This window comes from Callospermophilus lateralis, chromosome 16, assembly GCF_048772815.1.
Source record: "Callospermophilus lateralis isolate mCalLat2 chromosome 16, mCalLat2.hap1, whole genome shotgun sequence".
In the NCBI taxonomy this organism is placed as follows: Eukaryota; Metazoa; Chordata; class Mammalia; order Rodentia; family Sciuridae; genus Callospermophilus; species Callospermophilus lateralis.
Window position 1 is genome coordinate 83,330,842 of NC_135320.1, and position 140,915 is coordinate 83,471,756.

At 54.9% G+C, this 140,915-nt stretch overlaps 2 protein-coding genes across 3 annotated transcripts; one reads left to right on the plus strand and one right to left on the minus strand.

The window, feature by feature from the left end:
• The first annotated feature begins 222 nt into the window (after positions 1–222).
• On the plus strand, positions 223–24,134 carry Ccn4 (cellular communication network factor 4). Its single transcript, XM_076835783.2, has 5 exons — positions 223–291; positions 12,782–13,061; positions 19,033–19,293; positions 22,121–22,314; positions 23,835–24,134. Exons 1-5 carry the CDS (start codon positions 223–225, stop codon positions 24,132–24,134), a joined length of 1,104 nt encoding a protein of 367 aa, XP_076691898.1.
• Positions 24,135–32,022: 7,888 nt separating this feature from the next.
• On the minus strand, positions 32,023–82,034 carry Ndrg1 (N-myc downstream regulated 1). 2 transcript variants are annotated; one of them, XM_076835735.2, is made up of 16 exons: positions 81,886–82,034; positions 70,090–70,166; positions 66,745–66,780; positions 53,398–53,503; positions 52,171–52,291; positions 50,000–50,062; positions 49,239–49,299; positions 48,298–48,384; positions 45,859–45,915; positions 43,178–43,281; positions 42,314–42,370; positions 41,318–41,369; positions 40,185–40,232; positions 38,191–38,226; positions 36,717–36,768; positions 32,023–33,880 (listed from the first exon to the last, which is right to left on the minus strand). In XM_076835735.2, exons 2-16 carry the CDS (start codon positions 70,150–70,152, stop codon positions 33,639–33,641), a joined length of 1,185 nt encoding a protein of 394 aa, XP_076691850.1. In that variant the 5' UTR covers positions 70,153–70,166; positions 81,886–82,034; the 3' UTR covers positions 32,023–33,638. The 2 variants fall into 2 exon arrangements, with proteins under 2 accessions (XP_076691850.1, XP_076691849.1); XM_076835734.2 differs by having other exon boundaries at positions 70,090–70,169.
• Positions 82,035–140,915: the final 58,881 nt, after the last annotated feature.

The window sequence follows — 140,915 nt, forward strand, 5'->3', positions numbered from 1 at the left end:
AAAGAGAGAGAGAAAGAAGCAGGGAAAGTTTTTTTCAGAGGAAAATGCAGGGCTTGTCCTTCACCCTGACGTCAGATCTTGCTTTAATAAAACCCCCGAGGGCTTCAGAGGAAGCGTATCTGCGGCTCCTGATGGGCAGGGCCAGTCTGGGCCCAGCTCCCCTGAGAGGTGGCCGGACCCTCTGGGCTGATCCGTGGATGCCAGTGTCATTGACTTCCAGGCATGAGGTGGTTCCTGCCCTGGACGCTGGCGGCGGCGGTGACAGCAGCAGTGGGCAGCGTCCTGGCCATGGTGAGTCCTGCCTGGGGGGCTCTGAGAAGGGGCTCTGCTCCCTTCCCACGGTCCAGCTGTGGGGGCCCCGGGGCAGAAGGGCTGGAGTGGTGGGGCAGGGCGGTGCCCCCGAGGGGCACAGGCGAGGAGAAGGGGCTGGGTGTCAGTGGAACCTGGCGGCCTGAGGAACCGGGGGTGCTCTTGGGGAAACAACCAAACAGTCCTGCGCCCCCCTTCCCTCCTGAAGTGAGACGGAGAGGGGCCCTGCAGGCGGGCGTGGCAGGCGGGCGCTGTGTGACCTTGGGCTGGTCACTCACCCTGCTGGGCGGCATGAAGAAGGAGCTGTCGTGGGTGTCTGAAGTCTCTGTCGTGGTGTTGGGGGGTCTGCAGGAGGGGAGCCGGAGAGCCAGGATCAGCGGGAAGGGGACGCAGCTTTGGACACAGCTCCATGGAGAGGCAGGGCTGGGGACCCCCAGTTGGTGCTGTTCCCTGGGGCTGTTCTCCTACCTCCAGAGCTGGTAGCACCACGCCTGGGTCTCATCCACGAGGCCCCCACCTGCGTCCCAGGCACACCTGGGGGGGACCCAGGCTCTACCTCCCAGAGGCCAGGGCAGGAGACACGTGGCAGCCCAGGCCAGCCTGCTGGAGCCACAGTGGGCGGGCGGCACAGCCAGGCGGGTGCGGGGTGGCCAGGGGTGGGCGTCAGGGCAGCTGCTGACCGCGAAATGCCTCGGCTGGGGCGGGAGCCTATGCCAGGGCAGCGGGAGGCAGGAGGGGGACGTCAGGACTGCCTTGTGCCCAGGATCTCCTTGGGATCTGTGAATCTAGTCAGGGACCTGGAGCCTGAGGCTCCGCAGGAAGCTGGTTGCCTACGGGATTGAGGCCCCTGCGTCTGCTTCAGCTGGCTCTGAGACCTACAGCTGGCACCCAGAGCTGGCACCCACTGAGAAGTGGCCTCCCTGAGAGCTCGACGTGTGTGGGGACCTTGAGTGGCGGTGCCCAGCCCCAGAGAGGGGACACTGGCCCCATTTACAGTTGAGAGAATCGGGGACTTGGAGCGGGAATGGGACCTGCCGGCTCCTAATGAACAAGTGCTGGGGTTGGGGACACACTAGTTCTCGGGTGACAAATCCCAACTTCCCTCCAGAGCTTTCCCAGTTGGGGGAGCAGCGTCTCCTCCAGCCCAGAGCAGGCAGCCAGCCAGGGCAGCTGCTCAGGCCATGGGTGCAGGAGGGCAGGTGGCCTGCCTGAGAACGGGGGAGAGCTTCAGGGTGGCTGGAGAGCCCCAGGAGAGGGTCAGCCAGGGGCCCAGGACCTCTCCAGAGCCACTGGGGCTGGGGACGGAGGAGCTGGGGGGGGACAAGCTAAGGAGCCAAGAGACCCAGAGGTCCAGACAGGAAGCTGGAGAGAGGGCTGCCAGGGAGAGCTCCGGGACCCGGTGCCACACCATCCCCACCTGGGACCCGCTCCTCATTCCACCCTTGCTGGGGGACTTTGGGGCTCCCAGCACAAGGCCCAGCACCTGGGTTCTTCCAGCATCTGAAAAGCCCTGTGTGAGGATGTGGGGAGGGGAGGGGAAGGGATGAGCAGGGGAGGAAGGGGAAGGAGGGGAAGAAGTGGAGGAGAGGGACAGGAAGGGGGGAGGAGGGGAAGGGGAGGGGAGGGGAGAGGAGGGGGAGGGGGAGGGGGAGGAGAACACTCCCTTGCCCAGAAGCAGCGCCCAGCTCTATAGCAGAGCCCAAGCCTGGATTCCCACGTAAAGGGAGTGCCAGTCCCTTCAGGGTCCTGGAGGATTTTAGTGGAAAAAGTGATTTACAGTGTCCATATGGAAGAAAAAAATGGGCGAGATTGCCAAGAAAAATCTTGAGGAAGTAGAGCTGTGAGGGAGACTTGCCCATCAGATGAAAACCGAGCGCGAAGGTCCCGCCAGGGAGGGAGGAGGGGCTGGCCGGGACGGAGCAGTCCAGTGGGGGACCAGACAGGGACCAGGGACACACAGCCAAACAACCTTGGGAACTTAGGATATGATAATGGTGGACTACAAGTGGGACTTACTTCACCTCTCTACCCTCTCCTTCCTTTGACATTTATTGAGCACCCACCACCTGCTAAGATAAAAGGTCCACAGTTGGAGAGCCCTGCAGGTCCTATGCCAGTGTCCTGCATGGGACTAGACATCAGACTGCCCCAGTGCTCCGGGGCTCGTTCCCATTTCTTAAATTCACATTAAGCACCCCTAAATTCTTTCAGCAACAGTACATAATCATTCTTCTTTGTAGAGGTAAAAAAAGAAGTGCAGAGAGGTTAAGAAATTTGCCCCAAGTCACACAGCTTCCAGCTTCCCTGGTCTAAATACTTCTGCAGGAATGGGATGCAGGCAGTCCCTGCCCCAGTAGGAGTTTATAGGACAGAGAGGTGGAACAGGAGGGACAGAGTGATGTCATCCAGAGCAGAGAGGCCGGGTGCAGGCTGCCATCTCAACAGGACCCTCTGTCACATAGGACCTGTTAATCAGGGCCAGCAAGTCCCTGCCCACCAAGCTCTCTACTGCTGAGTCCAAGCACGTGACATTTGAGTGGGTCTCTCAGAAGCATAAAAGTGGGCAAACAAGTGCCCGGGAGGCAATGCCCAGGCAGATCTTGGGTCAGGGGAGTGCACAAGTGTAAGGTGAGGCTCAACACTCCCTCCCATCAGTGGGTGTGAGATGTGCAGCTGACTGAGTGTCTCTGTGTGAATATGGTGCATCCGAGTGCAGGAGCCTGTGAGTATGTGTGGTACGCAGTCCCACTCTCTACCCCTAGAGTCAGCTGCAGACACAGGCTCATTCCAGGTGTGGGAGGAGGGGCAGGCTAACTGGCTAACCAGCCTGGGATCAGTGCTGGGACTGATCAGTAAACACTCCCGGATATTGTGTGGGAAAATGGAATATGGATGGTGATGATGGTGGCAATAGTGATGGTGAGGGTGGTGATGATGATGATGGTTGTGATGTTGGAGATAATGGCAGTAAGGGTGGGGATGGTGGTGGTGGTGATGGTATTGGTGATAATGATGGTGGTGATGGACAAAATGGTGGTGATAGTGGTGGTGATACTGATGGTGGTAGTAGTGATGGGGTGGTGATAATGGTGGTTTTATTAATCTGATGGTGGTGATGTTGCTGGTAATGGTGGTAATGGTGAGAACAGTGGGGGTGGTGATGGTGGTGATAATGATGGTGATGATGATGGTAATGATGATACTGATGGTTATGATGGTGAGAGTGATGATGATGGTGATGATGATGGTGATAATGATGGTGATGATGATAATAATGGTGGTGATAGTGTGATGATGATGGTGAGGTTGGTGGTGGTGATGATGATGATGGTGATAATGATGGTGGTGGTGAGGATAGTGATGGTGGTGATGGTGATGGTGGTGGTGGTGATGGTGATGGTGGTGATGGTGATAGTATTGATGATGATAATGATGGTGGTGGTGGTGTGATGATGATGGTGAGGATGGTGGTGATGGTGATGGTGATGGTGGTGGTTAGGGTGGTGATGGTGATAAGATGGTGGAGATGGTGATGTTGGTGATTATGATGGTGGTGGTGATGGTGGTGATGGTGGTGATGGTGATAATGATGGTGATGATGGTGGTTATGATGGTAGTGATGATGGTGAGGATGGTGGTGATGGTGATGGTGATGGTGATGGTGATGTGGTGGTGGGGATGATGATGATGGTGATTATGATGGTGGTGGTGATGGTGGTGATGATGGTGATGGTGGTGGTGATGCTGAGGATGGTGGTGATGCTGAGGATGGTGATGGTGGTGATGGTGATGGTGATGTGATGTGGTGGGGGGGATTATGATAGTGGTGATGATGGTGATGGTAGTGATGATGGTGGTGGTGATGCTGAGGATGGTGATGGTGGTGATGGTGATGGTGATGAGATGTGGTGGTGGGGATGATGATGGTGATTATGATGGTGGTGATGATGGTGATGGTAGTGATGATGGTGGTGATTATGATGGTGGTGGTGATGGTGGTGATGATGGTAATGGTGGTGGTGATGCTGAGGATGGTGATGATGGTGATGGTAGTGATGATGGTGGTGATGATGGTGATAGTGATGATGATGATGGTGGTGGTGATGCTGAGGATGGTGGTGGTGGTGGCAGTGGTGACAATGATGGTGGGATAGTAAGAGCACTTCTGGTCAGGTCTGCCCTCAAGCTGGAGTCAGAGTGATGGGCCCTCCACACTGACTGTGCTTTTCACAGGTCGTGCACCTGCTTGTCCACGGACAGTCCCTGTGGTGGCCCCAGCCGTTTCCAGTCTCTAGGGGCGTGGCCATGCGTCTGCGTTGTCCTGCATGGAGGTTGGCTATTGCAGGGCGGGGGCAGCTGAGGACTCAGTACTGAGGGGGGTAAAAGCACCTGAGTTCTTAAGAAGAGCCCAGGAGCCTGTGTCCCCTCACACTGGATTTCAGATCATCTCTCCTCGACCACTGACACCCTGACGCTGACCGTCCACTTCTGCACTCCACAGACAGAGAGGGAGGTGGAGGGAGGAGGGAGCCAGAATCGGGAAAGAAGCTGGGCCTCTCAAAACGTGAACAAGGGACATTCCAGGGGATGTGATAAGATCGGCCCGCCCAGGTCTGGGATCTGCAGGCAAGTCCAGGCTCCCCCTCCACTGGGAAGGCCACACCTTGAAAGGGCCCCGGGGTGAGAGGAGGCAGAGTCCGGCACAAAGGAGAGGAAGGGGTCCCTCTAAGACCCCTGCCTTGAGTCTGGGAGTGAGAGGAGGGAGCCGGCCATGAGCCTGCCCAGGGCTGGGAAGGAGCTTGGGGGCCTAAGTGGACAGATTTTTTGAGAGAGCAGGGATTGAGCCCTGCCCTGGGGACAGAAGGTAGACTCACCTGCGTGGCTAGAAGGCCGCCAAGAAGCAGCTCATTGCCGCCATAGTCTGGAGCCCACTGGCCCGTTCTGGACGGACCCCTCATTCCACAGCAGCAGGGCCCCCAGGGGGCAGCGTCTGCAGGGGAACTGAAGGCTGCTGCCTCTGGAGAGAGCTCACTGGCCTTTGTACCCAGAAGGGTGTGTGTCGCGCTCTGGGGGCCCTCCAGACGAGCTTCCTCCCCAGAAGCTCCCCAAACCCGTTCTCCCTCTGCCCACGTCTCCCCTGTCAGTCCGCCAAGGCGGCTCCTGGTCTCTGGCCCCGAATCCTCAGAAAGCCAAGAAGCGTGAGAGCAGCTTCGGCCCCTGGGTCCCACGTCAGGCCCTGCCCCTGCTCTGCCTGCCCAAGCCGGTTCCCCAGCCTCTCCCCTGGCACGCCACCCGGGTCTTCTCCCCGGCTCATGGGGGCCCTGCACATGCCCCCACGCTCCTCCTGCCATCGCAAGCAGCCTCCCAGCGGGCACTCTGCTGGCTGTGCCCACCGTGGTCCACCTGCCTCCTGCCCCTGCCTCCTGCACACCAGCCCTTGCTAGGCGGCCACCTCGGCTCCTGCAGCCTTGGGCCTTTGCTGGTGCTGTCCCTCCACCAGTCCTGCTCCTGCATTCTTTCCTGGTGGCCCGACATGTCCCCCGCTCAGCCGTCCCTGTCTGTGCTGGCGCATCGTGGGGCTGGGAGCGTCCTTGTGGAGTGAGTGGATTCAGGGGACCGCGCCTGGTGGGAGGAGGGCAGGATGTTTACAGGGCAGGGACCACTGCCCTCCTGACAGGGGGGCTCTGCTGGGGGCGGGGGCATGGGCTGGGAGAGCCTGGACCAGATGCTCAGAGGACAGTGGCAAGCGCTGGCTTCGGGCTCAGTCCCTGAGTGTGGACCTAGGGGTCAGGAGCCCCAGCTCTAAGCAGGGGCTTTCTCCTCTGAGCCTCAGACAAGAAAAGGGGACAAGACGACCTGCTTGGCCTGTGCCCCAGGAGGGGTGGTACAGAGCTGCATCAGGAGGGGTGGCAGCACACGGCGGGGACAAGAAACAGCTCCTCTGCCCAGCTTCCGCTCCTTCTGTCACCTGGGCCACAGTTATCCTCTCTGAGATGGACACAGAGCCCTGTGACTGAGGGAAAGGACGCAGGTCCAGTGAGGAGCACGTAGGAAGCCACAAACAAAACCAAGATGTCCAAGTGCGTGGAATCAAAGGCTGCTGTCCTCCAGGTCCTTTCAGTTCTCAGCAGAGCCTGGTGGTGCCACATGGTTTGGGGTTGGAGCTGCCCACCATCCCAGTTTCTTCCTCCCCCTTTTTTTGCTAGTGGACGCCCTGTGCAGCTCTTTCTGTCCACAGCGACCACGTCCTGCTTCTGGCAAACTTCAGCTCATTTACGATCCCAGAGTCCACCGTGGACAGCCCTACTGTGTGCCATGGCTCCACGGGCTGTGCCACCATCTTGTTAAATTCCACCATAGCCCTGTGTGGGTGACAGGAGGCAGAGGAGACACAGTCCCATGCCATCCACGCTTCCAACACCACCAGATTTCCGAGCAAGGCTGGCGGGACCCGTTCCCAGGTCCGCCTGTTGTGTCAGCCCAAGCCCAGGGCCCCCTCCAGAAGAGGGGAGGTAGGTGCTCCAGCTCAAGTTAACAGATATTAACTTGAGACAATTAAGAAATTGTAACTCATTGTTGATGATTGTATGGGGGTTACAATTTTTTAAAAATTCCTCATACTTTAAAGATCCATTCTGAAGAATCTCAGGTAAATCACAGATGTCTAGGATTTGCAGATTTCCAAGAATAAAGAAGCATGTGTATGCATGGTAGCAAGAAAAGAAACAAGAGTAACAGGTGTTGTAGTTATCAAAGCTGGTGGTAGGTACGTGGGTTCATTATACCATTCTCCCAACCTTGTGAATATTAGAGCATGTATCTGGCAAAGAAGTAACACATTTCAAATTTGTATGTGCATATGTATATGTGATTATATACATGACATATTTAATCAATATTATATACTATGTGTAATATACAATTGTATCTTATAGATTAAAATATTGCATATTCTATATTATACAAAACATACATTTTATAAGTACAACTCTATATAATTAAATATAGCATCTACATATTGTCATACATAGTATAGAACATTCAATAGATATCAGTGCTTCTGTTGTGATTTCTTGAAACTCTGAACATGTGAAACCACCCCAGGCTGCCCTGGGGCCCGTGGCAGGGGCTGTGTGCCCACCCCACCCTAGCATGTGCTGGCTTCCTTCTGCTCTCTCCCTGACTCAGAGGAAAGGGCCCTCTCTGTGGTTCTGCCCTCAGCTCTGAGCCCTGCGCTTGGAAGGCAGCAGATGCTGCACCTGTGTAGGACAAGTGAGTGAACGAACATGTGAAAGAATGCTCATTATTTGGAAAGAAACCACTCCCTGCGAGCAAAGTCGGCTTCCCCCACTGCAAGCTCACCAGGCTGCGTTAGAAAAAATCTCAGCAAACCTTCTTTATCCCACCAGCCAGGAGCCTTCAGCTCCCGGACCTGCCAGCTGATCTGCAGGCTCTGGCAGTCTCAGTGATGGGTCAGTCCCAAAGCCCTCAGCCCAGGAGGACAGCCCCACCAGAGGTGCAGACCCACTGCTGAGAGGCGCTGGGAAAGAGGTGGCCTTCCCTTGTGGCCAACTCAGTCCTGAACTGAAATGAGAGAAGCCAGCAGAGGGCAGGCAGTGGCCTGGGCTGAGGCCGGCAGCCTTGCGCCCAGGCCATCTGCACCTGCCTCTTCCCCAAGGCCTCTCTTCAGTAGAGCTGTGAGCAGAAACTGCTGCCAGGCAGGGCACCCTGTTCCTGAAAGCCCGGGCTGTGAGCCCTTCAGGCCATTCCTGCCTCAACCCTGCCCCCTGGTGGAGCATCTGGGTCAGCCTCCCTACGGCCCGCAGTGAGATCTCCGTCCATCCTACTGTTCCCAGGCACAGAAGCCTGTGCTGGGCCCCACACAGGCGGGAAAGGGCAGCCCCTCCATGGAGAGTCCTGCAGCGGCTTTTCTCTCCTCTTCTGGGGCCTGTGGCAGCCTGGGCTCCACTCCACTCAGTTGGAACCCTCCCTGCAGGTGAGGGCCTGTCTTCACCCGAGCACCGGGTGGGTGGGTGATGGGCAGTGGAGGAAGGAATGGAGAAGGAGTAGAGCAGCATCAAAGCAAGGGCTCTGGAGGGACACAGGAGGCATATGCCACTTCCTGGCTGCTGGCCCTGGGAAAGTCACTAAGCTCTCAGGGCCTCGGTGTCCTCACGTATGAAATGGGGACAACACTAGTACCTGCTCAGGAGGGCCGCTGGAGGAGTGTCACCACTGCTGCCATTTTACAGCTGGGGGAACAAGCTCAGAGAGAGTGAGCACAGCCCAGGACCCAGAGCTGACAGTGGTGGAGTCGGGGGCTGTCACATGGGGTCCTCTCACTGCAAGTGCGCCCTTCCACTCATCCCGTGTCCTGGTCACCACTGAACCACGCACACCTCAGAAGAGAGAGGGACACTTCTTCCTCATTAATGGGACATGGCAGGTCCCGGGTGGCCCCCATGCCCACCACCAGGCAAGTACATAATGATGCACTAGCCCTCATGTGTGAAGGTCACATTGTATACTTGTTTCCAGGCCCATTTTCAGAGAGCTGAAATACACTATAAAACCCATGGTTACCTCTCACCTTTAAATATCATCTCAAAAGACAAATGCAGGATTTCTTACTGGGGCTCTATTTCTGTTCCTTCTCAGTGGAAATCAGCTTAAGTGTGCCCAGTAAGTATGACTGCAGGAATCAATTCATGGCTTTTAACCCACCTGGGGATTACCTTTAGTCCAGAGGGGTTAAATATGTGGCACTTAAGGGACTTATCTTTGGGAGCTACTCCTTTTTCTTTCCTTCCATTTTTTATGCATTTTACAAAACATCAAGGGAAAATACATGATCTTCAATTATCTGGGCAGGGCCTGCTTACTAAGCAGCACAAGGCCTGAGGAACCGCAGAGCGATTTGGGCATCACATCTCTGCAGGACTGTGCTGGGGTCAGTCTTAGGCTGTCGGGGGTAAGGCACAAAAGTGTTGGTTGTCCAAAAGTCAAATGTTTAAAAGGAGGTGAGCTGCAGCCTTATCTCCTCCCTCCCCTCTGCCAACTGAGGCAGTGACTCTTCCCTCTCCTGTGAGAATCCAAGGGTTGCTTGTCAGTGTGCAGGCTCTGAGCCGGAGGACGGCAGAGGTCCACCTGAAGCCTGGTGTGCAAGGTGGGATCCAGGGCCCGCATTTAGCAGGTTCCATAGGTCAGTGGTTCTCAAACTTTGCTGCCTTCAGAACTACCTGAAAAGATCCCAACGAACAGGCTTCTCCCCAGGCCACCTAATCAGGATCTCTGGGAGAGCGACTGGGCATTGGTGTGTAATGAAGCTCCAAGTGGTTCTAAGGTACAGGAAAGTCTGGGAACCACTGATGCACTTTGGTTCTGTTCGAGATCAGCCGACCTGGGTAGTGGAGGGGGCACTGAGAATCGAGGAGCGGGGTGAGGAGGAGCCTGAGTGCGGTGGGCAGGGTGGGGGGCAGAACTAGGCAGGACCCGCTGTGACTAAGCCAACCCTGGGCATGCTCAGGAAGCATCTTAGAGTCATCAACTCCATCCTGTCTTCCCCATAAACCCAGTGGAGTCTGCGGAGGGTCTGATTCCAGAAGCTCATCATAAAAGAGGCCCTCATGTGAACAGCTTCAACTTGGAAGGACGGAGGCTGCTTTCCTTTCTTCCTCTGACTTTCCCCAGACAACATTCTCTTTACCATGATTTTCCACTAGGGCCCAAGTGGCAGTGTGTTTGCAAAGATCAGTCTCCCACCTGCTCCACAGACACTGCCACCTCAGCTCCTGGTGCATAAGAGGGTGGTGGTCAGGACTCTTGGGGAAATGGCCAGGTTTGGGCACAATCATGCCTGTGGCTGGGAGAGCAGGGATGGGGTCCAATCCCCAGGGAAAACGAGAGCCTGGTAAAAGGGAACAAGGGCCCAGAGGAGTGTCCTAGAGTTTGAGTAACAGATCCAGCCTGCATAATGAGAGTACTGTTTACAAGATTCTGGGGACCCCAGTGTACACCCCCATGTACACACTATTTGTACACAACCCAGTATACATGCCCCATGCACATACCCAGGATCTCCACGCTGGCAAGGCAGTGGGACTGGGAGGGTCCCCAGCACTGCACAGGTATGGAGGGCCTTCCGCCTGGACTGTCTGGGAGCCTGTGGCCACTAGGTGGTGCCAACAGCAAAGGCTGGGTCAGAGGACCCGGGAGCCCAGCCCTCCAGCAGGATCCCTTAAGCCACCTGCCAGTCCCAGGGGAGGCTTCCTGTAGCTCTGTAACCCGCTGCGTGCCTCGAGGTCTTCAGGCAGGTACCTGGGAAGGGAGCTTTTCAGGGGCATTCGATGTGGAGACCCATGGAGTGGGTACCCACCGGCTCACCTCCTGCTCCAGCCCAGTCTGCATCCTATCCCTGTGCTGGGCACCAGGAAGGGGGGATGAGCAACTGCATCAGGGCAGGGGCTGTGCCTTGAGAATGTCACGGGCCAGGCCCAGCACGTCCCCATGCCTTATGCCCTCCACCCTCCCAACAGCTCCTGGGGGAGATGTTATTGAGCCCAGATTACTCTGAAAGTTCATGTGTGACTGGTCAGGTCCCATGTTCATTTATAGAGTCTCAGTGCTGAGAGGAGAGGTGCAGGACATGACATATTGAATATCAAGGACACTCTAGCTCTTTGAGGTCAGCAACCCCGCAGCCATCCCTTCCCCAGCAGGCCCCCGGGGAGCACTGCTGTGTGCCACCTTGTGTTTCAGGCACATGGCAGAGGCAGGGCCCAGACCCTGCCCTCAGCAAGTCCACCAACCCAGGGCCGAGACAGCTCCAACCCACCTGGCTCTCAGGGCAGGAAGGCATCATCGCTTCTGCCAACGAGTGCTGACAGCACAGGGACCCTCAGAGATGGCCAGGGGAGTCCATGGAGCTGCCAGGCGTCTAGTGCCACAGCCCTGCAGGGAAGTGCCTCCCTCCATGGAGTCAGAAAGTCAGCCAGCAAAGCCAAGTGACCGTCACTTTCACAGTATTCAATGCCACCTGAACAAACCACCCCTGTCTAATGCCTGCTTCTCCATCAGCTTAAGTACAGGGAAAGCTTAGATCCATATTTCAATGCCTAAAATTTAAGAGAAGCTATTACTAGCTCAGGAAATGGTTGTTCACTGAATGAAAGAGCCCAGAGGAGGCCAAGGTCAAAGTGGGTGAGCAGGAGTTACGAGAGGCATTTGGGTCTAGACCTTGACACAGACTGTGTCCATGGCCACTTTGGGTCTGTTCCCTTCTCAAGAAGGGAAGATAAATTTGTGTGAATAACCCAACATCACCCGGCCTATATATAACCATGAAATGCAGATTTACAAGCCACATAGAGTAGGGCCCCTCTGCGTCCTGACAGAGGGAGACCCTGGAGCCCAGCAGAGCCCACCCTGCTGCCCCACAGAAGCCCTGGCCTCACCTCTGTTCACCCCGGAGTTCAAGTGTCACGGTTGAGCCCTGGAGGATGCTCTGTGGCCTAGAAGTGGCAGAACCAGCTCCTGCCCTTGCTCTGCGTCCTCAGGGCATCCTCTTCCTCCCAAGGCCTTGGTCTCCTCTGGGACCTAGAGTGAGGGGCCTGGATGGGATTCAGGCGGCAGCCAGGGAGGGCAGAATCCCAGAGGCACAGAAAGCTCAGAGCTCCAGACACCAGGGCCGTCCACCAGCCCAGCCTTCAAGGCCGCAGTTTCTCCTTTCAGCTGTCCCTTTTGCCACTGTACGTTTGCCAGAGTGAAGATGAACTTGCTGACCAGGTGGTGGGAACAGCGTGTTGTGGGCTGCCGGTGGGAGGGGTGGAGTGAGACCCATCACTCTGACTGCAAAATGAAGACTCTTCTCTAGGGGTTTGCTCTAGCAGCTGAGCCCGGCCCACCTCCCCGGGGGCTAAGGAGATCCGGACGCAGGGAGCTGAGGTCACGTTCCTGTGGCTGCAGCATGCTCGCCTTTCTTGATAGCCAGTGGCAATATCAGGCCTGGCCCAGCCTGGGCTTGAAGAGCTGTCATCGGCTCAGCTGGGACCCAGGAAATCAGCAGAGGAAAGACGGGGCATCTTGAATGCAGGGAGCACCGTGGGATACCAGCCAGGTCACTGCAGTGCGACTCTCTTGTCGGCAGGCCCTCAGCTGCCCAAAGCCTGGGCCCCCTCCTCTGTGACCTGAGACCACCTCCCCTGCCACTGGGAGTGTGAAGATGAAAGGGAAACAGGAAAGACAGTCAAAGAGAAGGCAAGCGCGAGCCAACGTCCAACTGGGCCCAGCACTTTTCAGAGATCTGGGCTCCTGGGCCTTATTTTATTGAAAAGGAAAGAGACGCTTAACTATCAAATGCAAGGTGGAAAGTCTATTAGATTCCGACACCGTGAAGATGGCAAGGTGGTGGCAGGGCCTTAGGGCTTCTATCCCCTCCTCAGCAGCCCCCCTCACTGCTGCCTTTCCCCCACAGGCCCTCGCTCCGGCCCCCACAGCCATGACCTTCACCCCAGCACCGCTGGAAGACCCAACGGCAAGCCCTCAATTCTGCAAGTGGCCGTGTGAGTGCCCGCCATCCCCACCCCGCTGCCCACTGGGGGTCAGTCTGATCACAGACGGCTGTGAGTGCTGCAAGATATGTGCCCAACAGCTTGGGGACAACTGCACAGAGGCTGCTGTCTGCGACCCCCACCGGGGCCTCTACTGCGACTACAGTGGGGACCGCCCGAGGTACGCAATAGGAGTGTGCGCACGTAAGTGAGAGCCTCCGCACCTTCCACCTGGCCCCAGGGCCCCAGCTCTGGCCCGGGGCCCCTCGCCCTTGGCACCCTTGCAGGCAGCCATTCATCTGGCCAGGCCTCAGCTTGGCAGGAGGCACCCCCAGCCCAGCCCAGCCCATGGTGAGAAGCCACAGGGCAGGTCCCTCCTGGGGAGAGGGGCGATGCCCATGTGCCTTTCATCTCTACACCTTGACTCCCGGCTCCCTTCTCAGTCTGGAAACGTCCTTCTCTGGCAAGGAGTTTCCCCAGCAAAGACCTGTTCTCTTAGTGGGTGGCACCATCCCAAGGGATGTCAGGTCACTTCAGAGCGCCTCACCCTTTAGTAATATTATAAATTAAAACAATATGGTTAAATCCAGTAGGCTTGAAATAATGAAAACCAGCAGCCTGCAACCACCCCTTCCTACCAACCACGTTCTCTGGGTTACTTACAGTCACTTTTAACTTTCTTAGATTTTCCACCGAGTGACTCATGCCTTCTGCTGTATTTTAACTGGACTGATATGTCAATTTTGGATAATATGTTAATAATCCTATATGATAACTGATGACTTAGCTCCTCATTGTCTTCTAATACATCCCTTTTCTTTCAATGTCATTGCCGTAATTTGGGGGTATACAATAATTAGTATTTTTAACATTATGAGTACGGGAATAACGTTCACTACAGTGTAAGATAGTATACTTGATTGAATTTCTGTTTTACAATGCCTAAAGTGTTTCCTGGAGTTTCTAATTGCCTTTGCTTTTTTCTTTGCTCTTGGTCTTTACATCATCCTCGTGTATTTGTTTGCTCTTCAAGTGTTTGCTCCACTGTGGGTACCCTGCTCTATTTTGTTTTCAGAGACTGCCTCTCTAGGGCTTTCTGACCTACTTCTGGACTTGTATTTCCTTAATTTGACTCCTGTAAGCATTGTCCATGGTACATGTCCTAGCAGGATGAAGAAAGGTGCTTAACCATCATGCCCCAGCAGCCTAACTTCTGAAGAGTTCTATGGACTCTCATAAATCCAAGAACTCCCTTCTTCCCTTAGTGCTGAATCAAGACGTCCCCATAATTGAAACTCCACATACAGCCCCTCACAAATTCACACACAGTACAGTCTCTTATCCCCAGATAGCACATTACACTTCTTGAGGTGGGTTGCTGGTGAGGGCTGTGCATATAATTACAAGTCACGCAACCCTGTCCAACCCTCGTGGTTAATTTATGGCACTTTTCTCGTTTGATCATTAGTTTGTTTTCAACTTTCATTACAAGACATGTCTTTGACTTTGCAAGCAGGCCCCTCTGCTTCCTCTATCCTTCCAGTCTTTCTTCTTTTACTGAGACTCATTAATAGTTCCACAAAACAGTGTGTTCAAAGAGAACTTTCGACCTGACCTGTACAGAAGCATCCAACATATCGATTCAGATATTTCTTCCTGATCCCAGTCCAGACTTACTGAATCGCATCCTTCGGAAGCAGAGGTGGGAATCTGTACCAGGTGTTTCTCAGGGATGCTGAAGTTCAAGAATGACGGCTAACACAAAACTAGGAGGGGAAACTGGCCCAGCCTCCTTGTGCTAGAGCCGCTAGAGTTATATGAGACTGTCTCATAATTCTTCTCCATTGTTCTTCAAGGTCACTCAAAGGGCAATTCAGTTCATGGCCATTGTACTAATCCCTGGAGCTGTATTACAGTCTTGTCAATTACCAGGCATCAAAGCTTTATAAGTATTCTCTCCTGGATCCAGAGGCTGCCTCTCCTGCTTACCTCCTCCACCAGGGCCTGGAAGCCCCCTTCCCCACCCCTCCTCCTGCCTGTACATCTCAGGTCCTGCCTGCACCTGCTCCAGCCTCTGGGCTCCCTGTCACCATGAGCCTTTTATGTGTCTCCTTGCCATTTATTTGGGAAAACAAACAAACAGAAACTGTGGTCCTGAGAAGATTTGATTGGGTCTTACCATTACCAAGGCTTATCTGGACGTGTAGGTTTGCAGACACTGGAATAAAGTTAAACAGGTGCCACCGAACTTCAGGGGCTTGGAATGTTCATGTTCATTGTCAAGTCCCAAAGGAGCTGCGGCAAGAGGCCTTTTTTATTATAAACTTATTTGAATACTGAGATATTTTGCTCAGGTACTTTATTCTCCACTTTCACCCCACATATGCACACATGTGTGCGCGCACACACACACACACACATTATGTATATAACACATATGTGTATATAACACATCACATGCAAACCCATACACACTCACACAGACACACACACCAACTCACTAATGTTCTACTGACTGTTGTCCTGGAAACACTGCCGCAGTGTAGGAGCTTCTGAAACCCCAATGCAAGAAAGAAGAGAAGCCAGGCTGAAAGCGTAGAGAGGATGACACCTCTGAGCCAGAGACAATAAAAAAGTCTGGTCCAACAGTCCCTCCCACCAGGGTCAGCTCAGCCAGCAGAGGGTCCTAAGATGACATGCATCTGCCTTTGGAGATTTTCATGTAATTATGTCAGGATGAGGCAGTCATAAAAATGAGCCATTGCGAAGCTGGCACTCAGAGAGGATGGGCGGGACCATGGAAAACTGCCAGCTGCCAGCTTTGGCTGTCTGAGGTCACCCCCTGGGGACCTCAGCCCTGGTGGCTGGGGGAAAAGTGAGCTTGGTCTTGTCCGGTCTGCTCAGTTTTCAAGAAAACCCAGAAGTCTCGATTTGTGTGGTGTGCCTAAGTTGGCAAGACATTCAGAATGTTTTTTAAAAACACTCGGTGGGCCAAGCTAAATGCCCCCGTGGGCAGAGCGTGACCTCTGAGTTAGCCCGCTTGGCTATTTTGGTTGCACAAACACTGCATCTAATGCGGCTGGGTCAGCCTGAGGGCAGGGTGTTTGGTGGAAGCGTCAGGATGTTCACAGGCACCGGCTGGGGTTTCCACCCTGGCCCCGCTGCTGGCTAGCTACGTGTCTGTGGGCAAGTGTCTGTGGGCACGTCGCTCGGGGGTTTGAGGAAACCAACCTCGGGAGCCAGGAGGAGAAAGGGAATGCATCCGCCCACGGGACCAGCGCTCTTGGTTTTGCTTGTTTGACTCGCCTTTTCAGAAATCATCTCAGTCCTGTCTGGGGTCATGATCAGAGGAGGGACAGGTCTGGTTCCAGTCCTGGCCCCGGCCCCAGTCTGAGGCGGGGAACAGTAAAGGCAGACATGGTCTTTGGAGCTGGCCAACCGAGGTGGGATCCCACCTGTTACTGGTGCTAGCTAGTACTAGTAAATGAGTACTAGCAAGGGCTTGGGCAAGTTACCCAGCCTTTCAAGTCCCAGTTTCCGGGAAATGACCAAGAGCACCACCTCTCTGGGTGGTTGGGTTGCGTCCCCACATCTGGGGATGGGTCACCCACAGCCACTGCACACCCCATCTCCACCGGGGTCGGCTCATCACAGCTGGTGGCAACTCCCCCCACTTCCCCACCCACAGGTCCAAGGAGACCAAGGAACCTTCCAGACTTAGTGGTTGTCAACCTTGGCCGCAAACTGGATTCGAAAACACCAAGGATAACATAAGCCAAACACGGAGGTCCCCTCAGATTCCATGTCATGGGATGGGCACCCGCAGTTCCCTAGGTGCCTCTGCGCGTCCCAGGGAGCCGCGGTGCAGAATCTCTGTGCAAGGCCAGGCCTGCCCCACCGCCTTCCTCCAGAGTCCCACACGGGGGCGGAGCCTCAGTCTCACCTGCACTCGCCGTCCCCACACTCACAGACTCACACACACTCTCAAACCCCCCTCACACACATTCACACTCCTGTTCACAGAGTCCCACACACATGCACTAACACACATGCCCATGCCCACACCACCCCCACACACAATCACACAAATACTATCACACTGCCCTCACACACACTCACACCCCTGATACACACATCGTCAAATGCACACTCACTTTCACACACACACCCATACAACCCTGACACACTCACACCCTCATAACACACACACCTACACATTCACACAGTCCCAGTCACTCACACTTACTCTACATACATTGAAAGACACTCACCCTCCCATAACACACACACCTACACACACAGAGTCAGAGTCACACACACACACACATAGTTTCCCTCCACACACACTCACTCACCCCCACAGACTCACACTTGCACTCTTCTTCCTGGAGGGGGCGGGCTCGGTCAGGGTGACTCAGTGCAAAGCTGAACAATGCACTCCTGCCCGCTCCTAGCTCCTATCGGCATGCTTTTCTTCCTTTCCCATTTCCTCTCCTCGCCTGGTGGAAGGAAAGGGCTGTGGGGTCAGAGCCAGGGGGCTGGAGTCCCAGCTCTCTCATTCACCAGCTTCTGGCCTGGAGCAAATGAATCACTTGGCCTCCTGGACCTTTCCTGTCTGCAAATGAAGAACATAAAACTCTCTGATGAAGTCACTGGGAGACATGAGTGAGGTCACACCTGGGGGTATCTGGCACCAGACCAGATGGCCAGGACATATTGGAGTCCTGCCTCACTGCTCCTCCCCCATGGGTGACCACTCCCTGGAAAACAGCAGCCAGCAAGACTCATGCACACTGAACCCGCTTCTCGCTCTGGCCACCTTGGGGAGGGGACTGCACCTTGTTGAGGTGGTCTCGCTGTAGTTACAGTGACAGTGATGATGTGCTTCCCTCTAGGAGAAATGACTCCACGCCTGCCGCAGAGGAGACCAGGCCCCACACTGGAGAGAGGATGATTACTATGGACACCCCTCCCTAGCAGAACCAGGGACAGGACAGAACCACAGGCAGGCTGCACATCCCTCCTCTGATGGGCTCCTTACTGCCTGGGGACTCTGCTCTCAGGCAGCAAATGGCATCAAGCATGACTTCTGGCCCCGCAGCCCATAAAACCCTCCCAGAAGTCCAGGTTCATGCCAACTCCATGGCTACTCAGATGCCAACCCCGACACTCACATCAAGACTCAAATCAGCCTACCTCAAACCCTGCTCCTCCAAGGAGGACAGAGAGCACCGCGCCTTCCAGGGAGCCTGCTCCTCACACCCCTCCACCAACCAGCGGGGCCCTTCCCACGGCCACGGCCCCTCCCTGGTTCCAGTCACCACTCACTCCTGCCTCTTGCCAGGGCTGGGCTGGCCTCCCATGCTGCCCTTCACCCCTCTTTACTCTGTTCTCTGCTGGGTACCACACAGGTTCTTGTGACGCATAATTCACGCCAATCGTGAAAGTTACTTATCAAACACCTACTGTGTGTACAGCATGGTTCTAGGCTGTAACTGCTCTGCATTCTCCCCTGAGCCTCCATTCTCTCTGGCCTGATCGCCTACTCCCCACCCTCTTTCTTCCTGCACCCCAGTTTCCTCCCACCTGTGGTGTGAGCCTTTTCTTCCTGAAGCTCCTCCCCCAGCACCTGGGCTGACTCACACCTGCCCTCCTTTGGTTTGGGCAGAACCATCCTCCGCTCACTGAGGCGTCCCCGGCCGACCCGGTTTCAGTTCAAAGCTGTTCCCAATCATCCCTCCCGCCGCACTCTTCCCCGGGCAGAGGGATACGGCACCTAAGCCACTCCATTCGGAAGCCCCGAAGAGAGAAGTGGGTTTCCGTGTGCTAGCTTGCCTGCAGGTCTGCTCTCTCAGCACACGGCCCTCTGGACCAGTACTGGGCTGTGTGTCGATGCCACAGGGAGCAAGCTGCCCTGTCCCTCTGCGTCTGTACCCTCTCACCACAGCGCTGGTCCCTTAGGGGTGCTAGCCGCAGCTAACGACCTCTCACACCCCAGGTCCTCAGTCCTCTCCGGCCCCTGCTCTCCGGGTGTGCCCACCCTGGACAGCTCCCTGTGCCCTGGCACCGTGGAGCCTGAGCTCGGAGGGTCCAGCAGAGCCCGGGCCACACAGGCAGCCCGGGCCCAGAGCCCTGTGCCTCCTGAGCCTGACCTGGCCGCTGGCTGTGTTTGCAGAGGTGGTCGGCGTGGGCTGCGTGCTGGACGGGGTGCGCTACCTCAACGGGGAGTCCTTCCAGCCCAACTGCAAGTACAACTGCACTTGCATCGACGGCGCGGTGGGCTGCACGCCCCTCTGCCTCAGCACACGGCCCCCGCGCCTCTGGTGCCGCCGCCCGCGGCGGGTGAACTTGCAGGACCAGTGCTGCGAGCAGTGGGTGTGCGAGGACGACACCAGGAGGCCACGCAAGACCACGCTGCGGGACACCAGCGCCTCGGGTAGGTGCGGGCCGGCAGGGGAGAGACCTGGGGTGGCGGGTCACAGAGCTCTCTGCCTGTGAATGGCTCCAGGCGCCCACTGTCCAATTCACAACACACTGATTGTGACTTTAGGAAGTCACTCTCCCTGGGGCCATAGGTCCCCACTTGTAAAATGGAAATTAAGATTTTTATGCTGGGATTCTCGCAATATAAAAAGAGGAAGCACTTTGTAAGCTTCGTAAAGAACAAAGTTTTTTCAGAGGTAAACCCTTGTTATCCCACCTGAGTGCTGGGGGCACTAGAGGCAGCGTGAGAGCTCTGGGAAGGGAGGCCCGAGTGGCAGGTGCCAGGGCAGAGGCATGGGCCTCCTTGAGGCTCCAAGGTGTCTTGAGGTCCCCAGCTATGGAGGATGGGTGGGCAGGCTGAGCCAGGAAAGCCAGAGAAGAGGAGGCGGAGGCAGGGATGGGCCTGTGTGTTTTACCACTGTCTCCTGGAGTCTAGGCCAGGGCCAGGGTCCTGTGGGCGGGTGGCTAGTGAGGCTCTGAGCTGGGCGGTGGGAGGCAAGGCACGGAGGTCGGCTTGGCTTGAGTAGACCGAGGTCTTGAGATGCGTCACTGTGGGGGTGAGGGAGGGGGGTAGAGGTGACTCCTGGGACTTGTCACTGCTGAGGAGAGAAGAGAGAGACTGGACACCTCTGGAGGGAGAGCTCTGCCCGCTGTGAGAGGACGTGAGAGAGGCTGGGGCCGGCTGGGAGGAGGAGGGTGGGCAGAGAGCCCTCTCAGGGAACCCGCCTGAGCTTCCGAGGGCAGGGTGGCAGGGCGGCAGGGCCCAAGGACACGACACAGAGAGACATAGAGGGCCTGGGGCAGAGCTCTGCGGAGGCTGAGCTTTGAGAGGCGGACAGAAGAAGAGATGAGGAGAAGAACGTCAGAGAAAACCCGGGCGCTTGGCGCCATGGGAGACAGGAGGGGACGCTGCTGGGGGACAGAGCCTCCTAAGCAAGGGGACATGAGGCAGTGAAAACTGGAAATGGGGTCAGGAGTTGCAAGTGTAGTGGGTAAAACCCCTAAGTGCGTGAGAGTGTTCGTGTCTCAGCCTTGGCGGCCCTTGGGGCTGGAGAACTACTTCCTTATGATGGGGGGCTGTGCAAAGGCGTAGGCTGTCCCCGTGTCCTGGCCTCTGGATGTCAGTAGCAATTCCCACCCAGAAGTTGTGATCATCCAGAACATCCCAGGGCTGCCAACTGTGCCCTGGGGGACAGAGCTGCCCGGCTCAGGAGCGGGTCCCTGCAGGTGGGAGAGGCAGCAGGGAAAGCCTGGTCCTTAGCAGACCCAGGGTGTCAGAGCAGTTGTCCCACACAGCCCCCCCCCAGCAGGGTCACAGAAGAGTCACTGGGCGGTGGAGGGGGCCAGAGGCTGTCCGCCAGTTGTGGTCTAGTGACCCCATTACAACAGCACAAACAGAGCCCCTGCAGCGCTGCGGAGGTGACCCAGAAACCAAAGCCCTTTTATCCTCTAGGCAAATCCTTTCTCACCACCCCCAAGATGCTGGCAGCCCCCCTCAGCCCAGCCCTGCCCTCTCTGTGAGCTTTCCCTCTGTGGACATCCCTGCCCCCAGTCTCGTTCATTCCTGTGTCTTTGGGGGGGCGCCTGCACCCAGGAGCTGGGGTCTGAGTGTAGACGCGGCTTCCCTTCTTGATCCGCTTCTCTCCAGCTTATCTTCTTCCTTCAGCTGCCCCCACCCCCATGCTCGTGTCCTTGGCTCCCTCCTCTCCCCCCACTCTTTCTTTCTCTTCCTTTTGTCCTCCCCTCCTTCTCTCTCGTCTGGGCCCTTCCGTCTGTCTTTCCATCCCTCCCTCTCCGCCTCTTCGGTTCTCTCTGGCCTCCTGCGCCTGGGTGTCCAGTGGGACCCTCACCTGCGAGTCTGTCGCACCTTCCTGTGGGCAGCTCTCTGTCCCGCTGGCTTTTCTCTGCCTCTTTCTCTGGTTCGCTACCCCCTGCTCCTCGGATGACCACAGCGCACCGTGTGCAGAAGGTGGGGCGTCTGTGAGCACAGACCTGTCCCCGAGTCGGTGTTTGTGTGAGTGACAGCCAAGTGCCCACACATGCCCACGTGGATGGGGGCTACTAAGGGCCAGGGACAGCTGGAGCATGCTTGTGTGTGTGACATTCCCTCCTCCATCCCAGCCCTGGGAGAGACAAGCTGTGGTTGACCCCATTTGTAGAGGCGGGGCTGGGCGCAGAGTGTGAGGGAGCTGTGGGCAGCAGGGCCCCGTGATCCCACGTAGTTTATTGTCTTAGCCACGACACTCTCCACGTGACCTCAGTGAAACATCAGGTGCCCAGATGTAGGTCCTCACCTTTGAACTTCCCCAGAATCAACTTCATCTTGCAGGGGCGGGGACAATGTCTTGCTAGCCTCTCATTCCCAGAACCTAGCAGGACACTAGGCATAGGTTCAGTCCAAACCTGCACCCCATGGTCCTAGGAGCCCCCCAGGGCAAATATGGTTCCAATGTGGTAGATTGGAGGTGAAGGCCAAGTGAGTGTGAAAAGATCACCCAGCTTGGAAATGGTATAGAAGGATTTGAACTTGGGTCCACCTGTCTTAAAAGATAATTTTCCTTCCACGCACCCTCCTCCAATCAGAAAATTACAAGGACCTCAGAAAATGTCCCCCCCTTCCCAGGTACCAGTGCTGATTAGAAACCAACTTGCCCTCCTGGGAGAGGGACAACCCAGTTCTCTCTCTCTCTCTCTCTGAGTTTTGGGGACCCCCACCTTCCTCCTGTGGAGGTGGTGAGGGCTGGGGCTGCAGACTCACGGGCACTCTGGTCTCTCTGCAGAGGCTGCAGGTGAAGTGGAGCCCTGGCACGGGAACTGCATAGCCTACACCAGCCCCTGGAGCCCCTGCTCCACCACCTGTGGCCTGGGGGTGTCCACTCGGATCTCCAACATCAACGCCCGGTGCTGGCCCGAGCAGGAGAGTCGCCTCTGCAACCTGCGGCCGTGTGACGTGGACATCCGTCTGCACATCAAGGTGGGTCCAGAGCAGGGGCAGGCGTTTTGAACAACAGACGAAGCTGACCTTGAGCTGGCTACTGGGCTTCCTCATGGGGCCACTTGTAGGATGGGAATAATGAAGCCCACCCAGTAGGCCTGGGGTAATGTTAGTTATTAGGATGATGTGGACACCAAGACAGGGCGTCGTGAATGTCACTCAGTGGAAGCTTTTGTGACAACCATCTTATTAGAGTCAAGGTCACTGGGAAGGAATTCAGGGACGCTCCACAGTGCTCCTGTAATGATTTCAAGGGACCCCATGGGCTCACCTCCTCCCTCTGCTCCTGCTAGCCCAAGCCCACCCACATGGGCACACAGGACAGTGTGTGGTGACAGGAGGAGCACTGTACAGGGTCTGGGACACTTGAAAACACGTCTGTGCTGTTAGTTACCCAGGGCTGGGACTCATCCTTGCGTCTCTGGGCCTCAGCCCCCTTCATCATAATGGAGCTGGTTTCTAAGATAACAGGAATGGAGCATCAAGGTTCTAGTGGGCCACAGGACTCTGAGCCCCTTCCCAGAACTGGACATGGATCTTACCTGCCTCCTTCAACATCCCTCACTCACGCCTCAGGCCTGAGGTCACATTGGAAGCAAAGAAAGCTCCATTTCGGGAGTACAGAAGGTTTCTTGGGGATGCGGAAGAGACGCAGGCCCTGTAGATGCCCCCTGGCTTCCCACCACCCTCATCTGACTTCTGACATTGCTCCTGTGCATAGGACAGCTCCCAGGTCATCTCCTGGGGGTCAGCTGGAGGCAACCCTCGTCTCCTTCTCCCCTCCCTCTTGGCCTTCTCCTTCATCCTCTGAGCACCTCCCCTGTTGGGCTGCACTGTGTCCTCTGTGCTTGGTGCAGAGCAGGGACTCAGTGGACGTCTTTAAATGGGACACCTGGATGGGAAGTGCCTGCAGCAGGAGAGTGGGGCAAGGCAGCTCTACAGAAGCTAAGGCCAGGCCCTCGCTGGAGGCAGGGGACTCCTTCCCAGTTTTGTCTGCATGATTCGGTGCCCTAAGTGGGTTCCCCAAATTGCATGAGCTCCACATACCCTGGGGATTAACTTAATAGTGCCTACTATGTCTAGGCATGGAATTATCCCAGAGAGACATAATAGAGCCCCAAATCTCAAGTGGCCCAGAGCCTAATGGAAGGATGGAGTTCCTTTTAAACAAATGTCAGTCCAGTTGGATATGTTGCATGGTAAGTGTGCCAGAGGCTGTGGACGGCAGAGTGGGGGGTTAAGGTAAGGCAAGCCTCTGACCATGGGGTCTGCATTCTAGCACTGCACCTGGCTAGCTGGGAACTGGGTTCACTGAAAGGGCTGCCAGAGCTTCCTGTGCTGGTGAAACTGTGTGAAAGGACATTGGCAGGCTGAAATGCAGGACAGAAGGGAGATTGCAGGCTGTGGAATACTGTCCAGCAGGGCAGTCAGTCCCTCCTGTGACCCGACTGGGCATCCCCTGAGCATCCCCTGCTGAAAGATCCCTTCCTTTCCTTCAGGCAGGGAAGAAGTGTCTGGCCGTGTACCAGCCAGAGACGCCCGTGAACTTCACCCTCGCAGGCTGCGTCAGCACACACTCCTACCGACCCAAGTACTGTGGGGTCTGCATGGACAACAGGTGCTGCATCCCCTACAAGTCCAAGACCATTGATGTCTCTTTCCAGTGTCCAGAGGGGCCTGGCTTCTCCCGCCAGGTCCTGTGGATCAACGCCTGCTTCTGCAACCTCAGCTGCAGGAATCCTAATGATATCTTTGCTGACTTGGAATCCTACCCTGACTTCTCAGAAATCGCCAATTAGGTGTGCACATCATGGAACTGGGGGTCGGGCTCAGTGATGGCAAAGCAGCTGGCCCCTCTGGGGCCAAGAACTTCACACTGAGCCATCAGATTTTGTCTATTTCTCCCTCACTTCTAATTACCCTGATCTGGGCTCTTCTTGTCTTTGACTACCAAATGACCCATGATGGTGCTGCTCAGGTCCACACAATTGGTCCCTTCCTTGGTGACATTCAGCATCACTCCAAAGAAAATACTTATCTCTAGCTATTCCGGACAAGCCCCGAGCCTGATCCAGCCGCCCAAGTCATCAAATATCCTTGTGCATCTTGCCCAAGTCCCAAGAACTGGAGTCAGCTGGACATTCAATATCACAAGTTCCCCTTTTGGGTGCTAAACTGGGGAACCCTTTAGTCCCTTCAGAATGATGCACAAAATTGGGGACACTAGAAAAACCGTTACTCGGATATGCCAAAGGGACTCTTACAGGCAATTGTGCCCATAACACCCTAAAAGTAGCTCTGCTTCCCAAGATTTGTGCACCACATAGTCCACAAACCTTGGTCAAGTGAGGCTAATTGTTGTTTGATTATTAATGGAAAACTGTATTCATGAACCTGGGCATTGTCAAGGTTAAATATCTCCTCACTGCTGCACTGTCAGGGTTTCAACTGGGTTCATCCCAGTCGGAAATTCAATTTCATGAACATCGTTTTTGTTCATGAGAAAAATCTCCAGTCACTACCCCAGAGACAGGGCAAGGTCAGCCAACTTCAGAGGCAGCAACTGACCCAAGCACCACATCTGCTGCTGACCAACAGATCTGTGGGCATCTGGCCAGGCACCTCCTTGCAACATGACCTTCTTTCTGCTTAGGGCTCAGGGGGAGTTGGTGGAGTGCTGGGGAGTGTTGTTCTGGAACATTCCTTCACTTTTACAGAACCTCAGCAGAATCCTCTGAAGGCCACCAGACCACACCTACCAGGCCAGGTCAAGCCACAAAGTGGCTCCACCCTTCATTAGCCTGGAGAGGTCTGGGGGACTAGAGATTATAAAGACCACAGAGTCCCTGGGCCCAGGACATATCTTTTCTACTTCAGTAACCTACTTCACAGCCCCTGGGTCTGCGGATCAAAATAACTAAGTTTTCTGGTGTGAAGTCAGAGGTTGACCAGTTGTTTCAAAGTGGAATGATATTTAATAACATTATTCTTTGGTTAATAGCCAAAAGGAGCTAAAGCCAAAGGAAGAGAAGGTTGGTATAAATATAAATGAGACTATTATTTATTTTATTAGAAGCATATAATACTGTCATTGTTCTTTCTCTGTGTGTTAGACATTGTTCTCAGTGCTTTGCATATACTTTCTCATAAATTTTCATGATAATGATGAAAAAATCCTATTGTTATTGCTGTTCTTACAAATGTGAAATGGAAGCCCCTGGGGTTAAGGAGACATGACCAAAGAAACTCAGCTGTAAGTGAGGGAATTGGAATTCATATCCAAGGTGGAGTACTTCTCAGTCCACATTCCCCCCTGCTGCCAGAGTTTCCCAAAGTGTCAGAATAAGATACCTTAGTGACATAAGTGACTTCTCTCATTTTTGTTCTTCACCCTGTCTTTCTAGCTTCTTTCCAGACAGAAGAGAGTATCTGATGTTCTGGTATTTTGGTATTTAAGCATCCAACAATATGTAGGATAAACAGAAATCTATGCATCCCTATGGGTCACCCCCTCCTCCAAACCTGGACCAGCTCATATCAAATCTCCTTACAGTGACCTCCCAAAGGCCTAGCCCAGTGCAAGGCATACAGTGGTGCTCAATATGTATTTGATGAAGCAAATAAATTTGTACGTGTTTCTACTTTTATTTAAAAGCTCTCTTCTTTCAATTGTGTGAAAATCTGATTTTTATCAGTGATGATTTTACAATGAATGCCATAGTAAGTGACATCTAGTATTTCAAAGAAAAGCGTATTCATATATGTACAAGAATTCTCCTAGGGAATTTACCCCACAAATTATTTCTTCTGTCAATGTGTGTGGATCGTGTTGGATTTTCTTAGAGTGGAGTCATCTGCCACCTACAAACTTGAAGGCCATGTAGGTGCTAAGTGTATATGAAATTTAGTAGCAACCTAAGAGCCAGGTGTTTACTGAATTTGCACTTTGATTTGGGAGCTGAGCATGACTCTTCCCAGATGGTAGGAAATCCGGTTGAAGACACTGGGAACAAGGAACAAGGCACAAGTGGCATGAGATGACCAGAGTGACTCAGTCAGCATTGATTTTGAGACGTGAGAAGGGCCTGAGTAGGACCTAGTGGTCACAGTATGGAGGAGATCCAGACCCCACGGAATGAAGCTCTTTCTAACAGGACTTTTCTCAGGGGTGTGGCCTTATTCAACAAAAGTTAAGAAAAATAATTACAATGAAAACAGCTTCCATTTCTCAGCACTCAGCACTATGCTAAGCCTGGCATCATCGATATCACAACAATTTCAAGTGCACTTCTTTTCCTCAGAGGAAACAGCCTCAAAGGGTCTGGAGGTTGGGGTCCGTACCCACGCTTGTTCCTGCTCTGGGAGGCTTCCATCTGAAGCCTGATGACTCAGAGGAGACTCACACTGCAGGGGTGCAGACAGACAAGACTGCCCCTCCAGTCCCTTGGAAAGAAACATTATGGACTATCTATCCCTTGGAAAGAAACATTATTTACCTTGGGTAAAGCAATTCCCTTTGGTAGCAGACTGGGTGTGGTGGCACATGCCTGTAATCCCTGCTGCTTGGAGGCTGAGGCAGGAAGGTCTCAAGTTTGAGGCCAGCCTGGGCAACTGAGTCAGACCCTGTCTCAAAATCAAATAATAAAAGGGCTGGGTGTGTTGCTCAGTGGCAGAGCCTGTTTAGAATGCACAAAGCCCTGGGTTCAATCCCCAACAGAAGAAACCAGAAATTAACTCACATCAGTAGATCAGCCTTCTCTGCTGTGCTTAGTTGTTGGAGAGGGAGAGAGACCTGACTTGACCAAACTACTGATTCTTGCTAAACCTTATGACAGGTGTTTACTGAGCCCTCCACGCGGGCGAGGTCTGCTGCTAGGAGCTTTACTGCCATATCTCATTTAATTTCCAAGTGAACCTAGGAGCTGTGGGATTATCAAAGCTTTGTTGTAGAGAGAAGACAGCCGAGTCTCATTGACTTAAGTTATTTGCTTAAGCTCTTATCAGCCAGTGAAGCGTAGACCAAACCCAGGGCCACCTGACATCTGAGACATCTCTTCAGGCACTAAGCCTTGTTATCCTGCCCCCAAAGCAAAGGCATGACCTATACAAGAAGAGTTTGCTTGAGGATAGCTGCAATTTTAATTGTGATTCAGAGAGTGGTCAAGGAAAGCAGAGTTCAATGCTATGTTTGTCTACCATCTCACTGATCTTGTACTGTGTATCCTCAGAGACTGAGGGGAAGTGACACAGCCTGTGACAATTATGCTGAATCGTGCAACTGCTTTTCAGAGTCTTGTTCTGATGCAAAGTGATCACAGTGATATCTCTTCAAGGCTGGAATCATGAGTGGCCATAATGATTAATGCATTTTCGTGTGTGTGTGTGTATGTGTGTGTGTCTATTTCTCAAACTATGATTTAATATTTAAATACTCCTACTGCCATTTTTGTAAGTGGTTTAAAGACACAAATGAAGAAATCTTAGGATTTAGCAACAGCGTTGGGCAATCTGCCTTGTCTCATGATAGTGCTCCTTTTTTCTCATGATTTATGTAGCATGGAACATGTTTATTCAACAAGAAGGGTTTTCATTGCTCAAAGTCATTGTTTACAGCTTTTCTTGTTAAAGCAATAAATCACCAGTAAAGTAACATACCGGATTTGGTGGAATTTCTTGGAATACCTTGGAATTTCATTAGGAGGCACCAGTGGAGCACTGAGCATATTAAACCAATGTGTAGAGGGTGGAAATTAGGTCCCAGATATTTTATCTGGAAATAAAAATAGCTTAAAAGTTTGGAGATGATGGAGTTAGAAACCAATTCTGGAATTCACCAATGCCTCCAGGCTAAAAGAGACCTCGTAAATACAAAATGGAATTTTTAGCATTCATTTCTTCATTCATTCACTTTCTCATTTATTCAGTTTCTTTCTATATCCCCAAGTAGAGCAGGAGCTCCTGAGGTCAGGGAAATGACTGCTTGCCACAGTGTCTGGTTCACGTCAGGGACCCAGGAAGCAGGGCTGGGGTGGATGGCCAGAGGGTCTGTTTCCAGCCGGGAGCCCGGAGAAGACCAAGGGAGGCTGCATGGAGCATGGAACCTGTCCTGACTGTGGGCCTCCCGGGTCCAAACCTGCTCTAGTCCTTGCTGGAATGTGACAGGCCAGAATGACAGTGTCTAATTCTTGACAGTATGCACACTGCAGGTGCGATTTTAAAACCGAACTTAGAACATGGTAAGAATTTAATGGACACTTCTATTATTAGCTGAGTCTCAGATTCATCATAAACGGGGTAATTGACCACCCAGGTACAGTAAGAATCAGTTTCCATGTGTGTGTCTCCACATTTAACTCGGTTGCCTCTTGCTTAAAAGAGTAAACAGAGCCGGGCATGGTGGCACATGACTGTAATCCCAGCGGCTTGAGAGGCTGAGGCAGGAGGATCACAAGTTTAAAGCCAGCCTCAGCAAAAGCAAGGGGCTAAGCAACTCCATGAGACCCTGTATCTAAATAAAATACAGCTCAGGGCTGGGATGAGTGCCCCTGAACTCAATCCCCAATATCAATAATAATGATGATAATAATAATAGAAAGGGGAAGTGGCCCCAGCATTCATTTGAACGCTCTTCTCCTTCCTTCATAGGCTGCTTGGTCCCTTACTCATTCAGTGCTGTGTTTTGTGCTCAAACTTCATTCACAGCCCAGCTCCCTCGGAGCAGGAAGGACCGTGTCCTTCTCTCCTCTCTTCCACGTCCAGCACAGCCAGCATACGCTCGGTTATGTGAGCAGATGCCCTCACCCACAACCCCCAAAACACGTTGATATCACAATAAAAGTCAAGGGGAGACTAGATTAAAAAAAAAAAAAAAGTCACATGAATTGTTTCCAAGACCTTCTATCCTAAAGCACACTTGTTTTTCAAAATCAGAAGATGGATGGTTGGAGTCCTTTTGAGGGGAGATTCCCCCAAGGATAGGTAGTTGAAGTTTTGGGGAAATGGAATTTGGAAGAAATGACCGAAGTATTTTTATTATGAAGCATTTTATCCTAAGCAGTATATAGTGGCTGCTGGGAGTGGTGGCACATACCTATAGTCCCCACTAAGGAGTCTGAGAGGAGGATCCCTTGAGCCCAGGGATTTGAGGCCAGCCTGGGCAGCACAGCAAGATCTCATCTCCAAACAATAAAAATACACAGCAGAGAGGCCAGCATTCTGCATCCCCACCCCCACCCCATGGGCAAAATAAAAATGTAAAGTCTTCCTCTGTATTCAGAAACCCAAATTCTGGCTGAATCTGGTTCTTTCAAAATGCAGGACTGAGCAAAACTGGCTTCTGAGCTGAAGGAGCTCGCACAGACCAGGGCCCCAGGCCCCATCCTCTGATCCGTCCCCACAGCTCCAAGCTCTGCTCTGAGCCTTGTGACACGTGGATTTTGCACAATACTGACAATGTGTATTTCTTAGTCCATTTCACAAAAAGAAAGAAAGGAAACAAATTAAGAACCAGATAAAAACATAAAGGTGAGTGGCCCAAGTTGGAGGTGACTGTTCCTTGGGGGACTGAACACATCGCTGGCCTGATCACCTTATGTCCCGGGAACCACCTGATGTTCTAAGTTCCGAGGTGTCAGTGGGAGGCTGCCTGGGCGTGCGGGTGCTCAGCCAGCGGTTCTAACAGGCAGCGAGGGACAGTGCCCATTTTAGCAGAGACCCGACAAATTGTTTACTGTCGCTAGCTTTGGTTCTCTCCTCTGTGAAGCCAGGAGAACTCCTGACAAGAATGAAATGGAGAAAAGCTGAGACTTTCTGACCAGAGGAAGCACAATCCTGCTTATTTAACAAAACCTCTTCTTGTGTGTTTGACACTGGGCTGGCCCTGAAAATCCAAAAGTAGGAGGTCACTAGTTTGGGGGAAGGATGCCTAAAGTGCCAGGCATTGCAGGAGCTGCATGTGCTACCCCTGCCAGGAGGCCCTGCTCCCTTCCACATGGGGGTGGGGCCGGGCACCCGGGAAGGGCTCTGTAGGATTGTTCAAGGGTGTGGTCTGCATCAGGGCACATGCTGTCAGTGGATTTGATTGTGCAGAAAGGACATAACAGTTCACCTGTCACAGCTACACTGATGCCTCTGCCTGGGGTGGGGGGCAGCGTGAGCCCAGTCATAGTTGAGTGACACTTGAGCCAAGCTGGGCCAACTAGTTTCCTCCCCGAAGAGGCACAAAGAGCCGATTGGTTTCAGTTCCAGAGCTAAATGGTCAGGCTAGCTGGCCCAAGAGCTACTGTTCCATGCTTCGGTGTCACGAGCAATAAACATGAGGAAGGCATGTCCCTTGACATGAAGTGACAAAGGGGGCGTGTCACCTCTGTGGCCCTCCCCCTGGAGAAGAACCCTACACAAACCGCAGCCCAGGAACTCCTACTAAACACCTGGTCAGTGCTGCTCAGGAAAGTCAACAGGCAAGGAAACTCCGAGAGACTGGCCAGCCAGAGGGGCAAGAAGACACGAGGCTAGATGTCAGGGCGTCCTGGAAGGGACCCTGGGTTGTGGTTTGGAGGTGAGGAGCCCCCCAGAAGCTCACTGTGAGGCCATGCAGGAAGGTTCGGGGGAGAAACGAGTGGGTTCTGAGAGCCTTAACTGAAGGTGGGTGGGCTGTGGCTGGAGGAGGGCATGGGCCGTGGCTGTGGGGTGTATTTTGTACCTGGCGACTCTCTCTCTGCTTCCTGATCGTCAGGTGAGCTGCTGAGCTCGGCCACACTCTTCTGCCATGATGTCCTGTCACCTGGAGCCCGGGGAATGGAGCCGGCTGAATACCGACTGAGACCTCTGAAACTCGGAGCCTTGAATAAACTTCCCTCCTCTACAGCTGGTGGGTCCTTCAGTCACAGCAGCGAAAAGGCTGACTACCACCCTGGGGCAGGAAGGGCAGTGACGCCCCCGAGTCTCAGCTTAGTGAGCAGCATGCTCCTCCGCTGCTGGCATCAGCTGTGACAATGGTACCACAGTGACACATGGATGACAGGGACATGAAGGGCGGGGCATGTGTTTGGGATGCTCTTACACTTGTTGCAACTGTCTGAAATCAATCTTAGATTAAAAGTTTAGATATAATAGAAAGTCCTATTAAAACCTGTTTATAATTTTTTCTAAACATACAGTAAAAAGCAAGCACTCGAGTCGTTGGCTTTGCTCATGGGTGGACTTCGCACATACTTTCTTGTAATGAAAATAGAAATTTAAAAAAGACATTTCCCTTTGACTTTAGATGGAAATCTCTACCTTCTCCATGCCCTGGGCATCTGAAAGGTGGCAGGTGTGCCTGAAGTAGGCCTTGAGGGAGAACCACATCCTGGAGTCTCAGAGTGGGGAAGAAATGTTAAAGGTCTGGTTACTCCTTTTATAAAAACGGCAATATTTGGATAGATTGGGCTATATGGGGTGCATTATTAAAATGAGTTTCCCTGTTTCTTCCTACTCTTTGAATGTGGCTACTAGAAATGTGAAGTGACGTCTGTGGCTGATAGTTCTGCTTCTCCTGGACTGGGATGCTTTAAAGCAAAAATCCCAGGGGCGAGTGAAAGTGGCAGGGCCCTGGGTATCAAGATGTGCAATCCCTTCACCAGAAGACTCATCCCCACGCTTGATGTCACACACGACCTCTCGGGTGGAGGAAAGGGACACAAGCCATTGCAAAGTTACAAATTTATTGGTCTGGAAATAAATACAAATATCTCATTAAGAAAGTCCTCTGGAAAGACTTGGATAATAGTTTCTGGTCTGCATTCAGCCACTGTTGCCTGGATCCCTGCACGAGGTCAGGGAAGCCTCCGCGTGGCCAGGTGGCAGGTAAACTGAGTCACTGCCTCTCAAGCACCTTGATGGCAGGACTACTTCCTTCTGCCAGCCCGAGGGACCTGGACATCACCAAGGCCCCGCGGCTGATTCTCAATATTCGATTCACTCTGATCAGACTTCCTATAACAAAACCCACGGTTAGCCAAAGTGAAAATCAAAAGGCAGTAGTTCAGAAACTGGACAGCCGTGCTGACGCTGCTCAGAAGAGGCGGTGGCACTGCCCCATTCAGCAGAAGGAGGTTACAGGGGCGGGGAGAGGGGTGGCAGCAGACGCAAGGAAACTCCCGTGGAATGTGTATTCCAGAACCCTCGGTTTTCCCAGCCCACTCCCCATATGAAATCCCATCCCCAACAAGAGCAAAGAGTTCATCTGGAGACCAGTCATGACCCTAGGTCAGAGACATCCAGCTTTCAAGTTCAGATCAACCCCCGAAGTCAACGACTGGAGGCTGGATTAACTCAATCACAGATTCCTGGGAAACAGTCCGGGATCCCCAGAAATCACAAGGGCACTGGATCCCAGCACAACCACCAGAATCCCTTAACTTCTAGTCATCAGGGCCCCTCCCGCCCCCCCCCCCCCCGGAGACCCATCACGGCCAGGGACAGCTGACCGAACGTCTCCCTCCACTCCAGAGCATGAGCTACAAATCTAAAAGATGTTCCCCATGAACAAAAAGAATCACTCAGTCACGTAGGTGGGTGGGAGGCAGGGGCTGCCGGGGAGCAGACGGCAGGGCTAAAGCCTCCGACATGTGCCAACGAGCACTCACCCCAAGCTGTTTTATAAATACAGCAGGGTCTGTGGCCGGCTTTCCTCGTATGTTAAGAGGAGAACACAGCAATAGGCTCCCGTGCCTCAAAAGCTTATATCTGTACCGACAGTAAAAGCTGAGTTCTTCAAGTGAATTACATGGACTTATTTTTCTTAACGTTCAGCCTCCACCTAAATTCCACCTCTTTCTACCTTCCTGTTTTGCCTATGTAAAAGAAGTAGCCACACTCCACCTCGTCAGAAATGGGTGGCTTCTAGGACTTGGGCCAGTCTGTCTGCAGTTGGAGAGGAAGCAGGAAGTAGGTGGGCTGGGGACACACCAGGTGGTGGAACCTGGAAGCCGCTCAGCTGCTCAGCCCAAGCTGGATTGCAAAGTGTTTGCTGCTGGTTTTTGTTTGGGGCAGCTGGGTGTCTCTGAGGGCGGGTTAAAGAGTGGCAGCCAGGCCACTAGTTAATGAAAACAGGACACAAAGATGCCTCCTTCTGTAGGTCCCCCACTGTCCACCCTTATCAAAGAGGCACCCTAGACAGACCCAACCTGTCGTCACCAGAGCTCACTCTTACAAAATAAGCTTTGGATTAATACCAAGTTAGTGCAGGGTGCAGGCAGAGGCGGGAGGGGCTGGAGGGGAGCCGCTACAGAGACCAGAGTCCAGGGCGCGGGCACAGCCGCCTAGCAGGACACCTCCATGGACTTGGGGCCTGCGCTGTTCCCAGTGGCACCCGAGTTGGGGGTGATGTCCAGGTGGGCTCCTTCACTGGTGTGGGAGCGGCTGCGGGCACCCTCACTGGTGTGGGAGCGGCTGCGGGTGCCCTCAGTGGTGTGGGAGCGGCTGCGGGTGCCCTCCAGGGAGGTGACGCTGGAGCCGGATGCGGTGCGGGACCTCATCAGACGGGTCATGCTGGCAGAGGGCACTGGGAAGACAGAAGACAGCAGGTTAGGGGACGGAGACTTCTACAGGGGAGGGACCAGATGGACCCCTATGGATCAGCCTGGCTGAGTCCTCTTCCCGTCCCATCTTAATCCTCTGGGCTGTCCAGCCACTGGCACCTGATGTCTCTGTGTCCATCAGAGGGGGATAATGAGGTCCAGATGGAAAAGGACTTGCAGCCTTCACATGGCGAGGGATCTGAACCCAGGTCTCAGCTGAATCCCCATTCTGCACCTGCTTAGCAGTGTTGTGACCCTGGGAGTGTCCCATTCTGAGCCTCCCTGTCCCCATTTCTAAGGTGGTCCCTCCATGTCAGCAGTCAGGAGGGAGGACACAGAGGCCAAAGGTAATCCCTGCACCTCAGTGGGGGACAAGGCTACGCAGCAAGGTCTGGACAGAGCTGCTTGTTGTCTGTCTGCTCTCAAAGGCTGCAAGCTTCCAGGGACAAGCGACGGCACCGCCCACTGTCTGAGAGCTTCTCCAAGACTTAAAACGTGCTCTCGTCCACAAGCAGGTAGCTGACAGGGTGGAAAGGCAACAGAACAACCCTCCCCACCTGTATGGGCCCATGGAGCATTGTCCCCAATTCATGTCCACTTGGAACCTCAGAATGTGACCTTACTGGAAATAAGATCTTTGCAGAGATAATTTGCTAAAATGAGTCCTTCTAGATTAGAATGATCCCTAACCCAGTGGTTGGTGTCTTACTAAAAAAAAAAAAAGCAGACAGAAGCAAGGGACAGGGCCAAAGTATATGGGAGCTGGAGACTGGGTGCTAGCGCTCACGCCACAGGAGGCCCAGGGGCTGGGCTAGGCAGAGGCAAGGACGGGTCCTTCCCGAAGTCTTTGGAGGGAGCCTGGCCCTGCCAGTACTTCAGCCTCAGACTTTTAGCCTCCCAAACTGGGAGAGAATACTTTTGTGTGGTTTTAGGCACCTCGATTTGTGGGGATTTGTGGGGGCAGCCCTGTGAAACGAACACCCCATCCAATGGAAACTGCACGGTTGAGGTCGCGTATGGACAGAGGAGGACAGCAGCTATGAATGTGTGTGTGTGTGGGGGGGCACCTTCATTCCATGGGCATGCGGGCTGGCTCTCTAGGGCAGACACACACAGAATTCACCCTTGCCATACTGAATTCCCTTCTCAAAGAGTGAGTTCTGAATCCGGAAGCGATCGGAGTTAACCGCCGACCCGTGGCTCCCATGTTTTCCCTGAGTCTACTTCTCCACCCCAAATCCGGAAGGCTAGCTGACTCCCCAGGGCTATGGCACCATCCAGTGATGCGGGTTTGCCAAGGTTAGTGCTGCTGGCCCACCACACACTAGGCTCTCAGTGAAAGGTGGCTTTCTTCCTCTTGGCCAGAGCCTGGGATTGTAGCTCTTCCTCCTGCTTTCTCCAAGACCCGCAGGGTGCTTTGGCTGGGAGAAGCTGAACTTGGGGATAAAGCTGGAGTAGAAGCTGGCTTGGGGGAAATAGAAACAAAACCTTCCTTTCTCCCTGGAATACATGTTCAAAACAGAAATCCAAGCCCCATGGCAGGTTCCAGGCAAGACAGCCTGGTTCACATCACTTCCTACAAGGTCAAGGGAGCCGAGGGGCAGGTGGGCAGGACAGGAGGAGGTTCTGTTGGAAGAGGGCATCCCAGGACACGAGTCCTGCCCCATGCATGCAAATCAGGCTCCCTCCTCTCCACTGTGCTAGAAACCAACCGTGGCCTAGACCCATCTGGAGACTACACTGGTTTACCAATATAATATTACTCTTTTAAAAGGAAGAACAGTTTAAGGAAAAAACGAAAGACTGAAATTTCAAAGTCTTCCTGGTTAGGAAAAGCACATGAATTGCAATTCCAAGCTATAGGCAAGGAAAGGAGAGAGGACCCTGTTGACATGCCCACTAGTACTGACCATCTCTGCTGCTGAGCTGGAGAGTTTAAACTGGCCATTGTAAGTCCTGGTCAAGGCCTGGCATTTCTAAAAAAAGGGCCCTATGTGTCTGACTAACAAACTGTAGCCATAAAGCAAGAAGGAGCGAGACCTTGAATTAAGCTTCCATCCGTCCTTCCTTTCCCAAACCTAATGATTAGGCAAAGACATTCCATCTCAGCTCTAAGCAACTTCATCACCCACACAGACAGTATTGGTTTACAAAGGGCGCCCTGCCACTGCTTGCTTAACCTCTCCAAGCCTCAGTCTGTGCACTTATAAATGGAGGTCAAGAATCCCTTGTAGGGATTCTTAAATGAGAAAAATAAAGGCTATATTCATCTTTCTCACTACCACTACCACCAGTTCTCCACCTTCATCCTCATCACCACAATGGGTAGACTCTTAGGCAAGTACGTGATCAAAATGCTAAAGATGTTCATCACTTTGCTCTCCATCATGTTCTTGGTGTTTACAGGCACAACCCTCATCTAACCCTAAAATATCCCTGTGAAAGAACTGCCACCTTTTCAACAAGCCACCTGCAGTCACAGGCTGCACAATGACGTTCTGATCAACCATGGCCACCCATGGATGGACACAATGGTGGTCCCTTAAGACTATGTGCTTAGTGATGTCATAGCCCTCTTGCTTTGGATAAGCAGCGGTCTGATGTTTGCCCAGTGACAAATCTGACCACGATGCATCTCAGGACGCCTCCTGCCATTCAGCCATGCGTGACTGTAAATATGTCTTTCTCTGCCCTGCCCAGTGTTCCCAGAGCTGAAGCTGGACAAAGTGATACAGAAGTCTCATCCAAACCTGGCCAGTGCCCAGCCTCTCCCCTCCCACCCCTGCCCCTGCCCCTCCCCGCCGGGGACGCCACACTCACTGTATCCCATGCCCTGCACGAAGTACTTGAAGGCCTCGGCGAGCTTGGCTGGCTGTGAGAGAGAAGAGACACAGCAGTAAGTGGCTGGAGGGACAGGTCGCTAATGGCCACCCGCCTGCAGTCACCTTCATGCAGGAGCCCGGCCTCAGCCACCATGTGTTCAGGGGACAAACCACAGAAGTAAAGGAAAAACTGTGGGATAATTACGGGGCCCAAATTAGCTCTGGCCAGCAAAGAGCAGTTCCAGTTCTTTTCCTAGTTGAGTTACATGACCTGTCTGGCCAGCTTTTTCTGTAAAGTGGGGATGGCATGCCCACCTACGGCCGCGTGCCTCTGTGGGACCACGCTGGACAGTGCTGTGCCCAGCATCAGGACCCAGCTGCAGCAGCGTCCCGTGACTCACTGTGCTCGGGGACCTGTGGCATCAGCTCACTTACTCTGACACCTCAGAAGGGTAGTGCTACTGGAGGATGTGTCCCAAGTCACAACTAGTACAAGGTGGGTCCTGCAGATGGACCCTGAGGTCTCCATGTCCTCAAGGCAGGTCACCATCAGTACCAGGAAGGAAGGATGGATGGAGGATGGGCTGAGGAATAGTGGATAGATGGGTGAAAAAAATGGATAGACAGGAGGAAGGAAGGATGGACAGACTATGGATGGAGGGTGGATAAAAGCAAAACAGGATTGATGGAAGAAAGGAAGGAGGACAGAGAGATGGACGATAAAAATGAAAACAAGAAAGGTGGAAAGAACTGGATGCACGGTGGCTGGATGGACATCTGAACTGGGATGGGAAGGGAAGGCTGAGGCCGAGCTCGGCTCACAGCTCCTCAGATGCCTGGTTCTGACGTAGGAGGTGAAAGCTCTAGGTCAGGGGAGGTGCGCAGGCTCCAGCTCACCCAACCCTGAGACCCTGCCTGCGTCTGCTCCTCCTCTCCTCCTCTGCATCAGTGGCAGTTCCCTGCCCCACGCCCCACACCTCCACCAGCTCCTGTCGCCAACCTACAAAGACCCAAATGACACTGGGCTATGCAAAAATTGCCCTCTGTGATTTGAGTGACAATGGGGAAAAGGGACAGTTGTATTAGGGTAGCAGACAGGGACCTCTGTGTCTAAGGCGGGAAATATGCACACGTGCGCCAATTGGTGTCCAGTCCTCTGTCCCTCTGCTCTGGGCTTGGGCTCCCTGGGAGGCCTGCGATCTCTGGGACAGGCACACAGATTCTGGCCCACCACCACCAGGCTGTGGGCCCCTGGCACGCCCGCACCCGTGAGCCCCCGCAGCCTCACTCCTCAGGGCTTGCTGGGGAATCAGGGAACCGCGAACATAAGCCTGTTACAGCCAATAACGCGTCCACAGACCGTCACCCAGCGGCAGAGTAGGTGGTGAGGGACCAGGGGTAAGAGGGTCACCCAGGGAAGTGAACTCGGCCAGGGAGTGGTGACCTTCAACACAAAGCCAGGTGGCACTCACCTGGGAGATCTGCGGGAGGCCGCCACAGTCCGCCATCTGGAAGGGAGAGAAGCCGGTTAGTGCCATTACCTCACCCAGGCAACCTGTGCTCTGTGAGCCAGAGCCACACAGGCACCCAGTGCCCCCTGTCCACAGGGGTGACTATGGGTGGCACGCACCACGACCCACCAGGCAGGACTGCTGCCCACCCCAGGCCTGTCCCCCAGCAGCCAGCTGTGCCCCCTTGGCAACATGACTGGCGGCTCAGGAGGTGCCAGGCCTGAGGATGGGCCTGGAGCTCACATCACTCGTCCCCAGACATAGGAGGTCCCAGTGCCCCACCGGGAGGCAGAGCCTGGGCCAGAGAGAGTTCCAGGAGCCTGCTAGACTGGGCCAGAGTCTGTAAGGGGTCAGTGCAAACAGGCCGTGGGCACACGCCCCTGCAGATGGCTCGGAAGGCTTCATGTCCCCCGGCCGGCCACCCTTCAGAAACGCTGAGACTTCCAACTGAATCACCAAGCCTAAAGCCACCGCCACATTCACAAGGCCATTTGGGTCCCTGTGAATCCCTGAGGTGGCTGAGCAGGGCTGGGTCTCCAGGGAGCAGCGTGGGGAACAGAAGGAAGATGAGGCTGCTAAGAGGTGACGGCAGGAGGCTGAGGCCATCCTGGGCCCGGGATCCTCGAGGCTACCTTCTGAGCGCCACCTGCAGTGCCCCTTCACCTGGGCATCTCGCAGCTCCGTGAGAATTCAGGTAGAACTGGGCTGGGGCAACTCTGCAGAGCAGGTGCACAGTGGAGGGATCTTTCTAGAATCACACCGAGGTGGTTCTGATCCTGCAGCCACCATCAAATCAGCCTCCTGCTGCCACTCAGGCCACCTATCCTTCGTTGAGGTTTGAACTGTGTCCCCCAAAGTACCCTGAGTGGGACCTCGCTTGCCGATGTGATGAAGCCAAGCTGAGGTCATGCTGGATCAGGGTGGACTTACAGACCACTGTCCTTAAAAGAAGGGGGGATCTGGATGCACATCAGGGCCACCCAGCCATGTCATGATGGAGGTGATCGAGACCCGCGCACAGGCCGAGGAAGGCCAGGGACTGCCAGGGACTGCAGAGACCACCAGGCCCCGCAGAGCCTCAGACAGGGCGGGGCTGCCCACACCCTGATGTCGGCCTGCAGCCTCCACGACACGGAGGAAATGGGTCCCTGCTGTTCTAAGCCACCTGGTTCATGGGACTCGGTCACGGCAGTCCCCAGAGCACAGCATTATGAAGGCGGGCTGAGCGACGGCCAATCTTGCAACTTCCTTTTGGGGGGATCTTGAAGGAAAATATATGCAAAGAGCCTAGCACAGGAACCAGCCGTTCCCATTCTACCTTGAAAGACTGGTGGGAGGGAGAGTGGCCTCCAGCAGCCACCTTTATGTCCTTCCCCCCAAGTCCCTCCCAGTCACCTGCCCTCTGCGGGTACACCCAGGTCGGGGATGCCCCGCAGGAAGACCTGTACAAGCCTGCTCTTGTGCTATCCCCAGATGAGCTGCACAGAGAGGCAGCTTTTGCTGTGCAGGCAGCTGACCTCCAGGGTGCCAGGGCATGGCAGGGGTGCCACAGACCCTGTTCCAGCTCCAAGAGAGCAGGTGTGCGCAGGGGGCTCCCTGCAGGCAGCCTTGCCCTTCCTTGGCCTTGGCGACATGTCCTCAAAGGACAGGCAGAGCCCAGGGGGGTGGGGGAGCATCCTGCCCTGACCTGGGGAGTGCAGAGATCCCTGCAGGACATGCCCAACCCAACCCTCCCCGCGCCCCACACCTGCAGCCCCAGAGGCGGATCCGGGTCTACTCATCTCTGCAGCCTCAGGCCACCCGCCAGTGCCCACAGAGGTCTGTAAGTCATCCATCAAGCCCTGACTTCTGTGGGTTCTGGCCACCACTTTGCCCCAACCAGGCCCAGCTCCACTTTGCTGAGCCCCTGGGAGTTTCTCAGGAGGAAACAACGCAAAGCCCACTGTTCCCCGTACCTTGAGGAGGGTGGTCTTCGTGGGATCCAGTTTTGAGTTGCACTCCACCTGGGTGACGGGGAAGAACTTGGTCAGATTCTACCTGACGCCAAAGTCAAAGCCCTCCTCCTTCCCTGTGCTCTATGCCACCACCAGAGGCTCCGTGTCCCTCATGCAGAAGAATGAAGGTGGGCTTTGGGGTTAAACAGATGTGGTTTAAATCCCAGCCCTGCCATTGCTAGCCGTGTGGCCTCGGGCACGTGGTTGAACTTCTTGAGCCTCCATTAATGGGGACCGCATCTTCTTTCAAAGGGCTGTTATGAAGACTAGGCAGAAAACAGAAGATGCTCTAGAAACATCTGCTAAACGAATGGCCATGCTTAACTAGCCACTATCGGGGATTCTACAGTCTTCACATCCCAGTCCTTGTTCTTCATATTAAATCACATCTACCAAGAGGATTCCTCTCTTCACTTTGTCAGTGGCCCTCGGAAAAGTGGCATCCAAAATTAAGCAGTTTACTATATTCAAAATTCCTAAAGAAGAACCATCAACCCCCTTAATGTGAACAATATGTCTCCATTGATACATCCTGTGATTCTGTTCAGTGAATCACACAAGAAACTCATGGTTCATTAGAGACACCCAGGTCTTTACTCCATTCTGTAGCTTGCTGCATAAGACATGTCACCAATCTAGGACTGTGACCCCTGTCACCCAAGCCTCCCAGATCCCAAATGTGGGGTATCATATGGTTCGAGTCCTCTCTGTCTCCACAGCACCGAGGTGAGTATTAAGGGGTAAAAGGAGCCAGAAAGCTCTGCCTAAGCCCGATCCCCTACCACGCTCCCCGCCAGACGACCGGGCAGCAGTCCAGGTGGGAGGAGCCACCTGACTCCAGAGGAGGGGAGTCCCGTGGCCAGGAAGCCAACGTGTTCTGCACACCCATGAAAACAAGCCCTGGGTGGGGACCCCGGAGAGGAGCCAAGGAGAAAGGCCAGGGCTGGGCTCCCTGCCCAGAGGCCAGGTGACATTTAAACCATCCCCTGCACTGACGGCGGCCAAGAGGCAGGGGCGGCGGGGAGACTGCCCACAGCATGACCAGACGGAGACCACTGATGACCCGCAGAAACCAGGGGCTGATTGCCACATACCACAGCGTCCACGGCAGGAGAGTTGTCCCCGACCACCAGCAAAGCAGGGCACCTGAGGTCAGGAGAGAAAAAAGGAGTGAGCACAGGTCACACTCCCAGGCCTCCTGGCCGGGCCAGGACCCTAAGGAAGCCTCCTGGTTTCCTCGGCATCGTGGCTCTTCGACGTCCCTCTCCCCAGTCTCCATTCTGCTCTAGTAAATGGGTGAGTAGTCCTCACACCTCAGTCTAAGTTTCAACCAGAGAAGGTCTGTGTCCTGGAGTTCCTATTTAAAGTGCCCTCTCCTCCATGCCAGGCCCGATGGCGCACACCTGTGATCCGGTGGCACAGGAGGAGGGTGAGTTCAAAGCCAGCCTCAAGCAGTTTAGTGAGGTCTTAGCAACTCAGTGAGACCCTGTCTCTAAATAAAATACAAAACAGGGCTGGGGTGTGGTCTAGTGACTGAGTGCCCCTGAGTTTAATCCCAGTACCCCCCAAAAAATACAATAAAAAGTGCCCTCTCCTCAGGGAAGGATGCACATGGCCAGTTATCAAGACAGAGATAAGACGGTGTGAAGGATGAAGTCAGTGACCTGCACCTCGTGCCCCAGGGTCAGACCCCATGGTGCACCTGGGAGGCACAGGGACACTGGCACCATGGGTGGGACCTCAACTAGCTGTGTCCACCTCCTCCTAGACGTGCAGGCTCTCTCAGGGTACTCTGGGCCGTTGGTCACTCGCAGGCACCAACATGGTGGCTCAACCAAGGTGTGAGGTCCACACTGCAGTCACCTCCAAGCATGAGGCTGGCGTTCCTCCTCAGAGACCACCCCCGTGGAGCCCCCCACCCTCCAGAGCTGACGCAGCCCCACAGGGAGAGGTCAGCCCCTGGGCAGGACACATGGGGGCCCGCAGCCTGCAGGGGAATCCTGCCAGGCTCCGCAACAGGCCCTGGAGCAGCCACAAGCAAGACGACAGGCAGCGGGTGCCACCTGCAAGGGTGGGGAGGGGCCACTCACTGAAGGGTGACGGTGTGGGTTCCTGGCATGGGCCGCTCAATCTCCAGGTCCCGGCGGCTACGGACAGGAAAGGCATCGTTAGCATCAGCGGACCCGACCCTGGAGAAGCCCTGGGGGTCCCACTACTGGCCTTTCTGGACACACCCACACCAAGACCTGCGTGGGGTCATGTGGCTCTTGGTGTGCACAGAAACAGTTAAGGGGAACTCAGGGCTCCTATATTCCCAACAGAACCCACCTAATTTTGTCCCACGTTACTGTCTTTTAATAGCACTACAAATCATGCCCTCCATTACCGAGGGACCCTATCTCCCTGTGCCCCTGGTCAGAGTCCCCACCTGACAAATGGACCAGTCTCCCCATGGTCTCCCAGCCTCCACTGGTAACCTGAGTCCTGTCTCACCAACCAACCCTGAGGTCTCTACGTGGTGGCTGATGATCTCTGAAAACCCAGACTTGCTCTTTCTGCTCCTGTGGCAAAGTCTCCAGTGGCTTCTCAGTGGTGTGAGGTCCACACGGCCAGCTCAGTGCCCAGAAGCCTCCCTGATTCCTCCCACCAGTCTTTGCTTTGCTGCTCTCTCTGTTCAGCTCCCAGTGCCCTTCCTGAAGGTCAGCCACATGGACCTTCCACTAGTATGCAGTGGCATCTTCCTGGACAAGGGACGCTCCCTTGGGACAAAATGTCTGGCTCCGTGGTCTAGGGCAGAGGCTCAGACCCTCAAAAGCTTTCACACCTGGTGTCCTTACCAGGCGGCCCTGCCCTGTTAACTAGGGGCTCAGACCCAGGGCCGGCACCCTCTGGGAACTCCGAGCCTCTTCTGCCACCCTGGTTCCCAGCCTGCGGGGCTGAGGTGGGCGCGGTACCTGTTGTAGGCATTGATGAACAGGTGCAGGTTGCCAGGGTTCATGTCATTCAGGATGTGCTGGCGGTAGGTGTGGACCACCTCCACGTTGCTGTGCATTTCCTCCTGCGTTTGGAGAGAGGGAAACAGGCTCAAGGCACTGCGGCCTGGGCAGGGCACGGCTCTGCCTCCTCCAGGTTATTCAGACACAAAGTGAATCCAGGAGACCCAGTGGAGCCCAAGGAGGGCCTGAGGAATGCAGTGGGCAGCACTGGGTTGTGAGGACCACAGGCAGCAGGGGGACCAGCCCCGGAAGGCTCAGCACAGCCCAGGACCCCCTGGCTGGGGAGTCTCAACTTGAAGGCAGGCCCCTGGGCAGACAGCTTGGTCCCACCACTGCCCCTCTCTTGGGCAAATCCTTTAACCTGTCTGGGCCTCAGGTGCCTCAAAAGTGTGTGTGTTTTTTTTTGGTGTGTGGGGGGGCTGCATGCTGCCTACCTCACCAGGCATAAGACCCCAGCAAAGGGTGCACAAGTCCTTTGCAAACCAGCCAATCTGACGCAAATATCAGCAATTACTTTTCTCATGGAGGGAGTTAAGGTTTTTATACTTCAAAAATCAAAACCATCTCCTGCACTAGGAAGTCACTGGAAAGAGGGGGAGTCTTGTTCCCAGCCGACAGCCGAGCGTGGCAGAGGTCCGCTGACGCCTCGCTCGCTGGCTGCTTTCTGAATGGGAACATGATTTGGGACAAACAGGCCATGTGCTGCTTGGTTTCTAGCGCAGTGCATACGGTGGCAGGCGCTGTGGTTGTCACAAAAGGATCTGATGTGACCAGTGGCATCCAGAGCAGGGCAGAAGAAGAAAGAAAACCAGCAACAAGCTCCGGCTGCTGAGAGTGGTTCACAGTCACTGGAGCAGGAAGGAGGCCAAGAGGCTATTAAAAGAGAAATCAGGAAATGGTTCCAGGAACCGGGCTAGGATCTCTGATGCATTCAGATGGGTGGCAACGGGAACAGAAGACTCCACGGCCCGACCTCCCGGGCTCCAAGCTCCTGGTACAGTCAGGATGGATACCCGGGGCTGCATCTCTCACCCTACCTTCAGGGAACCAGAGATGCTGGCTGGAATTGTTAAGAATTCCTAACATGCTCAGGGCAGAGGGAAGGCCTCTCCAACTGGGGTGAACCACAGAGGAAAAAGACAGCTGTAGCGTGCCAAAGAGTGGCCCCCAAAGACGTCCACATCCCCCCCAGTACTTGCGGGCATTACTTAGGAAAAGGGTCTTTGCAGATGTAATTAAAGGATCATCCCAAATCCATGGCCAGTGTCCTCATCAGAGGACAGAGAGGGAGAGTTGAGCCAGGCAGAGGAGGAGGAGGCCATGTGCAGATGGAGGCAGAGATCAGAGTGAGCAGACACAGCAGGGAAGGGGACCCCTGGCAGCCAGGAGAAGTGGGGAAGCTCCCCAGGGCCTGTGGACGGTCAGCAGCCCACCAACACTCGGTTTCAGCCTCCATCTCTGCACCGTGAGAGGGTGCGCTTCTGTTTCTGGAAGTCCCTTGGTATACAGCAGCCACAGGGAACTGGACACAATGGCCAAACCTGGTGGACACCCCTCACCAACCCCCAAGCAGGACATCTTCTGTTGCCCTGGACTCCGCAGGGCACCAGACAGTCACATGCACTAGCCCAGGACAGACAGTGGTGTGGAAGCCACAGACAGTAAACAGACAGGTCACCTTGAGGCTGGGAGACCAAGGGTTTCCCCAGACCCTGGATGTGCACCCGAGCACACAGCACAGCACCCTAGGCTGCCAGCCCTGGCGATGGTGAGACAGGTAGAGCCCGAGGCAGAGGCCAGGCTGATCACTGTCTGCCACGGGCCTGGCTCTGCCCTCAGAGAGCCAACTCTGCAAACAGTAGCCCATCTCAGAGCCAGGCAAGAGCACAGGTGGCCAGCATGGGCAGGATCATGAGAATGGACACTGGAGACAGACTCATGGGTTCCAGTCCTCACCATAGTGCTCCCCGGCTGTAGGACCTTACATAAGTCACTCAACCTCTCTGGCCTCACTTTTCCTCATCCACAGACTGGGAATGGAGCAGTATTGAGCCCAGAGATCACAGAGCTCCAGAGCAGATTCGTGAGCCAACACTTGCAAAGCCCTTAGGGCCAAGCCCGGCACCCAGCTAACCCAGGACAAGTTTGCTGTGGACTTTATCTGTAATAACCCCAAACAGAGAAGAGCTCCAAGATCCATAAACAAGTGAACGGAAAATAAACTGTTCCATCCAGAGGAACGCCACTCACACCGAGACAGAAGGAAGCACGGACGTCCCAACGGTGTGGGCGGATTTCTAACTAATCCCCAGAGTGAGAGACGCAGACCAGGGGAAGGAGCACGCGCTGCGTGGCACCCTTCCCACAAGTCCAGGGACAGAAGCAGAGCAGCGCTGCCTGGGAGGGGTCACCAAGGCCACGAGGAAGCGACCCGGGGAGACGGAGATGTTCATTATCTTGATTTCGGTGATGGTTTGACAGGTGTCCGCACACACCAAGTTTGTCAAACAAAATCCGTGCTGATGACCGTCCTTCAGTAAGAGGTTTGTAAAAGGCCTGTGTTTAAAGAGGGAAAGAAGGGCCCAGGAGAGAGCTGGCGAACACCCCAGGTCACCTGTCCGCCAGGCCGCGCCACTCACCTTCCCAAAGAGGTGGGACACAACCATGTCTGGCAGGGCTTGGGTCCATCCAGAGATCTGCAGAGAATAAAAGCAGGTGTGTAAGAAACCAGGAGTCCACAGCAGGGAGGAGTCAGCAGAACCCCACTGCCCAGGGGAGAGCGGCATTGCCGGGTCCCCAGCGTTCTGGTCTTGAGGACACCCCTCCTAGGGGGTGGGTCCCCAGAGGCCATGGTGCTGCGAGGAGGTGGTGTGGCCTTCAGAGGTGGGGTCTAGTGGAAGGTCCTCAGGACACTGGGTCATGCCCTTGAAGGGGACAATGGGACCCTGGTCTCTTCTTCCCTTTTATCTGTTGCCTCCTGGACACAAGGCAAGCAGCTTTCCTCGGCCACAGGCTGCCCACCATAGTGTGCTGCTCGCCACAGGCCCCGATCAGGAACTGAGGCCCCCAAAGCCGGGACCTGAGAGCAGACAGTCTGTGGCCGGACGGAGTGGCCGAGCCTCCCCCCATTCCCTGCCTCAGAGCCCCGGGCTCGGGGTGCACAGAAGTGGGTCTGACTAGGACCCAGCCGGCTCCGAGCGTCCCCTGCTCCAAAAGCTCCCCAAGTTCTCAGCAAAGAAGCCCCTGCGCCCCTCTTCTGGCCACACACTGAGCCTCCTGGGCCACACCCCAGGATCCACTTAGCCCCGACTGTCCCTCCTGTGTCACGCTCTGGCTCTGTTCCTCAAGTCAGTTTCCTTTCTCTGAACTGACTGCGGTCACCGACGACCCTTCCTCTCTCCCCCCAGCAACAGGCTGTGCACGTGGCCGGAGCTCCGTGAATGCCACCTTACACCAGGCACTCCATAAATGCTGTGTATACTGTAGGAGCTCTGTAAATACTGAGCATGGAGAACAGGCTCCGTGAAGGTGCCGACTTCAGCAGCAGCAGGGACTGATGGAGGGAGGAGCTCTTGCCCTAGGGTCCCCGCTGGCCCCTGCTGTCACCTCCCCATGATGTGGTGCTGTGCATCACAAGACCCGCGAGGGCTACGGGAGGCAGTCGGCACGGGGCCTGACACGCAGGCCAGACCCAGGCCGCCGCTCCCCAGGGCTGGGGCTGAACGGGAGGGCAAGGTGCACAGAGCAAGGCCACAACGTGCCTCCGGCTCCAGTGGGCCATGTCCCCAGCCTCCACGCCTGGCTCACAACAGCTTCCAGAAGCCAAACTGCCAGCCAGAATGTCACTTCCTCTGCTGGAAAATCTAATAAAAACCAGGGCCTGGGCCACACTCCCGCAAGTCACGTCACCCAGGAAGTAGGGCGGGGCTCGAGGGAGAAATGCACAGGAGGGGGGGCGGGGGCGGGGGGGGGTCGCGGGGGGGGGACCCACACGACCCACGAGCCCTGTCCCCACAGCCACCCCAAACTTGGCAAAAACATGCTTTCACGAGACGCTGGGTCACCCCAGCCTGACGGCTTTGTGCGATTTCATTCAGAACTATCCCTCCCTCCTTGGCAGACACTGGGGCCTTTATGGGAAAGAAAGGAAGGAAAAAAAACAACGATAATCATTTTTAAAAGATAAACAGGGAACCTCAGGACAGCAGCCGGGCAGGGCTCCCGGAGACAGCTCAAGCCACTTGGCCTGCAGGCAGCTGTCCTGTGGCTCAGGCCCGACTGTGCCCCACTCTGGCCCAGAAGCCCCAGCCCCAGGGATGGTCAGGCCCAGGGACCTCGGTGTCCAAGTGATATACCCCCAGTCCCAGATCTGCCCCTAGCTTGTGTGACCTAGACCTTTACTTGACCACTCAGACCCCAGTTTCCTCTTCTGTGAAAGGTTAGGAGAATCCCACCATGAGCGTGAAGCGAGGAGAGACAGCAAAGTAGACTACAGGAGGGCAGGGCAGGTCCCAACTCGGGTGAGCCAACTACCGTGGGGAACCTGGGGCACAGCCACGGCTCCCAGACACGTCAGGAATGGAACCCAGGAGTCCCTAACCACTGAGTGACATTCCCAGCCCCCTCTACTACTTTTTCTTTTTTGAAACAGGGTGTTTTGAAACAGCTGAGGCTGGCCTGGAACTTGTAATCCTCCTGCCTCGGCCTCCTGAATCACTGGGATTACAGGTACGTGCCGCGGCACCCAGCAAATACATGGATTCTTAAGAAGCTTTTGTCTTGTTCATCTCAGGAAGATTGTTAAGAGATTCAGCAGTTGAGAGAAGCCGAGCACGTGACAGGAGCCCAGCAAGTACTTAAGAATTGAGCCATGCTTATGGAGCTGGCTGGGGGACCCCTGTCCCTGTGGCACCCCTCCTTAGACAGCAGGGTCCACCTGAGTCTTCTGTGGAACAAAGAGCAGGGCTCGTGCTGGCCATTCTGAGCACAGCGAGGAAAGCTGCGCCAGGCTGAGGCTGTGTGTCCCTGTCCCTCTGCATCTTGGCCCCCACCAGCCTTACCCTGGCCCCCAGCCTCACCTTGGAGGCCGCCCAGTCCATCCAGCCTTCCGCACAAGGGTTCACGTTGATCAGGACGAGGCCCTCCACCATCTCGGGGTTGTTCAGCTGCAATCAGAGACACGAGGTGAGTCAGACAGCCCAGCAGTCTGAAATACGAGGAACCTGGGTCAAACGGACGCTTGAGAGGAGCGCCCAGGAAAGGGCCAGCGGGGGGGGCACCAGGACAGACTGCTGCTCTCCGTCCTCCACCAGCCACTGCCCAGGCAAAACTAGACCAGGCCTTCGAGAGAGAGCAGAAGGAGGACGCTGCAGGAGGAGGCCAGCCCTGCACTGGGCAGCCTGGGCTGGTCCCTGCGGCTCGCTGGCCTCAGTCCCAGCTGTTGGAAGGGGTCAGCAACCCAACCAGCACACAAGTCAGGCAGGCAGGGAGACATCTGCAACCCAATTACTCCTGGGACACACAGGGGCCACTTGAGACCTCTTATTAACCGGCCCGGAGCCAAGATGGCCAGACATCTGTGTTCGGGCCACATCCCCAACCGCCAGCAAACCACAGCCAGTATCAGGCATCAAAACACCTACGACTGAATAAAATGGGTACCTGCATCCTCAAAAAACTGTTGGATGATGATACAAAGGGCTCAGGAGCACTTTCCACGGGCTCAAGGTCCCAAAGGTGGCAATGGTCCTGCTGCCACGGGAGAATGGGGCACAACTCGGGAGGGGGCCGTCCTGGACGGAAGAGCGTGCCCAGCGCATTGTTTCAGCAAAGGAAATACTCGGGTCTGTGCGTGAGAACACACGTCACCCGCACACCAAGGGCTGGGCAGCCCCGTCCCAGGGCTCCCTTGGGGACATGGAAGTAGAGCACATTTATTTTTCCCTTTTGGTCTTTTCAGTGCTTTCCCAGATGTCTCTCTTAAATCTTGAGTTAATTTTATTCAAATGCCAAGACTCACCGCAAAGCGGGTCAGGATGTAGGCGCCCGCTCCTGTGCCCATCCCGATGACGCTCTTCAGCCTGCAGGCGGGAGGGACGGGTCAGGTCTCAGGAGGAAAGAGTGACGGAGCCTCAGCACCGCCGCCCCGTCCCTTGTCCCTAAGAGCCCCCTCTCCTCTGTCCAGTGCAGCGAGGGCACCCTGACGGCCCCAAGGTGAAGACTCCACGGAGACCAGCAGCCTAGACCTGCCCCTGCCCCTGCTCTGGGTGGCCGCCGAGGCTCCGAGAGAGGCCTGGCATTCGCAGGAAGGCCATGGAGGTGCCGCTTCCTCCCTCTCCTGAGCTTTATTTTGGATTCTAAAATTTGGAATGAAAGCAAATTGGACCAGAACCAGGAGATATTATCAGCCTAACTTGAAAGGCTCAAGCGGGACGGAAGGGGGCACTGGCAAAATAAGAGCTGCACAGAGACTCTGAGGTCTCAGGCAGCCCCATTCCAGAACGTTCCATGGAAGAGACTAGGCAGAGGAACAGCAGGCAGGGACAGGATGGGGGGTGGGGCTGCCATTAGGTGCCATAACTGCTCAAGAAGAGAGGCTCAGGTCCTGCAAGGCTGAGGAGGGTGTCAGGAAGAGCGGGCTGCACGGGGGGCGCCTGCCTGGCCTCTTCTTTAAACTCCAAACTGCACTTCAGAGGCCAGGCCAGGTCAAGGTCAGGGAAGAAGAGGAGGCTGGGCCAGCCTCCTCTGCACACTGTCAGGGAGGTGACCTCTCGCTCTTACCCGAACTGCTGAAGGACCCCGGGAAGCATCTCGGCCAGTTGATCCATAGAGGGGTACATGTACCTGGGGAAGACGTGGAAGGCAGGAGGTGAGAGCCGGACCCAGCTACGGGCTCACCCCACTCACCCACCTTGGAGCATATCCCCCCCCCTGGCTTCCCCTTGCTCTCTACCCCAGCCAGAGTCCCTCCTGTCTTTTTGTCAGAATGACTTTTTATGAGCTGCTTCCTCTGCCCCGGGTCCTGTGGGAGAGTCCCATGCAACACACAGCTCACTAGACCCCCAAAAGACTCTACGAGGCTGCTGCTGCGGAGACTATGAACGCCGCTGAGTGTAATAGGCCCCTTGGCCTCCAAGACCGTGGACGGTGGGCCACAAACAGCTCTCTCTGGCTTTGGAAGGAAGCGTCGGCGTGGGCTGGAAGGCCACAGCCTCAGTCTCCGGGAGCAGGAACTGGGACAGGCACGGCCTGACACACGCCCGGCTCTCGGGAGGCCACAGGAGACCACGTGAGCTGAGCAGACAAGGCCCAGCCCAGGACCCAGCTGGTGAGTCAGCGGAAACCAGCAGGCATGACGCACGGCGGGGCTACAAAGGGAACCCGAGGGCTGAGAGGGGACTCTGCTCGGGTGGGCAGGAGGGGCTTCTAGGGGAAGTGGCCCTGAGGACCCTGGGAGCCTGAAGAGTGTCAGAGTTGCTGTCCAGGAGGGGCCGGCGTGTGCAGACGTCCTGCCAGGAAGAGCTGGACCGTGTAACCCAGTGAACCCAGGCGAGCCTTAGGAGAGGGGCGCAAAGGCACCAGGCCCCTTCCAAGTGCCACAGCTCAGCGTGGGCCCGAAGCTCCCTGAGGGACCCTGGGGAAGCCGCTTCCACCTGCAGGGGCTGCTGCTCCCTCCCGCTCCCAGGTCTGGTGCAGCAGGGGACAATGGGATCCTGGGCAGGGCATGGACTTCAGGGCCAGGAGCCAGCAGGGGCCCCCACCTGCATGGCTGACTCAGCACTCAGAGGGCCTGGCAGACCCCCACGCCCAGGCTCCAGGCACAGGAACAAGCCAGGTCCCTCCCACACCGGGCCCCACCCACTCACTCTGGAGTCAACCTAGTGATCTCAGGGAAACCACCCTCCATGACGGTCTCCAGATCCACTGAACAAAGTCCCTGGAGGTGGACACACTCCTAGGACCTCCCGGGGAGCTGGGAGCCTCTGCTTTACCGAGTCTTTCCAACAGTTGGCCCCACCTAAGCGGCATGTCTTCTAGTTGACAGGTAACTGTGTCCCTGGGTTTCAAAAGATTTTTATCTCTGATCCTACCACAAGGAGTGGGTGTCCCTTCCCTTCCTCTCTGATGAAGGTTGAAAATTAAGAATTCTGGCCACTAAGGAGAAAGGACATCTGCCGGTAAATGCCAAGAAGGCCTTTCTAGAAGCCTGTAAGCCAAGGAAGCCCCGCCCCCCACATATACCAGGTGCTATTTGGGGGCCAGCAAGCCTGGCCATGGCTGCACCAAGGGACCTAAGGAGGCCTGGGCAGGGCCAGCGCCCTGGAACAAGGCAGTCACATGTACCAAGGACGTGGGTCTCAGCAGACCCCCTCATCCCAGCTACGTGACCTTGAGCCAGGTGGCTACCACGCCAGGCCTCTCTTTCTACATGTCGAAAACAGAGCTCGCGACACCAGGCAGAGACCCCTGGCCACAAAGAGGCAGGGCAAAGGACATTTATAAGTAACAAGTTGAAGCCTGGCCCAAGGAGGCGCTGCCTCAGAATTACTGCCTTCCCTCTGTCTTCTCAGCTTTCTAGGTCTTCTTCCCCCTTGACCAGTTGGTCCTGTCAAAGTGACTCCCAGGTAGGTTCCGCGCAGGGTGAACCCCCCTGGCACGAAGCCAGCCCAACCAGAAACAGGGGTCAGGGTTTAATGGGCACAGTGTGGGGTGGCTAAAGAGTCCTAGAGACAGACCATGGATGGACCACGGCACAATGTCTGCCCTGTACTAGACGCCGCCAAACTGTAACCTTAAAAATGGTTAAAAGGGTCAATTTTGTGACATAGGTCTATATAGCCACAAAAATGGTTAAAATAGTAAATATTATATTTTATCATGATTAAAAGTTTTTAAAGCCAGCTCGACACTCCCACCCCCCGACTGCACCCCACACAGACCCCTGGTCTCACCCCACGGGGAAGGAGGGAGCACCATCCTGCTGGCCAGGGGCGTCCACGTGGCAGACGGCAAAGTGCTGGGTGATCTCCTGCATGTCCTCGTAGTTGAAGAGGGGGTTGTAGCAGGTTTTGTCTGGAGAACAGGCGGGGAAGGGGAATGGGAAGGGAGTTAGGGGAGGGAACAGTCAGGTGGCAGAGGGCAAAGCACATCTCTTCTGCTACTGTCACTCATACTCAGCAAGGGGACGGAGGACGGGGACATTCCCTGCCCCACTCTGCCCTCCTCTAGGGATAAAGGCAAGAGTAAGTCACAGGAGCCAGCAGGAGCTGCGGAGGACCCAGGGGATGGCAGAGCTACTAGTTAAAAGGGCCCCACGTCCCTGAGTCAACACACGGGACATGTCTCACGGAATGCCTCAACTATGACGGAGTGAGGAGAGAGGCCCATTCTGGGGGCCTCTTGCTACAGCGTTCAGCCCACCCTAACCCTGGGCTAAGCAGGGGAGCGGCAGATCTGACGCAAGTGCACTGCCTTCTCGGAGACCAATGAAACAAGGTGAGGTCTCCAAAAGTACCTGGCGTGGGACCTGGTACGTGATGGACACAAGGGACAGACGGGGAAGCACAGGGAGCGTGAAGGGCAACCTGGCTTCCAGCAGCTGACCTCGTCCCCACCCCGAAGGCTCACAAGCTGAAGGAAAAGGTGGAAAGGAGGCAGTTCTCCACCCCCAATCAGCACCCTCCTGCACACTCCAGCTCAGATGGCGCCTTCTGACTCACCGCAGAAACTCACCCCTGTTCCAAATCACGGTAACAGGGGCTAGCTCCTATTTTACCCCTTTATGGAAAACTGGCCACCCACACGGTAACACTATCTGGTCATCTAAAGAATTCAATGTCTAAGCCTTCAGAGCAGCACTATCCACCACAGCCCAAAGCAGAAAGGGCCCCGTGTCCAACAACTGGAGGGCAGATAAACCAATGTGGCACATCCATTCAGTGGAACATTATCCAGCAATAAAAGCATGAAGACCTGAGGCAGGCAGCAGAGGGCCCTGGTGCTCCTGTGCGAGGACAGTGCCAAGCCCCACCAGCGTGCCTGCAGGGCTTCCCAGTGTGGCAGGAGATCCTCCCCAAACAGTTCCAAGAAGTCCCCCAAGAGGAAACAGCTCCAGCCCGTCCTGGGGACCAGATGGCCAGATGACCACCCAACAGGGAACAGCGATCCTCGGAACTTACGGTTCATGCCAATGTCGTGGTACGTGAGGATGACGGGCCGGTTTCCCTTGGGGGTCCCACACAGCGTGACGTGCAGGGAGCCATGTAACGTCTCGATGTCTTGCTCCTGAGGAGAGACGGCAGACAGGGGCCGTCACGTGGGGTCAGGGAGCTGGCGTGCCTCCCGCCGTGTCGGAGGACGCTCTGAGCACCCCTCTCATGTGGCCCCAGAGCCTTGAGTCTCAGGCAGCAGATTTTTCTGGCTAGAAACCACACCCAGAAGAAGAGGGAGGGAGGAAGGAAGCGGGGGAGAGCTCCAGGGGGAGGCAGAGGAAGGAGTCCCGGTGCCCCCCGTTGTTAACTGCACAAAACGCAGGGCAAGGGCCGGCCCGTGGTGGCCCTCTCTACAATGGACTTTGTTTTCTCCACCCAGAAAACTGAGGCCATTGCAGCTGAGCTTCCTGTCTACCCCATCTCATGCCTCACCTGTCCCATAGGTTAGTCCCCCTGTGACGGACGTCTGATGATTTGGGGCTGCCCAGAATTCTCCTCCCATTTCCCAGCTCAGCCTCCAGTTTCCTTGGAAATTCACCCCATTCTCCCCCCCAGGAGGTTTGTGATGCTCACTCCTGCCCCCTGTTCCACAGTCCAAAGCCGATTCCTGCACTCCACCTTTCTATTGCAGGTCAGAGCCAACTACTGCAGAAGTGGATGGGACTGGACAGAGCAAGGCTAGGAGGGCTGGATCTACAGTAGCCATATTGTTACCACGAGGATGAGGGCCTGCCTGAGGAAAACCCAGGCCAACCAGACACGGAAAAGAGGAAAGAGCTCTCAGCACTGCTGTCTACCACCTGGAACAGTTAACTAGGCCACAACTTCCAGCCTCACGGAAGCCATTTGGGGTTGACCAAGAGTCCTGAATGATACCATGTCCCTCCTCCTCCTCTTCTCCCCCAGCCTCACAGAGTCAGGTGGCTCCTCTCCCAGGCACGGCAGTTCCCCTGACTGCTTGCTCAAGCCGCCTCCCCCAGTGGCCCCCCACTGTCCTTGTACTAAAGCCAGCCACCAAGAGGTGATGTGTCAGTCACTGCCTGGTTGTGGAAAGAGAAGCCCAGAGTTCACACCAGGAAGGGCTGGTGGGCCACCCCCTAGGAGCCCTCTCAGCTTGGGCACATGGACCCCACTGGTAACGTGGAAGGCCGTCTGTCCCCCCTCCTGGGGATGGTGGAGACCCACAGCATACAGCAGGTGGCGCTGTGCGAATGCTCTCCTGTGAGGCCCGGAGACCCAGCCACACCCACTGTCTACACAGGCTGGGCCGGATCACACCTTGAGGCTCTCAGCCTGAGACTGAAGCTGGTTCAACCGCAACCAGCCCATGTGCCAGGCTCCCTCAGTCCTTAAAGCAGATAGGAACTCACAAGCTACAGGGGGTGGTGGAGTCCCAGGATGGCAGGTACCTGGGTCAGGGAGCTGAAGAAGAGGACTGTGTCCCCCCAGGGGGCTGTGGGAAGAGCCAGAAAAGCTGGAAACCATAAAGCCAGTAGTTCCCCAGCCAGGGAACGGACCCCCAGGCCCCCCCTCGGGAGGATGGAAGCTCGGTATAACTTTAACCAAAACATGAAAATCCTGCCCCCATCCCAGGCAGAAGGATGCAGGGACTCCCAGCAATCACCTCAAGAAGCAAAGCCAGCCAGCCTGGGGCCACCGCAGTGCCTGGTGGGGGGAACCGACCCTCCCAGGATGCAGAGGGCTTGCCAGGAGAGGGTGCCCACACAGGCCCAGGACAGAGAAGGCCCAGCCCCCTGATAGTGCCCAGGCCCACCAGGACAGGGTCTGCCTGGCCATCTGCCTTATCACCCCCCAAATAAGTCACTGGATACCAGAGCTCACCGTCTTCCTGTCCCCTTCCTGTTTCGTCAGGGCCCAGCACTTCTTTCCTGCCCACAACAAGCGCTGGAAAAATCCATGGCCTCCCAGTGGGGCCACAGATCATCTGTGGGCCCTGAAGCCATCATGGGAACAATGGCTTATTATGGGGCCACATTCTTTATTGTCTCCCAGGCTGACCCACATGGCTCCTTCTAAAAATAGGCCAAGCCAGGCAGTCCCCTACGCCTGCAGACCTCGGGTCCAAGTCTGCATTCCACCCTGCCCGTCTCTCTGGGCCTTGGGGTCCTCGCCTCTCCACCTGGGTTCCTAAAGGTGGAGACCACCACGCAGAGTAGGACACAGCCCCCAGCGGAAAGGGGGTCCTTGGCACAGAGTTGAAATAGGGGGCAGAGCTGGGACACCTGGCCCACTGGTCAGACTGTCCGCAGCAGCCCCCAGGGTGGCGTAGGAGCAGATTGGACTCGTTCTTTGGTGATCTTACTAATTACCAACCTTAACTGGAAGGGCCTACCCATCAGTCACAGGGGGAAGGCCAGCTGGCCCTATTGCCGGTCCAGGTTCAGGCCTGGCACAGCCATCTGCATGCAGAGGGGCTCAGTGTCCGCTGGCAGAGCCTCTGGAGCCCTGGGTAATGTCCGCAGTATCCCTAGGGAGCGCATCCTCCACGGGGGCACCAGTCCCCTCTGGATCCACTCTCCGGCGCCTCTCTCCAAACTGCCACACACTCATCCAGTCCTTCTGGACACCCAGGACCAGGGAGCAGCTGCGCAGCCCACCTGGCTCGCCCTCACCAAGGAGCACAAGAGGTCATCGCCATGGCCACTGCCTCGGCCTGCCCGACCTTGTGCCTGAGCAGGTCCTGGAGGAAGAGGCGACCCCCATGGTTGGCCTCTTAGGAAGGACAAAGGCCTGAGGCTCGGGATGTGGAAGTGACATTGGGGCACAAGGTGCAGGCTACCTCTGGTCACAGGTGGCCCTAGGGAAGAGTACCTGACACACAGCCGCAGGAACACCTGCAGACCAATTCTATGGGTGGAGAAACCTAGGGGACTCCCCAAGGTCACCAGCTGGCAGAGGAAGAACCAAAGCTAGGGCCTTTATCTGCAGGGTCCTGTGTCCTTGTGCCAAGGATCTGCTGGCCCCCATCATCCCTGGAGAGGTCCAGGTCCACCAGCACACATAAAGGAGGAGGAGGAAGAGAGGTGGGTGCTGGGGTGCCGGGCGCCAGAGCCTGTGCCCCACGTTACAAACTGTGCTCAGGCGGTTCTGAGCCAGCCCTGGCGCACGCTCTCCATCAGCCAAAACCAGGAAGACTGCGTCTGAGACTGAATGGGAGAATGAAAATAGCCACAAACACACGCCATTGTCCTCTTCAGTCCTAAAGGAACGCTCTGTCCTCCTGTCCCTGTGGGGATCAATCACCCACTGTCCTGCAGGGAGGAACTTATCGTATCTCCCACGATCTCACCGACACGAGGCACCCGAAACCCAAGCCGCCACCAGAAACCGGTGGCCACAACCGCAGGATGCTCTGCATGCCCTCCAGCCTGATGCGGGAAGACCTGGCTCAGGCTCACTGGAAGGCACCCCTGGCTGGGACAATGGTGGGAACACACACCCCCTCCTCCACCAACCAGAACCCATCCTCAGCTGCCCTGCAGCTCAGAGGCAGACTGCACAATCCCTGCTCAAGGGGCCTCACCCAGCTGGGAAGGTACGAGAGACAAAAGCCAGGCCACCCTGATCTTTCATTCACTGATCAGCGGGACCCTAGAGAGCTACTCTCTGGAGGTGCAGGGTGGTGGTGGTGGTGGTGGTGGCGGTAAGGACCTGCTCAGCCAAGGCTCCTCACCCCAGGCCCTGCCTGAGCATCTTACGTGCTTGCTCAGCAAATCCCCAGAGACCCATCTGGGAACAGCCATCTGTTCTGCGCAGACGAGGAAACTGAGGCTGAGAGAGGTGGAGGAACTTGTCTAAGGTTGCACAGCTGGAGTGGTGGAGAGGGCCTTGAGCCCCACTTGGATTTGGACAGTCCAAGTTCAAAGCCTGCTCTCTTTACATCCTGTTTTGCGCAGAATGCCAGGTGTTACATGAAGAAGGGGTTCCGGAAGGCTTGACACGCAATCCGCAGTGGACTCGCTAAAGGGGGCCACACGTCAGGCTCCCCACATTTATCGGACTACAGCCCTGTGTGGATTTCCTGGTGCTGGAAGTCCAGGCAGCACAGGATGGAGAGATAACACTCTCCTGTGCTCTGCTAAAGCTGCAGGTGCCGCGGGCGGCAGGTGCACGTGTCTGTGGGCAGGTGTGGGAGGGCGGGAGGGGCTCAGGAGGGACTGGCCTTCAGGAGAGGCCCTTCCCACCCCGCGCCACAGGCGCCATGCCTGCTTGTTCCCTTCTCTGGCACTGAGTGCCCAACAGCTGCCTCCTGGAGCACTGTCAGCCCCCCCCCAGGGACACTTGGGGACTGACGCCATCTACACTGCCTGAGCCAGCAAGCAGTAAGCACGGCACCTGCTGCTGCAGTCTATACTGCCAGGAAGCTGCTGAGTGGGGAAAGGCGCCCCCACTCCCACCCTGAAGATCTCCTCTCTCCGGCTGCCACTCCTGGCGAGGGAGCGCCGTGACCCACGGCCGACTCCTGCTGTTTGTCATCCCAAACAGCGGAACCCTTCTTTTTTACAACAGAATTCCAATTGTGGGCCCAACAGATTGTGCTGATAAAATTCCCTTCCCCATTCCCTTGCATCAGAAGATGGTCAGAAGGCTCAGTTCTGGCCAAGACAATGTCAGCAGAACTTGCTGGGGCTTCGTGGAGAGCTTTGTTCGTTTAAGGATCAATCTTGGAACTTTCCTCTTGCCCTCCACCTACTTCCTACCTGGAGCACGGATAAGATGCTGGGGACTTAGCAGCCATACTATGAAGGAAAGACAGAAGCTACAATCAGGGTGACAGAAGAGGGAGGAACCTGGGCGGGTGACATTCACGGCACGCTGGGCTAGGCCTTCCAGGTGGCAGCAGGAACAGCACACATTTCCTGGTGAGGTCACTGCTTGTTGAGTGACATTAACCCTAACGACACATCCACCACGTGCCCTTGGCCAAATGATGGACTTTCTCTGAGAATCTCTTCCCTGAACTGTAAACAGAGGTCAGTAAGGAGCCTGCCTGCTCCCCAGAGCTGTTCCCAGGACTCACACCACTGCTGGGACCTAGACACTGTGTCACAGTGTCACCCTCCTCATCAGTCATCACAGACAGCTGTTCCAGAGATGACTACCATGACCGGCGAGGTCAAGTGGCTGGACCATCGGGGGCTGTGAAGACCAGCGGCCACACCCTCCATCATCCCCCCTCTCAGCGGGCCCAGGCAGATGCTCTAAGAGGAAGACAGCTTACCCAAGTCAGAGGGTGCATGGGGTCACCCTTCCCCTGCCAATCAAGCTTTGGGGCCACAGTGTGGCCACAGTGGGAGGTGCCTATGGAAAGGCAGGCCAGGAAAGCCGACTGTGGCCCACCAGACCTGCATGGAGTCCAGGCCAATCACAGGGCTGCAGAGAGTGTGGGGAAGTTACCCCACCACCATCTTTTATAAGCTAGCACGCCCTCCCCATCTTCCTAGCTCTTCCTGAGTCCACCGGGAGGAGAGGTGGGCACTCCTGGGAAGGAGGCCCAGGGAGGAGCTGGGGAGCAGGGGATCTCAGCAGCATTGGCAGAGAGCCACCCACTCACGGGTGACCACTGCAGCCAGGTCTGGCCCCACACTGCCCCGGCAGCAAAGACAGCCTCTAAGGCTGCAGGTGGGTGCCAGGGCACATGCAAATATTCAAGGCAGGCTCCCGTAGCCACAACTGGCCCCTCCAGGCTGCACAGGCCCATGGGGACACCTGGAGCACAGGAAACCTCAGGAGGCCGGGCTGGACCAGAGGCTCCCCCTTCAATCCTCAGTGCTCTCTAACACTGTCCCCCCAGTGGGCAGGGCAGGGCAGCAGGCTGCTGAGAGCAGAAGGGCATCGCCTGGGGTCACCACATACAGCTGGGACCCACCCTGCAGACCTCCACTCCCTGAGGAGAAAAGAACCAGCAGCAAAATCTTTCTGGGACGAGGGAAAAGAGAAAGGGGCCCAACGCCATGGGGCAGGAGGCCCAGGCCTGCGGCCCAGTGAAAGGCCATGAGGGTCAGTGCTCAAGACCCTCCGAGACAGACGCCCTCCCTCGGTTTAAAGATTTGAAAGCAGATCCCCAGGGAGGCCCAGCAAGTGGTCAGGCGCAGCTGGGTCTGGACACCCCTCTGACCACTGCACCTGGAGACAAGATGGTCAGAAGGCTCAGTTTGGGCCAATAAAATGTCAGCAGAACTCGCTGGGGCTTTATGGAGAGCTTTGATCGTTTGTTTTAAGGATCAACCTTGGAAATTTTTTCCTCTTGCCCCTCCACCTACTTCCTACCTGGAGCATGGATAAGATGCTCAGGGATTTAGCAGCCATACTATAAAGGAAAGCACAAGGGTGACACACTGGTCAGTGTGTCAGAGCCTGGACAGACCTCGATGACCCAGCTCTGAGTCCACCCAGGCACCTGGTGACCAAGACATCCTTCCATTCCGGCAGGAGGGCATCCAGGGAACCCACAGAAGGGGGGGGGGGGGCAGCAGCCCGTGTTTATTTCTCAAAGCCTCATTTTACGTTAATCCAGATGAGAGCTTCTGCCATCTGTCACCCGGGTTTGCTGCACAACCTGGAGGCTTTGCCAGGAAGTGGGGCAGTGCGGGGGCGGGGGACAGGGAATGGGTGCGTTGGGGATTTCCTAGCTTCTGTCTCTATCTGCACACCTTCGCTTAGGGGGCAAACAAGAAGGAACTGCGTGCACAGGACGGGGTCAGCAGAAGGTCCGCTGTTTCCGCTTTCCCTGCGAGCCGATGGGTGCCGAGGGAAGGGGAAAGGACCAGCCCCCCAGAGGGACCACACTTCCTGGACTCAGACCTGGAGACCTGCCCACCAGCTGTGCTGCCCCCGCCCCTCTCCCCGCACCAGGACCTGTGGGGAGCATCAGCTCATTTCCCAGAGAGCCCTGGTGAGCACACAAACACGATTCCCATGGAAACCAAATCAAATCAATCCATCTGAGTAACGCCAGATGCAGGTGGAAAGAACTAGAAAGAGCAAATCCAACAGAAAAGGCGACCAGGGTGCCACAGGGAGTCACTCCGCCTGTGGGGGAGAGTTGTGGGTAGTGCAGGCAGCTCTGTGGCTCCTTCCCAGAAAGACTCTGCTCAGGCCCGGGCTGAGCGTTCCACCATCTGTCTCCTCGCGGTGTGACACGGGGCAGATCCCTTAAGTCCTCCTGGCACTTACATTGTGGGATGCAATAGCTCCCTTACAAGGCTGCTGCAGGGCCAGCTGAGAGGACCTGGTGGATCCCCAGCACTGTTTCTGGGGTGGAGTTCATGCCCAAGAGCCATCACCCTCCATCTTCCATGATGGCTACATTTTCAGGAGTCTGCTGGACCTAAATTTAGGGCAACCACATTGCAAGTTCCCCACACATCTTCAACCTGCACTCTCTCTGCAAAGGAGGACAGTACCTCCCACCCTGTCCAGGAAGCCTAGAGATGAGGTGGTCCAGATGAGATTCTCCTCTGGAGCAAAAGGGCTAGAGCTGGGCCATCTCAAAGGCACCTGCCAGTTCTGATGGTCTGGGTCATGGAGTTCTAGCCAAAGAAAACAAACCAGAGCCCCCAATACTCCAGCCTTCCCCCCATCAGACCTGTAAACACAACTGCCCAGACCCCGAGGCCAGAGCCTTCTCAGCAGACCGGATCAGACACATCCTTCCTGTAGTGTGGCGCCTCAGGCCAGCGGCCTCCCAGGGTACAGGAGGGCTCCGGAATGGGATGCAGGGTCAGAGATCAGCTGGAGGAACCTCGCATGCACCACTGACCAGTCTGCCCTGGGACATGTCCCAGACCAACAGACCCCCTAGGGAGATGCTGACCAAGGGGAGAGAAGGGTGTGGGCCATCTGCTCTGGCACCATGCTGTCTCTTGCACGGGTTGTCCAGACGAGCAGCACACAATCAGCAGCTTCTCTCGGCTGAGCTCCGGCCTGCAGGGTGTGTGTTTTGACTCACGGAAACATTTAAAAGCTGAAAGGGAAGGACGGGGAGTCTGCCGTGATAGCTCAAATGCTGAAACTAGCTGTTTGTCAAGCAATGACCTGGATGAAAGCAGGTACATTCCTTAGTCTCCAACCCCAAGGACCTGGCTAGAGAGTCAGGGTTTCCATCGAGATAAAGAGATACATGCAGTTGGCCACTAAGGAGCAGCGATTGGAATCCTTGACGCATTAAACGTAAGACCAATGATACTCCAGATGTCTAAAAAGGAACTGCAGAGGGCCATGGGCATCAAGTCCTGCGGGCTGGCTGGCCCTCCCAGGTCTGGGACCACAGTAAGGTCCCAGGGGCCAGAGACCAGTCCTGGCTCAGACAGCTGGCATCAGCAGGGCCCCCTCGCTGCTGGCCATGGGGAAGACTCGGTTTCCTCCCCTATAAACTGGGGAAGACAGAACATGTCCCAGGAATCTACACAAGAGAGTGAGGCAAGCCCTGGGCACCAGTTGGCCAGTCAGAGGACACCGAAGGCCAGGGCAGATAGGTGCCTGTGGTTTTTCTGGGGCCCCTGTGTGAATGCTGAGGTCAGAACCAGCTGGCCAGTTCCTGGGCAGAAACACTTCCCAGACACCATGACCCTGCTCCATCACCCTCAGCTCCCAACCCTGTGGGCAGTATCCCATCGGGCCAGCAGGCATTGCTGGTGACACTGAATGGCCCCTAGTAAGGAAACCCTGCACTGAACTCGCACCTGAGAGTAGAGACTCAGTGTTCATGAGCACCACTGAAAATCTGGGGTAGACCTTCATCAGTATCACCAGTCAACTAGGTCTGTGAGCCACAGCCAAATAAGATCAGTTTATCCCAATATCTTCTTATAATAATCTTCATTAAGTGTCACTCAAGCTTGGATTCAGCTCAAATTTTGTGATTCGTTGGTGAGATGGAGCCTATTAGCAGTTCAAAAGTTAACCCCCCTTTGTCCTTGGAAGGTTCGGGAATTCAGGCCAGAGGGGCCCAGGCATAGGCTGCTGCCCCAGCCTGCAATGATCTAAGCTCCTGTCGCATGACTGGGTCCATCTACCCTCAGGTCTCAGTTCAATGTCACCTCTCTAAAAGCTCTGCTGCCCACCCCCGGCCCTGGCCTAAGACAGTGCCCGCCTGCTCTCTCCCACCTCCTGGCTGGGGGTCAGCGGCAGATTGTCTCAAGCAGCCTCGGGGGCTGAAGCTGCCCTGTTGCTGCACTGAGCTCAGTGTGCTCGTCTCCGCGGAGGGGACTCGGAGCACGGGTCTGGAGCACGTGGCTGGAGGTGAAACCCAGCCCTCCCCTCCCAGCTGGGTGGCTGAGGCTCTCCATCGGGGCTGAGGAGCTCAGCACAGGGAACACCTGGACTAGGCCTCACACCCGTGCTCCACTCATGAACACGGAGCTATTCTAGAATTCCAACTCCTGATAACAAGGGCGCTGCCGGGTACCTCTCCACTGTATCCGCAGCCCCTGAGGCCAGTCACAAAGTGGGCGTTGGTGAAGGGAAGGAAGGACGACAATAGGGAGATGCCCCTCCCTCGGGGGAGCTCAGGATGAACCAAGAGGCCAGCCCAGGCCTGGGGCAGGATGCCTGCAGATCCCCTCCTGACCAGTCAGCCCCTTCAGAAGGCTCCTCCTGGACCCCCACATCCCCAGTGTCCTGAGGGTGTAGTTTCTTTGCCCCCACACACACCGTGAGCCACCTTCAGGTCAGCCTGCTCTGCTCCGCCAGCTTCCCCAGACTGCAGGGAGAAACAGATCAAGGGCTTCCCAAGCTACTGAGCGGCACAGCAAGAAGGCCTTCCCAGCACAGGAAGACCATGCCTCCTAGGCCAGACTGGGCCCAGGGCTTCCCTCACTCTGGTGGAGTCTTCCTGTCCCTGCATTGCAGGGTTTTAAAAAGCTGCAGTAACCATATTCCAGCAATCCTACTTCCAGTTACAAAGGACTGAAAGCAGAGTCTAGAATAGGTATTTGCACACCTGGGTCCCCACCCAGAGCCAAAGGTGGAAGTCACGCACTCGTCTAGAAATGGACGACTGGATAAGCAATGAGCGAGGACGCGGGGCCTCACAAAGGAAGGACATTCTGACACTTTACCACAGGGGTGACCTCGAGGACACGGGGCTGAGTGAAACAGGCCAGTCTCCAAAGAGGAGCACTGCACGGTGCCATCTACAGGACCTGCTTTGAAGTGGCTGCCAGGGGCTGGGGCAGGGAACAGGTGTCCTTGATTGATGGGGGCAGAGTTCCAGCTCCACATGGTGAAAAGCCCTCGAGATGAATAGTGGTGACGGCCTTGCCCGTGAGGTGCTGCAGGCCACTGCACTGTATGCTTAAGAATGGTTAAGAGGACACCTTTTGCGTGTAATCTGCCACAATAAAACAATGGGGGAAACCCACAGTAGTAGGTAGGGAGGACGTGTTGTGTTCCAAATGGCACTCATGTGGAAGTCACACCACCGTCCCCCGGACGGCCACTCCAGCAAGGTTAGAGTGGCTTCCCATTTCCCAGATTGGGAAACTGAGGCTGGAGGGAAGTGAAGCAACGTGTCCGGGTCCTCGGGGCTTGCAGTCCACTTCTCCTAGCCCTGGGCTGCCGCCTGGACCCTCAGGAGGACAGACAACCACAGCACCAGGAAGACACACCTAGCTACAAGGCACACTCTGTGACAGAGGACATAAGTCAGGGTGGCTCCTATCAGACAGAGGCTGGAGGGGCCCAGCCTGGCCCTGGATGATCAGATGGCCCCTGGGGCTGCCCATCTAAGCTCTACACAGTCCACAGACCTCATGGATCATCTAGGGCTTCGGGAGATGGCTGCTGCAATTTCCACAGCTCTAGCTGCCCTGGATCATGAGTGCCAAAAAAGAAGAGAGATTAGAAGCAGGGTCAGATGTCACAACTCCTAGCGGCCCCTAGAGCAGCCCTGGTCAACGACTTCCCCTTGGCCGCTCCTCAGTTTCTCCCACTGGACTCTGACTATCTGGATGAGATAAACCTAGAATCCCTCAGGCCGATCCAGTCCCCTTACAATCCCCCTGAGCACCTGCACATGTCCCATGTCCTGAGAGACATAAATGGGCAGGAGCAAGCTCTGGATGGCGGGGGAAGCCAGGCCTCAGCGCAGGAAGGCACATGAGAACATGAGCTCGCTTCCCAGCAGGCAGACCTGGAGGTGGTTTCCAGTCCTAGCACACTGGCCTCAATTTCCCCCTGAACAAAGCCGAGATGGCACCTCTGGTGCCACTGTTGAGGCAGAGATACTGGCTGGGAGCCCTGGGGACAGTGCTGGGCACAGGAAGCAGTCGCTAACCTCATGGGCATCTCTGCAGGCTGCCAGGGGCGTCTGGGGCTGGGAGAGGGAGGCCCAAGGTCTGGCACAACCTGCCCCAGTCACTGAGGAGTGGCCTGGGTGGCTCACTTCCCTACACTGACTCTTCTGTTCTTAAGTACAAGTGGAACTGGAGGCCGCCATGAGACCCTGCCCTCCTTGACCAAGATCTGAGTCTCATGCTCCACAAAGAGCCACAAAATGACATTCCAGGTCATGGCAGGGAGCTGGAGCTGATGGCCCGGGGCTCAGGGGGTAGAGCAGCCAGAGCCAGCGGGAGGTGAAGGAGAGGGAGGAGGAATGCTGTCCTGTCTGGACCCCGTCCCCAGAACCTTCTTGGACCCCAGGAGCCCCTCCCTGAGCCTGCTCCCGCCCCTGCATGGGGTGGGCTGGGCCTTCCAATTGTCTCTGCTGGCAGCTCAGATGGCCTGCAGACTCTGCTGAGATCTCCACTGTGTGCACAGGGCGGGAGGGTTCCCATGTCACCACCTTGGAGAGGGTGCCCTTGCCTGTGAGCTGTGGGTGTGCCCCTGAATTCCAGAGGGGTCTGAGTCAGCACTGGAGGAAGGACCAACAAGCCAGGGGAGAGGGAGCGCTCCACACTCCAGCTCTCCAGGTCACGGCCTGGGTAACCTGGAGGTTCCCCAGCTGGAACAGATGGCACCAAAACTTCCCTACCCAGAGTTCTTGCAAAGATTAAATGAGGCATTTCATTAAAGAAATCAAATACAACAAGTTGTAACAGCCCTGGGCACACAGTAGGTGCTCAGAAGCACTGGCTATCATGGTGTGTGATGATGATGATGATAACTCCACAGGCGGACGATAACTAGGAGGCCTAGTTGTCATTGACCTGCGCTAACCACTGCCCCCAGCGCCCGCCCTGCATTTCCTCTCCTTCCAGAGATAACGCGGGTTCCCTGGCTGTCGGTGGATGGGGAGGGCGAGCCGTCACTGAGACAGGAGGCTCAGAGCCGGGAGCCCTGTGAGAGGAGGTGGAGGTCGAGATGGGCACAACACAGCCGGCTCTAGTCCGGGGTCAGCACCCCAGGGAAGGCCAGGTTGATGGCCCTTATGAGGCAGGACAGAAGGAGTGAGAAATGGGTAGGAAGGAGGCAGAGAGGAAGGACAGACACAGATTTTCACCCAGAAGTCTGTGCACTTCTCCAGACCTGTCACCTCTCCAGACCTGTCACCTCTCCAGACCTGTCACCTCTCCAGACCTGTCACCTCTTAAGCCCGTCTCCCTCCAGGCCTCTTACTCCCGAATTCCTGGAAAAGCGATAAACTTACCTGTGCACTGTTAATTAACCCCCAATCAATCAATTAAGCAAAGAGAAACTCAGTATCTTGAGGAACCTGTAGCTTTGGGAACTTTCCACACTGTCTACTGATCAGATAATGAAGACCACGTCGGCCGGAGGGCCCCGGACTCCCCAGACACCAGAACCCACCTGGGACCACTCCTTACCTTCCCGAGCCACCCAAGTGTCCCTTGAAAGAAGATCAGGGAACCCCAAACCGCATCTCTCACTCTCAAGACGGCCACCTCCTCCCTGGAGTGGGCGCCTGCTTTGCTAGATGCGCCCCGTCCACGCCTCCAACTGGCCCAGGCTGCAATTCTTTCCTGTCACGTATGCCAAGACCCCCGCTTGTCCTGAGGCGAGTCCCCCCTTCTCTCTGGGAACTCCTCGGACTCTTCTCCAGAGGCACCTCTTCCCTTGGGACACCAGAGTCAAGGTCACAGGGTCCCTCATCTCCCTGCGTTTGCCCATGGCTGTGTGCCTGACCTGTCCTGGGGGAACTGACCGGCTCCTGTTTCTTCCAGCAGCACTCAGGCCGGCTTCTGCCCTGGAGAAGCCGTGGAGTGTGGGACCGGCGGACACGCCTCCCCGCTTCCCTGGCCCCCAGTGTTTGAACAGAGATCCACTTCAGACCAGCGGAGAGAGAGGAGAGGAGAGCGGGCAGGGGCAGGGAGGAGCCCATCCTGTACTCACCTGAACGTCAAACTCCTGCAGGAGGCCAGTGATGGTCTGTGGAGACAAGACACATGAGAGGTGGTCAGTTTCCTAGGGTCCTTTGTTACAGAAATAACGTTGGAACACACATGTCCTGCATCTGTTATCCACCCTCCGTCCTCTGTAAGGCCCCCTCGTTCTTACAAAGAGAGATCTGCCTTTTCATCTCAAAGAACAGCAGACCAACAGAAAAGCAGAGGCACTGGTTGGGTTCCTTTTTGACGACAGCCTTGGTGAAAAAAGATCTGAAGGTCTAAGCTGACCACAGGATTCAGTGGTTACGGAACGGAAAGTGGTGATTAACTGGTCCCCTTATCTCCATGCACCGGCTTCACTTTTAAAACTCAAACCTGCCTCATTGCCCCCACTGTCTGGCCTCTGGATTAAAGTGCAGTCCTTCATGAATGGAAAGGAGAATGAAAACTTTGAAGCATTTCCCTTGATCTAAAAATCGTAAATTTCAGCCTAAATTCCATCTTTCACCAGAGCTTTCAGAGGCAAGAAAGGCCCAGGAAGATGGGGAAAGGCTCCCTGTGGCCCGTGGAGCCGGGAAAGTGCGGCGTGGAGGAGGAACGGGGCCTCGCTGGGCTGGGTTTCCTAGAAATGTGACCGGATGCTTTTCTCCAGACCCAGAGAGGGAATCCAGATGTTCTCCCAAAACCCAAGCCCCAGCCCAACCCACCGCCAGCCTCCAGGAAAGGAGGGCTCAGCGGAGCCAAGACACAGGAGGCCAGGGAAGAGAATGGGCCCCCTTTGGACAACTGGGACTCAAACCTGCATCGTGACAGATGGCCAGTTGCTGGAGTTCAAGAAGTTTCCTGTCTCCTGGGCTATGGATAAGAACATGCCAGAGAAGCTGAACCCAGGTGGAAGCACAGGTGTGTGTGTGTGTGTGTGTGTGTGTGTGTGCACATCTTTTTACCCCTCTTACTTTCAAAATGTCAACAGGAGCACAGTGATAGCCCAGAGTGAGGAAAGACATCAACAAGAACTTCCCACCAGAAAATCAAACTTAAAATAATTTGATGACTCCGTGTAGGGAACTGGAAGGAATCCCTTTCCATTTGTATCCTGAAAGATAAGGTAAATGTCCACTTGAGATGGAGGAGCACATGACCTAGAGTCCACAAGCTCTTTGATGCCTGCTTCAAGAACAAGATGTTCTGAGGATACCGACAGGCTGCCTGAACGGATGTTCTAAAGTGTGAACACCCTCGGGACCAGCAGAGCCACTCCTGAGAGCTCTTCCTCCAGCAGCGCCTGCACACATAGGAAGTGGCGTGCGCACCAGGTACAGCAAGGGCACCCATGTCCGCTTCACCGTCTGTAATGGCAAAAGGTTGAAAAGACGGACATGTCCATACGGCAGGCACCGGGCCCCAGAGGAATCCTGTGCAGGGCAAAGAGAAGCACAGGTTCTCTGTGGACTGGCATTGGAAGGGTCCCTACGACATGCACTTGAGTGACTCTAGCAGGGCGCAGTACAACATTCCCACGTGGTTACCCGGAACACACTTCCTGTGGTTCATACGGGACGTGCTGATGTGTATTTGTGCTGCGAGGAGGGTTTTGTCTGACTGTCAAAGACTGTCCTGGACCTAGAGTGAAGATTTAGAAATGGCTGAGAGCATGCGCAGTGTTCAGTAGGGGCGGGCACAGTGCAGACCGCCATCTGTTTCATAAATAAAGCTTTATTGGGACACAGCAAGCCCATCTGCATACACATTCTCCATGCTGCTGTCCGGCTATAACAACAAAGGTATCCAAAGGGGTTGGTTCCAGAAACCCGATGGAGACCCAGAGCTGCAGATGCTCAAGTCCCTGATATAAAATCACATATTTGCATATAACCTAGGAGCATCCTCTTGTATACTTAAATCATCTCTGAATGACTGGTAAAGCCTATTATAATGTAAATGCAATGTAAATGGTTGTTTGGCTCCAGTTCTTCAGGGAATAATAAAAAGTCTGGGCATGTGCCAACTTTGTCTTTAAAATATTTCTTAAAAATGTTTCTGATGGGTGGCAGGCTAAATCTTCAGATGCAAGCCCTGGATACTGAGTCCTGGCTGAAGTGGCGACAGAGCCACAGGGATACGGAGCCAGTGGTGGACACCGGCTGGCCCTCTACAGAAGGTCTGCAGAGCCCGGAGCAAACAGTCAGCAGGGGCCCCGCGCCTCCCCAGGCCTGGCTCCTATTTCTACTTGTATCCACATCTGAACGGGCTCTGGCAACGCCCTCCCGGAGACCAGTTCCTTCATCTGCAAAATGGGGATGAGGGCAGTTGCCTCACAGGTTGGGGATGAAAAGCTCCTGAGGTGAGGAGGCGAAAGCGGGCAGCCACGTGTCCAGCCCTGCAGGAACTCCAGGCCTGTCACCAAAGGCAGCGGTCTGGGTTTGATTCCATGGCCCACGTTTGCAACTACACATTTTGCAAGGAGGACAAATTAACCTCCTCAGCCCCTGCCTCCTCTGCTGTAGAGGACACCACCGACCAGCCTCGGTCAAATAGGACTCGCCCAGAGGAAGGCGCAGCATGGCCTACGCAAGTTAATGATAATCTGTGAAAGCCCTTGGTTGGCCTTCGAGTAACCGCATTCTTAAGCCTAAATTGCCACACTTTAAAAACGAGGCCTCATAACAAGCAGTTGTGAGAGTCTCAGAATCGGGATGTGAACAGGCTTTCAAACTTTCTACGGAAAGGTTGCTCCATCTCAGAACAATCAGCCCAGGACAGACCAGGCAGCTGGCCTGGGGCAGGAGATTCTGCTCTCAGCAGGAGGCCTCTGTCCCAGGGGTTTGGCCAAAATGACAGTAACAGCAAGCCCAAGGGCTGACAACAGGGGCTTTGCAATTTTGTGGACACAAAGTAGCAAGATGCCATGACAGGACTGAAATCCAGGCCCTGTGACCCCAGAGTGTGTGGCTCTAACCCCTCAATTGTGGATGCAGTAGGCAGAACCCAGGGCAACGGGGCTCCATGTTGCACGATCTAGAACCACAGGTCAGAAGGGAGTGGCTGGGGAAGGCAAATAAAGGACAGAGGACAGAGGGTGGGTAAGGGGCCTGCTATAGCACTTAGTGGTCAAATTAAACTTGAACCTGGGCGTCTACCCCAGTGAGCATGTATACACACGTGGGGTACACATGTGGTCACACAGGCACATTACCTACACATGCACGTGTGCCTGGGTGCCATGCCCAGGAGTGTGCATGCTGTGTGCCTATGTGTGTGCCAGGGAGTGTGTCCACATGCATGTGTGTGTCCCTATGTGTGCACGCATGTGCATATGACAGGGACAGCTGGGAGCATCTCAACTCACCTCTCCTTTCTCCACCAAAGGCTTCACCTCAGCCAGATCCACGTCCTGTAGTTCTCGAGACATGTCCGAGTTGTCACCTGCTGGCGGGGGTGGGGGGAAATGGACAGGTCAGCACTTCCTGCCGAGAGAGGTTTCCTGAAGGAAGCGTGTCCAAGGTGAAAGGCCACTGGGCTCTGCCCCGCAGCTCTCCCCACATTTCCTGGGAGAGGAACCCGGCCTCACAGACAGAACTACTTTCCAATAAAGTGATTTCCCGGACTAAAATCACTTCCCCACGCAGAGTCCAGGCCTACCCACTTCCAGCAGCCCCAGACTGACCACCAAAGGAAAGAAACGTCATGGGGCACAGTCATGTGCAGGGGAAAACAGGCTTCGCGCGCGCACACACACACACACACACACACACACACACACCCCTCTGGGCCACCTGATGCAGGAGGAGGGAGGAGGCAAGGAGCAGGGAAAACCCAGCCAAGGGTCTGGCGGGCCCTGAGCATGCAGTCAGACTTGGGAAGAATGAGGTCCTTCAAGGCCAGAAGTACTCTGGGGGCTGAGGCAGAACAAGGTGTGGAAGGGTGGGCAGGGCTGTGACTCCTTGGCTCTAACTCTGGCAAGTCCCAAAGGGCCAGGAAGGAGGGTTGCAAAAGGAAACCCAGAGCACAGTTCCAGTCCAGCGATGCTGACTGATGGGCCCCTGGGAGGGTGGGACTTGGGCAGGCAGTGACATCCACGAAGCACACTGCCTGCAGCTCCATCTGGGAGCTGGACAGACAGACGTTCACTCCGTGGTCAACAGTCAAGTTGGAAAAGGTAAGTCTCTGCCAATACCTGGGTGCAGGACCACGGGACCTGGGGAAAGCCAGAGTGCTACAGGCACTAGGGAAGGAAAAGCCAGCGACAGGAGGGGGCTGGCCCCGCCCGGCTCTGGACCCGGCACCTCACGGGAACAGCCTGACCCAAGCCCTCACTGCTGCATTTCCCAGTGGGAGCCTGGCCCCCGCTGCCCAGGCCTCTGATGCCACGTGGGCAGAGAGTGTAAGTCTCTGAAATCCCAGCCCCGGGCTCCTCTGCAGAGCCAGCTCCTGGGCCCACAGGGACATGGGAAACTCAGAGGCCAGCAACAAGAGCAGGGCCATTCGGCTTCAGGCCGAGGCCAGCACATGGCATTCCGTGGGCTGCTCCTGCTCACCTCGGGGTGCTCTGGTCTGCAGCCACAGCGTGATTGTTCCCCAGGGGATAACCACCCCCCAGGAATGCCTTTACGCGGCCTTTGGAGTATGCTCCAGAACATTCTGAAAACAAAGTCGGTTTTATATCTGTGAGCATTCCTGGCAGCTGCCCGCTCGGAGGCAGGAGGCATGAAAAGCCAGGGTCTGTGGGCCTTGCTAACTCAGCGCGTTCAGGGTCCCGAGATCCTGGCCCGTGGGACGCCTCGCCTACACAGCCCAGAGAGCCTTCCAGAAGTTCAGGGTCCTGCCAACACCACCTCCCATGATAAAAGGGAAAGGACTGCAGGAGTCACAGGGGCTTCTGAACCTCCCTGTTCAGCAGAGGACCTAAGGGGAGGCCAGGTTCTCCACTATGCCACTGGGGGGGCCTGGGGCTGCCTTCAGCTGCACCTGTGAGCTCTGCTGAGAGGGGGCTCACCTGCCCTGTTCCCGTCTCCACCTCCAGCTCCTGGCACATCCGTGTGCCCGACCCACCAAGACTCGCTCCTGTAGCGTACAGGATACATTTATTTAAATCTCATTTTTCTTCTTCTATTTTTTGCACACTAGGGATGGAGCACTCCACCATTGAACCACATCCCTAACCCATTGCGTTTTTTTCATTTTGAGACAGGGTCTTGCCAAGTTACCAAGGCTGATCTCAAGCTTGCAATCCTCCTGCCTCAGTCTCCTGAGTCACTGGGATTACAGGCATGTACCACCACGTCCAGCTTAAATCCTCTTTTAAATTGCCACTAACCCACGAGAGCAAGAGGCCTTGAAAACTCTTCTACATCTGTAAGGACTCAGCACGTGCTGTGGTTCAGCTCAGTTTGGTCAGATTTCTGTGGCTTCCAGAAACTTCCATATTATTTGAATATGACATCAGCCTCCACAGCTTCCTCCTCCTCCTTCAGAATGGAAAGGAGAGCAACTTCAGCCTCTGCTTTCCAAACACACATGGGGAAAAACCCTTTCACCTCTTTTGACCTGGCTTCCCATAGCAAAGGAGGCAGTGGCTGGCTGACTCTTAAATGCCAAGTCCTTGCGACTCTGCCTTAGGAGCCGGAAGGGCCTCATCTGGCAGAGACCCCCAGTGTGTATCTCAGTTAGGGCTGACTTGGTCCCAGGGCACCTCCAGCAATGTCTGGGGCACTTTTTGATTGTCATGACTAGGGGTTGCTTCTGGTTCCTAGTGGGTAGAGGCCAGGGACTCAGCTGCCCAACCTACCAGGCACACAGCAGTCTCATGACAGAGTTATTTGACCCAAAATGTCAACAGTCCCTGACCAAACCAAGGACTCTGACATCCACAGTGGGACTGGATAAAGCAGAAGAAACGTTGTCCGTGTATCTCAGGGACAAATACTGTGGGGCCTGTGTGCTCATAAACATAACTACCCCAGGGGTCGGGTAGAACCCCTGCCAGGTTTTCCCCTCTAGGTCACTGCCCCCAGGAACAGGGCTGTGTACACCTGGGGCTCCAGCAGATGACCTCTGCCCCTTGAACTCTCCAGCTGCTGGGGTCCAGCATATGGTCAGCCTGCAGCCGGCCAAAATAGAGCAGCTGTCCCATCTCATTCCCTGGGCTATGGCCAGTCCCACCAGCCCCTCCCCCATCTCTGATGCCCCAACCAAAGGACTTGCTAAACTTCATTTTCAGATGTTTTTGTCCAAAGGAAATGTTATAACGAAGATCAAAAACAGATTTTTTAAAAAGAGGTGCTTTGGATGCAGATGGGGACAGGGCGTGGAGCCTCCCCCGCAGCTGCCCTTCTCCCCTCCTAGGACCTGCCCACCCACCCTGCCCTGCACCTCCAGAGCTGCCCTTGCAGAGCCCCTGAGCCCCAGGAACCCGGGCCTCAAGGCTGTAGCCTATCAGAGGTTTCCTCCTGTGTAGGGTTCTCCAGCACCTAACATGGGGCTGAGACAAAAGCATACTTGGTTGATGGGGACCTACCGTGTGACAGGTCTGAGGATTCCGCCTTGAACAAGCAGCCAGTTCCTGTCCCCACAGACCCAGTTCCTGGGCCCCTGGAAGCCCCCCTTGGGTTCATTTAGTAGGTCTGCGCACTAACCAAATGACCCTCAGCGGCTCTGCTCTCCTGGACTGGGCAGATGCTGTCCTCAACATTGTGTCCTAGGACTCAGCACTACTGACACTTGGGGCCCCAGAGTTCTTCCTGCTGGACGCTGCCCTGAGCATTCTCTGATGTGTAGCCACCATCCCTGGCCCCCCAAACCCACCCCCAAGTCCTGACAGCTGAAGGTGCCTGTGACATGGCCAAACATCTCCAGGCGCAAATCAGACCTGGCTGGGAGGGGCTAACCTTGGCAGTGCCTGGCATGAAACGGGTATCCAGAGAAGGTCTGTCAGACACAGTTCTTATTTAATGTAGTTCCTTCCCCGACCCCGCATATCCCACCACATCTTTGCTGTCCCTTCACAGAAGAGGAGGCTGATCCGTGGGTCTGATGAGAGTCCTGGTCACACAGGATCATCTGCAGGACTGGACAGGGTGGGGATAGCCAATGCATACTCTTGATTCTTCCCCATACTCTGCTTGTCCCTTGGGATCAGTCACCAACCAAGAGCAGAGATCACTGAAGAACTCAGTTCCAGCACAAAACTCTACTTTGTGGTGCTTGATCTCCTTCCACCAGGAGGAAGATGCACTGAGTTGGGGCTTTGGCTGGTGCTTCTAGGCCCACTTCCCCATAGGGGCCACACTCAGTGGTCACATCCTACAGCTGACAGAGGCCACTTGGCCCAGCAAGTACAGCAGGCAGGAGGTAGGTGCTGGACTCCACCCCTGCACCTCCACAGCTCCCTGTAGAGTCCTAGCTGTTGGGATCAGAAAGGGGCCACAGTGAAGTGACCAGCAGAGGCCCCACACAGCACCATGGATGGACACTGACTCCCTGCTCCCTGCTCCACCTGCACAATGACATGGAGCTGCCACCCGCCTCTCCAAAGCTCTCCCAGGAGCAGACATGAGCCCTGGAGGCAGGGAATGAGGTCAGGACAGTCTCCTTCTGCTAAAACCCCACTTCAAAAACGGGGCTCAGGCCACCACGGTATCCCACAGACTGGCTGGCATCACCCTCTTCCTCCTCCACCTGTCCACTCAGAGGAATTCAGAAAACCAACATCAGAGCAGTGGTAGGCTGCTCCGAGCTGAGGGAAAGGCTGGTGAGTCAGACTTGAGCATTGCCCTTCATCGGCATGTGACCCTGACCAAGGATCTGGGACTCTCTGACTCTGTTTGCTCATCTGAAATTGGACATCATAACTCCTGCTCCCAGGAAGCAGCAGGGGTTTAGATAATGATGCACTGAAGCTGGCAAACTGCTGCTCAGTTAATCAGTGTGCTTGTCTTCCCTGGTTGCCTGAGAGCGCCTGGGTATGTGTGGAGACAACCTGTGTTTTACACCGTTAGCCCCTACAGTGGCCCAGCAAAAGGGGATCACAGGGAAGATGTTTAGCAAATAGCACAGGAGTCTCCAGCCTTCCTTGAACTACCACCACGTCTCTTCCTCACCAGCAACGGCCATCAACAAATGACCAAGCCCCAGAGGGCTGTGCAAATACCTCTCCATTGCAGCAGACCCCAGAGACCATCAGAGATTCACAGGAACTCATGGGTTCCAAACCAAGCCAAGACCAGGATCTGCCTAAAGACAAGCATGTGACCCCCAAGGCCTGGGAGGGCAGCAGCAGAGGCGTCTTGGGGAATCTGAGACCACTCAAGAATAGTTAACCGGTTCCTATGGGACGGAAGGGACACACGGTCTGTGATTCTCAGAAAGCCTCAGTCAACACGAGGCTTGGGGGTGCATGCTTGAAAGCCCAGTGACTCAGGAGGCCGATGCAGGAGGATCGCAACTTCAAAGCTAGCCTTGGTAAGTCAGCAAGACGCTATCTCAAAATAGAAAACAAAAAAAGCTGGGGATGTCACTCGGCAAAGGTAGATCGTACCTGGGTTCAATCCCTAGTCATGAAAAAATAGGTTTTTTTAAAAAATAACAAAAGGAGAACGTTTTAAGTGGCAGGAGCACTGGCTTCGGAGTCCTTGGCAGGGGAATCCTGCCATCTTACCACCTCATAACTCCTCTCTGGGCCTCAGGTTCCCCATTGGTCAGGAATGCACCAGGCACATTCTGTGGAAATTGTCTGGCCCACGGGAACCACAGGGACGTGCTGCACCAAGGCCCAAGGGCCACGCGCCCGGGACCCTCACGGGGCTCGGCTCAGCTGTGGCCAGGTTAACTTCAGTTTCTCAGGCTCCTGCCTGTTAAGCCTGAGGTTTCCGCCGGGCTCTGTCATGCCTCCAACTCTCTGTCCTCTTGAGCAACTGCTTTTGGGCCCCTGGAATCCCTATGGGGTGGGACTGAGGGGCATTCAGCAGTGACAGCCAAAGGAGCCCCCTCTGTGGCACTAACTGAGCTCTCGAGTCTGTATGTGCTGCAAGCATCACAGCAGCCCAGAGCAGGGCACAAGCAGGCTCACCGCCTACCACGCCGGCACTGAGCAGGACACGCGCTGAGCCGGCAGGCTTCACGCTGGCACAGGTCGGAGCTACCTTGAAGGGAAACGCTGGCAATGACACCACGGTGCCCTGAGCACACAGCAGACCTCCCTCCATCCGTGGAAGTGCAGCGTCCCAGAGCTGACTACACTTGGCCACCAGTCTGTCAATGCATGTGGGTGGGTGGGACAGTCACGGGTCTCCTTCCAGCCTGCGCAGTCACAGTCGCAGCTGAGCCACTGGGAGCAGCCTCCACTTGGGGCAAAACCCATCTTAGCCTTCTCTATGCTCCCTTCACAACGCCTAGAACCCAGAACCGCCTCTGCTTTCAGCTCTCCCCCAGGCGCCCTCCTGACTTGGCAACCGCAGTGCTCTGAAATGTTCCCTCCGCACGGTTTCACTTGTTCGCCTCAGAGCCCCTGGGAAGGTGGGTAGTACCATGCCCAGTCTAGAGACGGCAGCCCGAGGCTCAAACAGGAGGGCCACAAGACTTCCACTGGGCCACAGGCAAGGGAAACGCCAAACTCACTGGTTTGCCACGGGAGCAGGTCTGGGGCTGACAGGAAGTGACCCACAGCCTTCCAGTGTTCTGCAGTGAAGCCCAGGGACCAACCTGGAGGGGACACTGGCAGCTTTTGCACAGATTGTCATCAGCCACCTGCCTGGATTTTGCCCCCTCAGTAACATGCCTGGTTTCAAAGCCATGTGAAAACCAGCCAGAGCTCTTTCCAGTACACTGGGCTCTTTATAGGACAGATCTTTGAAGGGCGTGAAGGGAGGATCAATACTGCTCTTGCCTGACACAGAGACTTCCCTATACAGAAACCCCCAGAAAGTTCCAGAGAACAGTTCCATTTCTGCATGACTCCAAGGAGGACCGCCCTGGGACGTGCCAGGATCCCCAGCCTCACTGTGGAAACATTATTTGGCCGATTCTTTGCCAAAGAGATTCTGAAGCCAAGCTTCAAGGCAGGTCACCGGCTTTTCTTGCTGTTTTTCAGACCTTTGGAAACAGGAGGCCCTGGGGAGGGTGAGGACGTTGGCAGCCTTAATGCTCAGTGTTTTTCTTGTGTAATCAGCCAAGCAAACAGTATGGGTGGACTCGCTGGACCCTCAAGAAAGTTCCCCAACTAGAGAAAGGAAGAATTGAGATTGGGTTTTCAAAGTCTGAGAGAGAAATCAGGGCGGGGGGGAAGGTATAAGGTCATGGGCAGGAGACCCCCAGACTAGGAATTCCTAGGGCCTCTGTGCTCTGCAGGAGCCTGAAACCTGGCAGGTATCACTGAATTGTTCAGTATTGAAAGACGAGACCAGAAATCACTACAAGGAAGACAAACCCCAGCCCCACTCACTGTCAGATCACCAGCATGGCCTGCACTCCCTGGGTACCAGCTAGAGCCGAAACCAAATTTTTGCCTGTTCAACTGGAGCCCAGAACCCAGAGGTCAGGAGAGCAGCTGAAACACAATAGCAGGAAGAGGGAGGGTCTGGAATCCACAGAGGCCCACCCCCTTCTCTGCAGTACACCGGGCCTTCCTGGAGGTTCTCAGTGGAGTCTTGGCAGTGCAGTCTTGGCAGAGCCACTGGTTTGGCAGAGAGAAGACAACTGTCCAAGGGGCCAAGCCCAGTAACTGGAAGTCCGGAGGAGGACACTGGTCTCGTTAAAGGATTGTTCTGTGAATCTGCGGGACAGGCGGGAGTTGCACTGGATGGTCTGAGATAATTTGTTGAAATCACACAAACAGAGCCAGTGTTAGCCCAGGACGCGGAAATGGATCCCTCATACAGGGCCCTTTGTCCCCAGGATCAGATGATGGCCTTGCCAACAAGATCCTTCCCCCAAATGGTCTCGCTGCTCCCACCCTCGGGAACCGCCCACCCGTCTTCCTGACACACAGTGGCCCAAGCTATTCCCCTCACACTTGGAGTTTTCCTTTTGAATGGCATTAATGGAACACCCACCAGGGGCCAGGGTCTCCAGTGTTGCAGGAATGGAAAAGCTGAGAAACAACCTAATCCACCGTGACGATCCCAGGACACAGGGGACACTCATGTCACCCAACACAGGACCTTCCTTCTGCAGAAAGGAGGAGGGAAGACCAAGGGGCCAGGGTTCGCCAGTCAGAAATGCTTAGAGTCACCTGTTCATAAGAGTCCCACTCACATCCATATTTGGGGCAGGGAGCTCAGAACCTTTGAAAGCCAAGGCAGGCGGAGGCGGGGAGGGAGCTGGGAGGAAGAGGACCTGCACCCCACCTCTCTCTTCAAAGCTCCAGAGGGATTAAAATGCACTCTTGTTTAAAGGGTGCCCCGGCTGAGGTGGGGGAAGGATCACAGATGGACTCCTGACAGGGCATTCACGTCCCATTAAAAGAGACTGTTGGTGGGCTCGATTTTGTAATCAGTTCCTATTCCTGTGTGGCAAGACTGACTCTCGGCCATTCTCCTCATCCGTGGCCCACCCTGGAGAACTCAGCTCCACACCAACACCCAATAGCAGCCCTCCACCTTCCCGACACATAGTAGGCCAGGCTCCTTAGCAGAGACTGCCCACAGCTCGGCTCTACTTCACGGTGAAGAGACAGGTTGGCAGGCATGCTCTGGACCAGACGCAAGCAAGCAGGAACCAGGAACAAGTCCATCCCTGAAGGATGGGCTCAGGGGCCTTAAAGGTGGCCTTAAAGGCCAACACAGGATTTGAAATGGCCAGGCCTAGCTCACTACCTTGATCTGAACCCACTCATTTGACAGGGCAGTCTCCTGTCCAAGCCCCAGTTGTCTAACCTGAGAAGAAGAACATGTCCACGAGGTACGTCCAGCATCCAATATCCACCAACTGCCAGACCCAGCGGCCACAAGATGGCCTGTGTGGCCACTCCCTCCTTCCCCCTCTCCCCAGCATTCTGCGACAGTCTTCACACCCTGCCTTCAAGGCACCTGGCCGTGAGTTCAGTCCAAGTCTGGCTCTAGCATGTGCAGGTGATTTCAGTCCTGGGTAGGTTTAGAACAAGGCCCCCCCCCCACACACACTGCCCAGGACATGGTTCCAGAGGGCTGACACCCCTACTCAGTGTTCCCCACCTGCTGGGCACTTTTCTGTTTACATGGATCAGCTCCATCAAGATTCTCATATCCTGTTAAGGCTGTCATTATCATTTTACAGACCAGGAAGCCGAGGCCAGGGCTGATTACCTCTCTGTACTCTCACTCTGGCCTGCTTTCTCCAGGCACCCCAACATGTTTTCATGCCAAAGCACAAGGACTCTGACACCGACTGTCTGGGTTCAAAGTCTGGGTCTCCCACTCTTAGCCACATGGCTATAGTCAAGGCCTCTGACTCTCCTCATCCACTTGCTGGAGATAATACAGCCCTGTCTTACAAGGATTGCAGGTGTTAAGGGGACACCGCAGCTGGAGAGAGATGTCTCAACCCTGCCCAGCCTTCCTTCCTGCTGTGTCTGGCCCGGCTCCTGCTAGGACCTTAGAGACTGTCACATGCTGGTTTTCCTGCTGAGCCACAGGCTCTTTGAGTCATGCCTTGGATGGATGCTCTGGAGTTGGGTTCCAAGGAAGAAATACAGTTTTAGGCCATCAGGAAAACATAATGCCATCTTTCTGGCCCCTGTGAAGCAAGCTCGGGCCAGCAGGTTTCAGCCACCAGATCTGCCATTTATCCTGGAAAGGGCAGCCCAACCAGTGAAGTCAACCAACAGGGGCTGCAGTCCTTGCACCTTTCCCACTCAACTGATTTGGCTAATCTCTAAACATCTGATTTATGCTTTTTAAAATATCCCCTGCATTCTGCCTCCCCTGCCTCAGAGTGCCCTGTCTACACACTTGGTGGAATGCTAATTTCATATTACCTCTCTACAGGAGACAGGCAAAGATCTAGTTCAGCCCTAACCAGAAGATCCTGAAATGGGCCTAGAGGGGGAGTTCTGGTTCTCACTTAGCTTTGGCACAAGTGTCCCTGTTTCTGGGTCTCACTTCCCATCGGCAAAGTGCAGAGAGGTCCATTACCAATCAATGGCTTGCAACTGCAGATTTGCTTGTCACTCTGAGAGAACTCTATCAGGAGAGGAGGCTCCAATACATGATCCATAGCCAAACATAACACCTCCACCTATACCTTCCTCCTTGGGACCCCACCTACTGGACCAGAGGGGAAGGGGACAGTCCACTCCCTGTTTATGGTTGGACTCTTCCTAGGTGCCAGCTCCTGGGACAGCTGCCAGGCTCCAGGGTGAGGCAAAGTCCTCCTCCCCACCCTGGTTCTACTCACCCTCCTGGAGAGACAAGGTCCCACAAAGCTAAGAAGGTACAGGACAGGGGACACCCAGTGTCAATGCTTACACCTGAACATCCTCCCTTTGGAACTACTCCCTCCCTGGCACCTTCCTTGACCCCCACCTGGTGCCATCCTGGCCAATCAGGCTCTGTGCCTTCCTGCCAGTGCCCCTGCTGGTGGTGGTTGGCTACCCCCTAAAGGCAGGCGGGGTTTCCGCTGTACCTTGCTTCTTCCAATTCACATTTGTGAAACGCAGTGGAGACTCCAGAATGTCTAGACAGGAGGAGGCCAGGCTGGAAGGTTTGCCTTGAAGCTGCGTTTTCATACCAAGAACAGGGCTTGTACTTGGATATCACGTTCCCTGGGTGGCGTGGAGGAAGGCGGAGCTGGCTGACTGGCACATAAGGATGTCTAAAGCCCTTGTGTAGCCACTAGCTCAACTCTCAGTCTTCCATCTACCCCGGGAGCTTAAAGGAACCAAACATACTGAAGTGCTCAGGACACGGTGGGGAAAGGCTGTTCTGGGGACGAGATAACCGGGCCCTCCCTTCCCTACTCGCTGCTTCTAACACGCATCTCCCACGTTCAACCCAGAGAGGGGGCGCTGGGGACACGCTAGGGCAGCTGACAGCTTGGGTCAACAGACGCGGGAGGAGGGGAGACGGCAGTGGTGAGGAGGCGGTCCCCTAAATCCCAGCTTCAGCTCCTAATCCGACAGAGGCGGTCACAGCGTGTTTTCCCTGGAGCCCTCGAGTTCCACACCCCTGCCCGAACCTCCCCCCGAGGCTGAATCAGAGACCGCGGCGATCTCCCGGGAACAGCCGAGCAATTCCAGCTGTTCTTCCCGCTGGACCACAGGAGTGGCGGGCCAGAGAGACCTAGGAGGGAAGGAAAGCGGGGGCGGGTGGGCGGAGGCGACAATGACGCCACTCCTAGCTGCAGTCAGCTCAAGGGCCGCCAGACACAGGCGCGACCCTTCGCGCCCAAGCTTCTACTCCAGCGCCGCCACAGCGCCTACCCCGGGCCGCCTCGGGGACTCACCCTGCCCGGCGGCGCTCGCTGACACTCGATCTCGCGCGTGCGGCACGCGCCGTAACACACCCCGAGTCCCCCACCCCCGCGCGCGCGCGCACACACACACACACACACACACACACGCCCTCTCTCACACGCACCACCCAGCTCAGGATCTGGATCGGCACCGCCCCTCATATCTACTCGGTTCCTGGCCCAGTCTGGAAACCAGACACACCCACTCCCCCTTCTCCAGCCTCTGCGCCAGCGCTGCTCACCCCTACCCACCCGCATCTACACCCGCGGCGCAACCGCTCCCTCCCCGGTCATCCTGACGCCCCCCGCCAACACACGCACACCTAGCACCTCCGGCGCCTACTTCCAGCACGCACGCGGGCCAACGGGGGTCAGCGGTGCCTCTGGGAGGACCCCAGGAAGCGCGATTCAGGTGTTTCTGCGCTGGCTCAGCGCACGTTCGCCGACTCCCCAGGACCCCGTTTCTCCAGTTGGAAGAAAAGCGGACGGCGATCAGTCTCCCCCGCCCTTTTTTCTAGTCGAAACCCCTACTCCAGCGGTGCTGGCGCCCCAGAGTTCCCTCCCTAGCCCGCGCCTTAGGGTCACCACGCTCTGGCAGCTCCATAGCGCTCGCTCCAGAAGCCTGCGGTCCACAAAGGGCGGGCCAAGCGCCCCAACAGCATTCCCAAGAAACCCCTTTCTGCTGCCCCTGTGCCGGGGAGGAAGAGGGTGCCGGGCTTACCTAAATCAGAGGGAGAGAGGAAAGGAGCCGGTGGCTAGGGTGGTGGCGCAGCGCCCAGCGACAACACTGGGGAGAAGTAAGGATCGGCGTGCGCTCCGGTGCGACCGCGGGGAGCCGGGCGAGGTTTGTTTATGTCCGGGCGGAGGGCGACTTTATAGGCGCCGCAGCGCCGCCTCTAAGCCTCGCCCCTCCCCTGCCTCCGCGCCCCGCACGCAGCGGGGACACACCCCTTTCCCGCTCCCTCCTCCCCGTGAGCCGGTCTGGGCTGGGGCAGTGCGAGCCGGGTCCGCGGAGCCGTCGCCTGTTGCGCAAGCTTTAGTAGGGGCGCGGCTGGAGGGGCCCCGGGGGTGAGCTCTGCTGTCCTCTCCGAAGTCCCAGAAGCCCAGGGCTGGGCGTGCACCGCGGGAGCGTGTGAACAGGGGTGCTGTGTGTGCTCGGGTGCGCGCTCGTGCGTGTGCTTGTGGACTTCCTTGTGCCTCGGCGTGGCCGCTTGGCTCCCGTCTCTGCCTCAGAGTTTCTTCTTTAAACGTCTCATCGCGCCACGCCCTGACATCCCTCTGGTGGACTCCTCCAGTTCCTTCAAGTCTCAACGCCTTCGCCCCTAGCCCCACCAGAGACCTTCCCCTGGCCGCCTGCTCTGCTTCCTCCGACCAATTTTCTCAGACTCACACCAGACCCCTTCTGCTTCCCCCCCAACTCTCCGCTGAAATTCTCGCTCCCATTTAATCTCGTCCATCTTCTCTGCTGCACCCCAACGTCCCGCATCTCCCCTTCCCTTCCCCCTTCCAGTTCTAAGCGCCTCCGCCCGGCCCTGGTGGCCCCTCTCCCTGCCCCGCAGGCGGACGGGAGGGAGCATCTCACCCTCACGCTGCCCCTCCTGGTTGCTAGAACTTGCGCAGAGCTGCCTTTCCAACCCCAGTCTGTCCCACGGGCGGGCGGTGCTTTGTGTAACTGGCGCCTGCCTGCGTGTTCTCGGGGACCAAAGAAAGCAGCAGTTCTCATCCCCGTGTGCAGGAGAGAATCCCCTGGGTCCTGCAGAGCTTTTATTATGATTATTTTTTGAAGGTGGAAGCCACGGCCCCACCCTTTAACAGTTTAATCCCCGAATCTCAGGGAGTACAGACTGGGCACTGGGGTTTAAAAAGGCCGCCCCTCTCCTGTCCCCTCCCCAGGTCACCTCTGTGTGAAGCTACGCTGAGAACTGCTGCACTGGAGAAACATCCTCTTATGAATAAAGGAGAAAGTGACTCAGCTTCGCCCAGTCGCTGTCCCAAAGCCACCTGCCCAGCTTGGAGCTGGCCACCGAGCCCCAGGCAGGCTCAGGTGCCCCTCCTTGACTCCTCCTACTGAATGGCGACCCCCTTTCCTCCACCAGCCCTAGAGATATTCAAAGGACCCATGGGAACTGGCTTTCTTCCTTGCCTCCTATTTGCCTTAACCTGCCCTGACCTTTATTCTGTCCTAGTGAACATTTATTGAACTGCAGCTATGAGCTGGTTCTGTTCCCAGCCTCTGGGAAAGGACTGAAGAGGAAAAACCCTTTCCTTCCAGAGCACAGCAGAGTAGAGCCCTCTGACTCGGTTTCCCCCACCTATACTAGAAGGTGGAGCTGAGCTCATTCATCCTGTGGCTGTACTGAGACCTGTTATGTCCAGGTACTGTTCTAGACCCTGGGGATGTAGGAATGAACAAATAGTTGGCATCCTTGGGAGCCATCTGTTGTATAAACACCCGCCCCCTCAGACCTGGCAGTTTGCTACCCACTTACAGATATCCATTTTCCCATAACCTCCCCTGCTTTGGTTTTCAACAACACTTATGGAGCACTTAGGGGTTGCTGCCCATCAAAGATGCAGTGTTAAGTTCAAAAGTGTGCAAGAGAGTGCCCCCTCCTCCAGTAACCCAGGAGCTCCTGCTGTGTGGGTTGAGAAAGGGCATTCTGCCAGGAGAAACCATTTCCTGACCCTTTGAGGAAGACTTCCTTGGGGCAGTACAACCCAGAACTGCAGCTGGGAACCCTAAGGATGTTGCCAGTGAGGGGCTGGGGTTATGCCTAGGAAGCCCAGATGAAGTTCAGCACTGGGAAAAAAAAAAAAAAAAAAAAAAACAGTAGAGGAAAAACAGAAGGGGAGGGGAGAACTTATAGGTGGGGTAGAATTTCCCCAGAGTGGTGACATTTTAAAGCCAGAGTCCAAATCACCTTGGAAAAGTTTGAGGAAGGTGCCATTTGGATTCCACACTCCTCCCGGGAGGACCAGCCCAGCCAATTTTCCTTCCCTGTTGCACTTGGCTTTTCTTTCTCCCTAGCAGCAGAGGAAGTAGTTATCTCATATCCACCTAAGGTTGCCATGCCTTAGGGGAAAAGACCCACTTAGGGCAACCCTGGGTGCAAGGCAGGAGGAAGGTGCTCACCCTGCGGAGGGGTCACCCCGGGAACTGAGTGCTGCCTGCACATCCCCAGCCCCAGCCCCGAGGCAGCTGAGACAGCAGAAGCTGTGGAGTTGAATGTGGGTGCCGCCGCATTGAGCTGTTTAAATTATTTCTCTTTCTCGCTGGTCAGCAGTGGAATTAGATTTGCTTAGTAAATGTACATACACTGCAGCTCTATCACAGGGGGAGATTACATCTTCGGGACTAATGTCCACTGGAAAATTCTAGTTAGCAACACCTTCGATTTTTTAATGGCCTTAGGAATCACCTATTCCCAACCCCCTTTCATGGTGTCTATGGGTGGTACGTGGGGTGGCGAGAGACCCCCATGGGAAGCTGGCATTTGTGGGGAAGAGCATTGAGGTCTGCGGCCCCCCATATCAGATGTCATTACTTATAAACGATTGCGCCTTGGACAAGTTACCATTCCTCTCTCCATGGAGGAAGAGGTGAGGGAAACCATCAGGACTTTTGACCAAAATTTATGAGCCAGCAGGTGCAGACTCATGTTCTTTTCCCTCCTGAATAAATGAGAATCTGACCCCAAAACCCTGCACCTCTCTAGCTCCTGTATGTACCAGGCTTGCTCAGGAGACTCTCTTTGCTTCAGCATCTGTCTCTCCCTCTTTCCTGGGTCATTCTGGTCAGCAAGTAAATATCCATCACAGTGAACACCCTGGATCAAGTCTCCCTGCAGCTCCTATGGCTGTTCACCCTCAGATTTTTCTTCTCCAAACTTCTCAAAATGGGCATCTGCCTACTGAGTTCCACTTCCTCATCTCCTCTTCCTTTTCCTTTGCAGTGTGTGATTTAGCAAGTTCCTCTTGGACTGAATAATTCTACAAACTGTGTTAGGAAGACAACAGCCTCTCCCCGGCCAGCTCCCCACTTCCCCTCCCCAGAAGCCTCTGGTTTCACCTCTCTGAGAGTCATCTTCATTTTATCTCTGCTCCATATTCTTGGTGGAGTTCAATCATTTTCTGCCTTGGCCTCCTTGTCTGTAAGATCCATATAATATGGTGCGATTCTACATGGTGTTCAACCAGAGAAATGAGAAGTCGTGCTCCATTTGTGTACAATAACTCAAAATGCATCTGCTGTCCTATATACCTAATAAGAACAATGTTTTTAAAAGATACCTGTGGTAGAGTTAGCTCACAAGGTCACTGTGAGAAACGCATGTGTTGATATAAGGGCCTAGAACAGTGCCCAGCATAGAGAAAGCTCTTGATAAAAGGTCAGCCGCCACCACCACCACCACCATCACCATCAGCAGCAGCAGCAGCTGCAGCACCTCACCCATCCCGCCCGTTCTCTTGCCCAACACCAAAGCAGAGAGACCTGCAGCTGGTGTTGGTTGAGGAAGTGTGTGGAGGCAAAAGGTTCCTGTCAATTCCTCCTCCATTATTCAGCCTCGTTGCTTGGACTCTGTTAGAATGGAATCCTTCTACCTGCTGCAAGATCCCAAGTCCACTTTCAGCCCCCACCTGTGCCCCTCCACCTGGACATCTTGACCTATGTGGATTTCTCCTGGTTCTCAGGGAAAGCAGTGACTAATGGGAGGGGGAAAAAACTGAGAAAGGAAAACCAGTTCCAAATGAGGTGGAATGTAAGGCTCTGCTCAAGATGCAGAGTAAGTCCTCTGGGTGTGGATGAGGAGGTGATGCTGTTAGGTCCAGAGACACAGTTTCTCCTCCCTCCTGCTTGGTCTGCGCTCCCTAGGATGGCTGTCACAAAGTCCCACAGTCTGGGGGGCTGTAGAGTACAGAAATGATTCTCTCAGGGTCTGGAGGCCAGAAGCCCGATGTCAAGGTGAAGGCAGGGCCTGCTCCCTGTGGGGCTGCAGCAAGGCTCAGCCTCGTCCAGCTTCTGGTGTTGACTGGCGATCCTTGGTGATCCTCAGCTTGCACACATATCCCTCCATGCCCTGACTCTGTCTTCGTGCCTCTTCTCTTGTGACTGTGTCCCTTTTCTTGTAAGGACACCAGTCCTATAGGGTTAAGAGCCCTCCCTAATACATTATGGCCTCATTTTAACTAATTATATTTGCAAGACTCTATGTCCAAATGCAATAATGTTTTTGAGTTCTGGGTGGATATACATTGGGGGGATAATTCAATCCAGCACTGGGTTTATATGTAATTAGCAAATATGTAGAGTAGGAATTAGAATTCCTACTGAGTGGCCTGCTCAGTCAGGGTGGCCCTAGTGACTCTGCTCTCCTGCAGTCCCTAGGGGGCCCTTGCCTGGCCTTGAGCTCTGCCCTTTGCCTGCTTCAGCTCATGCTCGGCTGTCACCTTGAACAGTTAGGTCACAGCTCCTTTCTCATTAAACCTTGCATGGCTCCTGTGGCCTGTCAGGGTCACCACCCCCTCCTTGGTGGCCATGGGTGGACATCCCCCCCTTCTTCACATTTTCCTCTGGCCACTGAGTTACTCACTGCTGTCTCTGAAAACACCTGGTCACCTCTACCGACTCCTTCACTAACTTCTTCCTCCTGGACAGCCCACCGCGCCTTCCCCGGCCTCCGCCCATTCACTCACCTGGACACAGGACACAGACACACTGGGCTCTTCCCCTCCAGATCAGTCTTGCTGCTTCCCGTCCCTCCCACCTTGCAGCGGGCACATGGGTGTGATTTGTGCTGTTGATGGTGGTGAGTGGAAGTGACCGGGGCACTTGGGATGGGAACTTGCACAGTCCACGTGTCTGCCATGCTCTCCTCCTTTCTGCCACAAGAGCGAGGAGGTGGGGGCTCTGCCTGTGGACCTGGAGGGAGGAGGTGGCAGAGCCCCTGGCTGATCCTAAAGGAGCGTGTCGTAGGGAAGCTGTGGTGGGAATGTCGGTGCTCCCCCAGATCCTTATGTTGAAACCTCATCTCCACGTGCTGGTGAGAGTGGGCCTTGGGAGATGTGCGGTGACCAGTGACCAGGAGTGGAGGTGCCTTACAGAAGCTAGCAGGAGCTGGCGGCTCCTCCATGTGGGAGTTCATCGCAAAGGACGGCCATGTGGGAGGTGGGCACTTCCCAGGTACCAGGCCTCCTCGGCTTTGAGCTTGGACTTGGCAGCCTCCAGTACTGTGAGAAATGGACTCCTGTTGCCCACAGGCTACCTGGTTCCTAGCATTTTCTCACAGCAACTCCAACAGACTAAGAAGGAAGAATGACTCTACTGCCAGCATTGCTAAAATTCTTCTTCTTCTTTTCTTTGTCCCAGGAGTTGAGCCCAGGGGAGTTTTTACCACTGGGCCACACCCCAAGACCTTTTTTTATATTTTATTTAGACTCGGGTTCTGACTGAGTGGCTCAGGACCTCGCTAAGTTGCTGAGGCTGGCTTTGAACTTGCGATCTTCCTGCCTGAGCCTCCTGAGCCGCTGGGAATTCAGGTGTGCGCCACCTGCATTGCTAAAATTCTAAAGGTATTTGTTACTGAGGCGAACGAAGCCTATCCTGACTGATTCACCACCCTCCAGAGCCCATGAACACTGTCAGATCCCCCAGGAAACCTCACTTGTTCCCTTTTTTCCCCCATAATTTATTATATGTGTTAGGAAAGCACAACCCAGAAGGCACAGTGTGGGGTGCTGGGAGTAAACCCTCATGAGAAGCAAGGAAACCAAAAATGGCATGCCTATGTGACTGCTAGTGAGCATGTGTCTTCAAGTAAGGCTACAGGGTCACGGAAGAGTGCATGACCCAAGATCTACGTACTTGTCAGGGTAGGGAGACACCCTCTGGAAAAAAAAAAAAATGATATCTGAAACAGAGACTCATTAGCGTAAGCATGGGTGGACTTGACCTCACTTCCTTGTGATCTCCTGAGTCTTGTGTGTGTCCCTTTCTTTTTGTTGGTCAGAACTCTTTAGTGTATGCCTGGTATAAATATAACGTCAAATATCTTAAGCAATAAAGGGAGGGGAATATTTATTGGCTCATGTAGCAATAAAGTCTGGAGGAGTCTGGCTTCAGGCACAGCTGGATCCAGGGTCCAATATAACCAGACATCTTTCTCCTTCTTTTTTTGTCTCTAGTTCTCAGTATTTCTCGGATCAGTTTTATTTGATCTTGGCTTTGTTCCCAGCCGGGTCTTTTTTAGATTAAATCACTAGGCTGTCAAGTAAATTACAGACATCCTCATTTCTGAGGAAGGCAGAGCCCTGAGAAATTTCCCTGGTTCTCTTTGAGAGGCTGGACCAGTTTTGAGAAGCCTGCTGATATGCTGGCCCTTGATGCTCTGTCTGCTACCTCGCCTCTACTGGTGGCTGCCTCACCACCTACACCAACGCCGCACCTGCCAGCCATCTCCCCCCCCTCCACCTGTCTGTCACATGCGGTCAGGCAGGGTCCTCACACCTCTGGGCCACACCTGTGCCCTGCAGCAGGAGCTGTGCTTGAGGGCAGAGGCTCCCCATCCTGGGAACACGCCACCTGACACAGGTGGTGCCGAGTGACGCTGGCCGACCCACAGAAGGAAGGCCACCGGTGGGGCTTGAGGGGAAGTATGAGGAGAGGAGGGGTAAAGGGAGGGAGGAGGTGGGAGGAAGGGGTTTGGGTTTATGAACAGTCAGTCCCTTAGAACTCCTGGCTCCTCAGGCTGAGAAGGTCGCCCGGCGGCTCTCGGCTTACTTCCTGAGCCTCCACCAGCTCTTTGGCTTTGAAGCTGGCCTGACCTTCTCCCCAGATGTGCCCGGTGATTTTCAGTGGTGGAGACATTAAACCTGGCCTGACTGGTTCCCCACCCACCATCACCTGGGGCCTGGCCCAGGAAATACAAAGAGATTTCATAGCAACCATGAAACCTTCCCCAACCTGACACAGGAGAAATGCCACCTGGCTGCTGCGCATCCCCGTGGTCAACGACGTCACAGGCAGCCAGGCCCTTGGCCGGACAGGGGTAAATTACATCTCGGCCCCTAAGTTATCCTGCCCAAAGCTGCCGGAAATAGGAGGGCAAGCCTATAGTCTTTTTTCTTTTTTTTCCTTTCTTTTCTTTTTACTTTTTGCCTTCCCCCTTTCCTCCTCCCTCCCTCCCTCCCTCCTTCCTCCCTTCCTCCTTCCCTCCTGCCCTTCCTACGCTTCCTGAAGCTACATCTCCGTGTCCCTCAGACCCCTACCTGGAACCTCCTAACCCACAGCCCTGCGGCAGCTTTGGTTCCACAGGGACCTGTCTGCCCTTTCTGCACCTGGACTGCGGGCTCCCAGCAGCAGCAAACATGAGAGCAGCAGCTTTGTGCAAACCCAGCCCCACCCTGGGCACCCACCCTGCACGCTGCAAGGAATCAGAGGACAGATGTGGGCAGCCGGGGACAGTGGCTGACACGCAGGAGTTGATGTGATTTTCCAGTTACAACTCAGACCACAGCACAGTGGCCCTGTTCCTAGGCAGAAAGGGGGTCATGCAGAGGAGAGACCCAGCCCTGACCTAACACCCAGTCAGGTTCAAGGCTCACTGGGCCGTTGCAGAGCTCCCTCCTCCCTGTAGGCACAGGCAGAGGATGGCTCAGGGGCAGGCCCTCCTGCTCTGCAGGTGGCTGGTGCACAGAGGCCATGTGGTGGCTAAGACCACAGAGCAATCCAGCTCTTGTCCCAGGCCCAAGATGGGGACCTCAGTGACCCACACGCCCTATGGCACTGGGCAGGGACCTGGTGATGCAACCCACTACCAGGCCTCTCGGAAACCTCCCTCCAACGCCCATGCCATGGGGCAGGAAGCAAACCAGGGAGCACCAGGAAACGGGGACCATGGCTGCCAGGCTCCAGACACCTGCAGGGGAGGCAGGGAGACAGTGGCCAGAGCCACACCCAAGGAGGGGAGGGTACCAAGATGCCCATCTGCCTGAACAAACAGACGTCCCTCTTCACCACAGGTCCAAACTACGTCTGCCCAGTTCGACGGTGACTTCATCTCCAGCACGTGCAACTGAGGGCCCATGAAGCCGCTGGAATCCTGAGCTAGAAAAGTGGTACAAAGCTCATCACAGTGACTTTTGGAGGTTGTGAAAAGAAGCACTTCATGTGGAGCTATTAGGAATTAACATTAGCACTACCTACCTACACAGAGACACACCCATTAGTGCTACCTACATACACAGAGACACACACACATCTGAAAATAGACCACAGAAAAGTAAAGCAAAACACGGCCCAGAGACGATCCCTCCTCATGTTTTTGTGTTTTTGCCTTCCAGACACTTCTACGGGTGTGCCTATGTGCAGATGCATGCAAAAAGGTAACATTCAATTACAAACAGCTAAGACAGCCTTTCGAAAGGTTATTATTCAACCTTGACTTTTTTGCAGCCTGCTTTCCCCCCATACATTATGAACATCTTTGCATTAAAAATAGCTACCCTCGTCTTTTCACTTTCTTATAAATACCACATGCATAAAGCAAAACAAAACAGGAAAAACGCGTGATACGCCAACGTACGGTATGATAGGATTATCATAAAGTGAACACCTAACGTGATAGCAGAGACCCAAGTAAGACTGAAAACATGGCCAGCCCAGAGAAGCTCCCTCCACACCACCCGTGAGGCCACACAGTATTTTTTCTATCACATGGATGAACACCTGTTCATTCACTATTCTCAAATGGTTGGACAGAGAAAGACATTGGCCATGCTCCACAAGCATGAGCATCCTGTCCCTGTGTAAACCTTCACACACCCATTTTGTATAGTCTTCCAGGAACTTGTTTGGGTAGAGTCATAGGATTGACATCTTGGGGTCAAAGGACATACAGACATCGAGGCTCTTGAGCTGTGGTTGCCCACTGCCTTCTAGTAGACCGCAGGGGGGGCAGGGCCCCTCAGGTGTGCAGCGGGATGCGTCTCCATCCATGTTGCTTGCCATTGAAGAGGCGAAGGCCAGAATCCTGTGTGTCTTGATGCACTTGCAGCCAAATGACATCATGCATTTCATGTATTTATACTTGATCTCCAAGGATCATGCACGAGAGGTACTATTAACAAAATGTCTGATCTCTGTGTTCCTAAAGAAGAAATGAAAATCCCATCCTACCCCTCTGCTTCCTGTCAGGAGCCATGGTTCAGCTCCTGGAACTGAAGTGATTCTTGGCATGGATGCAAAGCCCTTGGCTCTGCTAATGAGGAGCTATAGGGACTGGGCTAAGTCACTTTTTTCTCTGAGCCTCCTATTCCTCAGTTGACAAGCTCAGTTGTCATTTAGCAAGTGACAGAATAATGTAAATGGAAAAGAATTGTAACTCCAGCCTTTAATAAAGCCAGGCTTATTTGCTGTCTATCAAATGTGAGGCACTGGACTAGACATGTTCTGCCCTTTATTCTGATTTGTGCAACAACCTTGCAAAACAGATGTCATAACCCCCATTTTAAATCAAAGAAATAGGCTCAGAGAGGTGAGATGGCTTTTCCAAGGTTTCATGTTGGGAGCAATGACTCAACCTGCTGATTCTCCAGAACCTGCTCTTTCCGAGAAGACCCAGTACCATGAGCCTCTCTGGATGGACCTGCAGAAAGAATATCATGGTGTCTAGAGAATGTTATTCTCAGAATGTTCCTGGAGGAGCACACTCTTCTGCCCTGGTGCTAGTTGCCCTTCACACCCACATGCAGGGTGGGAGGACCACTGCTCCCTGGAAGACCTTCCCCGTGGCTCAGGGCCCACCAGATGTCCATGTCTTCTATGGGTCCCTTCCTTGTGTCTGTCTCCTTATCTTGGCTTGAGTCCCACCACCCCGGAAGCTCTTCCTCATGAAAACTTGGAGTGTCTAAACCAGAAGAGCTCCAAGAAGAACAGGAGGAGAGGGTCTTTCCATGACTAAATGTCTGCCCTTTGCCAAGGGGTTGTTGGCTTTTCATCTTGCAGATGGAGAAGCAAATCTCAAGCTGGTAAGGTCTGGACCAAGGCTCCCCACGACTGGGAACATCGCACACTTCTTTAGCACCTGGTGCCGAGGAATACTGCAAACCATTCTCATGTGGTCACCCTAACCTTCCCTGTCTCCAAGAGTGGGTGCTTTGGGATCATGGAATGGAAATTCCAAGGTAGACAAGTTTTAAGTCAATTTATCTAGATGTCCCAGTAAAAAGTAGAGCTGGGATTGGAACCCAGGGAGTTCCCCACATTTTCCCCACCTGCCACGTCTGGATGACCCTCAATCCCACATCCTTCCCGAGAAACCTCCACGCATCTTCTGCACATGTTCTCTCAGGGCCTGTCGGAGAGGAAAGGTGTGTGGTCAACACACTCTCTCTCTCCAGGTGGAAGAACCTGGCTGCAGAGATCCTGGGACTCTGACCCCAGTCCTACAATCCCAGCTCACACCACCTCTCCTGGAAGGGAGAGAGGCTGTGCTGGTGATCTCACCACCTCCTGGCCCTGGGGCTGCAGGCCTGGACGCTCTGAAGAGTGCTGCTGTGCTTAGTCATTAAGTGAGTAGCCGTGGGAGGCTTCCTGTGGCTGATTATTAATAGAAGTTGTTCAGTGACTGGCGGGTGTTGGGGAAGCCAGGCTGGCCTGGCCTCCAGATCTCGGGAGTCACCTGGGTGAGTCAGGATCCAGGTCATCTCCCGTGACTCCGCCTGTCTCTCACCCCTGGGACACTCACTCAGGCCAGTTGTAGCCTTACCTGTCTCTTCCTGCTTGGTGACATCCTCTGCTCTCAGGCTGGCCACAGGGCCTGAAGCTCCTGTACGGAGCTGACCTGGCTGACCCCTAGGAGACCTTGACCGCACTTTCTAGTCTCTTGGGACCTCCATTTCCTCATCTTTGAAGTGGGCATCTCAAGAAATAGTGGGTGCTCAGCAGGCTGCTGTCACAACTGTGATGACTGTCCCTAAGGCCACCACAGTAGAAGTGCTGGCCGCAGCCCTTCAAGGACTTTTTCTTTTGCATAAATGGCTTTTCCTGGTCCCTCCCCTTTTCTCCATATGGGGACCGACAGTCCTGCCAGGAAGGATCATGTATTGCAATTTTTAACAGTGGGTTCTTTTCAATTTTCAGCAGGGCTCCTGAGAAGAAATCTCAATCCAGAGATTAGAGTTTCTGAGAGCAAAGCAAGACACAGCCCTTGCCGGCTTTTGACTTGGTAAAACCTAGGGCATGAAAGGTGGGTGCCAAGGCTGGGGGCTTGGAGGCAAGGGGAGGAGCCCTCTGTGGGCAGGGAGGGGCCTGGGGTTCTGTTGGCCACAGGTCCCATCACTCTGTCCTGAGGGTCTGCGGTGTCCTCTGGAGAGCCTGGTGCACAGGCAGGCGGCTCCCTGTCCTCAGAGCCTTGGACCCTGGAGCCTGGCTGCTGCATGACATCCCAGGCAGCCTGACGCTGGTGGGGAGATGGGTGTTGCGCTCACGACTGAGACTGCATTTCTTACTGGTTAAAAGGAAATGAAGAAATGGTTACTGCCTCTGCCCATTTTCTGTTGTTATAACAAAATACACAAGATGGATAATTTATAAAGAAAGAAGTTCATTTTGGTTCACAATTCAGGAGGCTGGAGGCCCAGGATCAGGTGGCTGTGTCCGGCCAGGCCTCCTGCAGTTTGGTGGAAAGTGAGGGCCCAGTAGGAAAGGGACAGCTCGTTTTACCACAGCCCACTCCAGAGGTCACTAATCCTGCCCCAGGGGAGTGACCACTCACTCATGCTTAGAACAGCAACACCCATTCATGCTCCGGGGGAACCAAACATCTCCACCAGGCCCCGCCTCTATACGCCGTGCTGAGGGTACATGCCTCCATGGGAGGTTTGGTGGGGATAAACCATTTTTAAACCTGGCCGATGTTTCTTTCACATGTGACCTTGTGGCAAAAGGTCCCCACCCCACCTGCAGCGGGACCCTGCGTCCATATCTGCATGCTCTGAGCACCAAGCATGGGGCTCACATGGAGAGTCACCCTAGAGATGCACGTGTGGGGGAAAAGGAGAGGCCGTGGGCTGGGAAGGGAGCAGCTTCCTCAATCTCTGGACCTGAGCTACTCCAACAGCCCACTCGTGGCTGTGCTTAAACTATATAAAATGAAATGAAATGAACTGTTAGCCCCACTTCAAGGCTTAACAATCCATGTGACCAGTGGCTATCACACTGGCCAGCACATCTTTCCACCACCCAAGAAAGTTCTATTGCTATATTGGTGCATGACCCTGGAATGTTCCATGGGGCTGATCAACACGGGGCGGCTCTCCAGGGAGCGCTGGGAAAAGGCCTCCTCTCCGCTGCTGGAGCGCTGGGGGAGACCAGGCTTGGCTCCAGGGGCAGCTTTAATGGCTTCCAGCAGCTCGTGTGGAGAAGAGGCTAGAACAAGCACAGCGTGGGTGAGGTTAGGCAGAGGAAGAATGCTCGTGCAAATCGTTTCCACTTGGCACCCATAGGCGCCCTGTGGCCATGATGTTCTTTGAACATCCACGGATCCCTCCTTTGGAGGCCTAGCAGGAGGCCTCCCCCATGGTGACTGTTCCACTCAGCTTTTTCGCTGCTATGGTCAAAAAGACCTCACCAGAAGGATCTTAGAGGAGGAAAAGTTTATTTGTCGCTTATAGGTTCAGAAGACTCCGTCCACCGACAGCTGGTTCCATTGCTCTGGACACGAGGTGAGGCAGAGCCTCATGGCGGAGGGTGTGGAGGAGGAAAGCAGCTCAGGACATGGCAATCAGGAGGCGGAGAGAGCTCCTCTCACCAGGGACAAAATATATACAAAAAAATGACCATAAAATGACCCCAGTGGTATGCCCCAAAGACCCCCCTCCTCCAGCCACTTCAGTTACCACCCAGTTAGCCCATCAAGTGGACTGACGGTGTGACTGGGTTAAAGCTCTCATGAACCAATCGTTTCACCTCTGAACCTTCTTGCATCATCTCACAGGTGAGTTGGGGGGACCTCGTATCTAAACCACAACAGCGGACCTAAGTCATTCTGGCGTGGCCAAGTCATGCTGAAGCCTCGTTTTCTGTTTGTACTTACGCTCTTGTCCTTGGGCACCAGCTCTTCAGGACACATCTGGTCACCAGTGCCACCCAGCCTCCAGACCAGGCTCTACGTGGTAGAGTCTAAGCATTGGTAGGAAGGAGAGATGCGCTGGCAGACGGAGAGCTGGCCCGGGTGGCTGCCTGGGACCTCCAGCAGAGCTGGGGATAAAACCTTCTCCAGGGGATCTTAGCTCACTGCGGCCCCAGTTCTGGCACACCAGAGCATTTCTGGATTGTTTTCTTAGGTTCACAGAACCGGTGTCATAGGCAGGAGAGTTGGTGGGATCAACAACCAGGAAATGGGGAGGGGAGGAGAGGGTTCAATAGAAACTCACGAGAGGCACTTGTGGGGAAGAAGCCAAAGGTTCCCCGGTAGTGACTGAAAGCAAGTCCCAGGAAATACTTTCTTTTCCCCCAGCACTTTTAAAAATTGTTCAGAGAAGAGAATGGAATATTCCATTGGGTCTTTTATCCAAGAAAGTAAGAATCTGGCTACAGATAAGTGTGGGGAGAGTCCTGGAGGCTGGCGGGCCCCACCCTGGAGGACGGGCGGGCTCTGTTAAGGGCGTGCTGGCCCCGGAGGTAGGCCAGGCTCTGTGAGGTCATAAGGTCATGCTGGCCTGCAGTGATCGGCCCATGGTGGACCTTGCCCGGCCCCAGCCCACTCTGCTCCTGGCCCCAAGTACTCATCTACTCTTCCAGGTGGCCCCGCTCCACAGGTGTCTGGCTGGCTTCTCACAGGGACCGGCACATGCGCTGGCTTGCCCGCGTTGGGTCACGTCCTCCTCGTAGGCCGCGTTCCCCGTGTCCTCTGCACCAGCCGCTGAGGTGAACGTAACCTCTGGCCTGGGGCAGGGTGTCTGTTGGTGTCAGCCCCTTCCCCACCCCCAAGGACCCAACAAGGCCGGCCTCCTCTCACACTCGGCACTCCTGCTCCTCTGCTGCAATCTCAGCTTCATCTTTGAACACTTAGAGCTGCGTATCAGTGCCGAGTGGCCTGAAGACGGTCTCTCAGGGCCTGCGAGCCCTGCAGGAGGCACAGGAAGCAGCGGTCGGTCACCCATTGGCTCATCCCTCATGCGTGTCTAGTGATGTTCCCTACGGCAGGCAAAGCGGTCTGTCCTGCCGAGAGGACAGAGGAGGGGCCTCGGCTGGGCAAGGAGTAGGGCGGGTCCATGGGTCCTCTCAAGTGCTGCCCATCTGAAGCCTCAGGACACTCTTAGAAAGATGACTGTGGGGTCCCAATTCATCCAGGAGGAAGTGGACAGAGAATGTAAGTGCTGAAGGGTACACGGCTTATGTCAGTTTTCTCTGGCAGCTGAGACTAAGTCCCACAGATGCTGTGGCAGAAATTTTATCCTCTTGGTTTTGGATGGTGGGGTCCCGGGTCAGGCACAGCAGGGCTGGTTGCTCCTGAAGCCTCTCCTCCCGGTGTCGTCACCCGGTCGTCTCTTTGCGCCTACACCCACATGTTCTCATAAGGACCCCGTCTTACTGGCTGACATCACCCTAAGAACTCCTTAGTGGGATTGCCTCTTGAAAGATCCCCATACAGTCACAGTCTGAGGCCTCTGGGTTAGGACTTCTCCGGGTGGACTTGGGGGACACAGTCCAGCCCTAGCATAGCCAGTGGGGAGGAGGAATGGAACCTGGTTCTCTAGCCTCCTACCCTTCCCCCAGCGCTCAGAGACATCTCGGCCGTGAAGGCTCTAGCTCAGACCCCCATCAGCTACAAGACCCCACAATACTACCATGGAAAACCAAGGCTCGGAGAAGGGATGCGGTTCATGGAAATCAGAAGGTCCACTGAGGTCAGAGGCTGGACACCCCCTGGACTGGGAGCCTGGGAGACAGACTGGGTCATCTTGGTTACTTTGAATCCCAGGATGTGGAATCAGAGGAGCACAAAACTGCCCTTCATGTGTATTTGTTTTAAGAAATAAATTAAAGAACCATGAACAAAGCAATTCACATTCCAAGTCTCTGTTTTAGGAACGAATCATCTAAGAAAGATCGGGCCCTATGCACCCACCTTCATGTGCATACTCCATGACAGAGCCAGCCGAGGCAAGTACATCCCCAGTCACCCTTCATGTGACTGAGTTGTGACCAATGGGACCTAATCTGAAGGGGCTGAAACCCGAAATAGGGGAAAGTGTGTGCTTATCAACATTCTTTCTCCTTAATGATGGTAGGAATGAAACACAGTGGCAGGAGCTCCCACAGCCAGAGGCCAGAGATACTGGAGAAGGGCTCAGATGGTGCATCTGATGCTTGTGTTCAGGGCATGCCCTGGTGCACATGCCTGCACTGCTGCAGCAGGGACTCATGGGTAAAGGCTCGGTCTGCAGCCTGGGGCGTCTCGTCAAGAGGTGGGCCTAGCGGGAGGTCCTGGTCCCCGGGGTGCGTCCTTGAAGGGATAGTGGGAGCCCGGACCCCTCCTCTTTTTCCCCTTTCTGCATCCTGGTCATGAGGTGGGAAGCTCTCCTCGCCAGGAGCTCCCCTCCACCATGTGCTGCCTCACTGTAGGCCCAGAGCTCTGGCACCAACCAGTAACGGATGGAGCCCTCCAAAACCATGAGCCCAGATAACTTTTTCTCGGTAGACACTGATTATTTCAGGTGTTTGTTATGGTGAAGTAAAAGCTAACTAGCTTCACCTCAGTTTCTCCATCTGTGAAGTGGTTAGGGACAGCACCTACCCCAGGAGGCTGGTGTGTGGATTAAATGAGATACATCCCACAGAGCCAGCAGCCACAGCTCACTGTGAGTGCCCCGCAGTGGAAAGCTCGGCAGAGACCCTCAGCTCCAGGGCCCTGGGTGGGCTCGGGGTGGGATCCGGTCTGCAGATGACAGTAACTGTGTGGACACTTCACTACTGTAGTAGGAGGCCAGTAGTCAGCCTGGACTTGACTGTGGCCAACCAGGCCTCCTGGCTGAGCCTTTATGGATGGGAACAGAGGGCTGCCAGCTTGGAGAACTTTCTAGAAAGGCAGGCAGGTCCATGGGGACCTGAGCTGACTGCTCCCGCATGCCGCAGGATTCAGAACCAAACAAGGTATAATCACACAACCCCAGGTAGCAGCATCTGACCTGTCTACCCCCTCCCAATCTCAACAGGCTATAGAAACAGCAAATCAGATCTAGGTGGGCTTAATTTGGAAGGGTTTGCTCCGCCTCAGATCTGGTATTTGAACAGACAAGAAATTCATTTTTTACCAACTCCGGGAGAAGCCATTTCAACTCTCTGAGCCTCAGTTTTCCTCACGTGAGCAGTGGGAATGGTATGACAAACCTCAAAAGGTCGCCAAGGAGAAGAGATGAAATAAAGTTCTCTAGCAAACAGTAGGTGTTTAATAAATTTTTCCTGCCCTCCTTTCTCCACAAGCCACCACAGCAGGCCCCAAGTGGATACACAGGGTTTATTCCAAGTCCACAAAGGGAGAAGGACTTGTGCCGCCTGTGGACTCTCCTGGCTGACGGAGAGCTAGGCAGGGGTGGAGTGGACGCCAGGACAGCCCCCCAGGGCCTAGAGACCTTGCAGGGAATCCTGCCCCAGCCCGGCCCACAGCATACCGTGAGAACTGTTTTAATGTTAATAAAATGTCATTAAGTCATTTGGAAGTAGCAATCTGCTTTAGCGGTTTTTTAAAATTAAATATTATTTTGAATTTTAAGTTCTAAAAGAATCTGAAAAATCAGATACAGCAAGACTATGATGGGCTTTGGGGACTTCTCTGGAATTGGTCAGTGGACCTTACCCCCGCTCTGGCAACCCACAAGCAACGGGCTTTGAGAACTCCCTGCCCCATCAACTAGTGACGTCTTCCCTGGACATGGAATGCACGTGTGACCGCATCCACGTGGCCAAGGCATTTGCCATTCCTGAGCAGGTCCCTCCTTACCACCTCGTTAAATCCAGCTAATGAGAACATATCCAAAAAAGTGACCCAGCAGAGCTAGGCGAGGCAAGGAGGTGGCTCGAAGCGCTCTCCTTGGCGAAAGTCCCCACGGGCAGAGCTGGAAGTGAAAGGTGTGTTGACACCTGGATCTGGAGCCAGGCTCCCCGGGACTGAGCACTGAGCGCTGAGCACTTGGCACACATCACTTCTCAGCCAGGCTCCAGGACGCCCGTTGTATGGATGAGGAAGCTGAGTCTCCAGCTTCTGCCTGGAGCGAGTGCTCTGCCTGCCTGAGTGGGACTCTGCTCCAGCTCTAGCCCCAGAGCCCCCTCTGCCTTTCACCAGGCCATGCTAGGTTCCCAGGAAGGGAAGGCAGAAGCCCAGCCAACTGGACACGACAGAGACTGCTTCTCCCGTGCCCCTGCAGCGCCAGCTACCCAGGAGACCTCCTGGAGCCCTCTGACTTTGGCTCCAGGACCGAGCACTGGCTCTGACCACAGACAGTTGGGTGGTTCCCGCCGTGGTTGGAGAAGCCTGTGTTTTGCTGCAGACAGGTCAGCTTAGGCAGGGAGCACGTTCCTCACGGCCTCACCTGTAGAAAGTCATTTCTCTGCATGCAGAGGCAAGCCGGTGCTGACTCAGGGCTGCTTGGATGGCGCGGGGGTTGCTTATTCCAGCAGAACTGGGTCTGTCCACCAGCCCCTGGCTATGGGCGGGGTGCGCACAGGCCCAAACTTAGAACACAGGCCACTCTCCCTGAGGGAGAACACGGGCCGCTCTCCTTCCACCTGCTCCCCTTCTCCACATTCCCTCTGTAACTAACTGTGCAAACGTGTCCATGCTAATCAGGTTACTTTAGATAGGGACTGCACTTTAACAGCTTACGAAATAGGCAATATAAAAAGATTGACTGCTAATTTCTTATTTCTATTCCAATCCCGTGAAAAGAGCTGCCTACCCCCACTGTAGCAACTACTTTTATAACCTTTGTGCAGAATCTGAGTGTCAGACAGAAACTCAGCCACGTGAGTGGATATGCACGGCCTTCCCCATGTGTTAAGCAAAGGTGGGTGCTGCAAAGGCCCCCTGCACCTTATTTCAAGTAGATCCTAGAGCTTTTGCAATGCATAGAGCCTGTCTCCACATCTTCTTGGCCTTTGAATCTGCCCCACTGACTGGGTATGCTGGAACTATTTACTCTTCTGATGGCTATTGTGTCTGTTTCCAACTCTTCACTACAAACAATGTTGCAATAATTTATATCACAGAGCAAGTTTACAGGCTGGAGGAATTCCCAGAACTGGGATTGTTGGTTCAAATGGTATCTGCCCTTATAAATTCTGTAGCACCGATGACTTACAATGGTTGGACTTGTGATCTTTCAGCTTGGCTGTAGAAGCCATGTGCATGGTGCAGCCACTAACTGCTTCAAATTTAGATTTGTGATCTCTTCCCAGTTAGTGACACGGGCATGAGGTGCCATCCAGCAGCCTTGGTGTGTTAAACGCATGTTTGACTTAAGATATTCTTAACTCACAGTGGGTTTATTATGGCAAATCTCATATCTGGGAATATCAGTGTGACCAAATTGCCTTCCCTAGAGTTCATACTAATTTACACTCTCAATTTACCAATTGCTATTCAAACTCACCATAATATATTGTCAATGTTTTTAAAATCAATCTGAGAGGTGAAAATGGTATCTCTGAATTGTTTTTTTTATTTGATCATCTCTTATTTGCATCAAGCTATACATCTCTTCCGCACGTTAATAGCACCTTATGTTTTTTACATACATCATTTCTGAGCCTTCCAATAACTCTGCAAGTTGCTGTGTGAATAACTCCTCCTATCACTGTGTAAACTTTTGTTCATATCTTGTGCCCATTTGACCTTTGGCTTATTAGTCCTTTTCTTTTTTTTTATTTCTGTGGGCTCCTTTCATATTAGGACTATCAAGAATTTCTTCTATAATATGAGTGGCAAATATTTCTCCCAGTTTGTATTTATCTTTTGAATGTGCTAGTGGCTTTTATTTTTTAGGTAGAAATTTTAAAATTTTGTATAGTAATATTTATCAGTTATTTGTTTTATGAGTATTGGATATAATTTAAGTGTATGCTGCCGAAGATCCAGGTGTGGAGAACTTGGTCCCTGGTGTAGCAATGCAGGGGCAGATGGAACCTTTAGAAGGACTTCAGAACATGGAAAGCACTACCTTGGAAAGGACACTGGTCTCATGGGTGAGTTCTCATGACGGGGAGCCATCATGGAATTCTGAGGCTGGCCTCTGGTCTCTCTGGGCTTCCCGACGTGAACGTCCCCTGTCGCAAATGACCCACCATCTGCCACAGGGCCTTCACCCCAGCCAGCACTGTGTTGTCTGGACTCTGAAGCTCCAAAAGTGAGCTGAATAAACTTCTTAGCTTTATAAACTTAATGCACCTCAGGTATTTCATTATTGTAATAAAAAAAGGCCAATAGAGGAACCATAATTCAACAGATCTCATTCCAGGTTTTCTTCCAGTATTTTTATATTTTAAAAATATTTTGGAATATTTTCATATATTTAACATTTTTAAATATTTTATCTATTTAGAGTTTATTTTAACGTATGAACTAAGGTGTGGTTAGCCCATTACCCAGTTTTCTCACCATCCCTTACTGACTTTCTTTCTCTTGATGATTTAAGATGCTATATTTATCTTGTCTTATATTAAGTTGCAGATTGTGTTTGGATCTGTTTATCTACTTTATTCCTATTGGACTATTTACATGCCAGTACCACACAAAGTTAATTAATGATTAATTGAATTGATTATTGAGCTTCATAACATTTGAATATCTAACAGGACTGAATGCTCTCATTGTTATTTTTCCTGATTTTTTCTTGTTTGTTTTCAATATGAGCTTTAGAATCAACTAGTCTACTTCTGAAACTAAAATAGAAGCTAGGTATTTTACTGAAATCACATTAAACAGTGAAGAGAATTAACATTGTCATCAATCAGAGCTACCTGACCAAGGACCCTGTACTTGACTTACCTTTGTGTCTTTTTTTAAAATCAGAACTAGGGATTGAACCAAGGGGTGCTCTACCACTAGGCTACATCCCCATGCCTTTTAGTTTTTGTTTTGACACAGGGTCTCCTTACATTGCCCAGGCTGGCCTTGAACTTGAGATCCTCCTGCTTCAGCCTCTGAAGTCACTGGGTTCACAGGCGTGGGCAGCCACCTGGCTCACCTTGTGTCTTTCAGTAGTTTTACAGTTTCCTCCATAACAGGTCTTGGTTATTTCCTTTCAAGTTTATTCCTAGACGTCTTACCATTTTATTGCTATTGCTCATGGGGCTTTTCTCCCATTGTGTCTATTGGATAGGTCAGGATTAGTCAGCTGGAAAAGAAACCCTGCTGGGTGTTCAGTCCAAGGGAACCCAACACAGGAACTAGTTTCAGAATTACTGGAAGTTCTGGGGCGCAAAAGAAGAATTGCCTTGAGCTCAGGAAGGTACTGACAGCCTGGGCTGGATTGCAATATGGGGTCCTGCAGGTGCGGGGGCAGGGAGTCACTGGGGAGGTGCCACAGCAGCAGGGACCCCTGGAGATCTTTATTGCTCACCCAAAGTCCTGCTGTCCCACCAAAGCATCTTAAAGAAACATTTCACCTCTCTCCTAAAAGAGACAAATAAAGTTGGGAGAGAAGAGAGACCTGGATTACTGCACACCAGGACCAAACAACTCTGAGTTCATGGCCCACTGCCATTTACATCTCTAGTCTTAATCTACTTACCAACATCCCCCGCCCCCAAATCTGGATTACTCTGAAACAAACCTTAGATGCTGCATTATTTAGTCTGTAGACATTTCAGAATATACCACTAAAGGACGGGTATTTATTCTAAACATAATGACAATCACATCAAATAAGTCAACAATATTTAGCATGATCAAATATTTAGTCAATATTAAATTTTCTCCAATTGTATCATAAATATTTAGTTTTTCAAATCAGGGACCAAATAGTCTAGAGAATTAAAATCGTTGTGAGTTTCCTGTGAATTTCACCTACTTCTTTCTCATATAGCTGTCCTCAAAATTTATTTGTTGAGTAAACGAGGTCATGTTGCTGGTAGAATTCCTACCTCTGGATTAAGACGAGTTCCTCCTGAGGTGTCATTAAGCACATTCTTATGTCACTGTGTTTTCTGAACTGTTGATCAGTCTCCTGGCTGTCTCAAAGTCAAGTTCAACTTGGGGTGGGGGAGGGAGCTAAGAATTCCTCATAGGTGGTCATGTGCCAATTTATTCCTAAGTTGAGGAATAGTCTCTTACAATTCTTTTCATTTTCTCTCTTTCTTGATTCTTTCCTCCTTAACATTTCTTGTTTATTTAATCTCCTCCCCCACCCCTGCTTTTTCTTAAGCAGGTTAGTTGGTGGATCATGTATTTTATTATAATTTATTTATTTATTTTGGTATTGAACTCAGGGGCACTTAACCACTGGCCACATCCCCAGCCCTTTTTTAATATTTTATTTAAAGACAGGGTCTCCCTGAGTTGCTGAGAGCCTCACTAAGTTTCTGAGGCTGGCTTTGAACTTGCAATCTTCCTGCCTCAGCCTCTCAAGCCACTAGAATTACAGGCCTGTGCCACTACTACGCCTGGCTCAAGTATTTGATTTTATTGTTTTTCAAATAAACACAATCTAATTAGTCCACCTTAGTTTGAAAAGACTCCGGAGCTGGCCAGTAGCTGGGGGTGTGGCTGGAGGAGGTGGGTGGCTCGGGGAGGGCCCTTGGGGACTGTACTTTTCCCCTGGCTCCTTCCTCTCTCTCTGCTCTCTGGCCTGCCTGAGCTGAGCTGCTATCTCCCCCAGCCCTCTGAGGCCCTCAGGCCCAGACCAGTGGGGTCAGCTGGCCATGGGCTGACGAACCCTGGAAACCATGAGCCAAGATAACCTAATTTTCTCCTCCAAGTTTTTCTTTTCAGGTATTTTGGTCACAGCAACAAAAGCTAACACAGATGCTTAGAACTCCCTATTTACTTTATAAACTCGAAACAATAATCCTTAGACTCCAGTTGTTATGTTGAAATTCTCAGCAAAATTGCCCAACTTCCTCTGGCCCAGCAGTTGCAGTTGAATTTGCATCCTGCTTCACCAGCTCAACTCCATCTTCATTTTTAATGTCTCAGATAAATAAGTACAAATATATCCAATGCTCATGGCAGTCCTTTGCCCAGTGATATTTTGTCCAGCTGAAATGCAGTTTCAGTGTTTCCCTGGAGCTGGACCCGTGGACACGGCGCATCCCGAGCTCCTGCATATCTGAGCTGGTTCGTCTGTGAGGTCAGCTCTGCTGGGATGCAGCCTTGCCTCACGCATCTCAGCTTGCGGGTGTTGGGACGTTGTCACAGACTTCTGGCATTGATGTGGCCTGATTTTAACTCCCATGTATGTGACTGGACCTGTTTGCCTGACTGTCCAGGTAATCTCTCTTTTTAAGGTTTTTATTAGAGCATTACAGCTATATGTGTTAGTGGGGTCCATTTTGATGTAGTCATACATGCATGGGATATGATTTGCTCCTTTCATCCCCCAGTGTAGTAGATATACACAATGGAGTTTTACTCCATCATAAAAAAGAATGAAAATACCGTGTTTGCTGGCGAATGAATGGAAGTGGAGAACACCCTGCTAAGTGAAATAAGCTAGACTCAGAAAGTCAAGGTCAAATGTAGAAGCTAGAGCAAAATAAGGGAAAGGAGGAAAGGTAAATAATCACCTTAAATTGGATGACTTTATAGGCATATATCTTAAGATGAAACGTGGCACACTGAGTACTTATTAATGCACTCAGCCAATGTGGCATCTCTCTCTCCCTGCAGGTCTGCCCCTGCTGAGGGTGGTGTGCCCGCCTTCCTCCACCTGGTGCAGGTAGCTTGGGTGAATCAGACCTGGCCGCTCAGCTCTCAGCTACGTCACCTCTTTGGAAAGATCCCTCTCCCTGCCCTCTCTCAAGGAGGAGTCTGTTTCATGTTTTCCATGGTCCGTGGCACCACGGAATGGGTGCTAGCTTGTCTCTTGTCTTTCCCATGAGACAGTGGGGCCGAGAGGACCAGGGCCATATCTGGTTTTGGCACCAGTAAATCCTTTGTGCATAAAATATGCCTGGAACATCTCAGGACACAGTAAATATTTTCACTCATGCATACATGAATGCACAAGCAAATCTGCCCCAATTTAAAAACAAACAACCAAAACAAAACAAAAATAGGTAGAGCGAAGTTATCCTCACAGCTCTCCACTGCATAGGGCTGAGTACCTTCCAGACAGAGGAGGAAGAGAGAGAAGCAGCCCTGGGATGGGGGCGGGGAAGGACAGCAGAAGAGTGCATTCTGCTCCTGGGGACTCCGGGAGGTCCCCAGCCCTCAGCTGCCCCAGCTGCTACAGAAACCACACAGACCCCCGGGAGTGTCAGTCTTGGATCTGCCTCCCCACAGCACAGACCCTGGGAAAGTAGACATGGGGTTTTGAAGAAGCTGGGAGAAGATCGGAGCCTCTCACAGAGGATACCTGGAAGGAGCTGGGCAATCCGGCCAGCTGGATGCAGAAGAACTTGGATGTGGGCTCCTGCAGAATGGAAACTGAAAGAGGAATTGCAGCCTCCTCCTGCCCAGAGAAGCGCTCCCATCTGGAGGGGGACCAGACTTGCCCAAGCCACAAAGGGAGCTCCTGGAAGGACCGAGAACCCAGGGCAGTTTTACAGCCGCCTTCATTGGCAGGCGGTGATTCCTGGGGCTTCTCGCCCGCTGGCGCACGTTGCAGCAGCATCTGTCCCGCAGCCTTTCCTCCTGGGGGCTCGAGCACTCTGGGTTTGACCTGGATGATCCAGCCCTGCCATGGCCAAGCTGGCGCCTCTGCCCACACACCAGCCACAAAAGGAGTCATTCCCACGGTGGTTTCCTGTTTGAAGGACAGGGACGCAGAGGGGAAAGGTGCTGCTCTGACCTTGAGGAGTTCCCAGTGCTGCACGGGGACAAATGTGAGGGGACACCCTGAATCCTCGTGTGAGAGATAGACGTGTGATTTATCCGTGAACGTATGAATTTGTCTCTATATAAGTGTATACATATGTATATGCATATATAACACATGGGTGTCACACCCTCTCAGGGGCACATCTCGGGTGCACCCACTCTGGCCACTCCATTTCTGACAGGGTCCTGGGCCCCTCCGGAGGTCTCCCAGCTGACCCCACTGTCCCTCCTCACTCACCCATGCTGTCTCTGCAATCCTTTTCTAGGGCCACCCATTGTTCTCCACCCTGGCCCGGTGGACATTTCCCTCTGGCCAGAGTTCGGCCGACCCTTAGAAGCCAGGTATGTGCTGCACACCAGGTGCGCAGGATTTGTCTTGCTCTCATCTGGGCCAGCGCCCTCCCTCTCTTCTCCCAAAGCCGAGTGGGGCCTCTCCTTTCCTCCAGGGCTGCTGGGGACTGATCCTGCTGCTCAGGTGAACTGGCCAGCTCTGCGGCCCCAGGCACTCAGCACAGAAGTTGGCTTCCAGGGAGTGGGGACAGGGCAGACTCAGGGAATCCATCCCCGAAGCTGCTGACGCTGGCTGTGCCTTGTTCCGCACAGTGTGGCTGAGCCAGCTCCTGGGCTGAGCAGAGAGCCCCAGGGAAGAGGACCCCCCACCCTGGCGCAGAGGGGCCGCTGCCCACGGCACAATGCCCTGCGCTCTGGGCTGGGGAGGGCTGCTCGTCCCGTTTTCCCTGCTCACCATTCAGTCTGTTCACGTGGTTTCAGGCCTGGAGGGTCCCGTGGTGGCCTGGAGGACCTGTGCCTGCCTCGGTGGAGCTGGCCTTCCAGTGGGAGGAGGCAGACAGAAAAGGGAGACCACACAGAGTCAGGAGGACACGGCACAGCCAGAAGGGAAGGACCAGGAGGCCCTCGGGGCCTGGCCACGCCTGGCCAAGGCACTGGGATCCCGGGTGATGGGGGCCTTGCAAGGGCAGGAGCTGGGCAGAGGCCTCACTCAGACAGCTCTGCCTGGGGAGGGCCCTGGGAGGACCCGGAGGCTGTGGGGGACCTCAGGGCAGTGATGGCTGGAGTGCAAAGGGAGGCTGCCCTGGGGCCAGGGTTCAGGGCAGGGCTTCCTGCCCAGGTGATTGGTGGACAGTACACACAGCTAGAGGGACAGTGTCTCTGACCCTGGTGTAGAGTAGGTCCCCGTAACCACAGGTTCCTTCCCTTAGACTATGAATGTGGTTGGTTTCCCCACTCCCTATGCTGAGCACAGCCCCTGCACACAGTAGGTGCTCATGGATATCGGTTGTGTTGAGCTGAACATCTTTACCTCTCCAACCACAAGGAGGTTCTATTACCTCCCAGCACCTGGGTTTCCTCATCTGTAAAACAGGCTGACACTGTGCTCAGCTTCACAGGGTTCCCCTCAGGAGCAACAAATTAATACGTGAGAATCATCTGGAATAGTCCCTGACTCTTAGTGAAACTTATGCAAGTCTTAGTTATTATTTTTATTATCATGACTTACCTCCAAAGCTTCTGCACACACCATGATCTAACTGGTAGGTTACTGGTAACCACAGGAGTGATATAGGTCTGTCACCACAGCCTGTATCCTTCACTCATTCACTGTGCAAAAGAAATTAACTCACATCTTACCCTCCTTAAATATGTGCCATTGATATTCACACACACACACACACAAAAACATTTTAATGATGATCTGAGCCTAGAACTTAACTACATTTTACAGAATCCACCAAGGATTCTGTCAGTGTCTCAGTCTGTTTGTGCTGCTATAACAGGATACCAGAGACTGGGCAATTTACAGAGCAAAGACATTTATTTCTCACAGTCTGGAGGCTGGGGAGTCAGGTTGAGGGGCTGGCATCTGGGGTGGGGTCATGTGACGTCATAACATGATGGAGCCATCAGATGAACAAGAGAGTGAGCGGTGGACAAACTCATTATGATAACAAACTCAGCCCCCTGGTTGACCTTAAACCATCCCGGAAGGCAGGGCCCTCGTGGCTCAGTTACCTTAAAGGCCCTCTTCACCCTGCTGTGCTGAGGATTTGGGAGGACAGAGTCAGACCACAGCAGTGCTGAGCTGGTACTTTCTGAATTTTCTAGGAAGCCGTTGCAGTGTGATGGAGGGAAGTGTGCTGAGCTCGGCCTGCGGTCTCTCAGGGGTTACTCACTGTTTTGGAAACTCGCAGCACTCCCAGCCAGGGCACGGTCTTTGACTCACAGGAAAACACACCCAGGTCCTTCTGTTTATAACTGCGTTCACAGTGGCTCTTACTCAGGGTTGTGGGGATGGGACCGCCGCCCCCCTCTTCCAGCCCGGCTTGCCCAGGCGTTGCGTATCCAAATGCCTGCACGTCACAACGCCTGCTGCTTCATTTCCCCTGGTGCACAGAATCTACAGCGTTATTTGTTTTATCTTAAAGTTATGCACACGAGCAGATCACGCTCGATAGTTTTGATTTTGGGATAATAAAAGGACATATGTTTTATAAGGAGGTCATAGAAGCAAAGTTGTGGGGGTCTTTTTATAGAAAATTGATAGGTCAGTTAGAGGAAGCTCACATTGGTGGAGGGTCCCCTGGGGTTTCAGGTACATGAACGTTGCTGGAGAGGTCACTCCAGGCTCCTTGCTCACTCCTCCCCGACCTGTGTTGCTCTTCCTCCTGGCCTCTGAGATTCAAGCAATATCCATACCTCTTCTCTTTAAAAGATGTATAACTAATGTGGTTTTTTCCACCCTGGCTGCATTCTGTTTATTTTGGAGGGAAAGGAACTAGTCGGGAGGCAGAAGCCCTCAGTTTAAGTCCTCTTCTGCTGATTGTGTCAGGACACTGGACTTCTCTGAACCTGTGTCTCTTTATCTGTCAAAGTAGAAATGATAATTCTCTCTCTGAGGAGAGTGTTCTGAGATCTGGGGTCATAGGAATACAAGGCAGCAGGCGCAGGAGGGCTGAGAGTAACATGGGGAGAAAAGATCAGGCTCTGCGCGGAGAGCAAGTCATGCTGGGAAGAGCTCTGGACTAGCTCTGTCCACCAGTTGGTCCTGTGTCCACTGTCAGTCCTCCCACCCTTGGTTTCTCCAATACAAAACAGGCATGGGGCAGAACTAATGAGAGGTATTCTAAGTCCCATTTGCCTGGAGAAAGCCTATGAAATCAATGACAGTTTGGCCTACTCACAGAAAGGGGATGTGTATGTATTTAGAAGGGATTACTTCTAGCACAGCTGGATTTTACTCATCCATTTGACTGTGCTAAGGGTGCCCAGACTGAACATCCCAGGTGTGTCTGTGGGCATGTTTCTGGGTGAGCTCAGCATTTGAATCTGTGGACTGAGAATTGCAGATGCCCCTCCCCAGCGTGGACAGGCTTTATCTAATGCACTGAGCACCAGAATGACCTCCTCTTCTCTTGCCCCTGGACTTTGGCGCTTACTCCATTGCCTCCGAGTTTTCAGGCCTCTCAGGCTGGAAAGTCACCACCAGCTTCCCCGGGTCTCCGGCCTGCAGATGGCAGATCTCGGGGCTCCTGGTTTCCATTGTCACATGAGCCAGTTCCTCATGAATGACATGTGCTGTGGTTTATGTCTCCTGGAGAACCCTAACACATTCTGTTCTAAGACGGCAAGGAAGTTAAGCCCAGTGGTTCCAGAAGTCTGGGGAGTGTCCTGAAAATAATGACTCATAGACAGGAAGGTGACAGTTGCCGTTTCCATGTGCCGTGGAAGCTTCCGGCAGGGCCACTGTGTCTGAGGCACGTGGCTGTCCTGGATTCACACAAGGGCATTGTCCTCTCATCTGGCCCCATCTTCTCCAGCCAGGCCTGTGCTGGGCATATCCTAGGGTCACCCTAGGTCAGCAGGGACGTGGTGCCTAGAAAAGCCAAACTGAGACCCGGTGCCAACTGGGATAACCTGACCGGGCCCCAGGGAGCTAGGGAGCAGGCCACCTGACCCAGCTGGTGGGCAGGTGCCAGGGGCAGGACAGAGCAGGCACAATCAGATACTTGGGATCATTTTCCTGGACAGAAAAGGCGTGGAAGGGGTGTATTTCCAGGCAGAGGGAACAGCCCGTGTGAAGCACGGAGGTGTGGAAAACGTCACGGGCTTCGCCATAGTTAGCAATCATGCCTATCAGGTGTGAAGTTCAAGGTCTGGGGAACCGAGATTTGAACCCTATTGAGTAGATGGGGGTGGCCGCAAAGGTCCTCGTGCAACCTCCTCAGGAGTTCCCATCTTCCTCTGGGCCACTGCGGCCACTGAAGGAGTAGAAGCCGGAGCCTGGGTGACCAAAACGTGTTTTCATAAGGACTTCGTGTTTCCCATAGTGAAGCTCCCCATCCTAGCACCTGAGTGGGGGCGAGGAACAGAGGCAGGATGGACAGGAAGAACAGTGAGAGAGGGGACAAAACCCAGACTGCGGCCACGGGAACCGTTGCTAAAGAAAGAAGGGGGAGCCCAGCCTGGGATGGCTGCTGTCAGCAGATCCCCTGTCAGGGGACAGGCACAAAGCACTCAGGACCCAAGATGATGAGGTTCATATGGTGGCATCTGATGTAGGACAAGGCCACATGCATCTTGGCACCAATCTCGGGAGCTGTTTGATCTGAGAAGTGGGTTATTCAGAGAACGAAAGTGACTTCCCACGGTCACATCTGCAGAAACTCAGCTGTGCTCAGGGCTCTCTGTTAACTGGGGCCCTGGAGGACGGAGGTTGGGGAAGCTCTACCAGAACCGCCCAGGGGCCTGGGCTGGGGCTGAGTCGTGTCTCGGCTCCTGTCCTCACAGCAGCCCTGGGCCGGACGTTTTAGCATCATGACCCTCCCTGGGAGAGGGCCTACATCAGGGTCCCTCTCTCTGAGCAGAAGGGTTTGGATTGCATGGTGACGGGGGATGGGGAGAGATGCTTCTGGTTCTCAACTGTGCGAAACAAGGTGTGGCTCCTTCTGTGGCAACTGCCCCACAGGCCCCACCTGGATGCCCCCCTGCCTGCCCTATCCCTTTGGCTTGTGGGTTTCTCATTCCTGCCAAATAGGTTGGTGGAGTTGGAAACGGTCACTGTTTGCTCTGATGGGTGCCAGGCTTTCTGCCTGACCTTCCTCCCCTGACACCAGGTCATCACCCACCCAAGCCCAGCTCAGACGGCCCCTTCTCCTCTAGGCCTCCCTCCTGCTGTCCCTACGTGACTCCCACAGCATGCAAAGTCTCCTCTCATAGACACTGAGCATCCCCTCCCAAGAGCCATGGCCTTGCCTCTGTCTCTTCGTCACCTGCTCTGGGCTGGGGCTTGGTGGTAGGATGAATGAAATCAGGAATGAATTCAGAAGACGTGAGTAAAGGGAGCTGACATGAAAACACAGCCTTGGGTATGTTTGAAATGGTTTTTAAATTATTTGTTAAAACGCATTACATTCAGAATATCCTCAAAGACCCAAGGCCTTCAGGTGAGAAGTGGATCTTCTTCTGCTTTCCGAGAACATGCTCTAGAGGTTGCTGTGCACCAAGTGGCGTCTTACCCTTGGAGTTAAACCCTGATTCATAGACTCCACACAGCCGAGGAGGGGCCGTACACACTGCTCCAATAAGGCAGAGAGAAGTCTTTTACTTGTTTTAACAATATCACGGACGTAGTTGCACATCATTCTCTATTTTGTTCATAAAGATATAACTTATTCACCCAGTTCATAGTGGAAAACGAGGGCCGCGTGCCAGTCAGCATGCCCACCGCCAGGGCCTGCTGGCCTCCTCTGCCACAGCACCAGCTGCGATTTCATTCCTCCCTGGACCTTGTGGCTTTCCTCTGGACAGTCACAGCCAGATGGTGTGAGTTGAGAAGGGCTGGCAAATATTTTCTGAGACAAGGTCAGTGACTTCAAAGTCCAGTTGCTTAAGATACTCCTTGTGCTGAGTTCTCCAAGTCACAGCAGCAATTCCTTCAACTGCTCTTTGTGAACGGATGTTAACACCCGGTTCCCTTCAATCTTCCATTACTCAGAACAGGGCCTGGCACTTTTCTCAGGACTTTCTTCCTAAAATATTCTAGAAAGTCTTAAATGGGAACTTGCTGAATCAAAAGATGCACTATTTAAGAGGTCTTTTTTTAAAAAAAAAAAAAATACAGATTATTGAATTTTCCCTCCAGAAGATTTTCAGAAACTTTTCCTACAATAGCCTACAAGTCTGTGATGTGGGTTCCCCATCCTTGTATAGGGGAAAGAGTGTGGAACGTATCTGTGAATGTGTTTATTCATTTGTTTTTGAGATGGGGGTCTCATCATGTTGCCCACCCTCCTCTCAAATTCCTGGGCTCAAGCGATCCTCCTACCTCCCGAGTAGCTGGGACTGCAGGTGCGGGCCACCACCCCTCGTCACGATGTGAAATTTAGACTTGTTTCTTCAGTTGTCCAGCAGGTGGGACGTACTTTATATGTATGTGGTCATTTGATTTCTTTTCTTCCTGCCTCTGCCTCCTGAGCAGCTGGCACTCAGCATACAAGCCACTGTGCCCTGCTCGGCCATGGACGTCTCTTAAGTGAGCTACTTGTCCACTTCTGTGGTTCCTTTGCCCTCCGGATGTCACTTTGTCATTGTGGTGAACCATGTCTGCTGGCACTCGTCCCTGGATCCCATCCCCCTCGACTTGGCTGGTCTCCCCAGGTGCTCCACTTTAACTGATTGAAAGTGCACAAGTCACTCTGGGGTGTGTCAGGGCTAAGCTCTCAGAAGGACTAGAGGTTTCTTCCTTTGCCCCCTTGCAGGAGGTGGCCCCCAGGCCCTCCTAGCACCTGAGTGGATGGTCCAGCCTACAGAGCAGAGGAGCCAGCCCTGCCACCCGCTGTCCAGCCTGCAGAATCGAGCAGCAAATAAAGTGATGGCTGTTTCAAGCCTCTTGTTTGGGGAGTTTATTATAGGGCCACAAGAATCCAAAATCCTGTTTGCAAGGTTCAGGTTCTGCATGTTGAGGACTCTGGGTGCCAGGTGTTAACTGTGGAGGCTCATTCCCCAGAGTTTGGCTTGTCATTATACTGGTGCATTTAGCCCAAACCTATCAATTCTTCTCTGCACAGTTTCTGTTTTGACATGTTGCCTAAAGTTCTTTCTCACCAAAATTAAGCACAATAATAGCCACCACGGTAACGAATGTTCTCATCCATCAGACTCTACCCTGGACCAGGACAAGGGGAAAGAGGGAAAGACAGGGGCTACTTTTCTTGGTCTGAGGCAAGAAAACAGTCGGGGTGTGGGACTGGGGTAAGGGTCATGAGGGGTGGCACACCTGGCTGGAGGAGGGACAGCAAGGGTCCTGAGTACCACCCGCCCGGCCCCACTCTGACGCCAGACTGTTACCCGCCGACAGCACCATCTCTTCTATCGAGCAGCCCACTGACGCTCAGGTGTTTCAAGTAAGCTGAAAATTACAAAATAATTTTTATATTAAAGCCTCAATAAGCCCATTTGATTTGAATAATTCAAGGCCCTACTAATAAAAAAAATAAAGGGTACTTTTTACTTTTTCCTCACTTATATAATATTCCAATAGCAATATACCAGTCCAAATTTGGGGACTGGGAAATAAAACCTACCATATGGAGACAAGTGATATTGTAAAGGGCATGACGTTGGGTTTGAATATAGCCTCTGCCACTTGCAGCTGTGGAACATCCGATAGATGTGACAATACACGCTTTGGAGGGTATTGCAAGATAGGAGGTAAAGCTGCGCACAGGTCCTGGGAAGGCTCGCTGATGCTCCTGGGGCCGGAAGTCTTACTCACACAGTGGGGTAATAGGCAGACTTCAAAATTTAGAAAAAGCTTTCATTTTTTTTTCACTTTTTTAAAAGTGTGTCGAAAGCTGACTCTGTGTCAGGTATTGTGCTGAGCATTATGCAGTTTACTCTTTACACAAGAAGTATGAAGTAGTTACTAATATCCTCTTTGTTCCCTTTTTATAGATCATGAAAGTATGTTTCAGAGAAGCGTGAGGAACTTGCTGGAGGCACAGGAGAAACACAAAATTCTACACTGGAAAACTGAGAGTAGAAGCCAACCTGTCTGCTTCTACATTTTAAATCCTTAAGTGATTGCCTACCCTACATGAGTGGGGTTTAAAATAACATAAAACAATGCAAAGTGAGTACTATGTAGAGAAAAGTCAATAAAACATACCCAGGGCCTTTTAGTCAGTTTGTGCTAAGCTATGCTGGAAGAACAAATGAGCCCACAAATCTCAGGGCTGAACACAAGTGTTTGCTTCTTGCACAAGCAAAGCCTGACATGGGCCAGACAGCTGTCCAGGGCAATTGTCTCCTGGGAGGTCTTCCAGCCTCCAGTTCTCCAGTTCCCTCCAAAATCTGTGCCATCACCATCTGGACATCTGGCTACCAAAGTCACCACAGCAGATAAAGAGGGCACCATGGTCTCCTGAGGACTTCCTCAGCCAGCCTGTGAAGAGGCAGGTACATTCCAGCCCATCTATTGTCCAGCACTTTGTCACATGACCCCAACATGACAACAGGGGGACTGGGCAGCATGGCCCTTCATGTGTCAGGAGGAGGGGGCACTGCAGGGGACACGTGGTACGGTTTCTGCTCTGTGCATTGATAAACTCTATAGACAGATAAAACAAAACTGTGGATTTGCCCAGTGGCTCAGCAGGCTGAGGCAGGAGGTTCGTGAGTTCAAGGACAGTGAGACCCTGTCTCTAAATAAAATATCAAAAAGGGCTGGGCATGTGGCTCAGGAGTAAGCCATTGAATCCAATCCCCAGTACAAAAAAAAAAAAAGAGAATTGATGTGTTACTACTAGTTTCTTATTGGTTACTTGACAAATGATCTGTGTGTCAACTATTCCATGGGAAACATTTTTAAAACAACAACAAAAAAAATAGGTCATGTAAACCATCTCCTTTGTAACTTAAAATATACCCATTTTAAAGAGGATGAAACTGAGAAGTAGAGGAAGCGGCCGACTCCAACCCTGCGGCATCTAAGTGGGACTCAGGGAGTTCCTCTCTCAGCACCCCCTTGGCCTGCTCCCAGTTGCCCCACCCCAGCTTTCCAGTTCTGTTGCTATAGAGGCATCACCGTTGGGTGGGTTTTGCTTTTGCTTTTTTCTGTTCCTGACTGGGGTTTTCGAGGCGTCCCATCCCTGCCTCGGTGTGTGTCCCGTGGTAGGGCGTCAGGACTGCTGCAGGAGCCGAGTTCTGGGAGCGGGGAGCAGGCTGGGCTCGTCCAGTCTTCAGGGGAGAGAGCAGGCTGGAGCCCCTGGGAGCCTTCCATGCAGACCCCGTGTTCCTTAGAGGGCAGGTCTGATGCCAGGTGCCGCAGGGGCCAAGGAGTGGCTCCAGGACCCAGCTGAACCCAGGCTCCTGAGCTGAGCTCAGCAGAGCTGCCCAGTGACCTGCTGTCTCCCCAGGGAGGCACTAGTGCTAATGGGTCCTGTGCTAATCTCACTTTAAGGGTCCTAATGGTCTCAGGGGAGGGGTGAGGAAGGTCTGGACGGTGTGTCTTTACAAACAGGGACTGTCTCTCCATGAGACAAGAGCAAGTAGGCAATGTGCCTCCAATCTCTGGCTTAGGAAAAGGAAGTGTACTTCTCTGTCGCTACACCTCCAGCATGGGTGGGCCACCCTGTCCCAGTCTGTAAGACCCTATGGCTTCCTTGGTCATTCCATCCCACAGTGGGATGGTGAGTCTGTGTTCTGGTCCAGGCTGTCAGTGAGATCCATCTCTTGCCGTTAGCTGTGCTCACTCAATGGCCCAGGAAGGTGTCTGCCTGCAGTGTGGGTTGAGCGATGCTCTGGGGTGGGAGTCACTGAAGCAGTTGTGACTGAGTTACCTCCTCATCCCCAAGGTCACGTGTTCAAATCCTGACTCCTAGAACCTCAGGATGTGACTGCGTTAGGAGGTCAGTAAGCTGCAATGAGCTCGTCTGGATGGACCTCAGTCCAACAGGGGCCTAGGGTAGAGGGGAGTCATCATGAGAGGAAGAGATGGAGTTGGACGTGGAGGGGCCACGCAGACGCCTGGAGAGAGCAGCCATCTGCCAGCCAAGGAGAGGCCTCTGAAGAAACCAGTCCTGGGACGCCTCCGACTGGACTCCGACCTCCAGAATCATGATAAAATTGTCTGTATCGTTTAAACCTCTAGGACTTTGTGAGTGGCGGACCAAGCACGCTAGGACAGCAGTGTGTTCGATTTCTGTTGCTGTTAAAAAAAAAAAAATGTACCTGAGATAAGCGATTAGAAGGAGGAAAGATTGACCTTGACTCCTAGTCTTGGAGGTGTCAATTCATGATCAACTGGATCCATCACTTGGGGCCTGTGGTGAGGGGGACCTCATAGCCACAGCAAGTGACAGAGCTGTCACCTCCTGATGGCTGAGAAGCAGAGAGAGAGGAAGGGGCCAAGGTTCCAAAATACCCTTCCAGGGCCAGCCCCAGTGACCCAGCTTCCTTCCAGGAGGCCCAGCTCCCCCGACAGCACCACAGCTGAGGGCAAGCCTTTAACACATGGCCCTTGGGGACATTTAAGATTGAGACCATAGCAAGCAGCCAGTCCCCAGTTCCAAGCAATTAGGACTTCTTGCCAGTGCTCTAGGGGAAGGGGGCGAGGTGGTGACACACCTGTCCTTGGTCACCCTGGCAGTGGTGCAGCCGGCACCTAAGACAAAGGCCGCTCTGCTGCACACCACCCCAGCAGCCCCCAGTGTCCCGAGAACAGCAGCACCAGGTGCTATCCTGAGGCAGCCCTCCTTCACTGCAGGGCACACAGGTCCAGGCCGTGGACTTTGGAGTCAAACGGCCCGGGACGTGAGCTCCTGGGGGCCTGGCTGTGTGTTCCCTGGGTGAAGCTGGGTGTGACTTAAGCTCTCTGAGCCTCGGTTTCCTGGTGGAAGAGCTGCATCCATCCCACCCACCTGGCAGGGGGACTGGGAGGATGTGGCCCAGAGGAGACCCCTACGTAGCAGTGTCCGGGCAGTTCCCAGGGCAGCTTGTCCTCCCTAGGCTGTCCCCAGCCACCTTACCCAAGGAGAGGGCTCCTTGCCATCAGCTTGTGCACACGAGCATACAGCCTAGTGCCTGGCTCCTTGCCGACCTCTGGAAATGTACCCTGGAAAAGTTAAAGTGCAGATGCACAGGGAAAAGGACGTCTGCTGGTGATCTGTGACGTTCAGACTTTGAGGTTCCGTCTCCTTGACTCCTGTCTTGGTGTTCTGGGACCCTTAAGAAGGTACCAGGCTCCTTCCAGTATTTTGGGGTGCAGGCCACACCAGGGTGAGTGTCACAGGGGTCGGTGGCCGCTCCCCCAAGGTCTGGGTGTTGAAGGGGCGCGTTCTCCTTTGAGGGATCTGAACTCTAGACCTTGGGCAGCATAAACTTCACCCCGGGAGCCGCAGATGAAGTGTCCGGACCTTCCTGAGGGCTGCGTGCTTCTGGGCCTGGGGAGCAGGGGCGGCCACCTGGGTGGGTTTAATGAGGGACAGGATTTGTGTGCACCGTGTCCCATGCCCTGGTGAGGCATCCACAGCAGGGCCTGGCCGACACGACCTCCCTGACCTCCGTCCACTCTGCCAGGCCATCTGCTCCAGTGAGCACAGTCAGGAATCATCCTCGAGGGCGTGGCTTGGAAACGGGGTCATGGGTGATTATTGATTGATAGAGACCAGGAGCGCTTCCCCCGGGCTGGAAGGTCACTGGGAGTTTATTTATTCATTCATTCAGAAAACCACTGTGACCACCGGCCTGTTGACCTGGGGTTGGGGGGTCAGCGAGACCTGGCCCCTGGGCTCAGCACTCACCACCACCTGCACCAACACGGTGCTAAATGCCCGGCCCACTGGGTGCTTCACAGAAAAGGTGGGGTGGCTCTGGAGAACGCAAGCCAAGCTCTGCACCCCACCCAGGGCAGGGAAGGGAGAGGAAGGGTGGCACAGGCAGGGACGTGAGCCGGCCCCGGGGACAGGGTGGGATGGCAAAGAGCAGAGAGCAGTCTCTACCAAGCCCTTCCCCCAACAGTAGGGCGCCTGCAGCTCCCCTCCTCCCCCCAGGAGCCCCCCCCTCATTCTTGGCCCCCAGGTTACCAACAGGACGTCCTGTGGAGAAAAGTTAGTAACTTTCCCCTGATAAGAAAAAGGCACAGTGACGTCTGAGCCCAGGCGCCCCCTCTGGAGCCCGGTCACCTGCAGCAGGCCTCACTGTCACAGCCAGGGAGGGGCCCAGCAGAGAGGCAGGGACCCGAGGCCCAGAGGAGGTAGAACTGCAGGGTGTCTAGCGGAGCAGGGCAGGGTGCACCAGGGACAGAGACCCCAGGGACTGGGGCCTGGAAACGGCTCCCTGGTTTTGCAGGGTGCCCTTGATGCTCAGGGAGGCCAAGGGATAGGTAGCGATGCTCCACCTCAGAGCCCAGGAGGATCTGGTGTCCACGTTCTCTGTGGGGAGCCTGCTACTATGGTTGGGCTGGCCTCAGCGGCCCTGGGCTACTGTGGGCCTGAGAGGGGCCAAGGTCAGCCGGGGGTGGGGGTGGGGATGATAGGAGGCAGGGACTGTGTACTTACTTTTTTTTTTTTTTATGGTTAAATAAAAACCCAAATGACAAAAGTGCTGTTTAAGCCCGGAGCCCACGTGTACCCCAGCCAGGTCCACATAGAATCGCCAAGCTGGCTGTGAGTCTCCTCTGGAAATGGGGCCAGAGCAGGCAAATATTTAACCAGAGAGGGGACAGGTCAGTCCTGCGCTTCCCCAGAGCTGTGGACTCAGCCCCAGCAATGACCTCAGGTGTTCCAGAAAAGCGCTGCGTGGGTTTCCTCCTGCCACTGCCCTGCCCCAGCTCCGCGTGTGGTACCCCCCCGCAGCTCCTGTCCAGTCCAGGGCACTGGCCAGCTGAGACACACAGGGGTTCTGCTCCAAGGCCAGAAGCCCTTAGCAATGAGGCTTTTCACCTCTTGTCCAGAGATGAGGAAACGGGCCAGAGAAGGGAAGTCCCACCTTAGCAAGGCCTTAGCTGAAGAGGGGTGCCAGCCAGTCCCCGGACCCCAGCTGGGGCTGCCCCCACCCTGCCAGGAAGCTTGGCGCTGTAGCAGGAGCACCCATGAGACCTCCACCCCCCAGGGCAGGTTCCTGTGCCCCCAGACTGGAGCCCACTGAGGCCATCTCTGGTCTCGGATGGCCACCTCTTGCTGCGTCCTCCTGTGGAGGAGAGAGTGGTCTCAGGTTGCTTGCTGTCACTCCACAGATACAATCATATCAGGGGGGCCCACCCTCATGAACTCCTCAAACCCTCATCAACCCCCACAGTCCCCTCCTCTAAACACTGTCACAGCAGATTACCGCTGTGACATGACATTTTGGGGTGGACACATTCCATTCATGAAGGTATCTTGGTCCCTTTTGTCTTTTCCTACCCAATTGCAAAATCTCTACTCCAGTAGCCTCTAAGTCTAAAGGATTCCATGACTCCCCCGGACCAGGTTCTGTCCCTGGAGGTGGCAGCCTCTTTATTCATCTCTGCAGCCAGTCCCAGAGCTGGCTCAGCGCAGGGCCCCAGGGGAGCAGAGGCAGGACGGATTCATCCATTTAAATTTCTCCTAAGGTACCCCAGAGCTGCCTTTCTGTGGGTGTGCAGGGGGGTCTCCGGCCTGAGCAACTGGTTCGAGGCCAGTGTGGCTCCAGCAGAGAGTGGAGAGGGGCTGAGGACAGGTGTCTGTCACTTGGGCTGCTGTAAGTGAGCCAGCAGTCCCCTCATCCGCTGACGTCCCAAGACCCCAAGGTGGCCTGGAACCTCGGAGGGTACTGAACTCTAAACACACCATCTTTTCTGCTACACACACACCTGCGACCAAATTCAATTAATAAACGAGTCTCGGTCAGAGATTGAAGGGCAACTAGTAAGACAGGAGAATTCTAAGAACACGCCGGAACCGTCGCTCACCGCTGCTCTTGTGCTCTGAGGCCAGGAGTGATTCAGAAAGTGCTACCTGAACACCAGCACCGTGACACTGTCACACTAACTGATAACAGGCGGCTGCTGGTGACCTACAGGCAGTCAGTGTGGGCGCATGGATAAGCTGGGCGGGGGAGTGACTCTCGGGGTTTCCTCACACTTCTCAGAGCCCTGCGCAATGAAAATCTCATGACTTTTCACTTCCAGAATTTTCCCTCTATATTTTTGGACCGCAGTGGACCACTGACCATGGGTAACGTAGAAACAGGGGTCTCTCGTACCACAGACCAGGTGGCCTAAAAAATAAAAATGCATTCTCTGGCCACCTGGGAGTGTCTGAACCAAGCTGTGGGGGCTGGTTCCTCTGGAGCCTCCTTGGAGGTAGGTGGTGCCCTGTCCCTGCGTCTCCACTTGGTCCTCCCACGACCCCAGTGTCCTGATCACCTTCTCCCATGAGCACCCTGTTCAGATTGGATTGGGGCCACTCCAATGACCTCCTTTTACCCTAACCAGCTCTTTCCAGGTCCTGTGCCCAAATGCAGCCGTGTTCTGAGTCTGGGGCTAGGATTTCAACAGAGGAACCCCGGGGCTTCCGTGCGACCTCAGAGACAGGGCTTGGAGGCCCGGGGAGCCCAGAGGGAACCTCGGCCTGGCTCTCACGAGGCCAGCAGAGGGTGTGAGCTGAGGGTTAAGGCGCCAGATCAACTTTGCAAAAAGATCCTCCTGACAGATGGGGACTAGAGTTCAAGGCAAAAGGGCCAAAGCAAGGAGCAGGCCTCCCAGTGGAGGGGAGAGACGGTGGGGCAGCATGGAGGGCGGGACACCAGTGGGGAGCGGGACAGGACGGTGGGATAGGGTGCTGCAGCTGGGCTGGGTGGGTGGCTTTGGGTTTGCTCTGCAGTGCTGCGGTCCAGCCCGGGTCCTCGCATGTGCCAGTCAGGTGCTCCATCACTGAGCCACACCCATGGCCCCTGCGGACAGTGACTACATGACCCAGGACACCAGGATTAACTCTTGCTCAGCCTCTTGATGCCGAGTGACTCTGGGGAGGTAAGTTCACGTCTCTGGGCCTTGGCTGTAAAGTCTGTAACATCAAAACAAGGGCTCACCTGGGGGGCATTTCTGGAGACCAGGAGAACCGTGTCCTGTGGATGCACAGTCGGGGGTAGCCACGTGAGCATCCGACACGTCCCCTCCAGGCTGGGCACGGGCTCCGAAACGTCACACACCAACAGGGCTCCACAAGTGGAAAGTGACTTCCTGTGACAGGTCACAGTCAACATGTTGGTGCATCAAAAAGATGGTGTGGAATTACCTTCAGCCCTGAGAATAAGATACAAATGAGGGCTGGGGCCGGGGCTCAGGGGCAGAGCCTTTGCCTACCGCATGTGAGGCACTGAGTTCGATCCTCAGCACCACCTAAAAATAAATAAATAAAATAAAGGTATTGGGTCCATCTACAACTAAAAATTAAAAAAAAAAAAAGATACAAATAAGACAAATGCATTTAGGCCTCAGACTTGGGTCCTTCCTCAAGATGACTCATTATACATACGTAAATATTCCAATATGGGGGGAATCCCAAATCTGAAACACTTCTGGTCCCAGGCATTGTGAGGAAGGGATCCTCAACCTGTTGTACTGGCAGAGTGGGGCCCTGAGAGACACTTAGGCATCGTGCAGGCTTGGTACTCTTCTCAAGCAGCCTACTCTCTCTTCTCAAGATACTGTTTCTCCTGCTAGGGTTCGGATAATAATTTCAGAGAGTTTAAGTGACTTTCCCAAAATCACACAGCTAATTGAGTAGAGATATGACTAATGACCTGTGTTCATCCCACCCTGGCCTGAAGCCTCCCTTCCCCACATGACTTCCCCTCCTTGCACTTTGAGGGAGCTGAGTTTGTGAGCCCTGAGCTGGTCTTTCTTTGTCTTAACATGAAGAAGAATGGCACTTTTCCAGGTGCTGGTCAGAAACCAAGAGCTGGCTATCGACAGGACTCCTACAGAAGCCAAGCCCAGCTGGTACAGAAATTTCGTACCAAGGGGCACCTGCGTGGGGCCAGCAGCTCTGTTGATAGGAACTTAAGCTTGCACCCAGCTTTGGGTGCTAGTCCATTCTAAACCTGAGTATACCAAGGCCGGGTGTTTCTGTCTCTTGCTCAGACTCACCCAGCTGGGAGGGGGAAAGCCCGGAGTCCAGCTCAGCTTCCCCAGCTCCAAGGCCAGCATCTTTTCATGCCCTTGACCCGGGATGTCAGAGGGCTCAGCTCCCAACCCCCAGGATCTCTCACAGGCCCTCACCTGAGGACTCCTCCCGGGGCTGGAAGCCTGACTTGGGCTGGTGTGAAAGGGCACTTGATGTGCAAGCCCCGAGGAGGGGTGGACGTGGCCAGAGGAGGGATCTGTCCCTGAGCACACGGGCCTCAGGTACACAGACCCCGGGCCACAGGGGGACGAGAAGGACCAGAAACCTCCACCAGACACTCCCTTGGTCTCCGGGCCTGTGAGATGAGGAGGGTGCAGCAACCAGCTCCTGGGCTCCCCCGGCCACAGTCAGAGTTGTGTGTCCCGTCCTCACGAGGACCCCCACCCCATATAACCACGATGTGATAAACAGATGTCCGTGTGTTGTGAGTGAAAAACCCCAGCTCTCCAGCTGATATTTGAAAAGGGGAAGCTGTGGGGGCAGACGTGGCTGGAGGGACCTGTGTGGGGGACCCTGCTCTGCAGCCTCCTGCTCCCTCTGCCCCGAGTGTGACATGGCCACCTGGTCCACACGCATTCTGTTTTACAGGAAAGGCAAAACTCTTATGCCACCTCTCGCTAGAGTGTGTGGGGGCCAGACAGAGGAAAGGGGAGCCCTCCCTCCCTCCCTCCCTCTCACCGCCTCTCCCCACCATTCTCCCCCTCTCCCCTCCCTCCTCCCCCCTCCCCTCCCCCCATGTCCATCTTGTCTGTGTTGCTGTGATTGTTAGGGGCCGTGAGTCCCCTGCTCTGCGGAGACTGAAACCCTGTTTAACACACAGTGAGCCATGACTGTGGCCTCACCCCTCCTACCCATGGTCCTCCAGCTCTCTCTGAGTCTGGTGGCTATTGCGGGGGCTGGAGGTCCCTTCCCCTGGGATCCTGGGCTGCCTTTGGCCAGCTGACCGCATGGCAGCCTGGAGGGTCAGCTGCCCGAGGTGGAGTCTGGAATGTGTTGTTTCATCGTGTGATTCACACAGCGTTCGTTGAGGGCCTGACTTGGGGACGAGTGCCAAGGGCATTCCGGGAGGGTCAGAGGGAGCGTGTTTACTGTCGGGCTGTGGAAGTCACTTCCTTCCGTAAGTCCTGGGATGCACCTGCATGTTCAAGTACTCAGCAGGTCTTTATTGAGCACCACTGTGTGCCTGGCGCTGAACCAGGTCCTGGGAAGGCAGTGACTGTGGGGTGGCTGCCCTGCAACGGGACAGCCTGGGGAAGATCGGTGACAGCAGCCAGGCCAGGGGATAGGGCAGGAGATTGGGGCAGGGGACACAGAGACGGCTGCCGCCTGGGGCCCTGAGTCCTAAGTCCATTCCCCCTTTATTCTAGGGAGTGGACCTCTCCAAGACGGTCATTTCCAAAGGCATTGTTTTGACACCACACACAGACTTGTTTTCCTGATTGCAAGAACAATTCATTCTTCCTTTCAAAAACATCAAATGCTACCAACTGGGTGAGTCCCGAGAGAGCACACGCCGGCTGCACGAGTTTCTCCAGCGCAGTTTTCTTCCAGCTCAGGAGAACCAGCACCCTGCGGGCGCCCAGTGCTCCTGGTCTACTGAGCAAACAGCACAGGTCTTTCTTCTTTGGTTCTCACACCTGCTGCTCAGAGCGAGCACTGCCTGCAAGTCCCTCTTATAGGGGATCATGACCCAGCAAGGACAAGTCACAAGTCACAAGCCAGACACGTGGGAAGGAGGTGGCCAGCCAGGATTCACACCCAGGACCCCTGGATCCTGCCCTGAGTCCTGGCCCCCAGACAGCTAAGGTAGGGGCCAGGGTGAGCTTCAGGCGGCCTCTCCAGAGCACTGAACTCAGCCCCGCTCCCCCACCACCCACGCAATGGTCCAAAATGTGCCCTGCACTGAGATCTGTCCACCGCGGTGTTCTCATGGCCACTCAGCCCTGCTGCAGGAGGATGGTCCCGCTCCACTGTTGCAAGGGAAGCTCTGCTTCTCTTCAAGGTGGGCCCTGGAGTCCCAGATGGCCACAGTTGACTCTGCCTATCTCCTCCCCACGGTTCATGGGTGGTTTCCAGTTTTCTGCTCTTGCAACAGTGTTTCCAGTGAGCTCTGGGCAGAGGCTGCCAAGCATCTCTGCAGGACTGATTCCCAGAAGAAGGCTGGCTGGCTGAGGGTCTGCAAGGCCCAGCTGGGAGACCTGCCCAGGCACCCTCGGGCTGCATCCCGGGGCTCACCTCCACCACCTGGGAGGGGCAGGTTGGCTCCAGGCTGTTCCCACTGGGGCTGGTGGCAGGGCTCCATGTCACAGACTCAGGCACTTTGCATTTTTATCTGTGCTCTTAGATGGTTCTGAGAAGGTCATGAAAATAAAAACCAAGCAAACAATAGCTGTGGTTTGGTGAGCTTCCTAGGAGGCCAGCTTGTCCTGGAGGTCCTGTGTCCAAGTGACACATCCGTGCCCCTTCCTCTGAGCAGCCCTGTGCCAGCACATGCATATCAAAGAACAGAATCCCAGCTGGATTTCAGAATTCCGGCCAGGGGCCCTTGTGCAGTGTGCAGCCCAAACAACCGCACGCATTCTAGTTAGGGCAGTAAGCTGGAGCCCAGCTGCCCAGACTCCAATCCAACCTTTAAGTCCCATTAATCAGGTGACCTTAGACAAGCCACTTATACTCTATCCATTTCCCGGGGTGAAATAGAAGCTTATAATCATGGTGCCTCCCTTATAGAGCAAAGGCAGTGAGAATTAAGTTAAAATATTGAAGCCCCTTTGAGGGGTGCCTGCTACGTAACACGCACTTGACAGGCATTTGCAGTTAGCCGCTGAGGGTCCTGCTGTGCTGCTTAGGGGGTCCTGCCACTCCGCCTGCTTTGGTTTTCAAGGGAGTGTGTCTGAACGGTGGGAGGCTGGGCTGGGAATCCCAGATGGATGGAGTGCAGGCTCTGGGGCTCCTTCCTACCCTCCCCAGGATTCCAGGCAGCTCTTCAACCCCTGACCTTTGCCCTGCGGGGCTTTGTTTAGACCCTGGAGACTATCAGTGCGCCTAGCCGAGAGGTGCCCAATCGGCTTCCCTACCAATGCAGGGTCACTCGGGCTCAGCTGTGCGGGGCAGGAGGACTGAGGAGCTGGGATGGGGAGGAGCACAGAGCTCCAGTCCAGCTGGGCTGACCTCTCCCAGGCTGACCGCAGGGTCATCCCCTTGCCAAGCCTCTGCAAGGCTCCCACCTGCCAGGCCCAGCACCCGACACCTCCGCTCTGCCTGTTGTCCTGGTCAGTCCTGAGTGGCCTCCACCTTCTGGAGACCTGGGCCCTGATCTACATGGGGCTGACTCCTCTTAGGACCCCTATAGCTGGCGGCTTGTACCCGTGGTCCACCTGTGTTCAGCCACCTGTGAGCTGCTTCTGTTCTCCTTGGAATACGTGGACACTCCCAGAGGGCTGAGTTGGGGTGCTACAGGCAGAGGATGTGGGCATTGGCAGTGTGAGTCCTGGGGTTCAGGTCCCAGCCCCCCCCATCCTGAGGAAGGCACTCAACCTGCCCGTCTCCCTCTGAGCATCTCTGTGGGGAGAAGTGGCCCCCATATGCCCACATCTGCTCCACTCAGCTCTAGACCAGGCAGCCACACCTGCCTGACCTCAGAGCAGGCAGTAGCCGGGTGACCAGAGGGAAGAGCGTAGAGGCTCGGGCCACAGGACATTTGCCTAAGGCTGCAGAGTCTAAGCAGCAGAGATGAAATTTGAACTTGAATTTGCATGCCTGCGCCCTGTGAAGTCCGTTCCTCTCTCAGCACGGCCAGGAGGGGGGAGGCATGGGGACAGGGGGTCAGGCTCTGTGTCCTGTAACACACGGCACGTGGACTCCAGCAGGACTTCGGGCTCGCGGCCCAGGGTGTCTATTGCCCTGACTCAGCTGACTGGGCCTTTTCTGTCTGCGTGGAGCAGAGGACAGCAGCCCCTCCCAGCCGGGAGCCCTTGCCTAGAAAGGGGGTCCGCGGCCCAAGTCAAGAGAAATGCATGTCCCGGCCAGCTCCAGTGCCCAGGCTCCCCCCGCTTTGCTGGAGAACGTGGACACACTGTGTAAAGCTGGCACTAGACATGTCAGCCGTGAGTTGTCCCCTGTGGGCAGTGGGGCAGGTGCATCCACGAACCTCCTGGATCCAGTGATGCTCATCACTGTGCCGTGAGAACTAGGCCCCCGGCTTTACCCCTGGAGGAGCCATGCAGGAGCCCTGACCACTTCTGCACAGCCACAAATGCAGCGGTGTTTCTGTGAGCTCCCGAAGTACAGGCTCAGGCCGGGCCTGGTCTGTGTCCTTCCAGACACCTGCCCTGGGCAGTTCCCGTGTTATCAGAGGTTATTTCTTCCATTGTGTGTATTTTATGATCTCCACTCATAAAGCGACTTAGAGTCTCACCGGATAAGTTCTGACTCAGGAAATAGCCTGTGGGGGACAGGTGCTTCTATTAGGCCAGCAGCCCATAGGCAATGTACCCTTTGGCCCAAACCCCTCTGAACCAAGGGGCAGTTAGGGGATGGTGCAAACCAGAGAAGGAGTCAGTTCCTGAAAAACTCTGCCTTCTCACTCTACTGGATCCTTCCGTCCTGTGTGGACTGCCATGGGGTAGACCATCACAATCCTGGGCCCCTGGGTCTAGGCTGTGTGATCTAGAGCCAGTTACTTAACCTCTCTGCGCATCACTGTCTTCAACTGAGATAATCACACATATCCACCTGGGTGGTAAGGAATGATAAGACAGAAAAGCAGAAAAATATCGCGGCAGATGGACAATGTCTGATTTGTGTTAATCGTGTTTGTCGTCCTCGTTGTTAGAATAATGTTATCTGTTCCTTTTCCACACACGTATTTTCAGAGGTACACATTCACAAGAGGTCGCTCCCGAGCGACGCTGCCGGCGCTCGTTGTTGAGTCTGTACCCGGCACTGACTGCTCGGTCACCCCTGGCCTGATTCCAACCTGTAGCAGTTATTGGACACCATGGTAAGCCTGGCCTGGCTGAGGAAGCCTGGTCTTGCCTGTGGTACTGCATCCAGTGGAGGGGAGGAGGGCAGCTCCGGCCTCAGTGGGCAGGGGCCAGGGCAGGCATCCCTGTGGGCCTGCCTTGGAGCACAGACGGGAACGGGGTGCTCGCTGGAGGAGGCGACCAGTGGGAGCCCCTCGGATACGAGCCGGCTGGCAGGTCAGCACACAGCTCCTGCTCCTGCTAAGGGTCGCCGGGCTGCTCTGGGCCACGTGGGGAAGAGGGTGGGAGAGGGCAGCCGGGGAGGCCACGTGGGGACAAATGCTTGAGCCTCCAGTTTCTGCCGTGTCCTTGCCTCATTGGGGCTCACAGGACAAGGCAGGATGTCAGGCGAGACGTCACACTGGGCATTTCTCAGGGGGGGGGGTCAGGAGGAGCAGGCAGCACTCTGCAGGTGGCAGTCACCCTCAGCACCGCGCAGTCCAAGATGGCCCTTGTCTTACCCTGCACCGTGAGGGCGGGTTGCGCAGAGCCGACTTCCTGGTCACGGAGGGTTAAGCTGTCTGTTTGTTGGAATACAGCGTCCGTGGCTCCGACTGACTCCAAACGTGACTGTGATGCAAACCAGGCGGCAGTTTACGTCTCACGCAACCATCGGCTGGGCTGTCCTGGACTGGAGCAGCTGCTCCACTGGGAACTTGGTCCTTCCTTGGGCAGCTCCACATCCCTGCTGCTGCTTCCTCCAGGGGATCCCTGGTACCCGACCAGGCCCCAAGTCACACAACTCCTAGCCCCTGGCAGAGAACGCAAGGCATGCAGTACCTCCAGCGCTCTGCGGAGAGGGCAGCCCTGGGCTGCAGGGTGCACCCTGGACACCCAGTCTCACTTCTGGTCTCCAAGCCCAGGTCACAGACTTTGCCGCATGGCCTTGCCTGGTCAGGACACGGGACCTTTGTGCTTGGTGGTCCTGCAAGGCCATGGCCATCAGCTTCCTTTGCTCTGATAGAATGCGCTTCCCACAGTGACTCTTTCCAACTGCCTCCTCTGGCATCCTGGCCTCCTCTGTCCTGGGAGGAAGCTGCAGAGATCCAGTTAGTTCCTGGTGGACAGCTCATTTGTTCATCAAGCTTCTCTCCAAGTCGCCTGGAATCTAGAGCCGTTGTTCTGGGTTCTAACTCTGCATTAAAGTCACCTGGGAAGGTAACTTTTGAAAATAAATATTGATGTCAGGGTCCCTTTGCCAGAAAATCTAGTTTGGCTCTTTCTGATGGGGGTGGGACTTCTGGATTTTTGTAAAGGCCCAGGAAAGGCTAATGATTGCAGGGCTGGCCACTGCTGGCCCAAGGTCAGCTCCCGTCTCCCCTTGAATGGGTTAGTCTTGGCCCACTGGTCAGCGGGGTGCAAGACCAGCCACTTTGTGAAAGTGGTATTCAGAGAAGTGCTTTGAAAGTTTGTATCCAGGAAGCACATTAAACATTCAGCTTCCCCTAGCACCTGGCACCCCTAGCAGTGCCTGCCTGCTGTTCCCAAGATAAGGTCTCTCCCAGGGCCCTCATGGGTCAACAGGCTTTTTTTTTTTTTTAAATACTGAGGATTGAACCCAAGGACATTTAAACACTGAGCCATATCCCCAGCTCTTTTTAATATTCTATTTAGAGACAGGGTCTTCCTGGGCTGCTTATGGCCTCGTCAAGTTACTGAAGCTGGCTTTGAATTTGCAATCTTCCTGCCTCAGCCCCGAGACACTGGGATGACAGGTGTGTGTCACCACACCCCACTCAACAGTTTGATAACTGATCGCCAAGAGCCCCATGATGTTGATTCAATTCACAGCAATTTCACATTTTTTATTGGTGCATTTATTATTTTATTGGAGTCGGGAAGGAAGAAGAGATTTGGCAAGCAATGGTTAGTGGGGAGAAGTCACTCTGCGATGGCGCCTCCACCCGTAGGTTAACTCTTCCCTACAGAGGCTGCGTGAGCTCAGCACCTCTTTACTATGCAGGCACCCACATTTTATAGTTCGTGCAATGACTTCCCTGCTGATTGCCACAGTGACCCTTTGTTGGGACACACAGAATCATTCTTGGATTCCCTGTGACCTCGTTTCCAGTCCCTGCAGACTCCCTTCTTGTCCCCCTACCTTGCCATGTCGCTTCCCCACCCCTTGGCTGGGATGAGCCGTCCCTCCCCAGGGAGCAGGACAGATGGCTTCCCTGCTGCCTGGCACCCCGTGTCTCCCAGCGTCTTCCTCTGAGAGAATCCACCGGAGGGCAAGGCTGCTTTGGCCAACGGAGGGCAGAACAGCTTCCTCTCTGGGTTCCCGGACCTCCGAGGGTGTAGGTGGGTGACGGTGACGCTGTCATCTGTAACCCGGAGCTGGCTCGGGGTCGGGGTGAAGGAGGCGCTCAGAAGGGCCCCCGGGAGCAGAGGAGCCTGTGAAGCGGTCCTCACTTCCTTGGGTTCCTTTCTGTCCCCTAGAGACATGAGGAGGGAGACTCCGGCTAGCTGAGGGTTGGCGTCACATCGCTGTGGCTTCCTGGGAAGCAGATGGAGCTCGGTGGGCAAGGTGGACTTGGGGGTGCCCTTGGTGGGTTGAGCCGTCCCTCCCCAGGGAGAAGGACACCTGGGGGCTCAAGGCAGGGGAAGGACGCAGGATGAGCTGAGGGAGAAGCTGAGAGGAGCTGCTGTCCCCACGCCAGCGCCAGCTGACCCCGCAGGGCTCTGTGGGGGTGGACAGCCAGGACCTGGGGTGGCCGCAGCCTGGAATTGGGTCGGCTGCTGAACAAGCAGGCACACACTGGGCGACAACGGACTTGAACGGTCCAGACGTCCGAGTCAAGCTCCCGGCAGGGCCTGCGCCCTCTGAAAACTTTAGGGAGGGATACTCCTTGCCGCTTCCAGATGCTGGAATTTTCCAGAATTTCTTTGCGCTTTCCGGCTTGTTGATGCTTCTGTCCGGTCCCTAGTGGTGGCTCGTGGCTGTCTCCCCGGTGTCTCTATCTCAGTGTCTCTTGGCCTCTTCTTCCAAGACACCCGTTACGTTGACTTAAGGACGGAGCCACCCTACTTCACTGTGACCTCATCTGAACCAAATATTTCTGCAACAACTTTATTTCCAAATACAGCCCCCTTCTGATGCACTGGCGGTTAGAACTTCAGTCTATCTTTGAGGGACATAATTGGGCTCCTGTCGGCTGGTTAGGTATTTATGCCTTGTGTCCATCAGCTCTGCTTGTGGGCATTTGGACCTCGCCAAGGAGACACTTGCCATCGCCCAAGGGGTGGACAGATAAAGGCTTTCTCTCCACGGATTCACAGCAGATGAAACGCAGGCCCTAGGTGAAGGGCGATGGGCAGACAGCATATACAGAACCGGAACCGAACTGCCACACAAGTTAATTGAGACCTTGCTTTATCTATTTGCATGGTTTTAATTTAAACAACTGGGCACTGAGTGTTGAAATCGGATCAAGTATATATTCCAAATTGCACTCTTCTAAGTACTGCTCTTATCTATCTGTTGCCAAACCTCGGAGCCCAGCAAGATGTCTTGCTAATCTTTGTCTTTCCATTGGATGTGAAAGATGAAGGATGTGGGCACGGTTGCTACGGGCAGCCATTCTGTGACCAGAGGGGTCCAAGCCTTCGGACGAAGCCAACACAGTGAAAGGTAGGATGGGGACAGAGAGCAGAGTGGGTCTTGTTGGCCATGGAGGGCTGAATCAAACCTTTCCAGAAGCCCTTCCTGCCATAATTTTTATCCCATCTACCAACAAGTTCCCTTTGTTCTTTAGTCCACCTGTATGTAGGTGATGCTTCTTGCAGCTAAAACCATTGTAACTGGTGTGAGAAGTCATAGAGGGTTTGGAACACAGGAGTTAGCTACCTTGTGTCCTGGAGACTTCCAGGTTCAGACAACCATGCCACCTCCGTCAGTATGTACCACTAGAATGCACCAATAAAAACATGTGGGAAAAAGGGGGGGAGGTAACATGCCACTATTATCCCTCAATATTGTATCTAAATTAAGTCAGGTTGAAATGAAAACCCTGAATAGTCCTTAAAAAGGCACAGAAACCCAGAAGTATCCCTAAGTATCATGGATGAAGGAAAGTCTCAACCTTCAACCTTCAATGAAGGTTGTGTTAGTTTTCTATGACTGTGACAAAATACAAGAGATAATAAACTTAAAAGGAAGAAAGGTTTATTTGGGTTCATGGTTTCAGAGGCTTCAGTCCATGATTGTTTGGCCCCAGTGTTTGGGTCTGTAGCCGTACAGTGCATCATGGTGAGAGAGCATGGCGGAGGAGGTCCACTCACCTCATGGTGGCCAGAAGCAAAGCAAGAAAGAGGAAGGGGCCAGGATCTCAAAGTCCCTTCAAGGTCATGCCTGCAGGAGCCCGACTTCCTGCTCGAGGCTCCGCCCTCTGAAGGTTTGCCACTCTCAACAGCCCCCAGGAGGGACCAGTCTGGGACACAGGGCCTTGGGGCACATCCAGTTTCAGGCTACAGCAGAGACACAGGCCTGGCACGGTGGCCTGGCACGGTGGCCTGGTTGTGTTGGAGCTCTCCGTCTGTTTCTCTTTTAGCTGAGGCCACCAGCTGTTGCCCTGGGTCACTGCCAAGACCCCAGAACCTTGCTTCTTGGAATTGGCTCTGACTTCACATGAAGAATGGGGTGACATGCAGCCGGCCTGTGGCCCCCAGGACTGTCGGGTGCTCTTCTGCTGTGTTAAGCCACCGCTTTGGAGTAGTGTGTCACATCAGCCTGGGAAACAAACACTGGGGTCCTCTCCAGACACAGCTGGGGACAGTTCATGAGAGACTGTCCGGCTCCCCAAAGTCTCTGCTCTTCAGAGATTCTAGAGCGTTGGTTAAAAACTCAGATTCCTAGGCCCTACCCCAGACCACAGTTGCCCGCAGAGGCCCTGGGCCGCTGTGACTGACAAGTCACTGGATGAGGCCTGTGAACAGAGACCTCTGGCTCCATGTCCCACATCAAGTGAGCTTCCTGGTGGGCTGGGAGACAGTGACTGGGCAGGAGCCGGGAGGCTGGAGGGCAAAGGGGGCCTCGGGGAAGCCACTGGGTGGGTGAGGTGAGTGCGTTTGTAGAGATCTTGTCTGTGTCTCCCTCTTGCACAGCGAGTGCAGCCACAGCACACCCAGAAGTAACCTAAACAAGCCCTGCTCCCCCTCCCTCCCCCTCCCCCTCCCTCTCCTACTGCCCCCTCCTTCTCCCACTCCCCCCTCCCTCTCCTCCTCCCCCTCCCTCTCCCACTGCCCCCCTCCCTCTCCCCCTCCCCCCTCCCTCTCCCTCTCCCCCTCCCCCTCCCTCTCCCACTGCCCCCTCCCTCTCCCCTCCCCCTCCCCCTCCCTCTCCCACTGCCCCCTCCCTCTCCCCCTCCCCCCTCACTCTCCCCCTCCCCCTCCCTCTCCCACTCCAGCCAGGGTGTGCCCAGGGGAGGAGGCGGTACAGACAGGCGGGAACCCCTCTGCTCCCAGGTTCTCTGGTGGCCTGGGACCTTTCAGGGCACCGTGCTGACCCAGGGCTGGCCGAGTGCATGTCGACAAACCAGCATGGACGGTTTTGCTGCATCTCGTGTGCAGTGGTGCGATATCCCCAAACGATCCTCCAGTAATTATTTTTGGAGCATCAACTATGAGCCAGGCTGCAGTCTAGACGCTCAGAGCAGGACGAGCCCCACACAGTCACCTTCTAAGGGGCAGCAGGGCCATCGGATGAATAGCAAGGAACAAAGCAGCCTGTTCGCTGGAGACCAGCGCTACCAAAGCAGACGGCAGGGGACCTCGTGTGTCAGTCACCACACAAATGCAATAAAAATGAAATGATTTAGAATGGTGTTGAACTGTTGCTTTCCAGGGCTGTAGTCTGGGCTTAGCTCAGCTGGGCTGCTCTTCCTGCTTCATGGGGAGTCCACTGCAGTTGGATTGACCAAGACAGTGCTAGAGTGTACACCAGGGAGGGCCCGGAGGGCAGGCAGCCACCTTTGGAGATCATCTTCCACAGGCAGGAGGTGCCACTTCACATGGGAGAGACCGGGGACGAACAGTAGATGGTCAAGAGAACAGCACATGCAAAGGCCCTGAGAGAAAAACCTGCTTAGCATGTTCAAGGATGAGCAGGGAGGCCACTGGGATGGCACAGAGGGCGCGGGGTCCCCCATGCGGAGACAGTCAGAGAAGGTCTAGGTGTCTGTATCAGTGCACACGGGGCCTGGGGGACCTCTGAAAGACTTGGTTTTAACTCTGAGCAGACACGGTGTAGGTGACCAGCTGTCCCAGTTCATCTGGGGTCGACAGGATTCCTGGGATGTGGGACTGAAACCAGGGAATCAAGGTAGGGGAAAGGGTAGAGGCCGCAGCAGGACCCCAGGTCCGACAGCAGCTTGTCCCACAGAGGGGACCACAAGGCGGCAAGATGCAGACCCAGGAAAGGTCAGCAGGGGGTCCATCCCCACAGCCTCACCCGGGAGCTTGGAGCTCAGCCGGGCAGCGGGGACATCTAGACACACCAGTCAGCTAGACTCAGCAGCCAGCTCCGAGGGGCGCATGGCCTCTGGTGTCGCATGCTCTGTGGGTCCCTCCCCGACCTGCCATGCTGTACCTGTGGCCCCAGGAGGAGGAGAAGGGCTGAGACTTGGATGTAAGATCTGACTGGGAATCGCCCCGGCCGGGCGCCGGCTTCCACCTCTGCCCAGCGCAGCTGCTGGCCCTGGAGAAGCAGAGCAGCTCGGCCGGCAAGCGCGGGAGCCGGCGCAGCCTCCACGGCTCTGGGTGAGTCCCCGGCTGCTCTTCCCATGGCCCCTGGGGACCAGACCAAGAGCCCAGGAGGACACGCCAGTCTCAGGTGTGTGTGGTGCTCGAGGTGAAGAGGGCCGGGCTCCCTGCCCTCCATGCCCTGGTTCAGTGGGGCAGGGGCTACTGAGTGTCAGCACAGGGGCTAGACATTCAGAAAGGACCAGGTGCCCAGCCGGGGCCCTGGGTGGGGGACGGAGAGGACACACACTTGCAGCCATTCATGTGTCTGGACATTTGCCCCCGTGGCCCCCACCCACGGGGCTGTGCCCCCCCCACTGGTACCTGCAGCCTCCCTCGGCACCATGCCATTCTCATCCCAAACCACAGGCCCCAACGACTGCCCTGCGACAGGACGCCCAGGGCCCAGACCTCACCAGAGCTGGCGATGTCACCCCAGACCTGTCACTGTCTGCCCCTGATTACAGTCATCGCGGCTCCCGGCCCCTGCCCAACCCGACCACCCTCACTTCAGACCTTCAGAACTGTCTGTGAGGCCGCACTTTCCCCAGAAATGACCAGGTTGGGGCCCAGGATGTCTTCAAATCACAGGTTGGGGCCCAGGCGGAGGCGGGCTGCTGGGGGAGGGGCAGGAGCCACAGTGGCCAGAGAGGGAAACGGGGAGGCGGAGAGGACCGAGGAGGGTCCAGACGGGAGAGAAGAAAGGTTAAAACGTTTAAAACACACAGTGACCCTGTCTCCAAAGCCCCACTGTAGGCTCTGAGAAGAGGCCCCACTGAGGGGTCCTGGTGTGTCCTGGCTAGCGCGGGAGACCCATGGAAACTGACCAGCCAGCAGGGCCCCTGTGGGACAGGGCCTGCCAGCTCTCTGGCTCTTTTCTGGAGGGAACTGCACCCTTGTGCAGTGCACAGCCCCAGCCACAGGGCCAGAGCTGATTCCAAGACTGGCTTTGGTACCCACAGGCTGGGTGACCATGGGCAAGACACTGGGACCATCAGAGCCTTGATCTCCTCCACGGTGAGACAGAACCCGAGCAGGAGGCTAGGGCACAGCTGAGAGCCGGGAAGATGGCAGCTGTCTTCCAGAAAGCAGCAGGGCCAGAGGTAGGGTGGATGGTGGGACCCAGTCTGGGCCTCTCCCTGCAGGGCTCCACGGGGAGCCACGACCTGGGGAGCAGGAAGATGCCCGGCAGCGGGGGTGAGGGCGAAATCTACGGCTGGGGGAGCAGGGGCCTCGGCATGCAGCCGGGAAGTCCTGAGTGTCAGGGGAAGGGCTGGTGGCCGTCCTGGTGGATGGGGTCACGGGGCCCTTCGTGAGGTCTCTTTCTCTCGAGCGTCTTAAACCCAAGTCCATCATCTTCTGCACAAGGAGAGGCGGCTCCCCTCAGTGGGACTTGGGAGGCCTGGGAGCTGGGGTGGCTGGACAGCGTCCTCAGAGCAGCGTGTGTGTGGACACACGGACAGAGGTCCCCTGGCCAGACAGCCCAAGGGGGGCCCCAGGAGCAGGGGGCAGTGTCCCTCCCAGAGACAGGGGGCAGGGACGAGCCCCCCCAGCCAAGAAGGCAGAAGACACTCAGACCTGTGTCCCCCGGCCGGTCCCTCAGATGACCTTCAGAGCTGGCCTCGCAACCTGGGGAAAGAGCTGAGGGGTCAGTGTAGCTCAGGGGAAGGGCTGGCCGGTGACCAGGCCTGGCCAGGGTTGGGAGCCGCCCGCCCGCCCACCCGCCGGCCGCTGGCTTTCCTCTGGGACACTTTCTTCGATGAGCAGAAGGCGGGAGGGTCCAGGGCAGAAGAGCCGCCCTGTGGGCCCCACTGGCTGGCTGCTCGGTCCTCTGGCTGCCTGTTTGGCCTCCGCTGTCACCTGGCTGGCTGCAGGGGAGTCCTGTTTCCAGGCTCGCGGGTCCCCATGGTCTTCACCCACTTCATGGGGTCCCGGATGGCCCTGAGCTGCTGGTCCTGCCTGGAGGCAGCCACGTGCCCCATGGGATCTGAGGCCTCCTGGGGCACAGAAGGAGCCAGGTGCCCACTCAGCATGTCCCCGGCCATTTCCCTTTTATTCACTCAACAAAGTCTTCAGAGGGACCCGGAAACAGAGACCCAGTTTGGGATGGCGGGGAGGGGGACTGTGGCCTGCGGCCACTCCTGACAGCAGCTGGGGTCTGTCTTGTAGCAGGGGTCCCCACCCTCCCTCAGCCACCCTCTCACTTCATCTTCAGAACACGCTTGTCCTGGGCGGACAGAAGCCACCCGAGGGGGCAGGCGTCAGGTAAGCCTGAGACCCACCTGCCGGTCCTCCCTGGCAAAGCCACGTCCCTCCCAGCAGAGGCTCCGCTTTCCCCCAGGCCGGGCCTGTCCCCTGCTCCATTCAGGGGGGCCTTTCTCCATTGGCCCTGAGGTCCACAAGGGACAGGGACAGGCAGAGCAGGATCTGTGTGTCCAACAGCCACGCGCCTCGGGGCAGAATTACAGCGGGCTCCTCTGTGGGCCTGGGCTGCAGGAGGGCTGGGCCTCAGCTCCTGAAACCCCAGTGCTGGGGCTGGAGACCAAGAACCGCAGGACTGGGGCACTGGCCACTGCCCAGCACAAATCTCAAGGCCTGGGCCCGGGGCTGGAGGAGGGGACAGCAGCAGGAGCCCGGGATCCAGGGGTGCTGGTTGGCAGCCTGCCCCTCAGGACGTGCAGCGCCTCACGCCCTTCCCAGGAATCCCTCCTGGCTGGGAGGTGACTCAGCACAGCCTGAACCACACTGGGGCCAGAGGGCGTGGACGTGGGGGAGGGCGTGGAGGGGGAGGGCAGGGCAGCGTCCCCGAACCTGCCTGCAGCCTGGACTTTGTCCCAGCTCCCAGCCTGTCCCTCCCTGTTCCCTCCTCAGCAGGGTCCTCCCTGCTCCCTGGGTCTCTCCAGCTTGCACCCCCATGGGCACCCAGCAGGACATGCAGCAGGAAGCCATGCCACAGGCTCCTGCCCCCTCGCTGCCATCCTGGGTGTCCAGGGTGGGGAAACCGAGTCTCAGACTGGTGCAGGGAGTGACATCAATCCCAGCTCAGCCTGGCCCCTGGGACCCCCAGAGACACCCGGTGTGCGTTCTGGGTGGGCTTCTGGGAGTCCCCGAGGCCCATCCTACAGAAAGGGAGACGGAGGCCCAGCAAACGGAATGACAGAGGAAGTGTGGGAGAGAAGGCTCACCTCCCTGTGGCCCTGCGTCCCCAGGGTGGGCCCTGTGGCTGCCACAGAGGTCAAGGAGCCTGTGGTGACGCAATGAGGTGTTGGAGGGCCTTCTGCTGTGATAGCCCTTAAGCCATGTGATTTCCAAGCACTGGACATGTGACAAAGGAACAGAACTTTTCATTCGATTTCATTTCAACTGATTTCAACTTAAAAACCAATATCGTATTTCCAGTTGATGGACTCAGTTCCAAGACGTGCAGACCCATCCGCACCGTGCCTTGGCGCTCACAGGGCCTCTGCAGCCTCCGCACTCTCCTTTTAGTCTCAAAGCTCACTGAGACCCCATCTCAACTTGTCAGAAGAACCTGAAGTTCTGAGAGGTCAAGAGACTTGCCTAAGCTCACACAGCCAGGAAGTGGCCGGGCCCTAGAACTGGGACGTTCTGAATGTCTGCCAGATTCCTTTCCACCCTGTCTTACTCACACAGCAGGCTCTGGTTGGGGTCCCCCTCCAAGCCTGTCCCTGCATTACCTCTCTGAATCCGCCCTCCTTGGAGGACAGGAGGACCTGCATCACCACTCTTCTAAGAGCTGCAGAGGACACCAGTGTCCCAGGGTCAGAGCCCTGCAGAGCTGGGATCTGCACCCCGGGCATTCTGGAGCGGGACCCGAGACCTTTCACATGGTGGGTGGGGGGTGGAGTGCCCTGTCACCATCGCTGAGGGCCTTGGTGGCAGGTGGCTCTGGGAAGCCCCTGGGCGTCACCCAGATGGGAAATTAGAGAAGGCTCTGGCTGAGGCTGGGGAGGGACTGCAGGGGAGGTGCTCCACACGGCCAGGTGAGAGTCCCCAGACCTCAGAATGGGGAAAGGATTCGAGGCACAGTCGCGGGCTGGCTGCCGAGCCAGGCTGGCCACGCTGCCTGGACCCAGGTGGGGGAAGGCCGGGCGAGAACCCCAGGTGAGCCACGCGGCCAGGTATGGGCACCAGAAGGCCTGAGCAGAGTGCCGCTGGGCAAAGGTGCGGAGCAGGAGGGCCGGGGCCAGCTGCTGCCCAGGGCCGAGCAGGGAGGAGTGGCAGAGAGGGTGGGCAGGAGGCTCCAGGGAGACAAACCAGGTCTCAACTTGGCTGGCCCTTGGTGGCCGGAGGACTCTGTGCCCATGGTCTCATCCCTTGAAGCTGCAGCTGAGTCTCACAGCCAACCTAGGGCACCAAACCCACCTGGTCACAGGTTGCAACCAGACACAGTGACAGTGTCAGGAAGGTGCCTGGCCAGCACCTTCACCCCGTCTGGTCTCCACACACACTAGCGTCCAGAGAGGGGCGACCACCTGACGGGAAAACAAGGAGAGAACGCACCGGGCTCTGTTTGTTCAAGCCGAAGTGTGATCCACTTGAAGAAAAAGTCAAAATAGTGGCCTTGGAGAAATGACAGATCAAGATAGCGCTTCAAGGGAAATACCCACTCAAAATTGCCAACGTCCCTCGCCCCTCCACCTGCTCTCCTAATGATTTTTCTTGCAGTGCTCATTACTGCTTCATAACGGGTTCTGGGCAATGCATGGATTTGTTTTCCTGAAAGTCTCTCTCCCTGGTTGCAAAGTGAGCTCTTTGAGAGGAGGACTGTTTTGGAGTCTTGTTCGTCATTGGATCACCAGGGCCTCAATTACACCTGGCACATAGTAAGAGCTCAGTGAATTCCTGCTCATTGAGTGAATGAAGGAGAGGGTCACAATAAAACTATGACACTGTAGTGACAGCGTGGTGTCTGAGAAAGGAGGTGAAGGAGAACCTAGGAGGTGGCCTGTCACCTGGGTCAGGCCCTGAGTAGGGGCTTCACAGAGGAGTCTCATGGGAAGTGTCGGTGGGAACTGGAACCCTGTCCGCTATGCCTACCTGGCTGGTGCAGCTTAGGTCTCAGGAGCTCAGCCACCTCCCTGCCACCATCAGGGTGATGGGCAGGTCTGCATGCTGGAGGCCAGGCTGGCCTGGCTGTTGGCAGAGGGGCCACCTGCAGCAGGGCTTGGGCACCTGTCATCAGTCTGCCTCCCCGCCGCCTGCTCAGCTCCCCGTTGGCCCTGGACAGGGTCATTGGAGCTTTGAAACTGGGCTGGTCACTGCCAAGAACCTGGAAGCTGTTCCAAGAGTTACGGCCCAGAGTGCTGCACTGAAGGGGAGGGAGGAGAGGTGACAGGCTGCTTTCTGTGGATGCAGAGTCCCCAGGAGAAGTTCAAGGCCACCGAGGGAGCAGTGGAGTTAGATTCCCACCATGAGCACACCCTGGGTGAACCAGTGCCCGTTCTAGAGTGAGACAGGGCGGAGCTCAGAGCCCAGCACCCCTTCCTGGCTGCGTGACTTTGAGCCAGGCATAGTCCCTCTCCAGACTTTGAGTTTTCTGCACTTGGGTATGTGCACGTGTATGTGGGTGCACAGATACACACACACACATACACACAAAGGGGTGGGTGCCTCATGGTGCCTCAGGATTAATGTGAATACTAAATAGTGTATGTGTGAGTTCCCTTTCCTGCTGCTCTAAGCTCAACTTTTAAATCCTTTTAAAAATGATCAATATTCAAGCAATACGCAGGTGCTATGTGCTCATTGCTAAAAGATTTGAAAATAGAGCTCATTAAAGAGAAGGAATTCAAAATCACCCATCACCATGAGAATGAGAAGGCAAGCCACAGACCGGGAGAAAACACTTGCCGAAGATGAGTCTGCTAGAGGGCTGCTCCAGGATCACCTAGGACGCAGTAAGGACAGGCAGCCCCACTAAAAATGGGCACAGGCTCCAAGCAGACACCTCACCAAATGCAGACCTAAGAATGGCAAAGGAGCATCTGAAAAGATGCTTGCATCCTAAGTTGTCAGAAGCTTGCAAATTAAACAGGACACCCCTACAGACCTGTTAGAATGGCCAAGATTGAGGACAGGGACCCACCCGGTGCCAGAAGGATGTGGAGCTGTAGGAACTCTCATTCCTCGGTGCTAATGCAAAAATCCCACAGCCTCTTTGAAAGACAGTCTGGCAGCCCCTTACAAAATAAGCAGGTGCGCTTTCACCACTGTGTCCAGGAATCACCCAAATGAGCTGAAAATAACATTTACAGAAAAACCTGCGCTTGAATGCTCATGGGAACTTCGTTCATAATTCGTGGAACCTGGAAGCACCGGACGGAGATGCCCTCCAGGGGGTGATGATCCTCAGGCTGTGGCTCATCGGGACCTCGGAGTACGGCTCAGCATGTAAGAGAAGGGCACCAGCCACCAACATGGGTGGGGAAGCTGGAACGTCACTCCCCAGTGGAAGAGGCCAGTCGGGGAGGCTACCCACCGCAGGACCCCAATCACAAGGCATTCTGGGAAAGCAAAACCAGTGATAGTAAGAAAATAAGGGGTTGCCAGGGGCTGGAGGGGGGGACGGGAAGAAGCGAGGGACTAGGGGGAGCCTGTGAAGCCAGATTTACAGATAGGTAGTTAGTGTAGTTAGGTAAATCGGGTCTAATATGGAGTAAAACAAAGAAAAGGGAGGCCATGATTGAGAATGGAGTCCAGGAAACCAGAGCAGCTCTTGGGGAGATGTTAATGTCCCGAGGCCCCGGAACCCATTCTAAGGAA

What these genes read in the sequence shown, in the direction of transcription:
- Ccn4 (XM_076835783.2), top strand. Translation starts at nt 223, where the DNA reads ATGAGGTGGTTCCTGCCCTGGACGCTGGCGGCGGCGGTGACAGCAGCA. An exon ending in CGCAATAGGAGTGTGCGCAC is followed by an intron (nt 13,062 to 19,032) that starts GTAAGTGAGAGC and finishes CTGTGTTTGCAG; the next exon opens with AGGTGGTCGGCGTGGGCTGC. An exon ending in GCGGGACACCAGCGCCTCGG is followed by an intron (nt 19,294 to 22,120) that starts GTAGGTGCGGGC and finishes GTCTCTCTGCAG; the next exon opens with AGGCTGCAGGTGAAGTGGAG.
- Ndrg1 (XM_076835735.2), bottom strand. Translation starts at nt 70,152, where the DNA reads ATGTCTCGAGAACTACAGGACGTGGATCTGGCTGAGGTGAAGCCTTTG. An exon ending in GGGGTCCTTCAGCAGTTCGG is followed by an intron (nt 49,300 to 49,999) that starts GTAAGAGCGAGA and finishes TCCCGCCTGCAG; the next exon opens with GCTGAAGAGCGTCATCGGGA. An exon ending in GCCTCCCGCAGATCTCCCAG is followed by an intron (nt 36,769 to 38,190) that starts GTGAGTGCCACC and finishes TCTCTCTCACAG; the next exon opens with CCAGCCAAGCTCGCCGAGGC.